This window comes from Anastrepha ludens, chromosome 2 (assembly GCF_028408465.1).
Source record: "Anastrepha ludens isolate Willacy chromosome 2, idAnaLude1.1, whole genome shotgun sequence".
Taxonomy (NCBI): Eukaryota; Metazoa; Arthropoda; class Insecta; order Diptera; family Tephritidae; genus Anastrepha; species Anastrepha ludens.
In genome coordinates this window covers 123,148,962-123,283,738 of record NC_071498.1, presented here as the reverse complement: position 1 = coordinate 123,283,738, position 134,777 = coordinate 123,148,962, and the positions used below count along the sequence as shown (strand labels likewise).

The 134,777-nt window shown below is 37.8% G+C and overlaps 2 protein-coding genes across 2 annotated transcripts; one reads left to right on the top strand and one right to left on the bottom strand.

Annotated features, from left to right (window-relative positions):
• Window positions 1-58,140: 58,140 nt before the first annotated feature.
• On the bottom strand, window positions 58,141-81,176 carry LOC128855254 (uncharacterized). Its single transcript, XM_054089987.1, has 3 exons — window positions 80,195-81,176; window positions 60,854-61,459; window positions 58,141-60,783 (listed from the first exon to the last, which is right to left on the bottom strand). The coding sequence occupies exons 1-3, from the start codon at window positions 80,418-80,420 to the stop codon at window positions 58,562-58,564; spliced, it is 3,054 nt and encodes a 1,017-aa protein (XP_053945962.1). The 5' UTR covers window positions 80,421-81,176; the 3' UTR covers window positions 58,141-58,561.
• Window positions 81,177-115,205: 34,029 nt separating this feature from the next.
• LOC128855253 (lipase 3-like) lies at window positions 115,206-132,841 on the top strand. Its single transcript, XM_054089986.1, has 3 exons — window positions 115,206-116,082; window positions 130,579-131,316; window positions 131,381-132,841. The coding sequence occupies exons 1-3, from the start codon at window positions 115,918-115,920 to the stop codon at window positions 131,771-131,773; spliced, it is 1,296 nt and encodes a 431-aa protein (XP_053945961.1). The 5' UTR covers window positions 115,206-115,917; the 3' UTR covers window positions 131,774-132,841.
• The last annotated feature ends 1,936 nt before the right edge of the window (window positions 132,842-134,777 follow it).

Genomic DNA, 134,777 nt, shown 5'->3' with positions numbered 1-134,777 from the left:
GACAATTGAAGAGAAGTCTATATACATACTATATTTTCAGCCGACATCCCTGTCTCAAACGATATGAAAATGGCAACATATCGTGATAACACGCCTATTACTGCAACAAGCAGTTTCCCAGCAGATGCCTCTCCACATCTACAACCAGAGCTTGGCTTAATCGAAACGTGGCTATTGTAGTAGAAAATTTGAGTAAATTTGCAAAAATCGGTTTAAGCTGCTTTTGCAATGAGAAAGGGACACTGCCCAAAAGTTCCACTTAATGGTTCCGAGATCCCCCAAAGCGATACGGTTAAATATCTTAGAGTTCACCTTGATCGCAAACTAACTTGGAAAGTTCACATGAAAGAAAAGCAGAAGCAACTTAAAATTAAAATCAAAAAAATGTATTGGCTTTTGGATCGAAATTCCGCAATTAGTCTTGAAAACAAAGTGCGCCTATACAAAACTATACTCTTCTTCTATACAAAACTATACTCTACTTCTTTGGATTTAGGTTGGCGCACTGCTCCAGGATGTCCCAGTATAAATCTATTAATTGTAAACAACAAATCTTTTTTAAAGAAGGTGTAAACTTCAAGCACTTTATAATCAAGAACTTTATAGCCAATATATAATAACGGGTGATTTTTTAGCTATTAACTTTTTAAACAGTTGGTTTAAACAGCTGACGCACGTTTCGTGTTTTGTTTCAGTGTCAACCATCTTCAGTTTGGTCTATAATTTAACCATGAATGGTCTTAAAAACGAACCACGTTACAAATCATTGATTTTTATTATAAAAATGCGTGTTCTGTTAAGAAAGTTTATCGCGCGCTTCTTTCATTTTATGGTGAGCTTAATCGACCCACTGAAGCGGCTATTCGAGCTGTTGTGACTAAATTTAGAACCAAATTTACATTATTGGACATCAAACCACCAACACGCTTACGTAGAGTGCGAACTGAAGAAAATATCGCAGCTGTATCGGCCAGTGTTAATGCTGACCATCAATTATCGATTCGTCGCCGTTCGCAGCAATTAGGCCTCTGTTACTCAACAACGTGGAAAATTTTGCAAAGGGTTTAGGTGTGAAGCCTTTCAAAATACAGCTGGTGCAAGAATTGAAGCCGAACGACCTACCGCAACGCAGGATTTTTGGTGAATGGGCTCTTGGAAAGTTGGCCGAAGATCCACTTTTTTATCGAAAAATTGTGTTCAGGGACGAAGCTCATTTTTGGATCAATAGGTACGCAAATAAGCAGAATTGTCGATTTTGGAGTGAAGATCAGCCAGAAGAATTGCAAAAGCTACCAACGTATCCAGAAAAGGTCACAGTTTGGTGCGCTTTATGGGCCGGAGGTATCATTGGACCGTACTTCTTCAAAGATGCTGCGAATCGTAACGTAACTGTGAATGGTGAGCGCTACCGTGAAATGATATCGAACTTTTTTTTGCCAAAAATGCAAGAGCTTGACTTGCATGACATGTGGTTTCAGCAAGACGGTGCCACATGCCACACAGTACGCGTAACAATGGACTTGTTGAGAGGCGAGTTCGGTAAACATTTTATTTCACGTTCGGAACCTGTCAATTGGATACCCAGATCGTGCGATATAACGTTTTTAGATTATTTTTTGAGGGGCTATGTTAAAGCTCATGTCCATTCAGACAAGCCTGCTTCAATTAACGCATTGGAAGACAACATTAAAGCATTTATGTATATGTGAGACACCGGCCGAATCATTGGAAAGATGAAAAGAGTATGCCAAAATTAGACTAAGCGGATGGACCATTTGAAGCTCAGTCGCGGTCAACATTTGCATGAAATAATCTTCAAGCATTAAATTATATGGACTGTACTATCGATTTAAATAAAAATTGTATGCATTTTTCTGAATTTTACCTGGTTTTTTTGAAAAACTTTCCTTTAGCTCTTAAAAATCACCCTTTAAAAGAGTAGCTATTCCTGTTAAAAATTAATTTTAACAAATTTGCTTATTGCCTCTATGATAGATTGCAAAAAATGAATGAATACAAAAACAAAAAAGAAAGCGTAACATTAAATTTATCTCTGCAATAAGGGCTTTTCTAAATTACTTCATATAACTTTGTGTTTCTGTTTACATTTACTTGTCAGTGCTGCCAAATTAATGACGAAAAGTAAAACGAACAGAACGGATTATAAATTGAAAGAGATCTCTATCAGTAACACATTATTGTTGTTCCATTTGCGTGCAAAATTTGTATCCGGATGCCGATTAGAACACAGCTAATAATTAGCGCATTTGCATGTCGCCATTTTCGGTAGCTTCCTTAACCGGACATATGTATAGATAGTATGCACATATGCATGTATGTATGAATTAAAATTTTGTGTTCAAATTAATTTTTGCAATGAAATCACAATTACACTCGCCGAAACCACTTTCCACTTTGTGCAGCTACAGCCACCCTACTTTCACCCTTAATACGCCAGGTAGATATCCTGTTAGTGCCTGTGGCACCGCATTCCAATCCGCGTCGTCATTGCACCAGCAGGAAGCACAACTCACCGCTTTGTCCTGTTGTACTTAACCCTCGCGCCAAAAAGTAGCGTCACAGCGCAAAATATTCACCTTTGTATGTATGCAAGCACGCACAGGCAGGCGGGCAGTCAGGCAAATTGGCTGCTGACACACGCACTGCGCAATTGTTTCGAAAGTGTTATTGTTACTACGATTTTACAGGATATTCGCCTGATCCTTTACACTCCTTTCACTTTTGCTTCTTCACTTTGCGCAAACAATGAAATTTCAGCTTTCGATCGATTTGAATGAATGGAAGAATTCAAAGTAAAATGTTTATATTATAACATTAGTATGTATGTACATATGTAAGTATAGATGTGCATGCAAACAAGGAAATTACAGTGGTGGCTATTTAAAATTGTGTGTTGCAAAATGATTTTCTTACTGCTTTTGTTTACTACAAGGTTGGGTGAGGTTTCAATTGTGGAATTGAGCTGTGATAAAAACATTAGAACCCTGAAACTTTTGATGGCACTAGCGTAGCTATAGATGACTCTGGATTATTGCGGGACCATCCTTATTTTTCCATTCAATGGATAGGGCCTTGGAGTTTTCTTTATTTGTATTCTTCACTAGTTTTCGCCATCATAAATGCAGCTAATAAACATAAACTCAAGTGTCAAGTTCTACCAAAACAGGATAACCCGCCGGCGTTCTAAAGCACCCGTTTGATTTGATTTTAGAACATGCAAATCACTATATTGAATCGAATGGGGATTATTTCCAATACAACTAATCGATTTTGCCAAATAAATTCTGACAGACAGGCAATTTAAAACCATTATTTTTCATGAAATAATTTTGGCTAGCCTCATAAAAACTGATCTTAGCTCTGTACTACGGTCGAGATATATGTATAAAGAAGTAAAAAAGATTAACTGTGTGTATTATATCTAAAAGTCCTGCTAATTTTCCCTCATTTTTCACTGGTCTGTACTATTGCGATATCGCTGTCTGCATTCTTAAGCTGCTTGTGCAAAAATATTGTGAATTTTTCTTTTAATATTTATCATCATCTTCGGATTCGTTTCCACTCTGCAACGTACAATTCACAAATGAAGCTAAACCAATTCAAATTAGATGAAGGATAGGGGCGTTAAAATCCTAATGTCAAAGCGCTGCAAATAGAACATTGAGCTATTTGAAAATCAAGCGTTCAGTATTGTTCTATTCTATTTTTGTGGCCTTCAGCACTTTTTCAGCTGGTTGATTTATAAGTCGCAGCCACGCGAATAATTAGTGTGTAGTCCTAGCTCTGTGAGCGTCAAAGAGTCTGTGAAATTCTATGTAGATACAACAAAATCAAATCAAATAAATTTTAATGAGCAATTTTTGTGTGCGCTTTGTTTTTTTATATATGCAAGGTGACACAAAGTAAATCAGCCTGTGAGAAGATTTATAATTTTTGCAAATGGTGTCATATTTGACACTTGTGAACTAGACAAATACAGGCTACAAACAGACAAGCGGACATGGAGCGCGTAAAGGTCGAAATAAGACTTACCTCACTCAAACTCTTTTTTCTTTATTTAGTAAAAAAGTTATTCAAGAATCGACTTGAATGATTAGTTTTGCGCCATGTAGTACAAGTATTTATACTCAAATCTAAAGCGTGATCAATTTATTTTTTATTTCAAATGTTGGCCGCAACTGCGCCATAATACGGCCATTCGACCTATTTTGAATGTCTCGCTGTAGGAATTTGGTAGGTACCTCGAGAAGAACTTTAGTAATGTTGACTTCCAATGCCTTAATCGAAACTGGTTTATTCACATACTCCTACAGACTTTACACACCCCCACAACTAAAAGTCAAAAGGTGTGATATCAGACGATCTTGAAGGCCCATCCACTAGTCCGAGACGAGAGATAAATTGCTAACCGAAACGACGACACAGTAAATCCATTGTTACACGGGCTGTATGGCAGGTAGCGCCGACTTGTTGGAATCAAATGTTGCGGAGATCACGGACTTCAATTTCCGGCTCAAAAGAGTCATTTATCATAGCGCGATAGCGTTCACCATTTATTATTACATAGGCGCCAGCCTCGTCATTGAAGAAATATGGGCCTATGATTCCTCCAGCCCATAGGCCGCAACAAACGGTTATTTTCAAGGGGCGTAATGGCTATTCGTGAATGACTTTGCGTTGCTCTTCAGCCCAAATATAGCACTTTTGCTTATTGACGTAACCATTAAACCAAAAATAGGGCTCATCGCTAAACACCATAAGTTGGCCTGAGCGCGCGATGAACACTTTTCACAGAGCGTCGATTTTTGTAATACAATACCGAAAAAAATTATATATTTAGATTCCCAGTACTCACGCGTGATCTGTCAAAAACCCCTATTGGAAAATGTACCTCCACCTTGATCACCCGTTACAAGTCAATTTAGTATTATTATGCCCGCTACTGTATGTATTGCATAGCTGTTTGTATGTAGAACTGAATAAAATTTATCGCAACTTTTACAGATTGCCACTCAACGGATGCTAGCATAGATAGAATTGGTGCATTGGTCTAATATATATGTACAGATGTAGTACGTGCTGACGGTGCACAGTTGTGGCTTTCAGCGCCTTCCGGTTGGACTTTGTGCGTGTTTGACTACATGTATGTATGTATGTATTAGTGCAGGGCGATAGCAATATGATCATTCATGGTTTTATGCTACATAGACACTCAGACAGTAGAATGCTGAGAATGCATTGGGATGACGCCGTGCTGTGTTATTGAGGCGGCGTGCAGTGCCCCAACAATCACTACAGTAAAAGTAAAAACAGTAAAAACACATTTTGTAATACGCACACCGCAATTGCGATGCAATTCTTCTGTGCACCGGTGTATTATAGCAATGACAGGATTAATGCGAATTCCGAATCGAAAATATGCGTGGAATTCAAAGAAAGTCAAAAAATCCGCACTTTCACGTATGGCAAAAAATGTGCAACCGAATTGTGGCACTTGAAATGTACGTGCATCCATATAATATACATACATACATATGTACGCATGCGCACTGCTATCAGTTGCAAATTGCCGCAGCAGCAGTAAAAACAGCTGTTGTAATGGAAATGGTAGCGAGGGTATTTTTCGTGTCGCGGCTTATGGTATGCAGTAAAGGGGCCTTGTATGCCGCCTGTCAGGGATTTAAATTAATTTCTATGTACGCACTGCTAATTAATATAGGCACCACCACCGTCGCCGCCAGCCGCGTAGGGGTCGTAAGTCGCGTGCTCGCGTCTAGTGGGCTTTAGTGTTTCATGCACATTTGTATACCCAGCAGGGAATTGTACTAGTCGCAAACTAGTCAGTTTCTAGTGCAACTTGAACCATGATTTCTTTGCGATATTTCTTTTCCCATAAGCAACTGATGAATTTTACATGGCGATGCACTAGCAAGTGCAAATTATACCTACTGCAATTCCTTATCGATAGTTCGAAACTGATACTGAATTCGTGAGACAAGATCTAGAATGCGTTGCAACCCTCTTCTTGTAGTGCTAAGCCTGTGTATAATTAGAAACAAAGTTGCCACCAAGTTCACACTGATGCCGTATAGCAGTAGTCGTACCGCACGACACTAATCAACTGTTCAACTGCCCTATAAACCTACTCATTTGAGACGCCTCTCCCTCTGGACCCAACCTATTAGAACGAAGATGACCGGTAACTACATTTCACTGAGCGTTTAGTAAACCGATACTACAACAACAACAATCACAGCAGTAGTCGTAGCGTATACGTAGTAATGGTGTGTCTCTAAATATATGTATGTTTGTATATTAGGATGATCCTAAAAAATATTTTTCGTTTCTTGATGCTATCCCAAATTTTTTCTCTGCCCAAAAAATTGTAACCTGTGCTTTATAAAAAAAACCGTTAATTATTTTAATTATTTTTTAAAGTGACCCCAGTAAATTAAAATACAATTTAATTAAAAAAAAAGTATAACCGCCTTGGTATAATTTTGTGGACATTTGACATGCTATTCCAAAATTTTTCCTACGGCCAAAAAATTACTCTCTATGCTTTATAAAAAAAATTATTAATTATTTTTTATAGTGACCCTGAACACCCCAGTATATTAAAAAAAATTTTAAATTAAAAAAATATATAAAACATGAGTGTACATTTATTAGGACGTCCCAAAAAAATTTTTTTTTGTTTCTTGATACTATCTTTTTTTTCTATGGCCAAAAAGTTATACCCTATGTATACAATGCTTTATAAAAAAACTTGTTAGTTATTTTTTATTTATTATAATGACCCTGAAATACCCAGTAAATTAAAACAAAATTTAATTAAACAAAAAAAAATTAAAAAAGTATTTATTTTTGGTATAATTTTGTGGACATTTGAGATTGATATTCCCGTAACCCTGAGGACGGACCCCAGAAAATTAAAACAAAATTTAATTAAACAAAAAAAAAAGTATTATCGTTTATTTATTTTTGGTATCATTTTCTGGACATTTGACGAGAGAAATTAAAGAAAGCGATTAAATAATATCGGTCTGTAAACGTTATGTGCCAAATTTACGAAAAAAGCAATTTTTCCTTATGAAATTCCTTAATTTTTTGTCAAAATGTCAAGCAAATCAGAGGAAAACTGAGGGAGTTATAGAAGTTTGGCAAAAATAATTTAGCAAGGGTAGATGGTACTAGCGAGGATTTGCGCTCATTTGACCGATCTTTTTTAAACCCATTTTTCTATATTTTTACATATTTAAAAAGTTAGCCTTAATTTTATGTAAAAATTTCATTGTCAAAATATATATAAGTACATATATTGGTAACTAATTTATTTTGGCCATAGAAAAAATTTGGTTGATAGCGTCAAAACAAAAAAAAATTTTTTGGATCCTCCTAATGTATGATATATATTTATATATATATATTTGTTTGTTAAAATATTGGTGCATCATTCGAAGTCCTAATTTTTGGGTTATGCAAAAAAATATTCAGCAACAAGCGTAGCGAAGTGGATCACAATTGGTGAATTCGTACTAGTTCAAAACTAGACATTTTTTTCACTACTTCGGGTGTTTCCTGCTGGATATGAGGAAAACAAAAATAAAATTAGTTGCAGTTACGTTGTTTGCTTCTTCCCTGGAAACACAACCAAGTTGGCAGTGACAATGAGTGTGACAAAAACGTCCGCCGCCAGTGAAAATGAAATGGTATCGTTCGACGGCGCTATGCTAATGATGGTGTTGACTAGCACAATGATGATAGTAATGTGCAGCCAAAGAAAATGGAAAACCAAAATAGATGTGCAGTGCATTGACTTTACTACAATGATTTTTTCACGATTTTATATGCTAACGTCTGGTACTGCTGCATATAATAAGACGCACTAGAGTTACAAAATGTAATGCAAAAACGTATATGCAGGTACATATGGCTGCACATACATACATTAAAATCACGAATGTTTGCAGCCCAAGTGAGATATTTTTTTAAATTGCTACCATGGAAAATTGGAATTTACTTTGATCGATCACAACTTTTCAAGCACGAAACAAATAGAAATGCAGTATACAGTCGGTATATGCAAAATACAAAATTTTGTGTGCAATCGCTGCCTTCCGTTTGAAATAGATTCCCAAAGGCAGACCAAAATCCAGTGATGCTTTTGCATATGCTTAAAATCCGTGCAACATAGAAGGCAGTATTCGGATTTCGTTTCATGAAAATGCATAGCTTTAATACAAGAATTCAGATGAGTGAAGGGAAAATTTTTTCACTCCACCTATCCGTTTGATCGTTTACTCAGATATTGAAGCTAAAGTGGAAGGCAGTGTATCTTGAGGAAATCCATAACTGAATCTCTATTTACCACTGCAATATCACTTAACATCCTAAAGGCTGAGGCTTCGGCGACTAAGTGGGTTGTAGAGGAATGGAACCTCTGGGAGTTGATTTTTCATTTTACGTTATAGCTAAGCTGCAATGCGACGATTGTTATTTTTTGGCTACAGCATTTTCTGTTTGCACTAAAGATTGTGCCATTCACAAACTAATGTTAACTAATACTAAACAGATGCCTTCTTCTCTATATTCAAACTGATAGAGAGAGTGGGATCTTAGAAAAACAAGAATAATTAAAAGATATACTAGCCAAGCTGTTAAATTGAACTTAGAGTGTTTTCTTTTCAATTATATTTGCACAACAAAATAAAATAAACGTTTATTTGAAATTAATATTTACTTAATACTCGTATAATACTTTTTGTACATATATTGCTTTAGGATATCAGCGACAGCTCCTAAACGAAGAAGCCGATGTATGCTACGGCTAATAGACAACTGGCTAATGGATATTGCCTATTGCTCACCTACTGGTCGATGATAACGAAATCGCAATGCAGGTAGATCTTAGTAATAAAAAAGCAAAATGACGAGGCTGGCGCCAATGTAACAGTGAATGGGGAATCTTTATGCGCCATGATAAATGACTTTTTAACGCCGTTATCCCGGAAATTGAAGGCCGTGATTTCCACAACATTTGATTCCAACAAGATTTCGGCTGTTCCGTTCTATTGCGACTACTTGCCACACAGCCCGTGAAGCAATGGATTTACTGCGTCGTCGTTTCAATTGCAGTTTATGCAATTTATCTCTCCATTGGACTAGTGGGTAGTGGATTGGCCACGAAGAGCGTGTGATATCTCACTTTTTAGACTTTTATTTGTGGTGCCATGTTAAGTCTAAATGCTTTGTGAATAAACCAGCGTCGATTGAGGCATGGGAAGCCAACATTATTAAAGTTATTCACGAGCTACCAACCGTAGTGTTCCAGCGAGTCATTGGTGTTTAGGGATGACCGAATTACGGCGCAGTTGCGGCCAACATTTGAAAAGGATTGAATGGATTGTGCAAAATGCCGAAAATAATTCTTATTAATTAGTAAAACTTTCCCGAATCTCGTTTTTAAAACGCAGTGAAAAAGGCCAAAAATCCAAATCTTAACAACGAATACAACTTTTTGCACCACTTTGGTGTTTATACTTTTCTCCATTTGAGCTAACTTTTTTGTAGCTGTTTTCTGGTAAAGACGTTAAATGGATGTAAGGATTCATTTGCTTCCAATTTAGCTCTTATGTGAACATAGTCTTTGCCCAGTATTCCAGTGTGTTAACATTTATTAGCGGTGGATAAGCGACACCATAGACGAATGGATTGGTGCTTGACTACCATTCGGTAGTGCCCAGCTTCCAAACCGCGGGTATGAAACACTAAATGATGCAAAAAGTTGTATTCGTTGTTAAGAGCTCGTTTCTTTGTCTAGTATCCTCTGTTTAGCTGTCGGTGACTTCGTAGGCGGATACTTTACTCAATTCTACCTACTTTAAAGCATGTTGCATATCGCTGATTGTTGACGAAATCTTATCCCAGGCATACTTTGAACTCCTCATGTTGTCGACTAAGTTTTCTGATACTATCGGATCTTCTGATAGTGTAGCTAAATCGCATTTGATAGCCGCAAATCGTGGACATACAAAAACACCTTGCATCTTCCTATTGACGGAATACTGGACAAAAAGGCGACTTACATAGCATAAAGCGATGTAGGTACTACTGGTAGCTATCAGGAATTGTGTTAACTGGAAGTTATGCTCGCCAAAGCTTCGACATAACCATCTTTCAATGTTTGGGATTATGGCATATGTAAATCCACTTCTTTGTTATCAAATTTTCTCTCAAAGTTCCTTCCATTTTTGTAAAGTTGGTTATGTTGGTAGATGGGGCATTTTAGCACAAAAAAGTTGTATAGTCCGCACACTGCTGAGCCGGGATCCACATTTTTAAATTTGAAAAAATGCAAGCCAAAAAGCACCGACAGAAACCCTTAAAACACTCAGGCTAAAAAGCCCATTGTATTTAAAGCTCTGGAAAATAAAAGGGTAGTTAGTCAAGGAGGAAAGGAGAGAAGTGGCAGAGATAAAGAGATAGGACACAATATAGACAGAGACTGAGATAGCTAGTCCTTTTAGAGTTTGCCAAATTCTTTTTCAAATCTGAAAATATCCTCCAGTTTTAGAGAACGAATATTACTCATTCTCAAGTCATCGGAACAAAAAATTCGTAGCCTTGCTCTAGCAAAGGCAGGACACACACAAAGAAAATGCTCAGTGTTATCCACCGCCACTAAGCAAGACAGGCAAATCGGGTCTCCAATGATTCCAATGGTGGTGATATGCTGGCCCAATGGGTTGTCTCCTATAATAATATCGACAATCAGCCGAACGTTTTTTGTAACAAGTTTTAGAAAAAACTTCAACAGTTTTCTGTTCGGACTTGTCTGAAAACACTTTGCAGTTCTGCAGCTTTCTAAACTGGACCATCATTCTTTATGTAAATTGCATACATACTCGTTATCCAATTCATGATTCCTGAAGAACTGATTCCGATGATTGGATCTGGTCCCTGTGAGGCAACCGCTGATCCGCAGTTAGCCAATTCATCGGCAATCGGAATCCACATAATTTTAAGTTTATTGTGGTTTTACATATATAAGATTGTTTCTGATAGTAGCGAGTAAGTGTGCTTCTTATAGATGTTGTTGTTCAGAAGCTGTCGGTCATTATTGTATAGCTTCCTTTGGCTTTCAGTGCAAGCTCAGTGAGCAAAAGTGGCTTTGTACGCCAGCTGATATATGTATGTACATAGTTTGGCCATTAGAATTGACTGCGACGAAGGACGTGGAGTGTTTGTGTTTGGACACATCGGTAAAGATACACTTCCATCCCCCTTCTATACAGTGTTGGGTTATATTTTTGCATAGTTGGTAGCAAACGAGAACATTGGTGCAATTTTTACGATATTGATAAGGCCGAGAATGAGGTTCAAATTTGTGGTGAGCCATTCTGGACGTTTTTCGTAAGGGATACAAACTCGAAATTTTTTGGTGCTGGTGCGCATCGGTAAATCGCTGGCTATCATTTTCGCAAACTTTTATGATTTGCGAGTTTTACAACAAATATAGATATATATTTTTTTAAATATTTAAGAGTATTCAACAGAAATTAAACTTTCGGAATCTGCAGCTCTGTATGTGTCTGCAGCGACAGCAAAGCTGCGTTCATGGCCTTAGACAGCCCTTCAACCACTTCAAGGGTAGTTGATTACTGTAAATCCCGGTGAAACTATGACGGCAGACATAATATCCTGATGTTAACTTGGTCCCGGGACACGTGGGTGTCGCGGGTAATGAGATCTCTTATTCTTTACCTAGAATGGGCTCTGAGACCAACTTCCTTGAAGTTCCTCCTCTCACTAAGTAGAAGGGACTGTAGGCAGCAGGTTGAACTGATGGCGGACCACGTACTATGAGCAAAGCACAAGGAAAAGGTGGGCATCTCAGACAGTGCACTCTGCGCAGCATGTGGAGAGGAGGATGAGACGGCGGACCACTTTCTGTGCGTCTGCCCGGCGTTCGCTCGTATCAGGCTTGAGGTCTTTGGCACTGATGTGTTAAAAAGAGACCATTTCTTCGGAGGCTTTATAAAACTCTGTTGCACCAAAAAATTGACTACATACGTTTGCGCGGCTCAAAAATGTTTTCTCTGTATATATGTATCTCTGCGTATGTATGTATAAGTAAATATGCATAAAAAAAATCATAAAAGCAGCGCATCATCATCTTCGGCCCCATCTGCATCTTCCTCTGTTCGTATTCCAAAAAAAAAGCCCTCTTAAAAACTTACACAGCCACTTCGATGGCTCAACAACAATGAGCCGAAAACTCCAAAAGGGAGCAACAGTAACATCTGCTCATAGTTCCCATGAATTTTGGCCAGCGCAAAATTGTCGTGGTTACTGCTTTTGCGATAGCTGCAATACCGGGCAAGTGTTGTTGTGATTCTTATAGCAGCCAAGTGTGCTTTTGCGCCTGGTAATGATGTTTGCTTGTTGAGCCATGGATTGTTTTGGTTTTTATGCATTTTGTGCCTTTGCCGGCTCTTAAAAAGCGACGATTTGTGGTGATTTCTGGTTTTCTTCACAGAAATCAACTTACAAAAAATGAACGCAAGGTGGATTGCTCAGCTGTCTTTGCGTCATTATGACTCAACAGACATACAAGCAAATATATGTGGATCTATACATACATACTTACGTATAAAAATATTTGCAGATGCAAGGATGTTCAGTTGCACATATACATATGTACATACAATACATATGTATTAGTACATTTGTCGGTTTTTATATCGTAATAAGCTGGCAGACGGTGGAGTTGAACTTCAAACTTCCTGGCATGAATACATACGGTTTTTGAGGTTTTTATAAAGGGTCTTTCAAAAGACGAGGCAAGATTTTGGTTTACAACTAAACATGCCAACATTTAGACTCCTTCACGTTTCACTATTTTTATTCAAAATACGGCTCTTAACAATTATATGTGAAAAATGACATAATGGCATCATTTAAATGCCCGCCGTCAAGACGTCTACAGGTAAATTCAGCCAAACAGTCGACTCATGAATGCCAAATTGTTGTAAAAGATGACATAAAAAAATATAACGTCTAAGAATTACTCACTACTGATGCGGTATGTTCTCTCTCGACGAACAAAACGAACACTCTACAAGACTTTCATCATATCCGCCCTAGCGTGTGGCGTAGGAGCTTTTGAGAGAAAGATTCTGCGGAAGATTATTGGACCTTTGCACGTTAGCAATAGCGAGTATCGCAAATGATGGAACGATGAGGTGTATGAACTTTACGTCGACATAGCGATTCAGCGGCTTCGTTGGCTGTGTCATTCGTCCGAATGAATACAAAGGCTCCGGCTCTGAAAGTATTCCATGTGATACAAGCTGGTGGTGGCAGAGGAAGAGGAACGCCTCCTCTGCGTTGTAAAAATCATGTGGAAAAAGTCCAGTTAGCACGAAAAAGAAACGACTGGCGTACTTTGTTAAACTCGACCAAAATTGCTTAAGCGGTTATCGCGCCACTCAAGAGAAGATGTGGTACGTTCCATACCAAAAGATGTTGCAGAGTTACAAAACAAGTTTGTTATCCACATACATACATACATAAATGTACACTATCTTATGTCACATGCATTGTTGGCTGAAATTTTGATAATAATTAATAATTTTGAAAATTAATGAAAAATCTTTAATCTCCAAAAGTTCAAATTATACTGTGAAAAAAATTCAATTTCAATATTTATTTGAATTCAATAGATTTGTGACGTTGTCATTGCGCTCAGATGATAAATTGATACACATTTACGCAACTCCACAGTGGAAAAATTAACTCATCGCTTGCTGTAAATTGTGCTTGCTGCAGTATACTTTTTGAGCGCAGCGTACCGCAACTGTTTGAGGACTCCTTAAAATTCCAAGTGGCACAGAATATGTGGCAGATTTATTTCAATAGTGTCATAACTCAAAATGTCGAGAAAGTCGAGGAAAAGACTTGCTCACATATTATCGCATTGAGTTCAGTCATCTCGTTCCGAATTTTGTGTTTCAGCTCTGGAATCGTTGTTGGCTCATTCACATAGACTTACTTATCTGTCAATTGTCAGTCATTTTGCTATTCTCGACAGAACCAGTTTCTTAAAATGTTTTCATCAACCTCTATGGACTCATTCGGACGAACGAACTTTACGATATTTTGTTCTTATTATTTTATAAAAAACGTTAATTTAATACAAATAGGAACAACTAGTGTGTGCCTCATGAATTAACATATATTACGGAAACAATCTGTGAGCGAACCGAAGATTGAGTGAATGCTACTTAAGTTTCTTGTTAGCTCCTTTTTGCGTTTATTTATTTGAGCATTATAACTCATAAGGTTTGTTAGCGTACATCAGCGTGGTACGACTAAAAATTTTTGGGATGAGTTAATAGAAGTGCTTAAGTGAGGTTCAATACATGCCTGTAGAATACACGCAGTGCTCGCTTTAAATTTACTTTAAAGTGCTTTAAATTTCACAAGCCCTTTGAGAGATGCAGCGTTCTGATCGGCAAATGAAATTTGAGAGATGAGATGTTTGAATCATAGCCCGACGGGAGCAAAGCAGTTGAAGAACAAGTACTGAGATGACTCCACCACATCCTCTAGACTTCTTCTGCAGAAAGGACTTGAAACAATCCCAAGTTTTACCGTATGGATACCTATCAGACAATGCTTGGCTTTGTTAGCCTTAGGAGTTCTATCGCGCTTTCTCGATCTTTGACTTTGCTCGACTTTACATGCTTACACACTAGCCCAGCGCTCGCTGAGTTTAAGTGAGGCTCAACTCATCAACCTCAATTCTCTCATTTCGCAGTTAAACCGTCTCGGGCACCCCCTGTCTAACCAACTCATCAGCCCAGCACTTTTCCGCTATGCCACTGTGACTGAGAACACAACTGAGTCTAATATCGAAGTATTCGGATGCAGTTGGGAGATAATTCCCAACGCACAAGCAACGAGCCCAAAACCCTCATTGCCGCCTGGCTGTCGGAGTAGATATTTACCTCTCCTACCGTAATTACAGAAGTAAATAGCCATTCAATTGCTTCTTTAATTGCAGCTACCTCCGCTTGAAAATCAATACTGTTATCCAGTAGCCTAAACTTGAGCCTGATGGAGAGCTACTCGCAGAATACTCCCTCACACTCCACTTCCATCCATCTTCAAGCCATTCGTAATGATGTTTTCCATGCCCTACCTCAAAATGTTGCACTTCGCTTACTCCTCCCTTGATGGAATATAAGTGGAAAAAGTACCACACGTTTATCAAGCACCATGGAGACGTAAATGAACTAAGTTTTTGCCAACAAATCTTTTAGACGGTTATTGCGGATTTGGTGGCCCAGAACAATCAACAACAGAGAGCTTAGGGCGAATTGTAAGAAGTTAGCCATCCAGACTGAAATAAACCAGAGGTGGATTTGCCATACTCTTTGAAAGGTAAGCACTCGTTTGTAACCCGCAGGATAACAGAAAAAAGTACTCCCAGAGTGCACTTGGAAGAGAACTCTCGAAAAAGAACTTAAAGCTGCAGGGAAATCTTTTAAAGATTTCAAAGTCATCGCGAAGGGTCGTGGCCGTTGGAAGCGTTTTGTAGAGGTTCTATGCCCCATAAGGGACGGCAGCAATTAAGAAATGGAAATGAAATAAGATTATGAGTAGGAATATCTAAGAATACTGGAGTGTCCATTGCAGCGGCAGTTTTAGCACAGTATTAGGTCGTTCCACACTTTAGTTTTCATCACCACTGGGCTAAAAACTCGATCCATATACATAGTTTCACAATCACGGTGTTTTGCTGATGTAACTCGTTATGACTCGTTTCTCTTTAATAAGTTGAAATATGTACTTCACGTTGAATGTTTCATGGCGACAATAACTCCCGTTTCTGGTAATCACGCACAAACCCATTTAGCTATGCTTACAAAAAATTTGTGTGAAAAACGAACGCCAATTACCCGTTCCCTAACATAAAATTTAGCTTTACGAACTCTTGCGATATCGTACACCATGAAATTTCATATTAATTCCTTAGATTTCCTAATGCAACTTCTAAAGTTGCCGTTAGTAATAAATCTTCACTTCTCAGTGGACACGCATGCATAGCACTTAGTCATATTCATTCAAATCTCACGGGCTTCCTATTACAGATGACCAGCAGAATAGAGATAGCCCTGCACACATACTTACATATGCATACAGATGAGTGTGCTTTTGTGCATTTGCATTTCCTTTCATATGATACTAAATAAAATATGGTATGATAACGTGCTGAAGCAATTCATACGTAGTGAAGTTTCGCATATCCGTTTACAACGAAAGTTGTTTGACCATTCAACACTGCCTGAGTAGTGAGTGACTGTTGCCTGGTGGCCATACGCTAATGTCCGGTTACCGGCCACTGGACGTTGGTCACTGTTAGCGCTCATAATTCACAATTAACCCCTTAAGTGCTTGAAGGTGCAAATGAAAGCGATGATTTGTTGCAGCACAATTGACAACATTTGTAAGGAAAAAAGAAATTAAAAGGCATCCGATTGCAAAGTAAGTTCACTCACTTTTGCTATTGCATTTCTAAGCGCTGTGGGGTGCACGAGCGCGGACTGGATATCTAAACGTATACATACATACACATACATACATACATATTTAGTACCATAGAAATTATCAAATTTCATAATTAACTAATTCCTAGTCGTTTTCGGTGCATAAATCAACACTTGTGAGGTGATGAAAATCTGTGGGAAAAGCAAGTCACGCCATCGGATACATTTTCAAACTCTTACCAAGAAATAATTTATTGCATTACGGCAAATGGGCCACCGTTGCAATGAAGTTAAAGCAAAGAGTTCATCTAAAACGATACGGTCAGTCACTTAAAAAAAACATGTACGAAAATATTTATGCATGGTGAGAGCGTTAACCGAGCGTTAGCCGATAATTGCATGCCCAACATCTATGTATGTATGTACTCATAGTTTGCTTGCAATTGCATGCAACACGCTAAGTAAGCAAATATGTAGTTGAAGAGAAAGTCATATTGCAGTTAGTTACTAAGTAAACTAGGCACTTAACCACTTAACTACTTAGCGGCGAGTACTGACTGTTGATACACTGACATAGATTCATTGAAAGCCACACATACACATACACACTTACTTACCTATCTGTATGCATATTTGCAAGTAGATAAATACTTTGCGCTTCGTTGCTGAATCCAACGGGCAGCCAAGCGAGTAGAAATTGCATGACAGCCAAAGTCAGATGACTGCTAATTGAGCTCCATGAAATATAAATTAGACATCTTTTTACTATGAATTTTAATTATGCAAAAAAGTGTAGAGTGTAATGCGAATAGTGGGTCAATTGCATTTAAGTGGGCTTTATTACACGCGCATGTGTATGTGTGTGTGTATGTAAGCACATTTTCCCTGTGAGAGGGAAAGAGTAATTCAAACGGTACTTGCGATTGCAATTAATAATCAAGGAAACTTTTAAAGCGTATTTTTACCGAATTTACTATGCACATACAAGGTGAAGTCCGAAACAAACAAGACTGGCTTCATAACAATGTTTTGATGGCGCCATCTTTTTATTGAGTTAGTGCGCTGGAAGTTAGATCCCTAGCTGGCTTCCAGTGAAAGCTTGGTGACATTCGTTTCGAACAAAGAGCTAATATAAAATTTTGCTTTGAAATCGGCAGAACGTTTCCCGAAACATTTGAATTGATGAAAAAAGTTTATGGCGATGATTGTCTATCTCCTACCAGAGTTCATGAGTGGTTTACGCGTTTCAAAGATGGTTGTGAGAACATAAATCACAACGAATATACCCAAAATCAGTAATCAACGAAAACTCCATCGAAATTATTCGTATATTTATCAAAAATTAACCGTAATCATCGTTGAAATTCATGGAATCGGTGTTGAATATCTCGGAGACATCGATTTATCGCATTTTGACTGTCCATTTGGGCTTAGGAAAGGTCTGTGCATGTTAACTGAGTTAACTGAGGACCAAAAATTGCTCAGCATTCAACATTCAAAAGACCTCATTAAAGAGGCGAGAAAAGACGAGAACTTCCTTTACAACGTTGCAACTGGTGATGAAACGTAGTGTTTCCAACATGAACCTGAAACTAAGCGTCCAAGTGCCGAATGAAAGGTCCCAGACGAACCACCTCTCAAAAAATCGCGTTTGGAGAAGTCAAAAATCAAGTCGATGCTCATTTGTTTTTACGATTCCAAGGGAATTGTGCACAAGGAGTTCGGGACAACGGGCCAAACTGTCAATGCAATTTTCTAATTACCTCGGCGTTTTGACTTCTACCTATTCGGAAAATTGCATTTGGTCATGCAAGGAAAATGTTTTGCATCCGTAGAGGCTATTCAAAAGGCTTGTACCGACATCTTGAAGGACATTCCGGTCAATGACCTGAAACACTGTTTCGAAAAGCTTTTAGATCGCGCAAAATAGTGTATCGACTATTTTGGAAAAATAGACTTGAATTTATCAGAACAAAGCTCCTGTCGTTTATATTTTAGCTGAGTCTTGTTTATGTTGGACTTCACCTTGTGTATCCTCTGAGTTTCTTAGTGTGGCAAACATTTTCAAGTAGTTTGCGTATGCATAATAAGTGCCTGACAAATGTTAATAATGCTGCTAATACCATTTTTGGTTTCACTTTCATAGCTTAATACCGAAGTCATTTTTGATCTGCTATGCACAGCTGGATTCTATAATTCGATTATTGTGAGTTCGATTTCAAAGTCTTAGACATGGAACAGCAAAGTAATGGAAAAAGCAGTTTATAATAGCGAACTACTTTCACTTTTATATTTATTTTAGTGTTTCGCAAATAAATGCAATCAAATGACTTTTCTTCCAAATACTGCTCAAAAGAAGAAAGAAATGGGAAGGCTGCCCGCTCGTTCATGCCTGACATTAAATTACAATATTTTCGAAACTTTATGGCCGTTCATTTCGCTTTGTTACTATTCGCCATGCCTTTTCCACGTCCAAGTGTTTTTCTTTTGTGCTCAGAAGGATCGCATTGCAATGAGTTCGCTGGACATTGTACCGTTTGCTTGTGTGCGTGCGTGTGTGTGTTCATATGCTTTGCCAACTAAAATTCACTTTTGAAGCGATTCACACAATTTCAATGAACAATGCCAACGTGCAATATTAACTCTGAATTATACTGAGTAAAACAAGAGGTTTGTATTGATTAAATGAGGAGGTTATACGGTTGCTTAGTTCGGGTCATTAACAACACCAAATGTGACCTGTAACCAGCGATTGCCTGCATGAAACCACTTATTGTACGAAATTTCGGTTAGAAAAAAAGTTTGGGAAAACTCGTTTAACATTTGTGTAGGAAACAAAGACTTATTCACTTCAATTGTTCGGAAAATTTAGAAAAACCGCCAGAAAAAAATTTCATTCAATTGTAAAAACTTGATTTTTCTCATCAACCAAGAACAATGCAATAATTTCTTTGAAAATTATGAAAAATTTTGATGATTGGCAATGAAGAAAAGCGAAAAAGTGTAAAAGCGAATGCTAATGTAATGCACTGAGTCTAAGGGCAGATCAAAGCAGAGCTGAGCATAAGTTTTATTGAATTGAGTCTGGTTAAGTTGGGTTGGGCTGAATATGGGGAACTTCGTCGCATATACATGCATACCTAGGCGCATACATACATATGTATGAATGTAAGAATGTGCTGTAATGATACTCCTGCCTATGCTGTATGCGCCTGTATGTATGTTCAAATGCAGCATATTCGCATGTTGGTGCAGGAGATCTATATCATCCCCTTTGTCAAGCTACACAAAGGTGTGTTTAAAGTTCCTGCTGCGCATGCGTATGCAGATACGGGCAAACGACCAACCAAACACCGAGTGATCACTGTCCATATTTTTCTGTAATTGAATTATAGTATTTACCTACAATTTCTACTTACATTTGTTTAACGCTTTTTTACGATGAAAATTTCCCGAGCATTTAAAATGTGCGTGTGGATTTGTTTTTTTTTTTTTTTTGTTTTGTGCGTTCATTGTATGCATTCACTGTACGTTGAATGAAAACAAAAGGCTGCAGGAACTGGTTTAGAAAAGTTTTCAAATGCAACCACATCATTTTAACGCTCATATCATATCGAATATCATATTTTGAAGAGGTATTAGACGTTTTGTTCTAAAGGGTCGAGGGTGATTGCATTCTATGTTGTCCATTGCTACTAACATGTGATTATATACATACATACATATGTACGAGTATAGTAAAAAAGTATACATTCATGTATTTATACCACTCGCGCATGAACACTCATAAATGCCAACACCAGTCGCGTTGTGGTTGCGTGCACTTCAATCAAAACTATGGCAACGCAAGATGAAGTGAAGTGGAAGGGCTTCTTAGCGCAAGTAAAACTTGGTTGGTAAATTTGAGGAAAATATAAAAAGTTCGAATCTCTGGGCACGAAACACCAATTCATAGAAAACAGTTTTTTTCTAATAGCGGTCGCCCCTCGTCAGACAATGGCAACCCTCCGAGTGTATTTCTGCCAAGAAAATGCTCCTTATAAAATAATATCTGAAGCGGTCTACGGCTATAAGTTCCTCCATTTGTGGAAAAAAATTAAGCCGCACACCGCATTTAGAAAGAGGAACTCGGCCAAACACCCAACAAAAGGTTTTTTTTTTTTTTTGTATTGTATTGTTTTTCTTTTTACGAGGAGCAAGCATTGAAAGCCTAACCCCGTCAGTGTGGGACTTTAACCCGAACTAAACCTCCTACCGTCAAAGTACCGATCCCCCCGGTACAACCGTTAAGTATTCGTCGGGAAGGGGTATGAGCATTAAACTCATCGTCCGTTATTGTACTGATGCAATACGTCGAAAGTAACATCTGCTTGTTACCACCTACTGCTTAGGTCATTCGATGCGAGAGCCAGCCCTGTCATAACAGTACTCCCCCATCCACCATGTCTCTGTCCACAACAGTTTACCTGCATCCAAATAAATTTATCTAGAAAGTGGTCCCACAGCACACAGCGTAAGTTGCTACATCTATTACTACAGGAAAAGTTACTACATCTACTACTACATAGAGAAATTCAGCTATTTAGTACTATGCTTTCGCTTTTTCGCCTTCTCTCCATTTGTCTCAAATCATTGAGTACGAATGTACTGACAGTTTTTTATACAATCCCATAATTTTAGATTGTAGCATGTGAGGAACAACATTGTCCGCGGTTATTGGTTCCGCTATTTTGTTTTCCAAAAACTCTTGTTCTTTACCATATTTTTGGCAGTGAAAGAAATTATGCTCCGCATTTTCATTAGCTTTGGCACAGAATAAGCATATAACTCCATCATCATGGCCATACTGTGGAGATATTCTCTAAAATAATCATTTCTAGTGAGCCGGTGTGTCCATCTCCCTTCGGTTGTTATATCCCAGCGTCTTTGCCATTTAGATAGACTCTCGTATCTGATTTCTTTGCGCTCCTCAGCTATTAACGACCTGCCAAGGCTTCGGCTTTTGTCATATATTCCCAACAAAAGGTAACGTCAATTATGTGTGTTCAGTGGCTCACAGCTTACTTCATGCAGACGCACTACCAAAACTTCTAAAGCTATATTTTAAAAAGAAATACGTATGTATATTGAGAAAACTTAAAAATCGAAATTTTACTAAATTTCTTTTAAAAAAATACTTCACTTATTTTTTTCAAGTGATTATATTATTTGATAACATAAAAACCAAGAAAAATTTAAATATTATGTCACAGCTTATTACAGCAGTGTTCGGTTTCCTTAAAAACAAGGTAAAAAAACTGGTTAATTTAAAAGGGTTTAGTATTTTGTTTGACATTCTTTGTCCTTAATTACAGCTTTAAGCCTTTCTGGCTTAATTCCACTAACTTTTTTGTAATCTCCGTTCCGATTTTGTTCCACTCCTCCAATATTACCTTTTTTCGGCTGACGTTTGTTGGTTATGTAGTGCGAGCGGAGTTTCGTTTCCAATGAAGGTTATAAATTCTCGATAAAATTCTTGTCAGTTGATTGCATTAAATGTGGATAGTTCCATATGTGCCATGTCTGCAGGATCGCCGACTTAAATTTCGGTACGTTTATGTAGGTATGTGAGTTGACCTTGACTGATGTGTTGCAACTCTTTGGAAGACCTTTCTCAGACCAGGTGGGAGAACGCATAATTTTCTTCAGACCCAGGGTTGTTGTTAATTCGAGTACAGTTCTTGACTATAAAATGTTGAGAGATCTTAAATCTAAATAAAGTTTGTATACCTCCACACATTACCGTAGATTTGGCTTCAAGCTTGCTTGAGCTCAACTCAGAATAGGTAATGAGAGACAAAATGAAGTGACGGGCAAGCTTTCGCATAAGTAAATGATGCATACTACCCGTGATTTCTGAAAGTAAAACTAAAATTTGCAATATTTTTATTACAGTGGAATCGCGAAAACTTGTAATTACGAGTTATAAGGCATGTTTTCAAAACCAAAAACAAAATAATGGGTAAAATTGATTTGAGATTTTTTGCTATTTCATCAGCTAAGTATTATGAAGCAATTTGTTCGGCAGAGAAAAAATACGAGTTATCTAAAGGACAGATCTTTGTTACGAATTATCGCGACTTTCGCGAGCTTGCGAGCTATCGCGATTTCATTAGTATTCTATTAATTTACTTTATAGAATTGTTATGTTCTCTATGAATTTGTGCAAAATTTTTTCTCAAATATGCTCTTCGGTTTCTGAACTTTATTGATCTCATGCCATCATATTCTGCTCATCTCATGCTTATGACTCCCAAATCCTTAGAAATTCGTAGGTGTATACTGAGTCTGTCCTTTACTCATAATATTATTACTGAAATCATTTATTGTCCTCACTTGCTGGAAAGTGATCTCAGCGATCTCTTGGGAACAGATGCAATAAATAAATATTTTTCGAGAAAATAATAAGTCACCTTACTTCTGGAACACACCCCGTACATTCAGTATTTTCTCTTTGTATAAACAACATAAGTGTGTACTCCCACCAATTACGTAGAACTTTTGACGAATTACCAACTCGCAGGTCTATTGACTTCTGTTAATTCGCCTTACAATTTTAGCTTGCTTTTGTATTGAAAGTCAAGAATAATAGAATACAGATGTAATTTTTTGGAGTAACTTTGCCGTGACGCATTTTTATTTCATAAAGGGCGGTAATGTGGAACTTGAATCCTAATCTTGAGACAAGTTGTATATCAACTCCTACTGTCAATCTCTCAACTTTAACGCTTCTAGCGATGAAACTGTTAACTCCAACCAGAGACTGCTTAGAGCTTCTCATAAATTACCATTTGCCGTTTGGAGTCGGTTAAAAACTGTAGGTCTCTGCATTGTTGGAACCACGTCAAGGCGCACACCACAAATAGGAGGAGGAGCTCGGCCAAACATCTAACAGAATTGGACGCGCTAATTATTGATTTATTTTAACCAGGGACTGGGTACCTCACAAAGTGGGAAACCTCAGTGGAAGGAAAGGGAACAAAAAAGTTTTGGCTCCCCTAGAGGGGACAGATCCTAAGGTCCCAACAACAACCTCGGATAACTGATACAATTGTACCGAATTAAGGATTACGATTTACGTTTTGCCGTGCCGCGATAAGCGGTTCTTTAAAGGTAAGGAACATACATATGTATGTGTGTCTGTTTAGAAAATATTATATGTATATACCAACAGGCTTTTGAAAAGGGTTTACTATTTCGCCAGCTACTACATGGCGCTGGTTTTTCAACATACTCAACTGTCAAATGTCAAAACATTACTTTTATTGTGGTATGTTTATAAGTGAAAAATAAGTGGACAAACGAGATTTTCATACTTATCAATTGCCGATCAAATCTTGTTTAATTTCGGGGTTTGTTATTACATGTTTACATTTACATAAACTCAAGTAGAAGAAATTATTCTACTTTGTGCTATTTTTACCCCATAAAAAATACAAAAGATTGCAGCTTGTTTGAGACGCAATGTTGCTTTCACTATGACTTCTAAGAAGAGCAAGGCATCTGGCTGAAAATACATGCTCCTTATGGCACTTTCATGTATGAATATGTATGTATGTATGTATTAATGCCTGCACGAATTTCATATGTGCATATGTATGTGCAGATGTTTACATCCATCAAATGTTAGATAAGTTACATCTGTGACCTGATTAGTCGTTTGACATCGACCATCCGACCATCCGTATGCGTAAATGTGTTTGAGTGTTAACTCATCCCATTTGCATTATTGCCTCAAAGAATTCACATATGCACATGCCTACATAGATCGCCGTCTTGTCACTATAATACCATATTATCAATACCAGTACCGTGGGTTGTATGTAGCAAAGTTCAGCGTAATTTTTATAAAAATGCTGTTTACATTCTTTGCAACCAAAGTGTCGCATTACCGCCACATTTGTGCGCTTGGAAACAAACACTTCCTCCGTGGACAAGCCCAACAGCAGCCAACTGGTCGACCGCCTTTCTCTTGCCGGCGCTCTGCCAGACGAACGCCAACTATGAGCCAAGCCATACAGCCGATAGTTGGGTTCACTGGCATTAAGTCAAACATATGGCATTTGTCGTCTAGGCGGTTTCGATTTACTTCCCATCGCCTGTTCGTGTTCGCCTTTGAATGGCTTTTTTTTTGCATTGTATTACTTTAATTTATTTTGCTCAATATTTGTACATAGGTATTATATTTCGCCTTGCGTGGCGTGCGGCCATTGTCCATCGAACGACTTATCGCTGCCGCCAGTGTCTCAAGTGTCAATTGTCACTGTATCACTAACGGTGTTACTAGCAAATAGAGTAACTAACCACTTTTCTAACCTAAAGTAATGCTATACGAGAACAGTTTAACTGGTTTCGTACAAGTCCCGATTTACACACAGAGACAACTAGCGTGTCGCAAGTACGAGAGACAAAATCGCTTCTCCCTTCCCTGCCCGTCCTCCTCTCACGAACAAAATGCCTCCTTTCCAAATGCTTCCCTGTGTAAATCGGGAGCAAGTCGATCCCCGACAAGGATAGTATAATAGATAGTATAGATTTTCATCAGACCTCTTATGATGTGCCCATTCCTGGCATACAGAGTACTTATAAAGCCAATATGGAATAAATCTACATAATGATGAATTTAAGAGTATAAGGGCTTATAAATTCTGTCCTTTGACATCTTACAAACGCAAAGAGTTCGATATTATAATATATAATTAATATGACTAGTAAGAATGGATTTCGCATCAAAAACAACTCCTAAGTCCAAACTCAGACGGCAATTTGAAATAAAATACGATGTCACTGAAAAATTCTTTGCCAAAATCCGCAGCGGCTGTAACTGACTTCCCGTTACCTTCAATGAAAAATTTGAACAAAAAAGGACAAAATTAATTCAAAACTACAACATATTTATAAGCACATTAGGCCTCTTATTTTAGTCAAGCGTTAGAAAATAGTGAATAGAAGAAGCAACTGGCATAAGGGGTTAGGGGTAGTCAGAATTTTCAAAAAATTGGATTTTTTTTTGTATTTTCTTAAAGTATCATATCTTGAAAACATTGTGTGAAGATTTTAAGTGAGTCCGACAAATACTTTTCGAGTTATTCAACAATTAGCAAAGGGCGCTAGGGCGCTCCGGATCCGTCTGAAGCCTTCTCTCTCAATTAAAGTACTAAGTCATGTAGTCTGTGCAACCTGAACTCCTCATTCCTATTGAGCTATGTCCAAAAGTACAGTGAATACTCCAGCAGCCACTAACCTCCCCGCGGATTTCGTTGTCAGATTTTCCGCCATAAGGAAACCATATGTTTTAAGAATTTGTAGCGGTCTAACCGCCAACCTTACAGAAGTGGTACTTTTCGGAAAAGAGTTTCTAATAAAAGTGTATATGAAAAATGTAAAATATCACGCATAGACTTTTTCTTAATGAAATCGTCAGTAAGATTTGTTGGTAAACTGACATTCATAGAAAATGAACTGATAAACAAATATCTGTCAAAGGCAAGGGAAATAATACATTTATCACCAATATACTTAAAAATACTAAAAAATAATAATATGTTACATAGAAATAGTAAAGCTATATATTATCATAGGAGATACAATACTTACAATTTCAACGATGAAAATTTAGTTTATAACATTCATCAATTTATAGCCAAATAAATTATAGAAATTTAATATACGTACGTACGTTTTTAAGCCCTTTTTGGGAGAATGTAAATAAGTTTTAAAATTATGCCAAAGGCATGCAAAATAATAACCATAACCTATTGTATATATCAAAAGAAAAATAAGTTTTAAACTCCTAGATACAAATACAAATGTATGTTAGGATAATGCTAAACAATCCAACTTTATCATAACTTTTTAAACTCCTATGTTAAAATGGTTTTGGGCAATAAATGAATGAATGAATGAATACTGCTTTTGAAAAACATAAAAAACTCGTGCCTGATCGACGGATTTTTTTCTTTTCCAAAATTTCAATTTTTTTTAACAATTAATTGTCGTTTTTTTTCTCGAAAATCCAATAAGCAGCCACCGTAACCGATTGGGTTGATGCGTGACTATCAATCAGAAGCGCCCAAGTTTGAATCTGCGGCCCTGAATAATCAATTGATAAAAAAAGCTTTTTCTAATAGCGGTCACGTCTCGGAAGGCAGTCACAAACCTCCGAGTGTATTTCTGCCATGAAAAAGCTTCTCTTAAAAAATCATCTGCAGTACGGAGTCGGCTTAAAACTGTAGGCCCTCCCAGTTGTCGAGCAACATCTAGACGCTCACCACAAATAGGAGGAGGAGCTCGACCAAATACCCAATAAAAGGTGTAAGCGCCAATTATGTATATACATACAAATATATATACTAGGTTGTTCAATAAGTTCAGCAGTTCAATAAGAAAAATGCAATTTTATGGTTTGACATACACTTTATTATTCAGTATATTAAGTACAAAAAAAAGTAATTTATTCACGTTCTCAGTCTTAAAAAAATAGAAAAATTGATTATAAAATTATAATTCTGCTACCCGCAAAAGCCAAAAGTCTACTCAATAACATATTAAAAATTCAAATCAATCGGTTCAGTACTTTTTGAAAAATTACCAACGCCAACTCCGAAGAAATAGTTTCGAGAAAAATACGGTTAACGCGCTTATACCTGGGCGTCGTACTCCAAACCGGTCTCATTTTAAAGGACTATAACGTCTAAACTACAACGAATTTTAATATATATAAATTTGCAAGTTTTTTTTTATAAAGTATAAACTATAATATTGTAATACGAGGGGTGCCTTTTATATGTCGGGATTTGGCAACCCTGGTATTGCAATCTGGCAACTGACAGCTGTATCGCAAAGTTTGACATTTTTTGGCTTTTACGTACTCAGAACGTTTTGAAATACCAGCGCTATTTGTGTTGTTTACAGTAACTTAAAAAATTCATCTCGGTCCAAAAATGGAATTAAATCGTGAACATTTTCGTGCGATTATTTTTTACAACTTTCGACGTGGATTAACTCAGCAACATTGCATGGATGAACTTAATTAATTTTTTGGCGATGAAGCTCCATCAAGGACCAGTGTTTATCGATGGTATGGTGAATTCAATCGTGGTCGCAGTTCACTCCAAGACGAATTTCGTGAAGGTCATCCAAAATCAGTTGTTGTTCCGAAAACCATTGATGACGTGCACGAACTGATATTGCAAGATCGTCATGTGACCTATCGTGAGATTGAGACAATCTTAGGCATTAGTGGGACCAGCATACAGAATGCATGTTTTGGAGGTACCTCATTCAGAGATTGAGACAATCTTAGGCATTAGTGGGACCAGCATACAGAATGCATGTTTTGGAGGTACCTCATTCAGAGTGGCAAAAGTGGTTCGACAATTGGTTCAAACGCATGCAAAAGTGTATAGATCTTCATGGAGAATATTTTGAAAAACAATAAAGTGATTTTCGATGATTAAAATTTGTTTTTGTTCTCTAATCCCGACATATAAAAGACACCCCTCGTATGACAAAAAAATCGATTTTTTCAAAATTCTAGACCAGAAAGGTGCCTTAAATGGCTTGTAAACAAAGTATGAATTGACAGATTGAAATGAAACTTTACATACGCTCATATAAAGAGTGAACCAACATAAACAAAAATTGTTGACTAGTAGGAGCGCCTTCTCTTATCGGGCCGCAAAACTTAGTGAAAAAAAAATAAAAAAGCGAGTCATTCAACTGGTTAAGTACGCATGCACTCAATATTGATGCCAATAGTGATTAAAATACTAAAAACATTTAGTGCGATATTATTGACAATTGTAAAGCCGTCGATATATCATAAAATAACAGCCACTATCGATACTATCGGCGATCGTTTGACAGTTCTAATCTGCGAGATTAGTATGCTGACGCTAATAATATAGTTAGTTTATCAGTGCTAGTGAAATGGCTGACGAATGGTAATGCAGAGGGGGCAATTGACTTCCACCTAGGGCATGTTAACGTTAAATTCGCAGTTTGATTACAAGGAAAGTAGATTAGGACTAGTGACTAGTGACGAACTCTGAAGGTTAGTGAAATCGGTAATACATAACTATCATACGTTCACTGCAGGGTAGTTTGCGAAATTTCAATGTATAGTATATATATACATATGTGAATACATACATACATAAATATTTGTGCGTATAGCAGACGTATCACTTATGACATTTAATCGGTTTCAGCTGGTCAAATGTTTATGTATGTACGAGTGCAAGCTGTTGAGCACAAGCCAGTGAACATATTGACCACCAACACCGCGGACAGCGCATGGTTAGACAGTCGGTCGGCCTCACTTTCATTTTTTACCTTTCACTCAAATAGTAATTATTTTGATTTATTTATACACTTTAACGCTTACAGAGGACCAATAATTATGTAAACATGTATGTACATACATACATACATACGAATGAATAGAATTCGCTTTAAAAATATTTTCAGCTGTTGTGTGCTGGTGCAATATGAACTTCTCCGCGGACAGCTGAAAGTCAATAAGTCTCTTTTTTTAATTTCTATTTTATGCTCTTTTTAACGATTTCAAATCGTTGCGGCTGTTTTGGTGGCGCACCTTTTCCGCTCGTTGCAATTACCCCAAGTCGTTGTTTTCAGCTGTTTTGTTTTAGTTGTTAACGCTGCTGGCATCATTGCATGATCTTCAACAGTTGACGTTGCTAGCCCACCGCTACTGACGCACGCCTAAACAAACATTTGCATACACAAACACACATACATACATATGTATATGCAGATGCATCTGTACTTGTACATCACAGCCTGTGTGGCATTGTTGTTGTTGCTGCACTGCTTTATTTTCCACACGTTCGCTGACATGTGGTGCAGATTTCGCCTTATGGCGCTGTTCATTTTCCGTTCGTATGTTAATAAATTAAACTGTGCATACATACATACATATCTACAAATGTGCATACGCACTCTCTCACATGTGCTTTGTATGAAAACACTTATCGTTTAATGTGGCATCCGTTTGTTTTCCTAACAGTTTCCTACTGCATTTCCCGTACGCGCACTCCCGCTTTGAATTCGCTATGTAAATACATTAAGTCATATATGTGCATTTGTACATATGTATGTGCATAAAATATATGCAATCAGATGTGTATGTGTATGAAAAAAGAATTATATGTACCCCCTCAAATATATGGGCACACACCTAATCAGCAAGCACACATAGTATTATACGTATGTATGTATGTATGTGTGTATTTAATTATCTTCACGAATATAGTCGTATTGAATGCAGTTATGTGACCATAAAAAACTCTGCCATATTCATGGAATTGCTGCTATCTAATTTAAAAGCAAAAAAACAGCTGCACTTCAGAATGAGGATGTTATAGATGGCCCCTCCTAAAACTATCCCCAACATTGTTGCCTGCATTAGCGTACAGCTTCTGTCACTATGCCGATCTATTTATTCTCCTCTAGGGAGGTAAAACACATCCACACACACATACATACATACATGCGCATGCATTCACAAAATAATTTGTGGCAATAGTGGCGTAAGTCAGTTTTCTTAGTTCATCATTATGGCATTCTAATTTTAGACTTCCCATGAAAATGCAGAGCCCTTAACTTGTGTGATTCGAACATCTCCCAACACACCTCTTGACTGCGTGAATATGTGATGGCTTGGGTGTCTGTTGGTCTGTTAGTTCTATTTACAAAATATAGGATGCACAGAAGGCATGATAGTTGTTGGTGCAGTTTGAATAAATAACATTTTTTTATTACATAGGAGGGTTGAGGCACTGAAATACAGATCACGCAACCACACTGAATAGGTCTTATTCTATTTTCGGATGTCACAGTTAGATTAGTGACTACGGAAATATGTACAATACTTGCATTTTTTGATTGGAGTTCAGCATTTATTTTTTATTGGGAATTCAGCACAAATTTTGCAGCTGAACTAAATTTAAACGTCCAACTGTACATAGCAAAATTGGCGCATAATCATAGTCTGGGGTTAAAGCCAGATTTAGGTGGATACTGAATCTATTACACTCTAATAACATCAGGCAAGTTCTAGGTTTATATGCTTCCATTCAAATATCTATTTTGGGTTAAGTGTTTACTTTGAAAATTGGGAATTGCGCAAGAGCAATAGGTGCACTTTTGGATCAAGTTATTATAGTATGTTCACATCCTGTCATGAAAGTTCCGCGGATTGTTTAATAAATCGCAAAATAATTGTTTAATTATCAAAATTTATTTTGTCGCCTTCAAAATAGGATCCATTCGAAGCAATACACATATGCCAATGATTAGTCTAGTATCAAAGCACCTTTTAAGCGCGTTTGAAGAGATCTTCTTCAGCTTTTTCAGCGAATTCTCCTTAATGGTCTCTATTGACTCAAAGCGGCGCCCGCGGAGTGTCAATTTAAGTTTTGGGAACAGGAAAATATCACAGGTGGCTAAATCCGGTGAATGTCGAGCCGTTGGGCCGTTTGCTACGCATATTCCCTCTCAAATGTCGCATAACTTCCAAATAATATTCTTTATTTAGCGTAGAACCATTTGGAACGAATTCCGAGATTTCGAGTGCACAACACCATAATAATCAAAGAAAACGAGTAGCATAACTTTCACTTTTGACCGACTTTGACGTGTATCTTTAGGTTTTCGGCTTATGTGGATAACGCCATTCAGCCGCCTGTGGACTGGTTTCCATGTCAAACTCATATACCCACGTCTCATCACCTGTTATGATGCGCCGGATAAACGTTGGGTCCAAATTCACTTGCTCAAGCATGTCTTCAGCCGCCTTCTTCCAATGAATTTTTTGAAAGAAATTCAACTCTCTTTGAACGAATCGAGCAGCCTCGCATCCAATGTTGAAAATTGATTCGTGAGACACGCTAAGGTCACGAGCTATCTTCCTTAAACTTAAGTGATGGTGTTCCACCACCATTTCCTTCACTTTGTCCACGTTTTCATCCGTTGAAGACGTTGATGGGCGACCAGATCGGGACAAATCTTCAACGACTTCTCGGTTCTCTGCAAAAGCCAAAAGCACACTCGTCTTAGGCTTTCTGCAACATTTAAACGACTGAATTGAAGACAAATTCTTTGTTCGATTTTTTTATCCATAGTGAAAATCGCAGACCGCACCTGAGGTTGACTGATGAATGATAATTAAATGACAAAAACAAGCTAATTGACAGATCACGCTCAAACTCTGCGACACTATAGAGGACAGTTGTACTAACATTCCAACAAAACAATTAATATAATTTGCCAATCTAAGTACAATAAAAACTAGTAAGAAGGTTATCATTTGTATTTTGCGTCCAATAATGAAAACACAGTAAAATAATAATGAAAATAACTTTATTGTTTTTTCAAAATATTCTAATATTCTCTCGAAAAATTGGACCTGGACGGTGTTGTCCAATTTGGCTCTTCTATTTATCTGAAACACAAGAACCAAAAAAATTATTAACCCTTTGCCTTACGATTTAATTTCGAAGAAACATGCGTCATAATCTAGAGCCTATTTAATTTTAATACAACTCTGTGCGGGTGTTATCAGAAAATAAAACTCAAATATTATAACGGTTGTTTTTAAGTTTATTAAATTTACTACTACTGCTTTTGAAACATTTAAATATGCGGCGGGCATAGCCCGTCAATGTCGATTGGCACAGAAAATGTTTGCGGGCGACACTCGTCATTTCCACTTAAGGGGTTAATCAGTATGACGGTAGCTATGTACATATATACATATGTCCCGTACTAGAATAAAACTAAACAAAAAAAAGTTTACAAAATGGCGCGGTTTGAATTTTGCACTCTAAAAAACGGGTTTTTTCAGTTTTTTAATTAAAAAAATACGAAATAGGAGCGCGCGCACCGCTTTCTACCTAGTTAATGGGCTGTAGAAGCTATAATATTGGAAACTTCCACATGAAAATTTCACACTACAGGTATATTCCTAAGATACTATACTTTCGAAATAAGGAAAAAACAAAAAATTTATTTTCTGAAATTTCTAGACCTCCGGGTCCCTTAATTTCTTCTTCTGGGTGAGAAGAATTTTTCAACTCACTGCAAAAACAACAAGTAAAGATTGTAAGTGAAAATGTCATATGCAAGTGTATGCTAAAAAATACTTAACTTTGTGATAAAAATATCGAATTACAGCTCATACCAGGTAGTGTGCCAAAGGGACAAAATATAAAAGACAGCCCTTGATAAGGCGCAAAGGAATCCCACAATGGAAGTTTTCAAACAAATCAGGTGTTCTGCACTGCATGTTGCCTACATGACTGATGTACCGGACTTGCCGTATGACAAAAGTAGAGAGTTGGCTGACCTTTGTTTGTTGCAGCGAAGCATGCGGTGAATGTGACACCATCAATACATATACGATCTACGCGATCTATGTACGTTGGAATATGCTGCCTTTATTTGGAGGCCGCATCCTCTTTGCAATATTAATAGACTTGAACGAATTCAAAAGTATTTTCCTCGGTTCGTTCCCAGATCGCTTAATTTTGTTGATCCAATTTCATTGCATGTTCTTAATGATTTTAAAGTCGTCAAAAAATAGAAATGAAATGAATTATATAGACAAGTATAAACTTTTATCGTTAAGTTTTTTATTGTAGTCGGTAAAAAGTGATGTATTTCTAGATTTAAAAAAATTTACGTGCATACAATCAACTCGGCTTTCAGTCAAATGAGGTGCCGCAAAGAATGCAACGGTCTAATTCTGAGAAGGCTATTAGGCCACGTTTGACGCTCAATGAAGGATGTACGACTTGAAATATTCCAACAAATGGAGTTCCCTACAACACATGTACATATGTACGTATACATGTATGTATGTATGTATGTATTGTTTACAAAATGTCACTAAAATCTTATTCCTTGTTATGAAGGCGGCGAGGCGATGTATGGACTTACATAGAGCCGTTGAAAGTTACTTAAGAATGGTGCGTTGGCAACCATAAATGTACATATGCGAATCTTTTATCGAGTACGATATCCTAAAGGCACTTTTTGCGCTTCCCTATTTTTGCTGTGATTGCATTCATTGAAATGCGTTCACTTATCTATTTCTCTTGAAGGGTTCGCATGCATTATTTATGTTTTACTAGAAGCGCTGATATTTCTGTGATAAATATAAATTTGTGAATTATTTTCTGTTTTATATTTGAACTTGAAAGTAAATAAATAATTAAATATCTGGAGTATTTCTACAGCATTTTAGTTTAGTTGAAACGATTCACTAATGTCGGAAGACAACAATTGCACCTCAGTTCTTCGAAAAGCAATCATAGAGTTGCTAAATAACGGATCATCCTTCAGTGATATTTCAACACAATTAATCGTTTGAAAAACGATGGTTTTTAATGCGTCCCCAGAAAAAGAAAAGGGCGAAAGGCCTACTAGCCAGTTTGGTAAGACAATCGTTAGAATGTCAAAACGGGATCCCAGGAAAAGTGCTACTGACATCCATAGATATATTTTTGCTCACCCCAAAAACCTAATAATGAAAAAAATAGTTGCGCTTCGATTGACAGAAGAAGGATTTCACGGTCGACTGGCACAAAAGAAGCCAATGGTAACAGCATCGTAACGACAACTCCGAAATGAGTTTGCTCGAGAGCATATAGCCAGAACTTTATACAGCGATGAAACGAAAATAAATAGAATCGGTTCAGATGGTAGGAACTGCTGTCCAAAACGTGCAGCATTCGATCAGAAGTTCGTCCCACCAATCATAAAGCACGGAGGAGACTTAATAATAGTGTGGGACTAGTTTCCGTGGAACGGTGACGCGCCAATTCATCGTATTAAAGGTAATATGGATGCGGCCAAGTACGTCGGATACTCCAAAATGTAATTCTATCGTATGCGGAAGAGAATTTAACGATGACTTCGAAATTTCAACTATCTGTACTAGAATCCACAAGGTGCTCGCAAGGTTGGTCATCCAAAAATATCTTGGAGGAGAACTGTCCAGAAGGAAGTTGAAACGTCAGGAAATACTTGAAATGAAATCAAGCTTCTTCCAAAAAATAGAATCAGATGGAGGTGTTTTACTGAGAAACAGGAGCCGATGATGATGATGAAAATTTCAACAAGTTAATGATCCGAAGCACACGTTGCGTGTTGCAAAAAAGTTTTTCGAAGGCAATTGGATCACTGTTCTGGATTGAGCATCTTCAAGTGCCGACTTAAACCCAATAAGCACTCAGTTCGCAGAATATCACAAATGTGGATCAGTTATTGGACAAGGCCAAGGCAGCATGGGAATCCATTATTGTTGAATGTTGTAGAGGTTTAATAATGTCAATGCAAAGACACGTGCGGCAACAATAAAGAAAACGGATTTTCAATAATCTAAAATTTTTCTTTATCCTGCATTTTTTATGATTTGACTATTATTTTGGTCCGTTCTTAACTATTTTTCTCGAAGAATTTCAAATTTTATTAACTTTTGTACATGAAGCAAAAAAACAGTCTGTTTTTCTTAGACGAAAAGACTGATGCATATTGGCAACATTTTAAAATTATAAAATAAAAACGTAATATATTTGCAAAATATTTAAGTGATTTTATTGAAAAAAACTCTCAAGTAGAGAGAACTCCATACCGTTCTTAAGTATTTTCAACGGATGTACTTAGAGCTGATGGGAATAAAGAGGTTCGTTCCCGTGACACTCGCCGTTTATTCTTCAGCAGGTTGATCTTGTTTCAGTGAAATATAGTTGTATATGAATGTAATTATTGTTATTGTAGCGGTAACTGTCGGCAAATGTCATATTTTATATGCGCAAACATGCAAAGCAAAATTTTTAGAGTATTTATTCCGGCCATATTTGGGCAATAAAATATATACAGCCACACACATACATACACATACAATGTATTTTGTATTAGAAATATTTTTGATCAATTAGCTTGCCATATGGCACACGAGAATAGGTAGCAAACTTGTGAATACTAAAAAAATATAATGAAAAAACAAAAACGTTTACACCGCCGCTTCCAGCACAAGCATTCATACCCCGTACTCGCATATACCATCCAGTCACGAAAAACGGCTAAAATGTTAGAGCGCCGCTAACGAAGTGATATCAACGCCAGCGGCGGCATCAGCAGCGTGAATCATTAGTGAAAACATTTCAATTAAAACGAAATGCTTCCGAAATGTAAATAAATAAAATAATTACAACACATAAACACGCCGCGAACAAAACGTGCAGACTGATAAGGAGCCACCAACAATAAGAGCGATAAATGTTTATAAACAGAAGCGCTCACGCGTAGATAGCAACATATGGGCGGCATGCAAACAATTCTATTCATGCACATACATATGAACGTATGTATGTATGTACACATGTAAGTATATGTGTATTGTGCATCAGTCAATAAATATTTTGTATGTATGGTTTCACTTATATTTTTTTTTCTATATATATAATATGTATATGTGTATGTATGTATAAATGTGAATGCATATGTATGTGGCTGTGCTACCCAAAAGTAGCCTAATGCCATATGCTGCGAATGCGTTAATGTGAACAATTAACCATAACGCACGCAGCCGCAGAATCCAACAGCAGTTGAAAAGAACCTACGCTGGTTAAAATGCGCAGCAGCGAAGATTCGAATATGCGTTGCATTTTGTGTTAGAAACTGTCTTTGTGTTTACAAACGCGCCAAATGTTTACTTAGAGCTTTGATTGTTGTAATGAAAATTGACGCCTTTTCGAAGGTCAGTAACTTCTCATATCACTTCATAGATAAAAATCAATTGAGTTAGTTGTTTGTGGTTAATGCGATTTAATGAGTGAACGAATACAAATTTATATACATACGTACATAATATACATATCTAGGCGTACGTATGTGTGGATGTGTAAGGTGACGCAAAATTAACCCTTTGGGGACGGAGCCGCTCAACGGGCGAGTGTCGCTGAGGGCGAGAGGTATTGGAGTGAGCAGTAAAGAAAATAAATACGTTGAACGTTATAAAAAGGCTATATAAGGCTTTATTTAACACAAGAAAAATTTTTATAAAATCAAAAAATAATTATAAACAAGCTGTAAACTATCACTGCTAATGTTGAAATGCCTAAGTGGATTCCTTATTGCACGGATTTCGTTTCCATTTGACGAAGCAATGTCGTCATCTTCCGTCTTGTCAGATTCAAAGTAATATTCGTCAGAACGGTCACCATCTAACGTATCATTTCTAGATCGCTTAAATCTACGATACTACCATGCGGAGTGGTAATTTTTCATTTACAAGGGGTTCTTATTAGTTTCATTGTAACAGCTGACACGATTCTGCGTTAAGGTCGGTGAGTGTGCGCACCATTAGCCATCGTGCGTAGGATAAAATATATAAAAAGCCTGCTGGTTCCTCTGGCAGTGACACTGAGAGACTGAATCGAAGAACTGCAATTCCTTCTGACTCTATTGTCGTCTCACATCGTAAGTTTACATTATAAGGAAGAGAAGACTTCATCGCTAATGGCCCCTAATGTCTTTGAATGAAAACGTGCCTCTCTTACTATATCGATGCCTTACAGCTACGAGCTAATTTGGGCGGCTAAATGCCGACCCGCATCCGGAACGGTAAAACGGCTTGGGCGGCTATATGTCGACACTCCTCCCTAAAGAGTTAATCACCATTTGGGAAGCTTTATAATTTATGCAAATGGTATCGTATGTCAATCATATTTGACACTTGTAGACTAGACAGGTGCAGTATATATGTAAGTTCAAACAGACAAGCAATTAAAATAATGATTTTTATCAATCAAAATTATGTTTGTTTATTAGTAAAAAAGTTATGCAAAAACAAAATTGGATGATTAATTTTGCGGCATTTTGTATTAGGTTGTATATTTTCGTAGCGTTTTTATGTTTTCTTTTATTTTACAACGATTTGTTTACTGTTTGGCAAAGGGTAAGATTTCATTCGATAGAACTCATTCTGCTCTACGAAACTATGTTAATTGTATTTTTGAGTTATTTAAATTTGTATTAGTTTTGATGCCTAGAAATGGAATACACAGGAGTCCAAAATCAACATTTTATCATTTTCGACATCTGCTCTTCTTTGCATTTCATCTAGGTCAAAAAGCTGTCGAAGCAGCCTTGCGGCGTGTATGGAGGGGGTGGCATAGGCGAATCTACTGCACGGAAATACAGGGTGGCTGATGAAAGCCGCTACCAAAAAAAAAATTGAATAACTTTTTTTCTTTTTAAGTTATCTGTTCAATTTTTGTTTTAATTTGCAGATTGATCTTTAAAATTTATTAAAATGGATAACTGGGACACGCAAACAAGAATTTGGATAGTCCGCCGCTATCACGCACTGGAGTCCGTAGTTTTGATACAGAGAGAGTACAGGCGGATGTTTGGCGGCGATCCCCCGAGCAGATGGACCATAATGAGACTGGTGAATAATTTTGCTGAGCAAGGAACAGTCGCCAGAAGGCCTTATCATCGAAACCCACCAGTTCGGACGGAGGAAACGATCGCTGCTGTAGCTGCAGCTATACAAAGCAATCCAAGGGGTTCAACAAGAAGCTTATCTGCCCAACTTGGTGTCAGCCGACAGTCTTTGCAAACAATAATGCACAAAGATTTAGACTTATTTCCCTACAAAATTCAAATGGTTAACAAACTGAATGCAGCAGATTTGCCGATTCGCTTGGAATTTTGCCAGAAGATCCTGCAAATGGTGGAAGAAGACCAAAACATGTTAAACTGCCTTTTCATGTCTGATGAGGCCCATTTCGATTTAAACGGCAATGTGAACAAACAAAATTGTCGAATATGGAGTACTTCTAACCCACAGATATTCCACGAGACGGAATTGCATCCTCTTCGCGTGACAGTGTGGTGTGCGGTTTCTTCACGCTGTATTGTCGGGCCTTATTTTTTTGAAGAAAATGGTCACACCGTTACGGTTACTGGAGATCGTTATTTGAAAATGCTGAAAGAATTTTTCTATCCAGAACTACGCCGAAAGAGAATTCCTTTCAACTATGTGTGGTTTCAACAAGATGGGGCAACGTCTCACATAGCCCAGACTGTTATGACAGAGTTGCGACGAAAATTTCCCAATAAACTGATTTCAAGAAACTCCGAATTTCGTTGGCCCCCCAGGTCGCCTGACCTTACTGCACCTGACTTTTTCTTGTGGGGTTTATGTAAACAAGAAGTTTATAAAACAAAGCCAACAAATTTGGATGAACTAAAACAATCCATTCGGGCAACAATTGCGGCTATTTCTGTCGCAACTCTCAAAGCATCAATGAACAACTTTTTACTAAGATGCCGCACTTGTGTCAACGAGCATGGGGGGCATTTAAATTCAATTATTTTTAAAACTAGTTAAGCTACATTTAATAAAATTTAATGACCTTCAACTTGAAAAAAAAATAAATGAATTCCATACACTAAAAAAAAAGTTATTTGAGTTTCTTAATGTAGCAAAATTCATCAGCCACCCTGTAGTTTGCAAAGTTCAAAAATGGTCACTTTGACGTATATGACACGTCCCGCAGCTGAAGGCCTCCTGAATTCGATGAAGATCGTTTCAAATCAGTCGTCGCCAAACCAGTCGTGAATTGGTGGAAAAAATGAACTGGGATCATAAAACGATTCTCCGAAAAATTGGGAGCCTGGGCGCCTCACGAGCTCAATGAAAAAAAAAACAAAGAAAGTTGCCTTCAAATTGCTTCTCAGCATTTCACACGTCTTCGAACAGCACGGGGTGAAATGAGAAATGGTGCCTCAATATAAAGGAGTGGGTGGCTCCAGGAGATCCGTCAAAGCCAAGAGTAAAGCCGGATCTTCATCCAAAGAAGCTCATATGTCTTTGGTGGGACTGTGAGGGCATGGTGCACTGGGAAATGTTCGAAAGGAATCCCACGGTCAACAAGGAATTCTACATTGCCCAGCTACACCGCATGAATGAGGCTATTCGACTGAAAAGACTGATCGACATGGTCAAGCCATACTCCTTCACGAAAACGCAAGACCCCTTGTTGTACAAGTCGTGGAAGCCGCACTCCCAGAGCCCGAATGGAAAGTTCTTCAGCATCCGCCGTATTCTCCAAACCTTTCACCGACCGATTACTCATTACTTTTCGCTCAAAGCATATGAAGGGCGTTACCTTCGAGAACAAAGAGGTCCTTAAAAACTGGCTCAACAACTTCTTTGACAACAGACCAGACGATTTTTGCGTAACGGCATCAACAAATTGGTCGAGAGGTGGGAAGAGGTTGTAAACAGCAACGGCGAATATGTAATCGATTAACTTATTGATATAATTATTGTTTTTGTTTAAATAAAAGTTTTCGGTAAAAACGATACAGACTTATGCCCGTGTGTGAACATGGCAGGCAACACGAAAATAAAACTCGCAATGTTGAGGCAATAAAAGTTTCCCTGCATGAACGCGGTCTTACTAATACTTATTAAGTGAGTCATTTGATTTCCGTTATACCCTACGATGACCATTCGATGAACTTTATGACTTTGTGTGGTAGAAGTATTCAAATGTAAAAGACCCTTTAAGTACAAATTTAAATTTTTTTATGCATTTAATAAGTAGACGAATTTCTTTTTTGGAATGCGTATTCTAATTGATAATTAGCGGAGATGGTCTCGAGAAGAAGTTACCATTCAGAAATATATATGTTACATATACATATGTATGTATATGTAAGTACATCTTCGCTAATTATCTACGGTAATATCGCAGGGGTACCGAATGCGGCTTGCATTGAGCACGGTGAGAATGCGGCTATCGGCCAACCCAACCAATTTAAGCGCTGCTGGAATCACTTTTCGATAATTTTTTAAATAAAGAATTCAACAGTGCGTTTTGATAGTCAATGCTTGCAATATATCCAAAAGTGACTAGGTGGTTGAAATGGTAGATTTTGAAAAGTAACAATTTGTTTGCCCTAATAGATTTTCTAATCAACTTTAATTAATTTTAATTTATAATCAGGTCTGATTGTAAGAAGGGAAATATGTATGTATGTGCACATGTATTGTACATACTTCTACATATATACATACATATCTGCAGTAAGACAGACGACCGAAGAGCAGTGCACAGGGATGCTCAAATCAAAAATTCGGGTCAGTAGCTTAAAAGCATGCACGTACATATATATAGATGTTCATGTGCTAATACTTGTGTATATCTATTTAGACCATATTTTAGATCTTAAAATTCAATTGTTCAGATTTGATTGGAACTAAACCTCAACTTTCGTTTATATTTATTTATTTATTTGTTCATTTAGTAAAAGTACGTTCACACATGCATTAATTACCAATAAATCCACAAAATTAATCTACTCGTTCACATATGGCAGATTACACTAGTCTACAAGGAAAAGTATCCGAAATAATTTAAACTAATATCTGCTTCTCTGTCCATGCAAAATTCGGATTGATAACTAAAATTAATTTATTAGTTTGAGTTTTTACGATAATCGTATCTTTCGTGTTTAATGGAACTAGGCCGACAAAATTTAACCAACATTCAGACCCAGAAACCAGACTATATATTTCCGCAGAGATATCGCATTTTGAAATTTTCATGTTTCGAAATTTTAATACACCTGAAAATCGATTAAGATAACATAAACATGATATAGTCGCTTACTAATTTTCTTGGGTTTGAGGGCCTGAAATATATGGATTAATAGTATGTAAATTTGGAGTTTGAGGGAAAGCCTGCTTGCGGTTATGTGGGTTAGCCTGCTCGCGGTATGATAGGGGTGGTTTCTAGGGGTTAGGGCTGTGCATGAAAATTTCAAAATGCGATATCTCTGCGAAAAAAAATGATATTTGAGCAAACAAAACGCCATTTGAAAAAAGAAGGATTGTATTTAAAGATGCCATCCTTTAATTTTGGTGAAAGAAACCATCTGCAAGGCTACATAACCTCAAATATGGGCAAAAATGGGGTTTTTTGCACTTTTAGGTTAGGATATCTCGAAAACCAGAGCTGATAGAGCAATTCTGAGGCCAGATTTGGATTCAGCGCATCATAAACCTTCGGAAATATATAGTCTGGTTTCTGGGTCTGAATGTTGGTTAAATTTTGTCGGCCTGTGTTACCTGCAAAATTGACAATCAGCTCTCAATACTGCTTTGAGAGGTTTTTCTTCATAGAAATTGCTTTGGTGGAATATTTTGGAGTTTTTGGTTTGTTTAATTATTATTAACGACATGAAGAAACGACAAGGAGAAGGAATAGCTCGGCGCCAGGTGATTCATGATCTGCCTGCACTTCTTTATGTCCGTTTCTTCAGGGTGTGGCCGATCCATTGCCATTTTCTTCTGCGAATTTCAGTCGCTACATCGGATTGACTAGGCTTCCTCCATAAATCGTTGTTGGATACAGTTCGAGGCCAGAAAATTCGCACTATGTGGCTCAAGCAGCGGTGACCTTCCACATTGTACAGCGATATAGCAGGATGGTCTTGACAAATGCGTTGAAAATTCGCAGTTTTGTGTGAGTAGTTATGTTATAATTTTTCCAGAGTGCCGAACGCCGCTTTGGCTTTGGTAAATCTGTTTTCAACATCAGACTCACTTCCTACATCTGCGGCGGTTATACATCCCAAGTAACAGAAATTGTCAACGCTTTCAAGTACCTGCGCACCCTTTATAAAGAATCTGATGGGGGGCAAAACAAAACAGAGTGAAACTATACAGTGAGTCAAAAAAGTATTGGCACACTCAAAAAATCAAAGTTCTCAGTGCTATAACTTTTCTTCTAATGAAAGTATAAAAAAATAGAAAACGGAATTTTCTAAATATATTTATTTATTACGTATCAACAAAAAAAAAAATTAATTTCGACAAACTCGTCCTTGAAAGCTAAAATAAGGCACAAATTCAAATCAAAAAAGTATTGGTATATTCTTGATGGAGATCTTTATTTTGACTTTTACGCACTCCATTGTTTGTATGTTTATATACTGCAGCTGTCTAATTCACAAGTGTAAAATACGATTAACATAGGACGCCATTTGCAAAAATTATGGATCTTCCTGTAGGGGATGCGAAAAAATCAACGCAGCCACTACTCCAGTTACTCCGTTGCTGTCTGAACAGGAACTGATTAGAAAAGGCTATGAATACAAAGATGATGGAATGCAAGATTTGGTCATCTGAAGCAAAACTGTGACAGTAACCTTGGAGGTTACGTAACGGGCATTTCGTCAACAGGATGTTCTCGCTCAAACACAGAACCGCCACAAAGTACTCTTGACGTAGCAGTCAAAATTACTAGGAGAATTTGGCTTCGGTTGGCCCAATTTTGTAATCTGTAGTTATAGGCATTTTCCACTTAACTCGTACAAGTGCGCCATGTGACATCACATCCCAATTATTCTCAAAAATCCTCTCTGATGGCGCAATCTTGAATTCTATCATTCCTGTTTATAATCCTAGACAATAAGAATTGTTTGTATATATGTATGTATTTATAGCCAGTAAGAACCGTTTCGATTAGAATTCGTGCCTCATAGCGAACACGCGCCTTATTGATTTCACTGCCACCTAAGTAATATATTTTCACATCAAAGATAGCATTAAGTCTAAATATGGCTGATGAATTTTACTACACTTAGAAACCCAAAAAACTTTGTTGTGATTCATGTACATATGTAGTACGAGTATACACACATTTTTTATCATATTTTTATTTCATTTAGAAGATAATTCAATGTTATTAATGGGCTGTTTTAGGATTTTTAAGATTGATAGAAGTTAAATGGCCTCCACGCTGAGACGCGTGTGTGGCATCTGAACACAAAACTGTTTATTACTACCTGCAGAGTTGAAGTGGAAATTGCCTCAATTATTGATAGAATTGATTGTTTGATGGTTTCGTTTTGTAAACTTCCTATCAGAAGTAATCAGACAAGAAAAGTGCAGATGCAGTCAAACCGGAAGCCGGGTGGGCCGACTTAAAACTACACAGATTTGAAAGAGACCATATATTCATATATTCTGGAAAAAAAGTAATTTAATATAGTTACGGTACAGTGCGACCATTTTCTTCAAGAAAGTATGACCCGACAACACAGTTTTATAAAATTGTACAAAATACAATAAATCGAGATGGATAGAACTGCGTCTCATGGAGCATTTCGTGGTTAGCTTGGTTTACTATATTAGATGGATTTATTATATTTGATAATTAAGTTTGGCATAAAAATGACAAAACTCTAAACGAATCAATAGAAAAATTCATTGCCGAAACTGTTAGAGTGTTCTATATTTCTGTAGCTGCGGCTTAATACTGAACGTAACTCGTTCGTCGAAACGATTAGCAGTAACTTTGAATTTAAATAAGGAACACACCACAGTTATGAGTAATAAAATATAATAATAATACAATAATAAAAATATATTAAATATATATTACTGGGTATGGGAATAAGTTTCCGTCCTTTAATATTTAAACAATTAAATAATACACGACATTATGTGAAGTATGTGCCGTTGGAAACTACAACTTTGCTCCATCTTTCAGGCAGCATACAGCCTCTGACGAAAAATCCGAGTCATTTTGACTTGATGCATGCATTGAGCCAGTTTGCGATGCTATCGTAAGATGTGAACCGCTCTCCAATAAGGGCTGACTGCATTGACCGGAACAGATAGTAATCCGAAGGTGTAATGTCTGAGGAATACGGCGGGTGGGGAAAGCTTTCCCAATTCAGTCCCTCTAAATATTTCTGGACTGATTTAGCAACGTGTGGCCTGGCGTTGCCATGCCATGTCATTCAAAATTTGTATTTGATGGAGCGTTTCAGCTGCACTTTTCTTTAAAAGCTAATAATGAAGCATGACTTCCAGGAAATGCTGTTTTTTCTAGACGAACGTAGATTTTTTTAACGTCAGATAAAAAGGATCTTTTCGCTTCAAAACGCTTCCACCGCTACGTCAACTACAAGCGAGGCTTTTTTATTTTTTAGTTATTTCATTTAATTGTAAACCGTTACGGCGGATACACTCTTGAAATCTGGTGTCCGCACTCCGTGAAGAGATGTCGGGATGCAATTTTCCTCGCAAACGACATTTTCTTTTAGTGCTGAGATGGTCACTTGGTTTGTTGCATAGACTTCACTTTTGAGGTACCCCCACAGAAAAACCCCAATATGGCTAAGGGGGAGTTCAGCGCACTAGACAGTGCTGGTTTACTGTAACGGCAGTCCTTTTCCTTGGTCGGAAAAAACCCAAGTCATTCCGGTACATAAAGCTGGCTGACATGGGAACGATAGGGGTAGGGTCAGGCGGCCTGGGTAGCCAGGATATGTCACCGAAAGGGCTTATCAATTTGTTAGGGAAGAAATCACGCAGTATCGCCATGGTCTCTCTGGCCGTGTGCGGCGTGACGCCATCTTCCTGAAACCATGTGTGTGAACTGGAGGAGCGATATTCTCACATTGTTGGCAGAGGCTGCTTGCGCTCGAAGAATTTCAAAAAAATATGATGCAATAATTCCAATACTTGACAATGCACACCAAACTGTCACTTTGGGACTGTTAAGTGGCTGTTGAGGTTTTAATAGTTGGCTCTGTCTTTTAGGTGGCAAATTATGAAAGTTTTGCTTATTAACACTTCCGTTTAAATGAAAATGGGCTTTATAACTCCTAAAAATAGTGTATATCATAGGCGCTTGCACGATTTGATTTTTCAAGAGTTTAAGTCTAAGATGATTCGTCAATATTCCGTCTCTTATACAGGGATTGACGCGGATTATCGCGCAAAGTTGTAGCGATGTGTTTGAAAATTTCATGTGTTCTTGATGTCTCGACTGGAGCCAAACTTGTGGCTCGAAACATTCGCATTCATGAACGAATTAAATTTTCTCGTAAACGTCCACTATTGTATCGTGGACAAAATTTGCGCCGAGCGGTTGCACAGAAATTATTCGGCTTGAAAGACGTGTCCACTGTGAACGCTCGACCACTGCGGCACCGTTAGAATTTTTACAGTTAGAGTTTTCAAAAAATTGATTTTTTTTATTTTATTTTCTTAAAGGACACACATGATATGATATTTAAGAATACACACAGAAAATTTAATATCGTTCCGGTGAATATTTTCGAAGTTACACGCAAATTTGAAAATAAAATTTTATCCTATGTAGAGAGCTTTTCAAACTTTAAACGGGTTTTTCTCAAAATGATGTTTTTAAACTCGGGGACCAACATTAGTCGAAAACGGCTAAACCGATTAGTTTCAAATTTTAACAGGAGCTAATTAAAGTTTTTTAGTAATTAATCTAAGATTTTTTCTCGCCGAAACATATTTTTTTTACTAACAATTTAAGGGCGAAATTTTGGTCAAAAATCGATTTTTTTTAGAAACCGCCATTTTGTCAAAAACAATTATTTTGCTTATTCCTTCGATTGATTACTAGATTTAACATTACTTTAACGAAATCTGTTTGAGAGGAGCTCCCGGAGATCAGCTGTAGCTCCTTTCCAAATAAATATTTTTACTAGTACTAAGTCTTAAAATACAGTTAAAAGATAACATAATATGTGTACAACTTTTAAGATCAATAAATTTAAAAGTTTTCTCAGAAAAAATTCTGGTAAATTCGTTTTTTTCTGCCTTCTAACTGTATATAACCCCTAAAGCAGGGAGGGCCGATCATCCACTCAGCGATTATTGATAAACTTTAAATTTAAAACCTAATTCTGCACCCGTCAACCTGCACAAAGACCACACGACGACAAAAAGTGGCGCAAAAATAATCACCCTATCGAAAGATTTATAATTTTTGCAATTGGTGTCCTACTTCAATCATTTTTTGACTCTTGTCAACTAGACAGCTGCAGTCTTCAAACAGCAAACAAGCAATGGAGCGCGTAAAGGTCGAAACAATGATTTCCAATACTCAAAATCTTTTTTTTTATTTAGTAAAAGGATTATTCAAAAACAATTTTGGATGATACATTTTGTGCCACTATTGTATGTCTTTAATGTTTTCACAAGGTTCAAGAAATGAACTGCAGGCTGCGTACAAAAAGCTGGACTGATAATCAATGCAGAAAAAACTAAATATATGTATGGTCCGTTCAAGATCAAACATTGTATCCAATGATCTGGAGTGTGGGGCATACACATTCCAATGTGTAAATGAATTCACCTACTTGGGCATCACATTATCAGCCAACCAAGACATGTCGATAACAATCAATGACAGAATACGGGCATCCAACAAAGCATGTAATGCTAATCTAAAATTGCTCAGATCTAAAATATTATTGCGTGACGCTAAGAAGAAGAAGACGGCAAGGTTCAAGTAGCACCCACTTAGGTAATGCATTGTAAATATAAGTACATACTAAGAACTAAAAACTAAAAGCCTTAAGTTCTGTTTAATCTTATCAATCCTTTTCTATTAGAATGCCCGTCACAAGGAAAATACCTCGACAACTCTTAATAGAACGTCTGCTTAACTGCTAATGCGCAAATTAATAGCAAACAAAGTTGTTTCACGAAAATATTTCCATCAGCGCTACTTCACATGTAATTATTTTTCATTATCGGCTCCATTTAATTAAAATTTATTTCACGCCACTTTGTCATAGTTCGTGGCTACGTATCGTGATTTAACCATTCACGCTTTTCCACCATTTAACGCATGAACAATAGCATTTCGCTTTCAATTGTGATGTAATAAATACTTTTATTGTGGTTTTTGGCTGCAAATGATTCGCTTCAAGTCGGCGACGGCTTGCTTCGCGTAATGACATTTAATCGTCAAATACACGTCGGACTGCATTTTCCCTTGGTATAATGAACAGCTAAACAGAAACGTAGGCAATTTATGCGCACATACACACATACATGTACACGAATGCATACCCACATAATTCCCTACGAAATCAACTTTAAGCGAAAAGATCACCGATGAGCGATCACAGTGACAGCCAGTCAAACGGACGTTTGACGACAGATATTTTTTACGCTTCACGATCGTAAAAATTTGTTTGCAGCTTCAGCCATCCGTTGCAGTCAATTGAACATGGAAATCGCTTTAATGGGTGATGATTACTCAAAGTTTCGGCATTGGCACATTGCCATGCACTTAAGTGAATATTCATACTCAAGCACTCAAATGTAGGTATATATGTATGTACGTATGCACTTATGCACTTCTACATGCATTGCTCACAAATGACGGATGGTGGATGGGGGATGTATGGCAACTGATGGCACATTCGAATAGTTTTCGTAAATTCTTGCAATTGACGCATTTTCATACGAATGCGTTTTTGATGAGTGCATATGGGCGCATTGACGGACAGGCAGATAGATGGCAAAGCAGTAAAACATTTAACCACCATTTCAATGCTCAAATATTCTCGTACTCGCAAGTTTGCTTGCCTGATTATTTATCTGTCATATTGCGCAGTGTTAGAGCGTAAATAATTTTCAAAATATCAGCATAATGATCATTTCAATCAAGTTAATCGATATTTTGATGTGAACGATTGTTAATGGAAAAAATTAGTGCCTATTCAAATAACGGGTGTTCTATCCACCCTAGTAAGTATATCAAAATGAGCTGAGTGGTTCGGCACAAACATGACCGTCTATCTGGTTGCGTGTGACCTAACAGTTCTTTGTATTTAAACTTTCGAGTTATGTTGTTTGAAAGTAGGCGTTATTTATTGACTTGAAGTTGTGCATTTACTGAAATCAATAGTAACGTACAATTATATTTATGTACATATGTATGTATGTATGTACATACATACGCACAGAATTTGAATGCTTTAACGGCTTTTTCAATACCTAAGTCACTATATCTGAAACAACGTAACTTATCTCTGTTTTTCGAAACACTTTGACTTGTGGTAGAATTTATCGATTTGGAAAGTTCGATTTGCTACCGATTCAGATGAAATTTTACTTTGACAAAAATGTTATATTTGTTAAGGTTTTATGTTGTGTTTTCCATTACGATTAGAAACAGACTTCAGAAAGTTCAACGCATTGCGCTTATGTTTATCAGCAACGCTCTTAGAACCACACTCTCAGGAGCTCTAAATACTCTTTGCTTCTTACCTCCCCTGGACTTGTTTGGTAAACAGAATGCAGGTAACACTGCTGCTTGGCTTGCCACAACTGATTAATAGCGCGGTTAACGTGTTGTACACTCAGCCAAAACACTCGGTCTGGGCCCAACAAATTCTGTTGACTACTGTTTTTTAGTAATAGAACTCCAGCTACACGTAAGTGGGTTGACAACATACCTGGTCAGAAAACCTGCTTACGGTTATTTACTCATGGCTTAAAGCTTGACGATAAAGTTGGCTTTAACTTGTAATAAACCACAACTAAGTGTTTCTGTTTGTCTACCTAATCACCGTAGTGTATTTCAGACTGAAATTCTAGCCATTAATGGGGCGACTATCTGGTGAGGCAAAAACGAAAGGTAGTCACGTTATAAAAAGGTCTGTAAAAGTCTCCGATAGTCAAGCGGCAATCGAATCTTGGTAGGGCTGCCACTAATTTAATCATTGCTCACATATGCCGGGCATCTCTTAACAAGATGGCGGAATATTTGCGCATCCACATGAATTGGGTGTAACGGCATAGTGGCATTACCAGGTAATTGTAAAGTAGGCAAATTAGCAAGAGAGGGCACGACCACTCGCCTCCCTCTTGGTATGGAGATTGTAAGTTTACCCCTTTCAACCTAAAAACTTCATGGTACAAGTGACATTGTTATTTTAGCCAACATACATGTAACGCTACAAAACGAATTTGGCCAAAATGGGATGTCAGGTGCTAAAATGTCCTACTTAATCGGTCAATGAAAAACCTCTTTATGTTAGTTGCATGGATCACATGCCACTGTCTCTTAAGACGACATGCTCAAAGTTTGAACTATAGCAGAACCTGCAAAAATAGGGAAGAGTAAGAATCTGAGAGACATCTTCTCTGTCAATGCCCTGTGTGGCATGCCACTAGGTTTAGATAATTTGGCTCATCGTTCTTGAATGGTACTCATGACCTTAGGGATATAAGTGTCATCCAGATCAATGGTTTTGCACTTAAAATAAAATGGTTTACCGAGGAGTAACAGGTAAACTGCTACTGCTACTGTGGTTTCACAATGAACCAGCCCCGGGCTAAGTGAGTTGGTATACCTACATATGGCGATCTCCATTCGATTATTCGATGACAGCTTTGTCAGAAAAAATATTCCCATAAAAGCCGGCATACAACAGGCTTAAGTTCCTTTATTTGTAGCTCAGAGTTATTTCTTTTCCACGCTTGTATTTTCAGCCAAATTCAGTCAGCAAAATTATACCAGTACTGACAAAATTAAGGAATAGTTTCTTATAGTCATAAAGCAAAGTCTTAAAAAATTACCGCAGTTGTGAATCCCTATTATTTCTATTGTGATAAATTGCATCCTAAAATTATAAGAAATTTTAGCATTGCATAGCTCAGAAGCTAAATTGAAGTAGCCAGAAATCAACAGAGCAGTCACATTTTTTAACTTTAAATCTGAATATTTCAAAAATTCTTGGGGCATGCAGTACCCCAATAACTCATACAATTTATAGTTTTATGCGATTATAAATCGCGTTTATTTTATATAGTTTTTTTTTGTTTTGCTCTTCGACGTTTACGCTATTTTTGATATATTAAGTTCCATTTATAAAAACTGCCCCTATTTTTGAATTTTTTTTTTTTTTTTGTAAACGGTTCTACGTGCTTTCTTTCATAAGAAGTGAATTATTACCAATTATTATATGGCGTATAAAGCAAAAACCCAGCAGCAAAAAACGAAAATAGTCAGCTTAAAATTTGTACTTATTTTCCTCAAATTTCATGACCCATTTAACTGCAAAAATACCCACAAATTTTTTCAAGACTCAAATTAAAAAATTTAAAATTTAGATGCAAATTCGTTGAATTTTTTTAACTTTTTTTTAAAGGTTGAAAGTTAGATTTATGTCGTTTTGATCCTTTAAGCTCCCTGATTACTAATAATAAGAATAACAATAGCAACAGTTGACGCTTACACGCTTCGTTGGGTGTTTGTGGTGTTCGTTTTGATATTTTTCCGAGGTCTCGAGCTCAAGCACTACTGAATGGTAACATGCATCAACCCTTCCCGCTACGGCGGCCGCTTCCAGATTTCTACTTATAATATGTATTATATTTCTTAGAAAGCGAAATCATAGCAGTAAGGGTAGCAGCAGAGCTTATACTGGAAAGGAACGAACATAGAATCAACATTCGAACAGCTGTAAAGGCATAGGATATCTTCAAAGAGCGTTAGTAGTTTGCAATGGAGCTTTTGAAAAGCTAAATATTCAAGCAAAGCACAAATGGCTTCGCAAAGCAAAAAAGGGACTATGGAGGAAACATCTACCTATACTATTCAGCGGGCGCCGACTCAACGCATCGGTAGAAGAACAGCTAAAAGGTTGTAATCGGAGAACGTCAAATAACTGAGAATACAACTACCAGTAGTCGTGTTCGATAACATACAAATTTGTAATAATTATTCTGCCCAAGTAGGCGTTTTAGCCAGCAAAAATTATCCAATATCTGAAAGAACTTGGCTGAACTTTTTATAAACAAAAAAGTTTATATTTTGTGTAATCAGCTCTTTTGGGCACCTCTGCTCTTGATCCAATTTGAAATTGCAGTTTATAGTCGGAAACGCTAAAATGGAAAATTTAACAACAAACAACTTGAACATATAAGTGTATTATGGTGATTTTTTTGCACAACATAAAACTGTTTAAACAATCTCAGCTAATATGTCTTCTAGCAATTTTTGCAAGTAATGACAATTTTTCCGTTCGTTGAGTTTTTCGCATTTTCTGCTCTTTAGGAGAGAATTTCCGCTTACGCTCTTAATTTAATTGATAGCTGGTGAATGCTTATTGTTTTATCGAACGCGACTAATGTTTCTGATTGGTGAAAATACGGTTTAGCAAACGTTACTGCTTCTGCTAACACAATGAATATATCCAGTCTATATGAAGCCACCTTTGACCCATCAGTTCAACTCAACCTAAACTCGAGAAAACAATTTCAATAAAGCCAACAATAAAAATGTTCATCACAGGCGATGACAGTGATGACCCTCGTCCCCACGGCAGTCAATTCTATGCTACCGGAACGTCTTGAATTTATATTCGGCCACGGACTATCATTCCAGCAGCATTCCTTGTAATTATATGGGGAATGTTTATACTGCTACAAACACAGTGACAAGAACAAAAACAACAGGAACAGGAGTATGAACTACCACAACACAAATGATAATGACAATGAAAATATAAACAACAACAGCAGCACCAGCAACATTGACAAAATAATGACAAAAAACGTCAAAAACGATTAAAACAAAAGTAATAATGGCAACAAAAAGAACAACAACAGACACAAAATAATCACAACAACAACAAAAAATAATGGCAATAAAAATATCAACATCAAAGAAACCAACAACAAGAACAAAATGACAACAATAACGACAAGAACAATTACAACAAAAATAAGAACAACAATGAAAAATAATGACAATAAAAATTTCAAAACCAACAACAAAATAATGCAACAACAAAATCAACATCATCATAAACAACAGCAACGACCACAGTTGTGACATAAAGACAAAGATATTTTGTAAGTTTCGTTTTTATTTACTAAGCACTGAAAAAGATTAATTTAAATTTACAAAACTAAGATTGACTAACCCTTTGGTTGGGCACCTATTGCGGCGCGTCCCAGGTGGTGGATAGGGTACGCCACAGTTATCTTCTGTGGTTAAGTAGGTCATAGCCTTGGTAAAAGCCTACTCGCGAACCAGCCTAGTTCTCGTCAACCAACAACTATGGTAGGGGGAACAACATGTAGTGCAGTGTTACTGCACGCGTGCCGTAACTGCCATAATTGCTGGCAGTGACCCATATCCACTTCGGTGGAAGGCGAGAAGCCACTCGTATTAGTAGGTCATGTCTCTGCTAATACGAATGGAGTAAACATGGACTCACGGGGAGAAGGCCACTTCCTTATATCAAAGGCTACCAATCCAAGGTGGAACAGCATACGCCGAGGGATGCATGGCTTAGGGTGAGCTAAGTCGCTAGTATGCGGACTCTGGGGCACCTGTCGCACCCCAGTTTAAATTCGACTTACCACGGCATAGGGCTCTGCCGTGGCGAACCCCATTATTTCCCTACGAATATCTCTGGTTACGACTGCTGACTCGTCAGCTGAGTGACCGCCCCGCAAAAATGAACAAAACTAACATAAAACAAACAACACAACAAAAAATTCCTTCCCGACGCGGAAGACCCGTTGGCTCCACCAAACTTATGGCGGGGTCAAAAACCACCCCTTCGGTGGCTAAAGTGCTCACTAAGAGCAAGACCGTCAAGGAGACACCACCGCACTCCCAGGTGGCTTCTACTTCCTCCAAAACCGACTCGGGTGCGGAGAACCCATTGATCACCAAATCTGTTTTGCCAGAAACTGGGAAAACAAGTCGGACAGAAGTCTCCAGAAAACCTATCCCTCCTCATCTCCGTCGATACAGAGATCGAAGACGCGCCACTTTCCTTACGGAAAAGTTCGGCAAAACCCCTGAGGAGGAGCTGTCCGACCAACAAAAGTCAACTCTCGGTTGGGCCCGGGAATTTCTTCGGAAGTATGAGGCGTCCAAAGAGAAACCGAGTGCAGCTAAGCGGCAGCGGTCTTCAGAGGATCCTTCTAGCTCCAACGACCCCAAGAAGCATAAAGCTTCCTCTGAGGTCAAATTACGCAAGTTCTGCGAAGTTGCCAGAGATAGTCTGGTCATGGCGGTGGTGGATAAGAGCCACCCTGACGGTTTCATCTCTCCATCAAACTGGAAGATTGTGGAGAGAAAACTCCAGTTGGGATACCTGGACGTTCTGAAGCAGAACCCAGGGCCTCCTCCTTTCTGCTCTGACGCGGGATGGTTCCAGGCAAGGGTCAAGTTGATCGCGTGCTCGGATCAACGTTCGGTCAGCCTGTACGGCAAGGCCCTCGACCGACTCGGCGAGGTATGGCCCGGAGCGAATCTCCAACTCATCAAAAAGAGTGAAATTCCCAACAAACCCCGCGGCAGAGCAAGAATACCTGTAGAGCCATCCGATCCGGAAACCATCCTGGAGCTACTGAAGATCGGAAACCCGAACCTACCCACCGAAAACTGGAGGGTAGTTAAGGTGGAAGAGCCTTCAGGAAACTCCAGACATGTCACGCTGCTCCTGGACCAGGAAAGCGTTCAAGCACTGGACGACCGCAAGGGGATTGTGGCATTCGGGTTCACTACCACTACCATTTGGACCTATCAGCCGAAAAATCTCCTCGCACCCAGCGAAGAGAGTACGGCGGCCCCCGAGATGGATGTCGATAAGCCTCTCTCACAAGATTCGACGATTGAGTCCGACTCGGAATCAAACAGCGAACTTGTGGGAAACTTATTTAACATTCAACTCGGGGACGAGGATAGTCTTTTAGATAGCGGTGATGACGCGAACGCCACAGTCATCGAATGTCCGTCTAAAAGTGCTGCAGATTAATCTGCACCACTCTAAGGCTGCCTCGGCAGCCCTCATTCTTCGTCTCTCTGACCTCAGAGAAGACATCATTCTCATCCAAGAACCTTGGATATCAAACAACAAGATATGCGGCCTGAAAGATAGGCACTACACCTTGTTTCAAGGTGAGGCTAACGTTAGATCGCGCTCTTGTATTCTCATTCGAAAACATATTAATGCTTTTCTTCTTCCCTTTAGCAATGCTGACACCACTGCCATAGAGGTTGAAGCTGTCCACGGCCCGATTTGGATTGTGTCGGCTTACATGCCTTACGACGCAGCGGAGGCGCCTCCTCCTGAAGCAGTGAGAAGGCTCGTCAATACGGCGCATCTGATCCAGAAACGCGTCATTATTGGAGCAGACGCTAATGCACATAATACTGTTTGGGGCAGTACAAACAACAACACACGAGGTGAGCAACTTTTTGATTATATTCTAGCGAATAAGCTTGATATATGTAATAGAGGTGATGTCCCTACGTTTCTTAACTCGTCTAGAAGAGAGGTACTCGATATTACTCTTGCTAGCGAATCATGTACACAACTGGTGCAGGACTGGAGCGTTGATAAACAGCACTCTTTTTCCGACCACCAATATATAACATTCACTTTAAAAGCCGAAACGGCAAAACCCATGAAGTACCTTAACAAAAAGCGTATGAATTGGATCAAATATAAAGAACATCTTGCCAATGGACTTCCTGATATCAGGCAGTTTGAAATGGCAAATAAAAACGATATCGAAAACGCTGTCAACATGATAACGAAGACGTGTCAAAGCGCAGCACGACAATCTTGTCCCCTGACAAAAACAGGAGGTAAGCATAAACCTTTTTGGTGGACTCCAGAAATCTCAGAACTTCGCAATCGAACTCGGAAACTCTTTAACCAATCTAAAATAACAGACGAATGGGAAGAATATCGACAATGTCTCAAAGACTTTAAGAAAGCTGTCAGAAGTGCAAAACGCACATCCTGGCGATCATACACTCAAGAATTAGAAAACACCTCAGAAGTAAGCAGACTACGCAAGATTCTTGCTTCAAACCCAGTCTCTCCCAGTTTTATCATGACTCAAGATGGAACTTGGACTACTTCAACTGACCACACTCTTAGAATACTTCTAGAATCTCACTTTCCAGGCTGTGTTGCCAACTTACCTGCACTTCCCAGCACTTTTCAGAGTAATTATGGGAATAGATCAGATCTAATCAGCTCTAATAGCATCTCTACAGCAATACTAAGCTTTAAAAAATTTAAATCACCAGGTCCTGACAACATCATTCCAGCAGAACTTCAAGAAGGACTAGAAATTCTACTGCCTTGGTTAACCAGGATCTTTAACAAGTGTTTAAATCTGTCTTATCTTCCGACAATTTGGAAGAAATCGAAGGTAGTATTCATTCCGAAAACGGGGAAGCCTTCACACTGTAAACCAAACGACTTCAGGCCCATTAGCCTAACCTCTTTTTGCTTAAAGGCTTTTGAAAAAGTCTTAGATGAGCAAATCAAAACCCAACTTGATACTAAGTTGATCTCAGAGGCACAACATGCCTACACTAAAGGGAAATCGACTGAAACGGCACTTCATTCACTGGTGCAAACAGTGGAAACTTCCCTTCACAATAAGGAGTACTCTCTTGTCGCATTTATGGACATAGAAGGTGCTTTTAATAATATTGAACCCAACGCTATTTTGTCTGAAATTGCCAAATTGGGTATTAATTACTCCATCCGTAAGATGATCGAACAAATGCTCCAAAGTAGAATAATCACTTCAGAGCTTGGGTTAAGCCGCATGAGAATGTACGCCGTCAAAGGCACTCCTCAAGGCGGAGTACTTTCACCCCTTCTCTGGAATCTCGCTGTAAACAGTTTGCTCCGAAATCTCGAAAAAGCAGGCTGCAAGGTTGTAGCCTATGCAGATGATATTGCTCTCTGCGTGTCAGGCAAACACCTGAATACTCTTACTGAGCTCATGCAACGCTCAATCAATATTCTGTCAAAATGGTGCACCGAGTGCGGACTAAATGCGAATCCAGCAAAGACAGATCTTGTTCTCTTCAATAGGAAACAACAATCTCCTCCACTGCAAACAATAACCTTAAAAGGGGAATCATTACTCCTATCTGATTCAGCTAAATATCTAGGAGTTATTCTAGATAGGAAGTTGAGTTGGAAATTGAACATCGAAAACAGATGCAAAAAAGCTTTCATAGCTCTTTATACTTGCAAGAAAGCTATAGGCAAAACCTGGGGTTTTTCACCTCGGATCATTTATTGGATATATACCTCGATCATCAAACCGATACTCTTCTACGGTGTGGTTGTATGGTGGACAGCACTCGAAAAACGGTGTAGAGTAGCCACAATTGATCGAGTTCAAAGAACAGCCTGCCTCCTGATAACAGGATGCTTAAGTACAACACCTACTAAGGCTCTAAATACGTTGCTTCACTTGTTCCCTATCGATCTGGCTGGCAAAGCGATTGCAGCGAAAGCAGCGACACGCATGAATGCTATATCGAAATGGAATAAGTATCTTGGCCATTCGGCCATACTGAACAGGAACACTGTTATCTCTTCTGACACAGACTATCATGTAAGTCTTCCATCACCACCCTTGCTATTCTCCTGTTCACTCCCAACTAGGGAAGAATGGAAGACAAATCTAACCGAAATCAATGGCCCTCTGACTATATATACAGATGGTTCAAAACAAGACGGCAAAGTGGGATTTGGAATCTTTTCCAATTCCCCTCACATCAATCTATCATTTAGATTACCCGACTACTGTAGCGTATTCCAAGCGGAAGTATGCGCTATCTGGTATGCTGCGAAAACTCTCTTAGAAAATAGAATATCACTAGAGGATATCCGCTTTTTCACCGACAGTCAAGCGGCCGTTCGAGCACTCAGCTCCTCTTATACCCACTCAGATGTGGTTCGATCCTGTCTCTTATCTCTTAACGAGATAAGTGTTCAGAATTCTGTCCAAGTTATCTGGATACCGGGTCACAGTGGATTCGAAGGTAACTGCAAAGCTGATGAGCTCGCAAGAGCCGGAGCTGCGCAATCAAATGTTAGTAACTTACCCACAATCCACATTCCGCTCTCAACATGTAAATTGCTCATTGATCGAGAATTTCACATCATTGCTGATCGGAGGTGGAGAGTGGAAACTACTTGCGTTACGACCAGACAAATCTGGCCATCCTACAATCTGAAACAGACGAAAACCCTTATAAGTCTTTCGAAACACGAACTAAGGCATATAATATCTCTTATCACCGGCCACTGCCTGTTGGGCACTCACGCACGTCGGCTCGGGGTTCCTCAGAACGACCTGTGCAGATACTGCGAGGACGAAGATGAAGAAGTATCGAGTAGACATTTGCTGTGCAGTTGTCCCGGTCTAGCCAGAAGTCGCCTCGCTCTTCTTGGCTCTCCAACAATTGACAATCTTTCAGTACTCTCGAGCCTGAAAATCGAATCTCTCATCAAATTCTCGAAACGAATTAATATCTTTGACCAAAATCCACAATAAAAATCTCGGTTAGGTGGGGAAATCATGTAACATAATGAGCTCTAGGGCAACACAACGGACCCAACTTGCGGTCTATGTGGCACTCCGATGCGGGGTCACCCTTAAACCAACCAACCAACCAAGATTGACTAATAAAGTTTTCATATTATTATTTAATACTTAATGCAAGTAAGCTTATGTATGCACTGATTATTTGCATGAGTTCTCGAATTACGCAGAAGATTTTGAAAATTTGGCAAAATCGATTTACGCATTTATTCGGCTTTAAGTCAGTTCCAACAGTTTACAATACTTTTTCGCTTCTTTGTTATATTTTCGTGATCGATTAGTTAACTTTTCGTAAATTAAAACAATGAAAATTACTAAATGCAAAAAATCCAATGGAGAAAAGGTGTCAAAAATATGGCAACATAATCGTGAATAATACAAACTACATAAATACAAAATAATATTCCTACTAAAAATTTAAATTACAGTCTGTTTTTCGATTTCATACCAACTAAATAAACTAAGCACTTGCACCGATGCGCCAAATACCAGCGTATACATATGTATGTATGTATGTAAATACAAGTGACTATGTGTGCATATACGCGTACATACTACATACTAGTATGTTTTTAGTTATCGATAATCTCAGTATCAATTTATTTACAATGTGTGCAGCAGCCTAACGCTAAATGTACTACTTGAAATTACTCTCCTACAAACACTCCTCCATTTCCTCGCATGGCACAGTTACGATCGATGATTTTGGCAATTCGATTTCTAGCAACTTCGTGCATGTGCCAGCTTCCTCATCCTCCTCATCGAGATTATCTTTGCCACAACGTTGCTCTTGCATCTCAATATCCAATGTGCCATGCTGCCGTTGGAATGAGATGAGGAATGCGGTCACTGAGACGAGAAGAAACATTAATGCAATGCTGGAGCAAATCACAATGATTAGACCGGAGCGACTGAGTAGTGAGGCGGATGTTGCTTCAGTAACGCTACGTGAGGGCAACGGCTTACCAATGCCGCTACTACTTTCTGCAGCCAAATGATCATTGAACGTCTGTCCGGCGTCATGGGGTGGGAAAGTTTCAAATAGCGTTGCTGCCATTGTATCGTCCATACGTGTCAGCAGCATTGAGTGATGTGTCTGTGTGTTAATGGAGCGTGAACCTTTCGTTGAGGCGGTGATATCACCCTGTGCGGCGCTTACACCCACCAAAATGGGCACTATGTCTAGACCATCGGTATTTTTGCTTGCATCTTCATATGATTCGAATTCCCTTTGCGTGGTTGCTTGTGCCTCAGTTGTACTGACAGCTGTTTCATGAGATTCGATGTTTGGTGTGTGTGTTGTGCCAATAAGTGTAATGTGCATTCGTTCGACTTGCTCTGTAGTTTCGATACTCTGCTTGTCTATGCTATTGTCCTCTGCTTCTTGCGTAATGACTGGCTCTTCTGTTGGCGTTGTTTGGCTGGTGCTTGCAATATCTTGAGTTGCGCTTGTTTTCTCCGAGTAGTGTTGAAGCTCATTGCTTAGCCTTATGAAATATTGATTTTCATTAAGAGCGTCTTCTTTTTCCTCAAATGATGAATCTAATTCATTGGTGGTTAAATCCGTATCTATATTGGCATCATCATTTTTCTCCTCTTCTTGCTCGCTTCGTTCGTTGTGGTTTGCGTCAGTTTGATTGATTTCTGTCTCAGCACTAATTTGTTCATTTCTTTCATCACTACGATCCTCTATGTTCTCTGTTGGCTCAGAAATTTTCACATCGGCGCTCGCTTCTAAGTCCTGTGTTGTTTCTTTTATGGCAACATCATTTTGTATGTTTTGCACTTTCTCTACGCTTTCTTTTTCTACCAAAGGTTCCAATGTCGTTTCGGTGGTTTCTAACTCATCATGCCCGTCTTTTGGTATTGATGTTTCCTTCACTAAGCTTGTGTTGATTGTTGTTACCTCCACAACTTCGGTTAGTGCGATCGGCGAATCAATTTTTTCTTCGTCCAATTCAACGCCCTGTTTTTTGATGACAACATGCACATTCTTCAAAGTTTCGGGCTTAACCGTTGTATAAATTTCACCGCTTGCCAATGATTCAATTTCCTCTAGCCGCATAAGCTCTTCCAGTTGATCATTTTCTAATGCTGCCACAGGTTCGGTAGCCGTAAGATTTTCATTCAATACTATGGATAACGATTTGTCATCCGCTTGAACAGGAATTACTTCCGATGCATTGCCCTCAATTGGGGTTTCTTCTGACGAAGAAGCTTTTTCCTCAGTTTGCACGTCAACACTTTCATATTCTGGAGTTGAATGATCTCCTTGAGTTGTGTTTGAGTTCCCGATCACAGCGGCAGTTAGTAATGCTTCCTTATCTTCAGTAGGTATTACCTTCGTTTGATTTTGATCGATTATGGGATCGTCTTCTGAATTTACTTTGTCTTCATTTCCAACAATAGCATTTTCATGGCCTTCCTTTCCTTTCTTATCGCTGGTGTCCTGAGGCTGATTGACCTCTGCCTGCAGTCTCGGACCAGCTTCTTGAATTTCATTAGACTCGTGTGAGTAGAGTGCAGCTTCAGACATAGGGTTAGAATAAGCAGGTGCTGTGTGCTTATCTTCGCCAACTAACTCGTTGTGATTTTCATTTTTCTCTTCTTCAATATTTTGCATTTCAACGTCTGCAGTGATGTAATTTTCTGAATCGGCATTTTGTTTTAAAATTTCCGAATTTTCGTTCACACTAATATTGAGGTTTCTGGCATCTCTTTGAATGCCTACATTCAAGTTTTCTATTGATGGTCGCTCCTCTGCCTGTACGGGAAAATATATGGAAAGGTCGGTTTCCGCAGTCGAAGAATATCCAACTGAAGAGCTTTCTGTTGTAACTCGTTGATAACGAACGGTAACTGGGGTGATGGATGTAACTGGAATATTGCAATTTAAAAGTTATAGCTTAAACAAATTGAAAACATTGATAAACAGTAGTCAGCTTACATTCAGCTGGTACACCAAATGCCTCTCTGGGCTCGGTATTACCCCGTAGTTGCGCATTTTGTATGGCCGAAATCTCGTCTAACTGTTCATGCCGTTCCTCTTGATTTATAGTTTCTAGACGATGTTCGATAGCTGCATTTCCAATATCGTGTTCAAACTCAATTTCATTTTTAATTGAGTTCCGTATGGACTCCTCTAGGTCTTCAGTAAGCTGAGTTTCCGTATATTCGAATTTTGGATCAACAAACTCCGGCGTTACTCTCACCTCTGTTGCAATGCTTTCGTTGCTAACTTGAGAGATTTCATTATTGATATCTTGAGGCACATTTAACGGTAACGTTTGATTGAAGTTCTGCGTAGTAGTTGTACCGACTAAAGTCGTTTCTGCATCATTCACAATAGCGGCATCCGCATCCCCAGTATGTCCACGCTGTTCATTTTGATTCACACTAACTGTGGTTTGGACATCAGCTAAAAGTGGTGTAATAGTTGGGGTGAAATCAATTTCGTCGACTACGCCTGACGGTATAGTACTGGTGGTAACTTCAAAGCTGGTGGTTGTCTCTGCTACAGATCGCTTGACTGCGGCAGCGTCGATCAATGGCACTGTAATAAGAGCATACGAAATTTTATGTTAAAATAGTGTTTGTTAACAGAAAGCATGTAAGGAGCAGAACACTGTAAAAATGTCTGTTAAGCTCTATGTTAATGTTAGTAAGCTGTAAAATAACAGAGAATACATCGAGCTCATAGTTGTCTCTGCTACAGATCGCTTGACACGTCGATCCACGGCACTGTAGTGAATAAAGGGAAAATTGGATGTTCAAATAGTGCTTGTTAACAGAAAGCATGCCAGGGGAAGCATGTAAGTCGCAGATCACTGTAAAAATGTATGTTAAGCTGTATGTTAATGTTAGTAAGCTGTAAAACAACATGGCATACATTGAGTACATTTTTTACCATATTTTATAATTGAATGAGTTTAAAACTCCTAAGAAAATTAAATTTTATGAAGGCGCGCGCATGCATTAAGCCTTATTTTGGCATTACTTTAAAATTGGCAAAATGATTTAAAAACTTGAAGCTATACAGAATTCGAGGAAAAATATGAAGTAAAAAAGAAATTGGTAAAAACACTTTTTCCGTCATTTTTACATATTGATAAATTTTGGCTATTTATTTATTATTGTATTTTGTAATTTGAATTATTTTTTTTATAAAAATATCGTTCATACTACAACAACTACCATATGAAGCAAAGTTTTGAACTTTGTATACAATTTGTAAAAATTCGGAAAATTTTCATCAAAATTTCAAACCTTTTACTCAGAATCTTTAGGAAAATTTCAGACATACAGTTTTATAGATCATTGGATTTTGGTATAATACAAGGCAAGTTTCAATTAGATAAAAAATAACACAAATTTTTGAGAATTTTTTTCGTACACGGTCTTGTGCATTTTCTCTATTTAACGCCTACTGCAAATTTTTTTATATTGAAGAAAACACCCAACACCGTTAGCAGAAAAAATTGTCAGAAACCAACGCAATTTTTGGTTCTTCTTGTAGTATAAACTATATTTTTTTATAAAAAAATAAATTAAATTGGAAAATAAATAGTCAAAACTTATCAATACTTGGTGTACACTTGATTTTGACGCTGGCGGTATGTACTACATACATACATATGTATGTTATACCTATGCATTCGTATGCATTCATGAAGTTAGTATTCCAGAAAAACGCACTATGCAGTTCTAATACAGTTTGGCCTAAGCTCATAAGTATATAAGTACATAAACAAAGATAAAAATAGTTATAAATATTTGTGCCTAAAAGTGTACTTAGTACACATATGTATGCTCATATATTACACTCTTGTGCACATTATTCATCAACAGACAAATGCCACTGTCAACTTAAGTAAATACGAGCATTCATCAGCCACATAAATATGTGCATACATATATACGATAAGTAAAGGTAACTACATACATACATAAATATGTATGCCTGCTTTATAGGTCTAAAAATATAAAGGACTTATGAGTTGCTTCTTTTGCCTTTTAAACTGTTTACTCTATGCTTAAACAGCAGATCGTGTTGCATTGTGGGGCGATATTCCCCCATTTTCTACACTAAAAATATCATTAAAAATTTGTCGAGAGCATAAATAATAAATTACAGTCCCCTTTCAGGGGTATGTACTACTACTATGAACATAAATATCTACTTACATACGTACATATGTATGTATGTAGGCAGAATATACGAAGACTTTTTGCGCACTTTCTATTTCTTTCGCAAAACCTGGGTTGGGAACGTTACGTCATCAGTCCCTATTTCGAAGCGAACGTTCGTAAGAAAATAACATTCGCTATTAGGAATAGTAGGCAAAACAACGAACTGTTGTGTGTAGACTACAAAGGTTGGTGTGCCTCAGCATAACAGGGACTATGAGAACTACCCCAACTGCTGGCACGCAAGCGCTTTTAAATCTACCACCGCTACACTTAGCAATACAAGAGGAAAGTGCTATGCAAGCATTGTTCTTTCATATGAAAGAAAAATTTAAGCCAGGAGATCTTACTGGACACCTCAAAATCCTAAACAGTGAAAGAACATTCAGCTTGCATTAACCAGGGAATGACACAAATCTTCAACACTGAGTGAAGATACCGCAATTTTCCATGCGGAGCTTTTCGCCATAATGGAAACAGTAACAAATGTATTCAAAAGAGGGTTCGAAAAGCAGTCAATCATTCCTCAAAACCTTAAATAGCTTTTCGTTTAATTCAAATGCACTCAACAAACTGGCGACTCTTAATCAGGCCCCTCTGATTTGGGTCCAGGACCTGAGGGACACGAATGAAACGAGAAGGCAGACTTTTATGCAAAAAGAAAACACCCATTATTGGACCGACCTAATATTTCGGCTTTAACAAAAATAATATAAAACAGGAAACCAAAAAAAGGTATCCAAATAAAAACCAGGGAATCCTGAAACGGCCTTAACCTCTCCAAAAAGTTCTTAAACTTTAGTACCAACAGAGCAAAACTTGCTTTAACCCTAGATAAAAAGGTCCCTAAATTACACGGTGGAGCACTTACAGACCACTTTGCCTGCAATAAACATTTCAATGCAGTAGGACTATATACCACTAGTTTATGCAGGTTCTACTGTGACGAAGAGGAGCCCTTGGAACACTTAATCACCAATTCTGAAGCATTGGGTCACAGGAGACACAGAATCCTGGGCCTGTTCTTATTAGAGGATGTATACTTACAAATGCCCCCTCCTAAGGAGCTGGTTCGATTCCTCGCAATACTAAATAATTAAAATTAAGTACATTGGTCGCCCAATACATCAATCTGGTCACGGTGCATAACCGTACAACCATTATCATTTTTCAATGCCAAATTCAAACGAAAAAAAAATTTTGCTACATTTGTGTTATATTTGAAATAGAAGACTTTTCAAAAAACGATAATAAAAAAAAATTTCACGAAATATTTGCCTTTCGGTCATAAATTGTTCTTCTTTTAATGTTAAAAAAACTATATTACTAGCACATATGTAGTTGGAGATGCTAGTTAGAGAAGTTGAGGTTAAGCCAAGCCTGGTAAGCCTGAAAAACTCTCATCTGATACCCTATTCGACGAATGGGGTTAATAAATTAAACGCGCTTGGACCACCGCAAAGAAGTGGGGTTGAATGGAAAAAGGTAAGTATGAGCCCCGTAAGAGCTCAGCTACGAATTCATCATTTATTATTATAGACGAATATGTACATAGAAATAGAAATGTGAAATTCTTTGAGCGATTTTATTCATGGATTTGTGCTGACCTTAAAAATCGGATTAAACGGAAGATAGCAGCCAATCAAAGAAATTTCAGGGCTGCCGGCGGAGGTCCATTTTGTTACACAACATTTACAGAAGCAGAGAAGTCCAGCGGCCCCAAGTGGAGATTTACTTCGAATAGCTACACCACAACAACATCTACATATATGTAGGTATGTTGTTTAGTACATGTATATAAAAAAACGATATAAAGAAATAAGTCTGTAAGCAATGCAGAAGAGCAGCGTCAAATATTCATAAGTTAGCTTAAAAGAGACAAAAACTTTGAAAAAAATACTCTTTTAATATGATAGAGAATATTTTTGTCTTCTTTAAAGCTATCGCCCCCATGAGGAACAGCCAGACCATCAAAGTTTGTCATAAAAACCATGTGTCATTCAAAGCGGCAACATTAAACGACGGCAAAGTTAATTAAAAATCCAACTTTTATATTTTACAATTCGTTAATATCTTTTATTTATTTTTAATGAAAACTTCGCCCACACATACATATTTTCTGTTAAGAAACTATGTAATCTCCATATGACACAAAAGGCCATGAAGTCGAAGTGCAAACCTCATAATGAATCTAATCTAATGTAATCTCCATGACATTTTTATCTTATCGAGTAAATCACGAAACTGTATTCAAAAATGGTGTAAAACCGTAAAATTGTTTACTTAATCTTAAATAACCATCTCTAATGGGCTTCATGAACGAAGTAAATAATTATTAGCCCATTTATTTTTTCATCCAATTTCAAAAGATAAAGACGTTAATGTTGTTGTTGTTGTAGCAGCATAAACATTCCCCATACTTTCCACACATGTACTTATACCTACGGGGAATGCTGCTGAGGTGACAGTCCGCGGGCGAATATAAATCCGGGTCGTTCCGGTTGTGTACAACAAACTGTTATGGGAGCGATGAAAAACTGAGATTTGGCAAAGATTTATGCCGATTTGTGTTTTTGCGATGTTTTTCTAAAAATTTTAGAATACCTGGAGGCGTTCTAAACTTCCTGATTTAAAAGTAGTTAACCACAAGTGGGATATCGGCCAAAGAACAGCAGTTAATAGAATAAGATTTAAATGTTTCGTTAAAGTGCTATGATCCCAAGAGGAATGATAAAGGAATCAAAAAAAAAAAAATCTTCAGAAAATTTTTATATGCCAAAATTTGCGGAAAGTTAGATGATGAAATGAAAGCTCTTGAGAAGAGATGTAATCTGATAAGCGGGACTGATTCCTTCTTAACAAAATTTTTTTACATCAGATATTAAAAACAAAGAAACTTCCGGTCAAAAAGTCACAATTCAATATTGAACAACGCAGTAGGAACAACGGCAAAGCAGCTTCATAAAGTTAACAAGTAAGGAATAATTCGTTACATGCATAGTATCACAGGTACTGGAGTCATTTTCTTTTTAATCTTGTATATTTATTTCGCGTCTAATGCTGAAAATGCAGTAAAAGCATAATTTACGTAACTTTAGTGTTCTTCAAAGTCAAAGTTGGTTTGGAAGTCAATACACTTCTGCAATCGCTTGAACCAAATTTCAAAGCACTTTTGGCACTCAGAAATGAATACCTCCAAAACGAGTTGTTTAAAGGCTTCGACAGCTTTTTCAGAAAAATATATTTTATTTTTGATGGTCGGGAACAAAATAAAACATTAAGTGCCATAAAGGCTGTAAGGCGCATGACCCATTAATTCGATCTTTTGTGTCTCAAAAACTCTCTTCTGTGAGCCGATACCTGAGAGCTCGCATTGCCTTAGTGAAGGATGTGTCGTATTTGGCAGTTGATTTTCCTTAGTTTTCTGAAAACTTCTGACACACAAACGGTTTTTTACCACTCAGAATCGACTGCTTTAAGGTTATCCAAGTGGTACAGCTGCGATAGTCTGGTCTTAGACTGTCCGAAAAAACAGGGCATCATTTGTTTTGAGGTGCTTCTCCGCGAACCAGTTTTGTTGTATCCTATTAAGCTCGTTTTGGAACACCCATATTTTCTTCAATACTTCGTTACACCAACCAACACCAGTCCTTTTTTGAGCAGTTTTCAAATTATATAGCATTCTACGAGAACAAATCTTCCTGATAACTCATTCATGCAATATGATCAAGATGCCTCCATTTCGCGATATGTCACGTGACGATCTTGGGTTATCAATTGTTGCACATCATCTATTGTTTCTGGAGCAACAACCGTTTTTGGACGGTCTTCCCGAAATTCATGCAGAAATGGTAGAAGGGTGCTTCAACGCAAACATTCCAAGTTAGTTGATCAATGCACTACTATCTGTATATATGTATGCACTATGATATGTATGTACGAGGGCGGTACAATAAGTGCCCGTATTTGTTGACAGAGGGCGTTCCTGAGGGAAGTTGGTGTTAGACGTCAAACGACGGCAAAACGAATTCATAATGACTGATAGGTTAGTTTGGATTTTTCAGCTACGCAAGTAAAACGTGTTTCGTGATTTTCGCAAAGATGGAAAGAGTATCGTTCGGTAATTTGCTTTTTGTTTTTCCTGGGAAAAAATGCGAGGAGATAAAAGCAAACTTGGATGCTATCTATGGGGATGCTTCGCGATCTAGGACCACAGTTAGATATTGGTTCAACGAATTCAAACGTGGGCGATCATGCGTTTTTCTTGAAGAGCGACCAGGATTCCCGGCAGACATGGTTACCGAGGAAATCATTCAAAAAGTCCACGACATATTTCTCGCTGATCGACAAACGAAAGTGCGCGAAGTAACAGAGGCTGTAGATGTGTCGACCGGAACAGCAATTAATATTTTACATGATGAGTTGGCGATGAAAAAATTGTCGGCCTGATGGGTTCCGCAATTGCTTACGAACAACAACAAGCGGATGCGGCTGTTAATTTCGAAGCAGTGTTTGGAGCAATTGAAGTGAGATCCGACGGAATTTTGGCATCGAGTTATCACCGTCGATGAAACCTGGATTCATCATTACATACCAGAAACTAAGCAACAATCAAAACAATGGATTTCTTCCGGTGAATCTGCTCCAAAGAAGGCGAAGACAGTCCCATCGGCCGGAATGGTCATGGCGACGATTTTTTGGGATGGGAACGAAGTCATCCTCCTGGGATTTAGAAAAAGAAAAACGATCACTGAACAAAAATACAGTGAGGACCGCTTTCACAAAAAATTGAAGGCGGCACGGCCGCATTTGGCGAAAAGAAAGGTGCTGTTTCGCCACGATAACTCACCCGATCCAGTTCCCGGCGACATTTTCTTGTTCCCTTGCACGAAGGAAAAAATTAGTTCAAACGAGGAAATCATCGCCAAGACAGAGGCGTATTTTGGAATTTTGGAGAGTTCGACAAATCCTATTTTTTGGAGGAGTTAAAAAATGGTCGGAGCGTTGGTCAAAGTGTATCTTTCTTATTATTATTATTTGGGCAAAAACAATTTTTTTTTTTAAAAAATGGTGTCTTCATTTCAAACACGGGTACTTGTTGAGCCCCCCTCGTATGTATGTATAATTTAATTTAAAATAGTTTTTTTGGGGGAAGACGAAACTTAAAAATTTATTTGTATATTACTCGTTCATTATTATTATTAGGCTACTGCGCACTGCGACCAAATGAGATCTGTTTTGCAAAGCCTGCTGAGGTACCCGACATCTTATAGGTTTTAAACATTTTAGCAGATTCTGGCACATTTGTTCCTCCATAATTTATATGCATACACGGCAATGCCACCGAGGAGGTGTAGCTGTTTTCTGCCCAGCGCAGGGGAAAGAATGTGATTTGAATTGTCAGTGTCCATTTTCCCCATGTTGGTCTCAGAGAGGCCAATTTTGTTTTATTGGTATCTCATGCTTCAGTGGCCTATAAAGTAGCCAGTTCATTACTCGTTCCTAGTAAATATTCCATAAATATTATTACTTTCCCATGAATATAATTTTATTAACTTATCGCTACGTTTCTCCCACTGTGGCGCGATACAATGAACCCGAAGTCCGATGCATGTTTCATTTGTTATCACCAGTGATAATAAGGCTTACATAAACACACACACACATTCAAAGATCGATATTTACATAACTGGATCAGAAGTCAACAACTTATTCATATGTGCATACATACGAGTACATATGTATGTTCTAAACCACAACAGCATAAGCGCCTTGACGACGGCCACGGTGTACAAAAGAAATTAGGCTGGTAGGTAGCAACTCGTAAACAGCTGGCGGTGCTGTAACAACAGCAATATTAGCATTTGTCAAAAAAAAAATATACAGCAAACATAATCAGTTTCAGTACCACTTTGAGCTACACATATACATATGTATGTATGTAAATTCGTTTAAGCATAATTTATTATGCATTTCCAATATCTTAAATTATCACACAATAAAAGTGGGAACGGCGAACGACAGATTGCGCAGCAGCAGCCTAAGATGCCAATGGAACAACAAGTAAATGCATGCCCACGAATATGTATGTGTGTGTTTATGTACATATGTAGGTATGCTTCGTTTTGTAGATACATTCATAGATATTTAGATTTGTGTGCTCGACATGCTCCCATGGGGCACCTTCTGACGCTGTGCCGATGTCAATGGTTTATGGTTGAAATAAGCGTGGCGTGTCAAGAATTTTCAAAATGTCGAAATTAAAAATGCAAGTACTGGCATGCCATCATGCTTCTATGCAGGCACACATATTTTTCAACGCTTGGAGAAAGAAGAAAGACAACATTTGAATGAATCAATATGCGGAACAGACCGTCTGTTATCCCAATAAACATTTTGGTTTGAGATCAAATGAAGCGAAGTTGAGAACTAAGACATTTCTCAAATCATCACAGTTTATTCAAAATATCACCTTAATTTCTGAATCACAACATTCTCAACATTTGGTAATTCTCAACCTGAGAAAAAGCTAGTTTCCCGTTTTATCTGAAATGCGATTTTATAATTGTTCTTTGTTAGTGCAGTTCTACCTATGAAATGAGCGATTCAGTGCTTCGAAAACCTTGATACAGCCCTATTATATTAAGTTGGCGGCGATTTTCGTACATTTTCAGAACTAATCTCTCTTTGTTAATCTAAGTAACTCTCTAAATCAAGTAACAAAAATAACATATTCTTATTCTAGTGGCGTCATTACTCCTAAAAAATTATTTAAATATTCACAAAATAAATTTGTATTAATATAAGCAAGTCCATGAATCGACATAAAAAGACATAGTGATAATTTGTGGAACATAAGATTACAGGGTTGGGCACAAGAAGTGTAACCAACTTCAGACCGCTCGCGCACCTGAAGCACGGACATCAGTTCTCTGGCTAAATGAGCGTCCAGAGTATTGTTTTCAAGCGTGTGCAAGCATTTTGCCGAGAGTAAACGCGAAAAAAGAAAATCAGTAATAGATTTCAAACGTAATAGTGTGATTGCATTCTATTTGGCTGGAAAATCACAACCAGCAATTGTTCGCGAACTCGAGCACCTTAAAGTAAATAAAGTTTTTGTTTATGGCACCATTACTCGTTACAGTGACGCTGGTAGCATCGCGAAATGTCATGGAGGTGGTCGTCAAAAGACCGCAACGACACGTGAAATGGTTCAAAAAGTGAAGAAGCGACTTGAGCGAAATCCCCGACGAAGTGCCCATCAAATGGCGAAAGGAGTGAAAATATGTGACCGTAGCATCCGCCGCATACTGAAAAATGATCTCAAAGTCAAGCCTTACAAGATCCAAAAGGCGCATGATCTCACACCAAAGCAACAACAAGTCAGAGTTGAGAGAACGAAGGAGTTGCTTCACTTGGCCGAAATTGGTAAATTTTCGAACATTGTATTTTCTGACGAGAAAATGTTTCAAATTTAGCAATTCGTAAACTCCCAAAACGATAGGGTTTATTTGACCGACCGTTCATACGAGAATTTGAGTCAACGATTGGCCACCAGGAGGCAGCACCCGCCACAGCTAATGGTTTGGGCCACTGTAACCGCAGATGGGCGCTCTCCAATCGTATCGGGAATACAATATCGGGAAAGTATTCTGGAGGTTGCTTTGAAGAAGTGGCTAAAACCAAGAATGGCTAAAAAACAACGTTCCGAACTTCATAACGTCTACACATACAATGGCTCTCAAATTCGAATCGAGACGCGAGTCCGATGGATTATTCTCTTTAGACCATTTTGGTGAGCAAGATCCGAACTAAAATATGCACCAGACTCGAGGCGCTGAATAAAGCCTTTGTCCGCGAGTGGGCCAAAATACCTGCAAGTCACATTCGGGCGGATAGCGATTCGTTTCTGCACCGTTCAAGGTCATAGTCAAGGGAAAAGGTGGTCATATCGAGCAAAAGTAAATTGATTCGTAATTTTATATTGTTTCAACACATTTATTACTTTGAATAAAAGTAATTTTCCAAAATAAATTTATGGCCGAGTGCCGGACCCTGTAGAATAAAAAGGACATAAATAAATGAAAATGAAAAAATTGGACTCAACATAATAAATCGTAATGCTATAAATGAAGAGATGAGAAGTTAATTAAACCCGTTTTAAAATTCAGTCATTACTCGTATAATAAAAGTGCAATTCACATTAAACAAAATTCGTTCGCTGTTTTTTGTCTGTTCCATTCAGTTATGAGTTACAGGATGTTAGGAATGGACGTCAACAAATAGACGATTCGGTACATTTTACAGTTTTCTTTTGATAAAGGCGAAAATCCAAGCCATGCCGCTGAAATTGTGAATGGTGGTTATGGTGCCGATATTGTAACAGCTATTTACGTGCAATTTTGGTTTCGTCGATGCCGTTCAGGCATTTTTGATGTTTAACAAAATGTGGGTAATGTCGTAAATATCGATAAAATCACAGAAATAATCGAAGTTAATCGGAATGTTAGTCGCCTTAACATCGACCAGGAGCTAAAGATCGACCATAAAATAATTTTAAACCATTTGGGCAACAATTTTACGCGAAAATAATGGATTTCTTCTTCCCTAAACTAATATTTGACTGACTCTCATTTTACTTGCACTCTAACTTATTTACTGCCGATTTCCTTCCGCTTACTTACTGCACAACTTCCATTTACGCTGATATCACGACAACCTTGTCATTTAATGTGCTAGCCAATGATATTAAAAATAATCTCTAAGACGCTTTTGAGTCTGCAATAAAATATTTTAAAAATTGGAAAATCCTTGTAAACACCTCAAAAATACCAACCATCTATTACATAAGTAGAAGTTCCAAAAGCAATTTTCACCTCAACGAAGTCGCATATGCAACGGTGACATACAAAGATTAAAATTGCTCGGCTATTTTATAGTTTTCATTTTTGCTCTCGCCTGAAGCTATGTGTGTTTTGTTACTACTAGTAGCTCGGAGCAAGAGTCAAACAAAATTTTAAGTGCTATCTGTAATTGGAGTAGTAGCAAAGAACATGGAATCGGCCAAAGCGCTACTTGTGATATTATTCATATGTCTTCCAGCTACCGCTACTGCTCTCGCTCCGCTACTACTCCCATTGCTGCTATTTAGGCCTGTTCGTTTTTGTATGCATTTTTTTCGGAGGTTTTTACAGGGCTAATATAACCGACAAATTATGTAGTGAAGGTTGTAGGTATGATTGAATACAACGCTCCGGCCAACTCTTTGCTACTACTCCAACTACAGAGAGCACTTAAAAGTTTTTTGACCTTTGCTCCGAGCAGTAACGTACATAGCTTGAAATGGAGCAAAACATTTGATCGCTCATTTTGAGGTACCTGCTCTACTAGTCATCTTCAGAGCAGTAGCGAGGAGAGCAATTTATTCGTTGATATTGTTGCTACGCAGTAGTTAATGCATAGACTGCACACTGATGGCATACTTGAATGGGAACAAAGGTTAAATACCTTGGAATTATCCTTGGCCACAAAGAATTGGCATGTCTCGCAGTTCAAAAGAGAGGAATCACTTCTACTTTGTTGAATGTGCCTTAGTAAATACATGAAATTTCATGAGCTCAGGGAATATCATATCATTGCGAAATGTGCGGATTTGACTTACAAATTGCAAGTTCACACGTATTTAACTCATATGAATTAATTCGTTCGCACTTAGTTCGGGTACAGGATGGCTTGAATTTGATATGAGTTTTAAAAAGATTTTGCCGCTAAGAGTAGGGGAAAAAGAAATTGTCAACCAACATGAACACAATCAGACGCCTAGTGTAGAGAGAGAGCCTTGTTTTAATCGATGAACTGGAAGAAGGAACAGAAAAACACGACTGATTCTCGTGAATGTAAGTAAGAATTTTGATTTAAAATTAAGACTTTAACATTTTTTTTCACTCGTTAATTTATTTTGTTAATAAGAATATTTCTAAACTAAGTTCTTTGAAACAATCCTTATAAAAAAGAAAAATGCTATTCTTTAATATAAATGATTGGCTGTTTATTTCAATATAAAGAGGAAGGTATGCCTTTAATAGTGAAAAAAAGGCAAATGACCACCACGACCACGCTTACAGGGCAATATCCTTTTCATGAAATTTTCCATAACCGAATTACAAAGTGCCTGCCCTATGTCCTCGATAGCCTCACGAATTCCATCTTTGAGGTTTTGAATCGACCCTGGGCTGTTGGCGTAGACCTTTTCTTTCACGTGGCCCCAAAGAAAAAAGTCAGAAGATGTTAAATCATAAGACCTCGGTGGCCAATTGTGTTCACCTCTTCCTGAGATAACACGGTACGGAAACTTTTCCCGTAAAAGATCAATGGTTTCGTTGCTTGTGTGGCAGATCAATACCATCCAATTCCGGCCATAAAAAATCGTTAAATTTTGTTTCATAAATGTAACTTTCCACTTTAAAATAAATAATTGCAATAAAAACTCGATTCGATAAATATAATATATTATTTAAATATGCAACTTTTATCTAAAGGTATTGTCATGTATTGCATTTTGCTAGACTAAAACGCACATAGAAAACTTTTCTAAGACATGCTCTTTCTTCTTTAAGACTTACGTTCGATGATAGAGGAGCTATTCTGTCTTGATCGTGCGTTTGAAGCATCGTAGACAGATGAATTGATTGCTCTGCTCTCTTAGTTTCTTCTCAGACTCATGGTAACTCTCGCTTCTAAGAGGGTTGATAATCTTATGCTCCAATAGTTATTTTACGTAAGGTTTTTATAATTATATATTTGAATTTTTTTCACATTCATTGAGTTTTTATGTTCAGTAACTTAACAAATAAGTAAATAAAATGGGAATATTTTTCCCAAAATCGCAAATGTTAACTCGCTTGGTTATAATTTATTCACATTATCGAGCGTACACTGTACTTCACTTTAAACCTAGCTACAAATTTTACAAGACACCTCAACTAACCTTGAAATGTGTACATATATATTTATGTATGTATCTGTATAGCGCGTAAATTCTTTTTAAGATGAGGTCGGCTACTCCCACTATATGTGGTCTTGATGTTGTTCCACAAGTGGAGGAACCTACAGTTTTCTGCCGCCTACACTCAGAGGTTTGCCGTTGCTTGTTAACACAGGGTTTTGAACCCCCGAAAATAGTAACGCACAAACCCATTCGCAGCCGCAGTATACTACGACATACTTGTACATATTTATTTTGATAAACGAGTTTTACAAACATGATAAAGGGAGATGTAGTGTAGAATAGATAGAGAGGCTAATCGGCGGCCGCCGTAGCCGAATGGGTTGGTGCGTGACTACCATTCGGAGTTCAAAGAGAACGTAGGCTCGAATCTCGGTGAAACACCAAAATAAAGAAAAAGTGTTTTTCTAATAGCGGTCGCCCCTCGACAGGCAATGCCAAACCTCCGAGTGTATTTCTGTCATGAAAAAGCTCCTCATAAAAAATATCTGCCGTTCGGAATCGGCTTAAAACTGTAGGTCCCTCCATTTGTGGAACAACATCAAGACGCACGCCACAAATAGGAGGAAGAGCTCGGCCAAACACCCAGAAAGGGTGTACGCGCCAATTATATATATAATATATAATCGAGGAAATATCCGGAAAATTTTTCCATCGCTTCGACCAAATTGAGGTTAACACTCGATCTTAAAGATGCCAAAGATACTTGGAATCACATTCCCAAGACAGTTGATTCTACGTCACCGAAAGACCCAGATTTATATTCGGCTAATAACTTGTCACCCCAGCAGCATTTCCTGTACATGTAAGGCGCTCGAAGAATTCTCGGGTAAGGGGTAAAAATCTTTTGAAAAATGTCTAAAATTGTAAGTTTCTTCAAAGCCCTTTTCACATACTCTTGCGGTGATTTTCAAGAATTTTGAATGACCGTACCTTTGCTCATATAACTACTATGGTATGCCTTCTTTATTAATCCACCGTTGGGCATCCAGTTCTACTTTGGACGTGAATTTAACATGTTTCTACAATATTATAGCTAACGACTGGAGCTTCTAAGTAGCTTCCTAAAATTTAGTTTTCTATCGATTTATGGATATAGTCTTTTAAAAAGGATTCTCGAACAGGACGAAAAAAGACCCGGGGGGGCAGCAGAAGGTTTTAAAACATGTGTTTATCGGAGGGTAACAACATATATATTTTGAAGACTTACTTATACTGTTGTGTAGAATGAGTAAAACAAAACCCATTAGACTTCAAACTGAAATTCTCACGTTAGCTCAGTCGAATGCATCGATTATAACTTTCTGGCCGATTTTGATTCTTAGTACAGCTTTGCTAGCCCTGAAATTCTACTTCAGATAGAAAAATTTTATTTTTGCAATTGTTTTGAATACCTAACGCCATATAATCAGGTAATATATATGAGCAGAGAGAATTATAAATTTCTTAAAGTTTAAGGAAATACTCTTTTGCTGTTTGTTGGGGTACCGCGGCACACAAGAGCCGCAATGCATCGAAATAGCCAAGAATGCAAGCTGTAAGTCATGAAATGTGGGATTAGTGACAAGTTCGTTTTTATTTTCGGAAAATGTGATTGAAATGTTTTAGATGATTTTCCCCCACACTAAGCCAACAAATCGGAAAATTGGCTGGCCAACGCAGTTTTGCTTGGCGCGATTAGATATGGAGATGTGAAAGAGAAGCAGCCTGCAAAGAACGGATTATGTGCAGTAGCTGGCGATAAGCTTTTCCCACGCTTCCATTTGCTTTATTCTTTACCATAGTTATCAATTTCATTGCTTTTGTTTTTTTTTTCTTTTTCTTAATACCACTTATCTATATGTTTTATGACCCCAACTACCGCTAATGGAGGGCATATGGAGTTTCATTCTTATGTACTTATAGATATGTAAAGTGTAAAAAGATTATGTGTATACATATATACATATATGTTATATGCAATATGTGTGCACATTTCTTAGCTTTTACACTGTGGCATTCTTATCGGCTCACTCAGCTGTCATTCATTTATTTTCTGTCTATGTACGAGTATTTACTACACTTATCATCATTAATTTTTACTGCTTGATTTCTGTAGTATGCGCATAAAATAAATTGAAGACCAATAATTCTCATGAACTGCAAGACAGTTTGTGCCACTGAGTATTATAAAGAACTTAACGATAACTTCACAACTTCCTTGAATAGGCCTTCCTGTCCCTTTTTCCGCGGCATCATAAAACTCGACTTTCTTATTTATGCATTTCCCATTATCTACGCCGTGACTGCATAATTTCTTATAAACAAAAAATTATGATCATGAAATAAAAGAAGCAAAGTGACGAATACCGCTTGCGTATTTGTTTTCCAGCAATATGACCCATTGGAAATACACTTTTGCTTACATGTGCGTATGTATGTGTGCAAGGCGGAAGATCTGGCTAGGTGTATGCGTTGTTGTGCGTGAACTTTGCTTGCATTTACTTCCTATATTTTCTTCAAATTTGAACCGGCGAAAAAGTAATTAAATTTTTATGTTCCGCAGGCATCTTGCACATCGATTTCCACAATTCATGCAGCACGTGGCCACGCATTATATGACCGTGTCATTTTGCCGCATAATGCCCATATGATAGACGCCTCAAATAGTGATAATAAGAAAAAAAAACCAATTTATAAAAAAAAAATACGAACAACAAATCAATATTCATAAGGAAAAGATTAAAATTATGGCTGCGTGTTAAAGTGGCGTAGGAATTTGTTAACAGTTAATGAACTAGATGGGGATGCCATCAATTTGGACTTTGCCCAAATATGGAATGCGTGCATGAAAATTTCTTATAAGTACCTACTATACTTATAACCACCCTACATTTCCCTCTACACATACATACATGTGTACATGTAATAGTAAAGCCGTTAAGAACGTCTGTGCCAACGTAAATTGAAAACCTTTGGTGATGCTTATCCCAATGAACTACAAAATAGTTTCCCCGTTAGTCACGCTTTGCTAACATTAATTTTATTGAAGCTGCATAGCTCTTTTGTCGATCTCATCATAAAAACTCCTTGCTTATGCAATTATCTCTTTTTCCACTTTGCTTGAGCAAGCGGAGGGAGGATAAGTTGTTGTTGTTGTAGCAGTAATACCAGCCCTATCAGTGTAGCGTATATCATCGTCTTCGTCTAACTCATCTAAAGGTAGGCCCAGAATACATGCTAGTTCGACAGGTTGGGTCCAGAGGGAGAGAGGTGTTATATGAGTGGGTTTTGAGGGGCACGTGAAAAGGCGATTAGTGTCGTGCGCAGTGCCTTCACATGCAGGACATGCGTATGGTATGTTGGGATCAATTCTGGATAAGTAGGAGTTTAACCTGCTACAATATCCAGAACGTAATTGTGACAGTGTTACGCGGGTCTCTCTGCAGTAGGTGATGGTTGGACTCCGATCACGGCATTCGGTGGTCGGGAGCTTAAGAAGGTGGTGATGTCAGATGTCAATGAATGTCGTTTGATGTCTGTCTAAACTCTGTCTGGTCCAGTAGATGTCTGTTCGTTTTGTCCTGGATCTTGTCGGCGCAATTGAGGAGGTGTCTCCTGACGTGCCTGGGAGGCGGCTCTGGCTCAAGCAGGTGTCTGCAAGGGTAGTGGGTAGTACGAGCCTGGTTAGTTTGTGTTGAATTTATATAAATCAGCTCGGTTTTCATAGAATGTCTTTTAAAATTTACCCAACTTTTTCCTCGAATGCGTTATTCCTAAAAGCATTTTTTCCTCAGCAGCCAAGATTAGCCATTTTGAGTGCTAGTTGCTAGTTTTGGTTTCGAGAACGGTAGCAATATTTTAAGTTTTCCTCATACGAGTTAATCCCCAGTTGGCCCAACAATTGGAAGCAAAATTAAGGCCTCTCAGATTGGGTTTTATAGCCGGTCAAGTTGCTACTCGTAATTCATTGGATATGATGTTCCCTGACAAGAATCGCTTTTGCATTGCCAGTTATGTGTGTTAACAAATAACATTTTGACATCTGGGCATCGGAAGCCCGGAACATCTAAATACTTATGCACCTGCAGAGTTACAATTTTGTGCAGGTTGTAAGAATCATTACATCACAAGGATCAATCACATCTGCAGGAAAAATCCGCCACACAGTCGAACTGAATCGATTCCTACTTCTTTAGAATCGATGACGTCGGCGTTGACGTTGTGCAGCAACACTTTGGGCTATAGTAGCGATATTTAAAACAGAGCATCCATTTTTTGGTCGCCAGTCTTTCTTCTATCCTCGACATATCCAGTTTCTTAAAGTTTTTCACCAACTTTTAAATTGTCGACTTATTCGGATGCTTATTTGCACCAAAAAAATTACGAACGATTCGTTCTTTTGTTCTTAAAGATCGACCATTTTCATAATAAATTTCAATAATTTTTACGCGTTGTTCTGTCGAACAAAGCACCACATCTGTCTGAAAACAAATGAAAAGATACCATCTGGGAATTATTTACTACTACTACTACTACATCTAGATGTCACTTTTATATACCCTTTCAAATACCCTTTATAAGAGCCTCGATCAGGTAGTCATATCGACACAATGGTAAATTGCTCCTGAAAAAAAATTGTTCTGTTTTCTGAGATCAGCGTTGCATAATAAACTAATTGAAATCAACCTCGACTTGCTCTATAAATGTATTGCAAGTTGCGCCGTCTTGTTGGAACTGAATGTCGTCAATGTTTAGCTGATTAATTTTTGGAGACAAAAATTCCATCAGCACGGCAAGTTAGCGCTCACCATTCACCGTAACGGCTACCAATCATTTCGATAGAACACATTTTGCTATTCTCAGCTGTCGAACCAGAGTTATCGGAATCGATCCCATGCAGCTAAAAAAACACCCGATATAAGCTCGAGATATATCAAAGCTGGATTAGTGCTAATACCTGTGAAATTGCTAGGCAAACATGGCCAAGGCTAAATCTACGTGTGTGCAAGAATATTATAAAATTGAGTAGACTTCAAATTAGGACCTTAGTAGGGGCCATCACAAGACATTGCCTCTTAGGAAATCATGCAAGGAGATTAGGCGTTTACATGTATGATTTCTGACGTAGCCGCAGAAATGAGGAGGAGTTGGAAACAATTCAACACCTTTTTTGCACATGCCCGGGTCTAGCCAGAAGCAGGAATCGATATTTAAGATCCTACTTCTTAATAAATATAAGTAGATAATCTATACACTTTAGGTATCAACAACCTCTTACGCTTTGTCAAAAGCTCGAAATGGTTCAAAATGGAAAGGGAAAAGTAGCCCAGGCCCTGCGGCTCAGAACGGACACTTTTCGTGGTCTTTAGTGGCATCGCTGTCCCTATGTGCTATGCGGCTGCCAAGCCTAACCTAACCTAAGCCCGAGGCTGAATAAACTAGCATACCATAAAGCATACTAGATATCTTCGAAAATAGCTAGATGAACTTGATGATCTAGCACAGCGGAACAGTGTTCTTATGTAAATGCCCATTTATGCTTATAACTTCTAGCATCCCAAAACTTTCAGATCACAAGAATATAGCAGTGCTAATAAATATACCTTTCATTTTAATGACAGGTATAAAAATAGCGATAAATAATGGCAACGTAGAAAATCAAGATGAAAAACCGAACGATTCTTATTTAAGTGACAGCATCCAAATCGAACTGCTGCGCCATCAGAGAAAATCAGTTATTAGCGAACCGGCAAGTGATTATTCTCATTCCTTCAAAATTTGCAACAAGTGTACGGGAGGGACGGAAGGAACTAAAAACAAATCGAAGTAAGTGGCCCACGCGAAGTTGTTACTCCGAGTGGATAAGTGAAAGAGAAGCAAGGAAAACGGCAGCTGTTGGCAGTGTAGGCCAATTGAGATGAATTTGCAAGTGGAAGCATTACTCCTGGCACAACCATGTTGCGTTGTTGTTGTTGTTATTATTATGGTTATACCCGTCCATGCTGACGCTGCTAATGCCCATAGCTATTTTATTGGTTCGAGTGTGTTCTCGTTACTACTTTGTGCTTGTTGCTTTTGCTACATATTTTGCTGAAAGAGATGATGACTACTTACTTGCTAACATCAGGATGGTCAGTGTGATGAACAGTGGCACAGCTTCGCGATTGCTGCTGCCGATGACGGTGCTATTCCGATAACAGGTTAACCTGTTGCAACGTCTTTGTTTCGGGCAGCTGCATTTGCCGTTGCTGCCATTCATGTCTGCGCTGTCGTAGTTGCTACAATCGTCAGTGCATTGTTGCCGTACAACTTCACGGCGCACTTGTTGCCACCATGACATGTTACCGTCGATGTTTGTGTTGCTCTTGTTGTGGCAGCTGAATTTCTTGTTTGCTTTCTGTTTTATCTTTGTTGTTTTTGCTGCGGTTATTACTGGCGGTAGTTGATTGTATTTTGTGTTTTGACAGCGCCCCTTAGTCAATAAAGTCTTGTTTCTTTTCAGCCACACGAAATAATTTAACGCGTTCGATCGTCAAGCAAAAGAAGTATCAATGAGTGAAGATGAAACTGTGACCGGTGCAAATAAAGAAAAACGTAATTGGTTAGGTTAAATGTTGAATACGCGATCGGTATGAGAAACGGATCAATGGCTGGCCAGACTCGAGGCCAGTAAAATTTCACAAGTGTCTTTAAGCAAATAAAACCGCAATTGAGTTCAGCTGACGATTACTTTTACTAATCACTCTTAATGCATTCGTTGTTGGTATAACCGGTGCTTTTTAAATGAACCAACGCAGTTGGTTTGCGATCGCTTCGGCACGTTTTTAATCGAACTACACAATTTCCTCGAAAGTGAAAGACTCCATTACACATAAGGCATTCCTACCATATGTGGCGACTACAAAAACACCTTGGACATGCCAACTTTACGCACTTTATTTCAATCAAATCGATTCTAGCAAATTTTTTTTTTATAGTTTTTGTTGCTTTCCGTTGTGTCTTCTTTTACTGAGTTATTGGCTAAATAACTGACAGAGATTTTGCCTCAACAAAAACTCGAACCGTTCGCACCCAATACACGTGAAGAACTGAAACCGAAACTGATTTTGAGAACTCAAATCCACTTTTCCCCAACATTGAGAACCAATACATACATACACACTCACACTCAACAACGTCGGCTAACATAAAACTCATCAGCAGTAACAACAGCATACTCGTCTTCCCGCCATTCCTCAGCAATCTTCAGGCGGAGACCGGTCATATGCATTGTATACGTACGTCTATGCATATGTATTTGCTGGCCTTGTCTTCTCTGTTTTTTTTTGTCCTCGATCTCCAACGATCGCTGTCGCCGCCACCGCTTATGCCCAAGTCGGCATTGCGGGTAGCCAGCGTCGTGCGCCGTGTGCTGTGAGCTGTGCGAGTATCGTTTGCTTTCATCCCGATGCCGCAGCATAAAGCGACGTGCTCATGGTCTCGCTCCTTCTGTTTTTAGACGGTTGTTGTGGATATATGTATGTATGTGTGTGTAGAGTCAATATATTAATATGTTGTTGTTTGTATAGTTAGGTACATGCATTTGTACATACTTAGTTGCAATGTGTATTGTATCAATATGTGTGTATGTGCAATACATTAGGCTGCGTCTTATTTAATTGCAGTCCAATTGTGGGACATAAAACTAGTAGGCAGGTCATTCATGAAGACATCCGTTAAAGATAAATTTGAAGGCTATGCATTTTTGCAATTAGAAAGTATTCTCAAAAGTGAGCAATCATACTAATTCCAGAGTGACTCATTTAACAAGATAAAACAGTCTAGTCAAAATTTTGTTTTTTAAGCATTTCTTATGATTTTTTTTACTTGTCTTCTTTCGTAATAAGATTTAACCGAAAGAAGCAAAGCACGTGACCTAAAGTACAATGGAAAAAAGTTATTCCGCGGTCTACATCATTTCTCCTTGAAATGTTGATGGATCTGTAAAATGTATAAAAACTCTTGTATCTAAAATAAAGTTGTCGTTATAGTGTGTCAAAACGGATTTTTGAGTTTCGAGAAAATTTTCAATTTACGGCATTTTAAAACAAAGTATGCTCTTTACGTCATAAATGTCACACTTTAATTATGTTTATAAAATTTTTTAACAAAAATATCAAAAATCAAATCTATAGAGAAAACACTTTCGAATATTTAAAAAAAAAAACGCATCAAAAAATATTAAAAACTGTATGAGTTATCATGCAGGTCGTGCCGGCAAAAGTAGTTTCGAGAAAAACGAGTTTAAACTTTCAAGTGCATTTTCGCTGACTCAAACGAAGGACAGCTACCTGTGCGCATCAAAATCGGGCCGTTACATTTTCTACCATAACTTTGTGTCTATGGGGAATTTTTACAATTGACTTCCACAGAAATTCGCCTCAAACTATGAAGAATAATAATCTGTAAAAAAAATCTAAAAGTTTAAAAGTTTTCTCGAATTTCATACTTAATTTCAACAATTCTACTGCAACTGGATACATTTTAGCGCCGATAGCTCAATTATTCCGTATTTGAAAGTACATTATTGCAATTTATGTCGCTCATTTTCTTCAAAAGTGTCATAATCTAAAAATATTTTAACTCTTCCTTTACGATGAGTAAAAAATGTATGGCAGTAACCTATTAGATGAAAGTGTTGACTTGCTTTTACTGCGGGATGCATACTAGGTAGGTAGGCCATTGATCTGGCTGACACTTATATCCCAAACGTCGGGATGCTTAGGGAATATAAAAACTTTAAGTCACTTTTCTCAACATTTAGTTTTTCTAGATTATGACATTATTGAAGGTAAATAGCGATATGTATCACATTGACCGAACGTTGTATTCAAAAGCAATAGCTCGAAAAATAAATGAAATGTTTGACTTGATTAAGCAGTTGATGTCAATACAAACACAAAAAAAAAATTACACATTTTTATTATTTCGAATACTTTTTCGAATTCTCAGAGCCCTTTATTTTTAAAAATACTAAAAGAAAGTTTTCTGGAAAATAGTTTTTAAAAAAGAACAATAGCACGAAAATCAAATGGTATGTTTACTGTTACCAGGCGCTAAAATAAAAGTGAGAAACAATTTTTTTCTAACACCAAAACTTCACGACATTTTCATTTGCCAATTGAAACTGACACAAAACTGCTTAAACATGTGTATGTATATATATGTGAGTCCTTCCAGTTGCAAAAACAAAATCATTCCCTTAAACCGGTTTGTGCACTTTTTCTCATGCAATTATTTCTACCGTACAAATCGACTCGCCCTAATGGAGTTGCATGTGCATGTATGTAATTCTATTGAATACACATCCATCATTGCTCTGGGTCTGGAGCTACTTAAATGGGAGAGTTGCTACTTTCTAGTTTTCAAATAAATGCAGCGACACTTACACAAGACAATAAATGTTGGTTACAAAACGTTTTACTAAATATGGATATATGATTATATATATGTATATACAAAATATGTTTTCCGAATATATATATATATATATATATATATGTGCGTGTATGTGTTCAAATATACGTGCATACATATACAAGTATACTTACATATCCTTCTTAACAAATATAATCGTATTTTAACTGCAAATGAGCGAAGCACCAAAATTACACTCACACGACATATAACGAAAAACTCCTATGTATATATGTATGTGCATACATATGTATAAAAATATATATGTATATAAGATAATATTAAAATTATATGAAGCGAGCAAACGACAATTCCCACGTAAAATCTTTTCATAAAAACCTTAGAACCTCAACTTCTCATAATTCCCACTCTGGCGCAACTTAAAACTGTAGACCCTGAGAGTGGGATAAGTTGGAGTAGAAATGATCTAAACACGTCCAAAGCAACTGCGGTGTTTCGAGAGAGAGGTAACATGTGCAACTCACAATAATGTACGCAGTCTCATAACAAGCATAAGTTCCGTTATGGAATATTTGTATTTTGCAAAAATCTCAGAGCAGTTGAGCACTGTGCCCAAAACACAACTCAAAAACTACTTTCAAATCATTTCAAACTCTGTATAATTTACCTACATACATACCATATATACCATACACAACTGTCTTTTTTTAATGATTTTTAAATTACATGGTTCACTAATTTTTTTACATAAAATTTTGGTTCTTGCACAAATTGCAAAGCAAAAATATTTTTCTATACAAAACATAACTCCTAAAATAAAGCCTTATTAAAAGATTTTTGGTGGAAAATTAAGTTATATGTTCTTTCAAAAACAATGTAATAAGTACATTTTGCTTCTATTCAAGCCCGACTGTGCATTAAAATTGTATCATAATCCCCATGACCCGATTTCATTTTTGAATAATTTTTTTATTGAATAAAAAAAAAATATTTTGGGTGATGGAAATCTTGATTTTAACCCTTACGCGCTGCATTATTCACAAGTGTCAAATATGATTGACGTACGACGCCACTTGAAAAGATTATAAATTTTATGGTAGGGTGATTAATTTTGCACCATCTTGTATAAACAGCTCGAGAAAGCAAAAACACAGTCGCTAATAACAGACTTTGATACAATGGAAAACCCAACAAAAGCCGTTAATAATTTGAATAGAACCCGACTGTTAGGCAACATATTATATCTGACATACCCTGTGATCAAAAAGTACCGGGAAGGTGATGTTGTCTGTTTTCTTCGATTGCCAAGGCGTGGTGCGCCATGAGTACCTTCCATCGGGCCAGACAGTCAATAAAGAATATTATTTGTCCGCTTTGAAGCGTTTAGGAGATGATGTACGTAGCAAACGGCCGGAAATGTTGACAAACAATTCTTGGATTTGGCATGATTATAACGCGCCATCGCCCACCGAGCCCAAATTGTGCTGGATTATTTGACCAAACAACAAGTAATTACCATCGTGCAAGCACCGTATTCCACTTAGTGGAAGGAGATTTCAGTCGATAGAGGAGATCAAAGAGAATGAGACGTCGGAGCTGAAGGCCATCCCTTCGTAGACCTACCAGGGGTGCATGGAGGACTGGGTTAAACTTTGGAACATGTGTGTTGCTTCAAACGGGTCATATGTTGAAGTAGATAAAATAAATTTGCCTGAAATTTAACTCTGTTTTGTTTTATTTAAACAATCCCGGTCTGATCATAGGGTATCTACTGATGATAGCATTTTTGGTCCAGTCAGTAATAAACGCGCACGCTGGTTGTTAAGTAGTGATGAATAGTTGCAAAATTGTTTTTGTTTTTCTAATTTCGATTTTAATTTTTATATTTTTTGTGCTTATGGATTGAATTTTCACTGTACACTAATTCTATGTTTTTGTAATAAAAATGAATTGATTTTTGTTTTATAAATACTTTCACTATCGCTTGTTTTGCATGGTTATTTGGGAAAATATTTACAGTGTTTTCGTCTTAGGCGGCTTTTTAAAGTTGTGGAACATATCAACAAATTTACTGTATGCCGCGTAAAAAATGCGTTTATTTTGTTTTTGCACGCTTTTCTAAGGAGTGTATCCACCGTGTTAAAGAAAAGAGTTGGGTGTGTATAATTATTTTAATATAATTATCGAAGGCTACCCACGCCCCAAGCTGAAAAAAGCGTTAAAGAACAAAATAAATAAAGTGCATGTTGACATTTTTATTTTTTTATTGCAGAATGATTAGACGCCTAATCATGGACGGTAAGAAGTCGGATCTACCATTGTTAAACAGAAGTTTAAGAAAAGCCATAGTTTATTTTAATTTAAAATACCTAATTTTCAAGATATTGAAATATTCTGTGCCCTTCCAGCCTTTTTCATGCTTCGTAGCAAGGACAGGATAAGGTATGAGCACCTTATTTTATTGGCGTTGTATGATTTCGATGTTTGAAGCAGCGGTACATCCCTCAAATGATGTCCATACCGGCTTTAGAACTTGATTGTACTCGTAAATAAGTAATTTCTTTTGCATTGAAAGTTTAGAGTTTCAGTCAATCAACCATTTACATCAGCTTTTTCGATTTTATGTTGGATGAAAAATATTTTAGGTAGATGAAAATACTTTTTATAAGCAAAACAAAAAATTATCAAAAATCAACCCAAGTTTTGAGCCACTTTGAACAGACGTTTTTTATACCACATTTGAGTAGGCTGCAAAACTGCATACCCGAATTTTGCTAGACTGCAAAGTTTAAAATTTTGACGAAAAGTTTTTGAATTCCTTTTTATTTTTTTAAGAGTGTGAAACTTTGTGCTATATGGTTTTTGTTATAGTATGTATGCACGGTATTTTTATTAAATGAAAAGGAAAATTAAATAAAAAATACATAAGTAATCAAAACCTTGCAATATGCCCCGCTGCTATTATTGTGAACATAGGTGTATATCAATATATTAGCTTGGGTGAAGAAGAAACCCATTATTTTGGGGTAACATTTTTGAGTAAATAGTTTTAAATTGTTTTATGATCGATCTTTAGCTCCTGGGCGATGCTACGGCTACTAACATGCCGATCAATTCCAATTATTTCTGTGATTTTATCGACATTTTCTTCAACATCAAAAAATGCCTGAAAAGAATAGACGAAACCAAAATTGCGCGTAATTTGCTGTTACAGTATCGACCTGGCTTGCTTTTTCGGCTTTATCAAAGAAAAACTGTAAAATCTACCGAATTTTCTATCGCTTGACTTTCATTGTTAACACCCTGTAACTCACAACTAAATGGAACAAACAAAAAACAGCAAAACTTTAAAAAATCTTGGCAAATTAACATTTCAGTAAAATTAGTCACTTGCACAACTTCCAAACCATCTGCCTCTATTTACTCTTTTCTCTACCTATGCTAACTTTTTTCCTTGGTTGTGCCGCTGTGGCCTAAAGCCAAATGCTTGCACATTTTCAGAGTGTCAATGTTACATTTGCTACTAACATAGAATTCTTCGGACGCCGATCGTTGATATCTTTTTGTTGTTTTCCTAGGTAGATAATTTGCTCGAGGATCTCCTCTTCAACAATCAGACAATTATACACTGTCAAGGAGCGCGCAAAGAGAGAATGAAAATTTGAAGTCGTTATTGTTTTTTTCTTTAGGAGTTCTTCGCTGCTGCTTATTGCTGTGTTTGTGTGTTACTAACGCAGAGGGTTCTAGCTTCTATGGAAATTTGTGCGACTATGGTTGGACTCTAGTGTTGAGCATGTTTTTATTATTGTTTGTTTAATATTATGAATTGAAATGCTGTTTGTTGGTTTCTCGGCTTGCCGGTTTACTCATCGGTTGCTGTAGTAGATATATATGTACATATGTATGCGCGTACCATATGTAGGCAGTAGGTGGCTGTGTGTATGTAATTTCTATTTAAATTGTCATTGGTGTGATTATGGATGTTAAATTTTTCCTTGTTTTTTCTTCGCTGCTAGTTTGTTATTTGTATGTGTTTAGTTAGGTGTTATGGGTGTTTATTGTTGGTATCGCAGAACAAATTACAGTATGGCGAGTTTCTCTATGAGGGGAGCTAGCTGGATTAAGGGGCATATATTTGTGTGAAAGTACCTATGTGAGCATACATAACTTACACTTGTGTGTGTATGTAAATTTCTAAGTGTCGAGAGTTATTTGTGGCATGCGTTTTCGGATGTGTGTGCACAGACAAAGACTCTAAGAAAATTAACTGTCACGGATTTCATTATATTATTTGAAGTACATGAAATATTAACGTGGAGGCATGTCGGTCATGAAAGGATTTTTTTCAAACTGGCTGACAGCGCATGACTAACCAGGATATAATAACAAAGAGAAGCTTAACTGCATGGAACTTTCTTTACTCATATTAAAAAATTAAATTAAAAGTGTCAACAAGGTCTAATGCCTCTTCATGAAACTGACTTTCACAGAGGCCTACAGAATCTTATGACTTCACTATTGCATTTATACTGGCATAATTTAATATGGTGAGTTCTCTTTTAAGAGATAAATTCATAGGTGCTCAACAAACCTCTAACATTACAGTTCACTTTATTAGGCCGACAAACACATTTCGATTATATCAAAAGCTTGTTAAACTCTCAGGCGGATTTTTTTTTTTTTAATTTAAAAATTGGAAAAGTACCTAATGAATTACAATCACAATGAATTAAAAAGCATTAGGAGCTAGGCCATCAGAATTATATTATGCAACGTTAGGTTAGGTTAGGTTGAAGCGGTTGTCCACTGTGGTACACACACACAGGTTCATCGCCCATTGTGTTGCCACGTGGGCAACTAGCCCTTATCCCTCCTAAAACCAATGCGTATTTTTCAAAAATTTAGATAGAGCAGGACAGTGACACAGAAGGTGTCGTCTAGACAACTTCTGCAGAAGTCATGTGCTTGTACACCCATTCTCTGGGTGTGCCTACCGATTAGGTAGTGCTCCGTAATAACTGAAATCAATGTGTTAAGACTGTGCTTATCTCTTCTTAGTAGAAGTTCCGTGCGTTTAGCATTTAGAGTAGGCCACAGTTGTTGAGCGATTTTGCAAGTGGCTTCATTCCGCCAACTTTCATTCGCTATTCTTACAATTTTTTCGAGGATACGTAGTTTACATGTATACATGCAAGGGTATACCTACATATATCATTCTATATCTACTAATCAGTCAATTTGGTACGGATTTTTGCTAGTTCATCCGCTCTGCAGTTCCCCTCAATATCACAATGGCCAGGAACCCATGTTATCATTAGGTGACATGACTCAGCCATCTCGTTAAGAGATGCGCGACATTTCATGGCTACGTTGGAGGTTGTGGACTGATTTTTGAGGGATTTTATCGCCGCCTGGCTATCAGTGAAAATGTACATATCTTCTCCAGGTATCGCATCGCACTGTACCAGTGTCATGGCTTTCATTATTGCCCTCAGTTCAGCCTGAAAGACACTACAGTAGTCGGGAAGCCGGCAACTGAAGGAGATCCCCAGCAATGTTAGCTTTGAAAAAGTGCCCAAAATTCTCGGTCAAGGCACAAAAAAGCATCTTTCTCTAATTCTTTCATGGGAGATGTCCATATGCAATTTATTACCGCATAGTATTTATGGCTTTTCACAATTCATAAATATAAATGCTCATTCTGTTGAATGATCCACAATTTATAACCAAAAATATTTCCCTTCATTCATTGTTTTGAATGAACTGTACCTAATTAATTATCTATACCGACAACCATTGACGATAACGTTTTCTTCTCTCTCTTCTTCGATGATGATGCCTTGCCATCAACCGCACCAAACCGTTAATCTTTAAGTATGCATTAAAGCTATCAGCCGAACGTCATTGGCGATTTTGGCAGCTGCAATTGGAAAAACTGTAATTGCTATCTGGTCTTCCTTTACTTCCTCTGTTGGAGAAAAGTACATTTATACACACAATGAAGGAATTAAGTCTACATACAGCGGCATATTTTCATATTTCCCAAAAGGGATCAAATAATTGAAAAAACTGTTGATGTGGTTTTTTTCTAAATTCATATTTATTCAAAAATCTACAAAAATTATTCTAAAAAAAATTAACAAAAAATCGGGAGGCAAATGTCTGCGTACAAAAGGTAATCGCTTTGGTTCTCTCAAGCAAAGTACCGTTATTCGAAAATTTCTTCCATACATACATAAATATCATCGCTACCAGTGTGAGAGGAAAATTACAATAATTTACTAAATCCAAGTTTAATTTAAAAAACAAAGGTGCCGTCAAGCCTTGCGCAATGAAAGATTGAAACTAAAACTGACGACCTTCGACAGACTGCAGGCAAATATTATAAACTTCGGGATGCATATAAAAGGGGCTGGAAACATAATTAAAAAGGCAATAAATATTTGCAGACCATGTAAAACTAAAAGCGCAAACCATAATGACCTTAGTAAATATGCAAATACATATTTATTTTCAGAAAAACAAAAACTATTAAACGAATTATATAAGCGCGCAGGCCCATGTATTGACTTCAACCAAATAACTTTCTGGTCACTTGCATAACTCCACTTGGCTAGTGCAAATCTACATGCATACATGTATACACATAAACATATACATATGCATGTATATATACATATACACACACATCCATACACACTCATCTCATTCAAATTTACGAACTCCCTGCCTTCGGACGATTCACTTGTCGGCGCCGTTACGGTGGTCATTAACATTCGTGATAAGAGGTTGCGCCTGTGCTGAGTGATTGACTGCGCAACAAATGGCCACCGCAAACTCGGCAAAACAAAACAGAAAGTCAATGCCTTTCAGCAGAAAAAATATGCTAACGCATAATGTCAAAATGTACTTGATGCGTCGCTCAGCATACCCTCTAGCGAGAAGTTGAGCTAGCGTAGCAGTTCATTAAGGTGTAACCTTCTAAGAAGGTTACCTACCCTATCTTTCGGTAAACCACCCTCATCCTTTTAGCAAATTCGGTCACCTAGTCTAAAGAATTCATACCTGCACCGTGCACATAGTCCCAGTATTCATTAGGGCATTCACGTATGTAGAAGCCGTTAAATAGAGTATAACCTTCAGCGCTTGTCTTTAAATCCTACAGAAATCTGTATACATACACATGTACGTGGCTCCGAATTTGTTGTGTAGAGGTTTAGTGGTTTTCTAATATTCCCGTAAATAGCTGGATTTTCGTTTTTCAAAAACTTACTATGTTATTTTTTTCTCCCGTCGAGTACGACCAAAAGTGTAGTTATTCCCGCCTTTCCCCTGCTTTTTAGGACTTTGGCCTATCCATCAATCTCTTTTTCCAATACTGTCCTTACCTTCGAACTGATCTAAAGTTTTTAATAGCATTTGTACAATTAGCAGTTCTGTTCACGACAAATATGTTAATAAAAAAAATTGTTGATAAATATCTAACCTTCCAGATTTTGTGGCTCGCATATGAGAAACTCCAACAAAGTAGGGGAAATCGAGAGAATAAAGGGACATGTCATTTTGAGGGGAAGCTGATATTTTTTTTTAAATATGGCAGTAAGACAGAATTTCGCTGCTGGATAATATTTACTGAAAAAGTAGCTGAGAAAACCAAAAACAAATCAATTGATCTACAAATCAGACACGATATATAGGATGTAAAAGTGTGGCCACCATCAAACTGCTAATAGGTTCTCAGCGAAGTTAAAAGAATCACCTGATTTGCTGACGTAACAGGGGGTGTAACAGCAGTTTGTTTGCAACATAAATCAGCAAAAACTCAGATTGTGTTGGTGGCATAAGAAAAAGCAACGCAGCCATTGCTCATTTTACTATGTTTCCATATGGACAACGACTGGGTGGAAGAGGGTAAAAATACGTGTGAAGCATGATGAAAATATTTTTAGAGGTGTGCTACCGTTATTCTGCTCTGAAAGACAGAATCAGCTGATGGGCTGACGTCACTTAGCTCACGAAGCGATTTATTTATGAAAAAACTAAGATTGCGTTCGTGATATACGAAATCAACCAATGGCAACACTTCGTTACTATCTGAACAATGACTGATTGGCCGAATGTTTGAATACATGTGAAATAATCGTACAGAATTCGGCTGCAGAATCTCCCAAGTGACGTGTCAGCCAAAGTTCCCCTCACAATTTTTTTCACCATAGCTATATAGCAAACCTGATAATCTATCATCCTTGTGTGTGAAGTGAGCGGGCACAATTGTGATGTCATGTCTCCTATGACGTAGCGCCAAAGTTACGCTCACAAGTTTGCTCCGGATGGCCAAATCTTAAAAATTTAGTATTAATGGGGAGTATTTGATGCATTTGATTAATCCTATGTGATAGTAAATATTTCAAAGTTTTATAGCAAAACCAGTGCTCAAATCGATTAAGCATTTTTATACATTTTTGCTAGACACGACTTTTTTGTATGTTTATATCCTTCCCAGAAAGATTATGAAATTGGAGCATTATGTCCATACTTATTAGGGTATATGCTTATTTTGGGACCTTGGTTATGGTTCTACGGGTTAGGCTAGGCCTTTATGCACTGCGACCAGGTGGATTTATTGTGCACTCCTTAATTGTTTCATTTTAATTATTTAGTATTGCGAGGAAACGAACCAGCACCTTAGCAGGGAGCATTTGTAAGTCTTCATCCTCTAGTAGGCGCGATCCCAGGATTTTGTGTTTCCTGTGACCCAATGCTTCAGAATTGATGATTAAGTGTTCAAAGGGCTCCTCCTCATCACAGCAGAACGTGCATACACTAGTGGTAGATAGTCCTATTGCATTGAAATGTTTATTGCAGGCAAAGTGTCCTGTAAGTGTTCCACAAAGTAATCTAAGGTCACTTTTATCTATGGTTAGAGCAGATTTTGCTATGTTGGTATAAATGTTCAAGAACTTTTTGGAGTGAATAAGACCATTTGTGCTGTTTCAGTACTCCTTGGTCTTTATTTGGGCCCATTTTTTGGTTTCCTGTTTTAGGTTGCTTTAGCTGAAGCCGAAAAATGGGGTTGCTCCAATGAATGGCCCTTCCGCTTGGCATAAAACTCTGCCTTCTCGTTTCCTTCGTAACCCTTACGTCCTGGTATTCAAATCAGAGGGACCTGATTAAGTGTCGCCAGTTTATTGAGTGCATTGTTACACTCTATAAGGAGGTTTAAATTGAGTGTAAAGCTATTTAAGGCTTTGAGGACTGATTGCCTATTTTTCGAACCCTCTTTTGAATACTACTTTTACTGTTTCCATTATAACGAAAAGCTCCGCTTGTAAAATTATGGTATCTGTACTCAATGTTAAAGATTTGTGTGCTCTAAGTGCCACTATTCCTGCTCCAGAGATTTGGTTCCATCTGTATACCATTTGGAGAAGATGTTGTTTAGATATCTCAGGAACAGTTAATGAGAAAGGTTGTCAAATCTTGTTCTTTTGCTTAGATGGTCTTAGATAAGATTGGAGAAGATGTTGTTTAGATATCTCAGGAACAGTTAATGAGAAAGGTTGTCAAATCTTGTTCTTTTGCTTAGATGGTCTTAGATAACCAAAAATCTCTAATGGCGAACTGAACGTTGAAGTTGCGATCAAAGTCGGTTTCCGAGACGTATTACCTACACTTTATGCGTCCAATACCTGGTTTATTGAAAATATTAAATAAGCTTGTCTTTTGTCCTTAGTTGTTTACCGTCTTAAAAATAAATAAAACGGAATGAATATTCTTTATTATTTAATATTTTTTAGTTTTTTATAAAGATTTTATAATTTTTACATTTTTACAGTTTGTCGTGTAAAATGAAGGTAATCGAACAAGTCCTGGTGACAGATTTTTCAAATAAATGCCAATTTGGAGAAAGTAGTCATTACAGTTTATCATTTAATCCCAATTGCAGAAGCTATGGAGACTTTTCAGGGGCGTAGACTGTTGAGCACTTTCTATGTAAATGTCCGGGCTTGGCAGCTGGGCGATTAAGATCACTAGGAGATCCATATTCGACAGCCGGGGCAGTGCTCCAACCTTAATCCCATCAATCTTCACCATTATATCATATCAACAGCTCTGACTGGCTGTAGATATGTGCCTGTTGGAGGTCACATAATGGTATCAAAACGTCATTTTAGTTCTACTTGGAAAGTGCTAGACTGGTACTTCAACCATTTCACCTACCTACGTAGACTTTCCTGCAGGGTATTTACAATATTGCATATCTTCACAAAAATGAGTATTTTTTCTTTTTTTACATGGATATGTGTGCGGATATGCGTACTTATCGGCTATTGCAACCGCATTTTGTCGAATTGTTGGCATTTACATTCATTTTATGTTTGTTACCGACAATACTGTAACCGGAAATTTTTAACCAAGAGATGTTGTCAGTTCTTATAACCGCAACTGTAAGGCACTGATAACGCCGGGTGTGGTGAAAATATTGCTTCATGCAACATTAGCAAGATGGAGCCAAAATGCGGTTTTTGCATATTTTAGGGATAACTGCACTTATTGGTACTTTTTTATGCAATTTATGCTAACCCAGAAATGAAAAAAATTTTATAAATAAACTCTCTGTTAAGAATTGCGCGAGGAATATAAAAATAATTTAAAAGCTGTTAGAGTTTTTATTTGATAATCAGGTAGTGTTTCTGTTTCAGTAACAAATTTTAATCAGGAGCGATAGATAGGTCATTAGCCTAATGACTTAAACTTCCAAGACAAGAAATTAGGACTGTAAATCAGTGTCGGGAAAACTAAGTCCTTGGAAATCAACGTCTTGCTCCAAAACAGGCTCATAATTTATGGAGAACCCATTGAAAATGTCAACAACTTCACCTATCTAGGAAGCCAAGTCACATTGAATGGTCGAGCTAAAGATGCCAGAACCAAAAAAACGCCGGAGCCTTTGCAAGCATCAAAAGGATCTGGTTTTCCAACGCGCACGAAGCTAAGAATTTTTAATTTGAGTATTAAATCCGTCCTACTAAAAGATGAGAAATCTGAGTATCCTCTATATCTGCAATGCGGAAGTTGCAAACATTTGTGGACCGATGTCTTAGAACCATCCTCCGTATCTGGTGGCCCGAGAACTGGATTTCAAACGAACAACTCCTTGATCGAAGCGACGTGAACTCTCAAGGATCGCGTCGCAGGGGAAACCCTAAAAGATCTTGTCAACGTAGCCTTAAATAGGAATTTTTGGAAATTGAAGAATCTCTCTTATGGACTCAAATTAAGCCAAAAGCGGAAAGTAGACAACATTGGCAAACATTGGTTTCGGCACTATGCGCCCAAAGCCGACGCGAGAACAATTAATAATAATAAAAATAGTCAGGAAGTATCCATTAAGGCGGTGTTTTTGATTTCTCAATGAATTTTTTTTTCAAACTTCACTTAGGCACTTCCGATGATACACCATTCTTCTCAGGAAAACACTTATTGGCAATTTTCTGCTCGAAACTGTTCATCATTTCAACGACAAGTGCATACAATATTTTTCGGCTCGTAAGGTCATAAAGGATCTGCACATACAAATATATTTATGTGTGTATTTGTATATTTAAATTTAGTGTATTTACGTATTCATGCTGGTGCTTAAGCAGACACATACATAAATTATGGGAATTCATATGTGCGTCGTAGATTTGGGTTTATGGACAAATATTCTATTCAATTTTAAGTTTCCCTCTACGTATTCGACTTTTTTATGAGTATTTAATGCCCATTTTTGAAATTGTCTACCTGCTGAACTACCGCTCACACTATTCCATTTATGAGTATTGATTGTATTCATATGTATGTAAATATGAGTAAACAACTTTTGTATGTGGGACAATGACAACAAAGCCTTCATGTTGCCGCAGGGTATCATTAGTATGTGATTTATATGCATACATATGTATGTACATACATGTATGTACTTCACATACCTATGTAAGTTAATTAATTTGATAAATGTTCTCACAGACTTGCACAGATACGTCATGCGGCAAAAGACACATAATCCTTTTGGCCCAGTTTCAAAGATTGTTGTTCTATCCCTCAGCATATTGAGAACCCACGATAGTCAATCTATTTCCTTCCTAACCATACCTTCGTCAATAGAGCTGAAAGAAGCATTGCCGAATGCCCCCTAATGTCAACCGATGTACAGAGGGAAATTTCCTTACCAGCCAACGCTTTTTCAATCTTGGTCGTGAGGCTATGTATGGCAGTATGTCTTGCCTGGCTGGTAGACGTATTATTCAACATGGGGAGGCTAATCCCTGAGATAAGCGTCTCTAATGTATTGATCAATAATTTTTCACTAACTTTGAGCAGGGTCGAAACGCTTTTGGCGTGTGGTCCACCTTTTTACCTGCTTTCTGAATGAAAGCTACCTTGGTTTTACTCCAATTTTTACGCACTATGCCTAATTCCAGGCATCCTGAAAACTTTCACGCCTTGCTATAGTAGACACGGCTGTATATTACAGCACCTGATGATTTAAATGGAGTAAAGGTGGATATCGCCCATTTAGTTTTGATCACTGTAAAATTTGCATGGCCAAGGGAGAGTTCCCTGCGTGTAGACATTAAGAACCAGATGTCCCCAGTGTCTTCACTGTCCTCACCCACACTGACACAGTCCTGAAAGTGAGTGTCCAGCAAAAGCTGTCCCGTTTTCTCCAGAATCTCCGTCAAACCTTCGTTCGCCTTCTTGAGAGTAGACAGGCCATTTGAGTGATATTTGCTGAGTGACTTTTGAAGTCTAGTAACCGCTGGCTAAAGTGCATAACTTTAATACAAGAATTTCCAATAGTGACGAGTGAAGGGAAAATTACTTCACTCCACCTATCCGTTTAATCGTTTACTCAGATATTGAAGGTAAAGTGGTATCATGGGAAAATCCATACCTGAATCTCTATTTACCTGTAATCTCAATTTCACTGTAACGTCTTAAAAGCTGAGGTTTCGGCGACTAAGTGGGTTAATAAAGAAATAAAACCTATGGAAGCTGATTTTTAATCTTATAGCTAAGCTGTAATTAGAGTCCTTTAGTGCCATTCACTAACTTTGAGCAACGATTGCGCTATTCACAAACTTAAGTTAACTAACACTAAACAGCTGCTTATTTACACTGACGGAAAGCGACATTTCTGTCAAAGAAATAATATCAAATGAGCGAATACCTTAAAGAATAGCATAGGAAACCTCACCTTTGAGCAAAACATATAATGGTTGATTGTATCTGTTACACAATTTTAAGGTACGGCTAACGCACCACTGGCTCATGGATATTCCCAATTCCTAACCTACGGGTCATTGACAAAAAAATCGCAATGCAAGTAGAACGTAACGTAGTAACATGAAAGAAAAATGTAGAATTGAAAAGGTTTGAAGATGACAAATTCACCAGTTTTTCAGTCGAAATCGCTGTTGTTCTGGAACCTCTAAGTTGACCTTCGAGCTGAGAAATAAGATTCCTAACCTACTCTAGAGTTAACTGGAATAGTTTTGGAACCCCCTATTCGTCGATCCACTATTTGAAAACTCACAAACCTCGTCTCTATGCGATAAGCATAAGCTAAATACTCGAAAGACATATTCACCCTTTTTTAATAACTTTTTGATAATGGAATTTTCCCTTTTTAATTAATTCCAATTCCTTGTTGTCCTTAATTTGCAATAAACGACTTGCTTTCTACAACCGCTGATTTCGTCTTATCAATTTTTGTTATGAAACGGGTTATCGAATAGCAAAATCGTTAAAATTGTGGTTAGGAAAAGATAACAATGAGAATATCGTTAAAATATTTTAGTGAATTCTACTACCGGCAGTCGCCGTAAAGCGATCCTTTACTGTGTGAAGGGACTTAACGCTTCCACTACGGTGGAAATAGCTTTATTTAACTATCAATAAGTCATATGTATTAACGGAAAAATAATGGAAAAGTTTTATATTTTTTTTTTTTTTACGGAATCATATATGAATAATATAACAACTCGTGGTAAAGTACAGAAAACAGCGGAAAAATTATTATCCGACGAGAAAATTACACATATCGAATCCCTGAAAATATTTTTTTTTGTCAAAAACTACTTAGGTTTTACACTGTTATCGTTTTTTTAAATAAAACTTCAATTTAGTTTTTTTCCGCGCTTGCATAAAAGTGAGGTTATTTCGAAATTTCATAAATTCATATACAATTTTTTTGGAATTAACATTTTTTATAATTGCTTTTGGCAATTTTTTATTATTTCTAAATATTTATTTGATGGATTAATATAGTTTGAAATATTTTACAATACTTAGTTTGGAAATAAAATTGAATCAGAACTGCAATACCATACATGCGCTCATATGCGGTAAAGGGTTAAGAAAGAGTTGAGTTATTTTTACAACTGTATTCTGCAATGCTAAGAAAACTACGCTACAAGACCCCGCTGAGCACTTTAGTCAGTGAGGTGCTTGTGATGAGAACAATGAGCAATATTTTAGTCATCATCATCATTGCTTCCCTTATCTCCCATTGGAGCATAGAGCCTCAGTTGGAGCAGCTTTCAGTCAGCAGTGAAAGCAAGCAGAAAAACGAGAGCAATATAGATAAATTTTTCACTTATGTGGAATTGCTATATGCGGAAAAGAGATATAATATCCCAAGGCCAAAGTTTTCCCATGACCAGAACAAAAATTAGTAGTTTGCTAAGCACTTCTGTAATAAATTTTAATTTTAATAATAAGCTCTTATTAAATACGTATTTATCTTTCAGGGTATTGTGTATGCAGTTTCGCATTTTTCTTTTTTTAAATTAAATTTTACACAATTTTTACATGTGAATTCACTACCAGTTTATCGGTGTACCCTGTGGAAGAGGATTTAAATTTATGGAAGTTAACTACACCAGTAACAATGAGCCTATAATAACATATATCTCAATATCTCAATCCGTTAACAGTAAGTTAATTTTCAACTGAATTTTCGTAGATAACTGGCCAAATGACACAACCAGACCAAAATGCCACGAATTATAGCTAAACGAGTTGTGGGTAGAATTGAAACTGTTTCAAATTCAAATAATTAAAATTCAGCTCCGAAAATTCGTGCATAATATCGACTATAGGATATGTAAGCCCCTTCAACACAAACTATTCACAGAAGGTTTTTAAAGCTGGCAAACATGGGCTGGTAGCAAGGAAAATCGCATACATTTGCAAGCTCAACATGAAAGAAGAATGGAATTTTAGTAAAATCATACTTTGAAACCACGAATTAATATATAAGAAAAATATATTAGACCGGTGAATCTATGATTCAATCGAAATATTCCTATGGCAGGGTCCACGTATTAAGGAATAAAGAAGAACCTCTATCATTTAAATGCACTAAACTCGCATTTAAGGCGGCTGAAAAAGGGATTGTACTACGGAAATGAGTAATGCTAGAAGGAAAAGTTAAACCCAACTTATATTTATTTAATCCATTATGTCTTTTATAAAAGTCATACAATAATTTTTTATTAATTTTGAAAGGCTCAGTAAGTCCAAAATTCGACAACGGAGATTATAAGGTATGTTGGCATGGAATCATAAGAAAACATTCAGCGAAAAAAAATTTGTAATTTTTTTTGAATATCCACCAATCAATCAGAATATGCAGGGAACCCAGAATCCCAAATAGAACTTGCATTCTCAAGAATATAAGGTAAAGCCCAAAAATAAACAAGACTAGGGACATCTTTTTAATGAGTTAGTGCGTTGGAAGTTACATCGCTAGCTGACTTTCAGTGAAAGTTTGGTGACATCCGGTTTAGTGGAAGCCAAGATTTTGCGTCCAAAGTTATGCATGTTTGTGTCATCAGTAAAAAAATGAGTTTCGAACAAAGAGCTAATATCAAATTATGCATTTAAATTGATGAAAAAAGTTTATCGCGATGATTGTCTATCTCGTGCCAGAGTTCATGAGTGGTTTACAATACAACTCTTTCGATAGAACTCTTTCTGCTCTACAAAACTATGTTAATTGTATTTTTAAGTTATTCAATTTTTTAGTTTTTTAGAGTTTTTAGGCTTAGAAATGGAATATTCAGGAGGCAAAAATCAATATTTTCAACACCTGCTCTTCTTTGCTTTTCATTATGGTCAAAAAGCTACCGAAGCAGTCCGGGACATATGCGACGTGTATGGAGACGGTGTCATAGGCGAGTTCAAAAATGGCGACTTTGACGTCGATGCCACGTCCCGCGGCGCTAGACCTTCTGAAGTCGATGGAGAAGGTTTCAAATCACTTTAAAAGAATAATGGTCGTCAAACCAGTCGTGAATTGGTGGAAAAAATGAGCTGCGAACGTAAAAAAATTCTCCATCACGTTCATCCAATGGGATTTACCAAAAATTGGGAGCGTGGGTGTCTCACGAGCTCAACGAAAAAAACAAAGAAAGTCGCCTTCAAATTTTTTCTTAGCATCTCGACTGCTATCGAACAACACGTGGTCATAAACAGTGTTTTTTGTACCGAACCGTCACGGGAGATATTGGTGCCTATGCATCAGCATGAAGCAGAGAAAGTGGAGGGTGGCTCCAAGAGATTTGCCAAAGCCGAGAATGAAGCTGGATCTTCATCCAAAAAAGATTTTGATATGTGTTTGGTGGGACTGGTGCACTGGAAATGCTCGAAAAGAATGTCACTGTCAACAAGAAGTTCTACATTGCCCAGCTACACCGCGTGAATGAGGCTATTCACCTGAAAAGATCTGATCGCATAATCAAGCCATACTCCTTCCCGACAACGCAAGGCCCCACATTGTACAAGTCGTCAAAGCCGCACTCCATGAGCTCGAATGGGAGCTTGAGTCCTTCAGCATCCGTCGTATTCTCCGAATCTTGCACCGACCGATTATCAACTCTTCCGTTCCCTGTCAAACCATATGAAGGACCCTCGATAACGAGGAGGTCCTTAAAACTTGGGTCAAAAAATTCTTTGACACCAGACCAGGTGATTTTTGGAGGAATGGCATCAACAAATTAGTCGAGAGGTGGGAAAAGATTGTAAAAAACAACATCGAATATATAATTGACAAAACTTCTTATGGGATGGTATAGCTTGAGATCGTCGCGGTAGAGTAAAGATTAGGCAAAATTGAAAACTTTTATGATATCGTTAAGGAATATTGTAAAAAGCAATAAGCCTATATGGCTTCCTTTGGGTACAACAGAATTCACTAAAATCAACGAGAGTTACTGTTACCTGTTTTCCAGATAGGATCTAGGCCAGCTAAGAACAAAAGATGGGACTTCAAGAATTTCTAATTTGGCGACCAATTATTATTATTATTACTGCTTGAAAATCCTGAATAACTTAATCGCATCATTACTTTTTATTTTTATATATCGCCCTAGCGAAATCTAGCGCGCCCGTTTCTTATTTTTCAGGAGTTAACAATTATTTCAAATATAAACGAAATGGGATGAGAAATACAAATTTTTGGAATATATGGACCACCCATCAATACCTTCGTTTTAAGTGGATCATATACATTCCTAGTACTTATGAACCGTCTCAGTGCCAACCATCGCTTCCAAAAAAAAAAAACTCGTAAAGCAAAGATGTTCCCTAAAACTTCCTATTCCGTTCTTTTTTGTATTGCATTTTCACCTCCTTTATAGAATAATTCATACAGCATATGAATTGAGTCATCCATTCAAATCAACCAAACAAAATTATTATCTACACAATTCTGACAGGCTAAGCATCAAGAATGTCAAGAACGGAATGATTGTGCATTTAATTCCTTTTTATTATGCAAGAAAAAAAACGAATTGAAATCTTTATCAAACTTTCAAGTAGAAATGATGTTTAAAAAGTCCTTTCTTTATATGACTTCATGTCTGCGTAGGGCCCAACACAAATTTACATTCATGCCTTCCTATGTGCAGACATACATACATATGTATATAAAGGGTGTTTTTTTTAGAGGTTAGGTTTTCAAGATGAAATAAAACGTATATAATTTAATGTTATGGCCAAGAATTTAGCTTTATTATAAAGATAAGGGTTTGCCATTATGTTTTAAAAATGATTTCGGCAAGTGGCCGCCGAATAAATTCCAGCCGAGAGGCCCAATTTTCGACCACTTTTTGCAGCAATTGGGGCCGTATGTCAGCAATAACGCGCCGAATATTCTCTTCCAAGACGTCAATCGTCTCGGGCTTATCTGCGTAGACAAGCGACTTCACATAGCCCCACAAGAAATAGTCCAGCGGTGTTATATCGCACGATCTTGGAGGCCACGCCACAGGTCCACGGCGCGAGATAATGCGCTCACCAAAAGTTTCCTTCAATAAATCGATTGTTGCGTTGGCTGTATGGCATGTAGCGCCGTCTTGTTGGAACCAAAGGTCGTCCACACCAACATCGTCCAATTCAGGCACGAAAAAGTCATTAATCATGGCTCTATAGCGCTCTCCATTGACTGTAACATTATGGCCGGCTTCATTTTTAAAGAAATATGGACCAATGATTCCCTCTGCCCATAGAGCACACCAAACAGTGACTTTTTGAGGATGTAACGGCGTCTCAGCAATGGCTTGTGGATTATGTTCACTCCAAATGCGACAATTTTGCTTATTGACATATCCATTCAACCAAAAGTGAGCTTCATCGCTGAACAAAATTTTCTTGTGAAAATCGGGATCGGTGGCCATCTCGTTTTGGGTCCATTCACCGAACGTGCGACGCGCGTGTTTGATGGTCGTTCGGCTACAATTCTTGCACGAGTTGGATTTTGTAAGCCTGCAAACCAAGATCCTTCCGCAAAATCTTCCATAAAGTGGATGGGCACATCTCCAATTGCTGCGCGCGATGGCGGTTGGACTCATTCGGTTCTTCTTCGATACTCTGCTCCACAGCAGCAATAGCGTCTTCGGTGCGCACTGTACGACGTCTCTGAGGATGCGTATTATCCACTAGAGCAAACGTGGTGCGAAACCGATCCATGGTTAATCGAATTAGTGACTCTGATGGACGATTATGTCGACCGAATATTGGGCGCAGCGCGCGATGCGCCGCGCGAACCGAACCATTATTTTCGTAATAAATTTGCACGATTCGCAAACGTTGTTCAGATGTAAGTCTATTCATTATGAAATGGCAAACCAAACTGAGCATAAATCAAGTGACAGCTGTCAAAAAGACCATCTACGAAAAAAGTAGTGCCAACTTGAAAACCTAACCTCTAAAAAAAACACCCTTTACATTCATCATAATTTCGTGATTATGCACACACACATAAGTATTTTTCAATGTGGGTACGTGCATGCATTAACATACTGCCCATGTTTGCTTTTAATGGCACGTAATAATCTTGAGACCTGACGTTTTAATCATTATTTTAGGATATGGCGCATTATAACTAAGATAAGGAAAACGATTAAATATTTTTTGGGGAATATTTAAAATTTATATCGTGACAAAATTTTGAATAAAAAACTGCATATTTGTCCATGTTAATGCATGGCATACGCGATTTGTAGGTGTTTTTTTTATTTTATTTACATTCATATATGTAAATACGGATTTCGATTTATGAGGGTCGGTGTCCAAACTTTATTATGGTTGATGTTGCCAATCCGAATGTAACATTTCTCTTGTCAGTAAGTATCTTTTACAACAACTCACCTCAATCTGCATATGATCTACCTCATTGAATCTACCAACCTTATATTGAGAATAGGAGCCCTAAAGGCTAACATTCCATTGCACACATGCAAAAAAACGGTCGGAATGAAATTGGGATTAACACCTCGTACTATACACCAGTTTTGCACTTCGATAGTTCGGCTTATTTTGCTATATGGAATACTTGTGTGGACAACTCAAAAGGCAATATATGGTATACCATACTGCTGAACAAAGTCCAAATAACTGCGTTTTTGTCCAAACTCAAAGATCATGGTGAAGAGGGAAAATAAATTTTTACACGGAGGGATCCAAGCTAGAAAATAAAGTAGGCTATGGAGATGTTTTCAAAAGAACTCCGGACTACTGTAGCGCCTACCAGGCCGAAATCTTAGCCATAAAGGAGGTAACCGTGTACACACTTAATACACACTCCGTAAAAAAACTACGATAAATATCTTCTAGAACAGTAAGGCGTCCATAAAATCAATGGATGCAGTTATACGAAGTTCATAGGTTGCTCAGAAATGCTTGGCAATTCTAAATGATATTAGCACCGTTTTTCAAAGTCAGCCTTTTGTGGGTGAAGGAAATTGCAACGCCGATGAGCTAGCCAGAAAGGGTGATAAACTTCTACTGTTTGAAAACAGTGAGAATATTGGAATTCCTATGACAACTTGCAAATTAAATATAAAAAATTATATTCTCCAGGAGGCGAATAGGTCATGGAGAGAACCTGTGTTACAACCAGGCTAATTTGGTCACAAATAGATAAGAAAAGGTCTCTCAAGATAGAACATCTCGAAGGTTGTGGCTTGTGTCACCCGCCATTGGCTGTTAGATAGACACACTTCTAGGCTGGAAGTATTTTCTCATGAATACTGCACAAGTTGGCAGAAGAAATAGTAAAACACTTCTTTTGCCTTAGCTAGTCTTTGCATCTACGGGGCCCTAGGGACTAAACCCACAGAGGCATTAAATATTATGCTTAGCCTTTTACCAATAGAGCAATTCGGTAAGCAAACAGCTGCCAAAGCAGCTCTCAGACTAAGAGAAATCGGCGTACTCAGAACGAACCAGAAACGACACTCTTCAATTTTAGAAAAATTACCCTGCAATCCTGGCACAACAGATTTCTGTAAGACCAATAATATCAACTTAAATAAATCGTCACAGTTTTTACTTCCAAAGAGGAATGGGATAACGTGCTTATTGTGAAGAAAAATGATATAAACATCTATACAGATGGCTCAAAACTAGGCAACAAAGTAGGTGGAGGGGTTTACTCCGATAAATTCGGAGTTAGCCAATCATTGCGCCTACCTGATCATTGCAATGTATTTTAGGCGGAAGTCACTGTCATAAAGGAGGGACTTACGGTAATAAAAACGAGAGTATTATCCACAAATGAAGTCTTCATATTCTGGGTCAGTCAAGCGGCAATAAAAGCGCTTGAATCTAAAACACACTCGTCAAAAATAGTCTTAGAATCTTTTAAACTTCTAAATGACGTATCTAAGCGCCGCAAAGTGCTCCTTATTTGGGTGCCAGGCCACAGGAATATGCCAGGAAAGTGCAAGGCGGATGAACTTGCTCGAACCGGTACAACGCTTCATCTCCACCCGGATAAAACGCCTATAGCCGCTTGTAAATTACTTATAGACACGGGAAACCATCAAACAGGTAAATACAAGCTGGCAAAACCTCACAACATGCGAACTAAACAGACAGACATGGCCGAATTGAAACAGCGGTCGATCGAAAATCTTGTTAAGATTTAAATGATAGGGGTATTAACTGGTCATTGTTTAAGCCACGCTAGAAGGTTAGGACTCCCGTACTTCGATTTCTGTAGAAGCTGTCTTAATATAGAAGAAGAGGAAACAGTCAGACACCTTTTTGTGAGTGTGAAAGCTTAGCTATGAGGAGGCTGCGCACTCTTGATACAGCATTTTTAACCGATGTAGCGGACATAGCGCATCTTAAACTAACGAAACTCTGCTCGTTTATTAAAGCTACCGGACGGTTTGAAAAGGTACACGTAGGTTAAGGATAATCTCCAGTGATATCACAATGGATCTGCGAAAGGTCTAATTGTGTCGCTACGACAACCATCCAACCTACCTACCCTACCTACCTAGCTAGGAGTAGATCAAGGTTGTTAGGAAAATACTCGTTTGACTATTTTGACTCTCTTACGGAACTATCTGGTGTTGGGATAAAACCTATTCTACGCTTCATAAGAACATCTAAACGGTTCCATGATAAATAAACACTAAAGTTACCGTGTTAAACAGACCGACTGTCACAAAAACCTAACCCCATAATATTGTTGTGACAGCCATTTCGAACAGACACAAAAATTTGAAAAAGTAAATTTCGTGTGCTCGCTATTTTTCGCGCAAATAAATCTCACTCAAATCAAAAAAAGTGCTAAGGCACTTGTAAAGTATCATACTAAGAGATCCTTCGCCAATGATTGGGAATACCCACCTCTGATCTTATCAATTTCAGTACGGTCGCACCAGCAATAGTTACGATGCAGAAGTGAATCATAAAATTCACGAAATGCATTTGGGCAATCAGCTCGAACTTGAAGACGCTAAAGACGTAGGAAGGTGATGTCAGTTGTGCAAAATATTTGGTTATAAAAGCAACCTTCACGATGGGCAGCGAGTTTGCACACAATTGACAGCAAAGGTAATCATTTGGCAACTTCAAAGGAGTGTGATGAAGCTCAATCGGAAGCTGAAGGAGGTTTTTCATGCAGAGTTATTAAATATCCGACGCCAATTTGTAGGAAGAAGAATGACTTTTCGGTATGAAAAAAATGCTATTTCGCTATCGTCAAGGCAAAATTGTTTCAAATAGGTTAGGAATTGCTACCTCATCGACTAACTTTTTCGAATGAAATATCGTTGAAATTAAATTGAAATCGTTAAAATAAACATCATTTTGAAAGCCGTAAAAATATATTTGGAGAGCATCAAAACATTAGATGCACGGTAGAGGAAATGTATAGAGCTTATACGGGAACTGCGTTCAAAAATAAAACATTTTTTTGTTGCTTTCAAAAGATGCACCTAGATATTGTTTTAAAATAAAACGTAAAAATTAAAATTATTTCAGGTTGAGCTACTTTTTTTCAAAATGCTGCTCTTAACAATTACTCGTATAGGTATGTGAAAATTTACATCATTTAAATGTCCGCCATAAGCCAAACAGTCGATTCGTGAATACCTAATTGTTGAAATCGTCAAAATATCGGTGTTAAAGGTTGTTCACTAATGCTTTGCGCCACAGCAGCAATATTCCCAACGGAATGTTCAGTTTTTGGTCTGCCAGCCCTTTTTCTACTCTCAACAGAACCAGTTTCTTGAAATTTTTTCGCCAGCCTTTCAATTACCGACTCAATTGGGCAATTATTTCCTCCAGAAAAATCACGAATTTTGCGACATGTTGCTCCTAAAGATCGACCATTTTCATAATAAGCTTCAATAATTTTAACGCATTGTTCTATCGTGTAAAATTTTGCACCGGTCTACTTAACAAATGTCCTGAATGACATGAAAGGTACTGTTTAGGAAATATTCACTACTAACATCTAGGCGCTCCTCTTGCAAGATCCTTTACATATAGGTATGTATGTAGAACTTTAATATATTATAATGCAAACAGTAAAGAACTTTTTATTTAAGAAGTATTTTTTTTTATAAACCGGGGTATCGATTCCTGGAGTATTTTTCAACTTGTTTTATGAATATATAAAAGCCATCATAAAAGGAATTTCTTTTCGGACATATGTAGTTTCAGTTACCTAAAAGATTTTCAATGTTCTATCTGACCGAATATGAATTAAAGATTTATTGCTCAATGGCCGGGCCAAATAATTTTGTACTTAAAACGTCGGTAGTTGACGTCCTCCTTATTTCGTATGGAGTCGGATAGAATATAAAACCTTGCAATAATCTCCGCCACATTCGAACGGCTCGTCTAGCAAGCCATGAACTTGCGATGTTTTTTTTTTCATTGAATTTGATTACTTGTGAACTGCAGTATACAAACATACAAGAAATGGATCGCGTAAAGGTCAAAATAAAGATTTCCATCACCCAAAATAAGTTGTTGTTAAAAAGTTATTAAAAACCAAAATTGGATGATTAATTTTGTGCCACCTTGTATATAGCCTTAAAATGTGCAGAGTTGCACAAGAGTTATCATTACTTGTAAGGAACCTATTTGATGGCTTGGACACGTGCTTAGAATGCCCAAGAACAGAAAAACTCGAAAGGCAGTTGAATTGCGCCTTGTTGGAGGCCACCCTGTTGGAGGCCGCCCCAGAAAGAGATGGTTCGAAGACGTTGAAGATGACCTTGCAAAGCTGAACATGGGGCTGTGGAAGGAAGTAGTCTTATATAGAGAAGGTGGCGATTGGTTTTGAATGAAGCAATGGTTAACCAAGGATTGTGATGCTAAGAAGAAAAAGAAGACGAATCTATTTGATAAAAACCGACACCTTGGTAATAGTTCTCATAACAGTTCCGCGTAGAAAACGTGGTTTAGTAAGTAGGCCTTTAGGTAGGCATAAAGAGCAAGGCTCATGAAAGTTATCTATCCACGAAATACTTGAGTCAAGACAGCATTTTTAAGCTACTCCCATTGAACCCGATTAAAACTGAAATTAACTGAAATTGGATGGTGAAAACAGAAAAGATACACCGAAACAGTAGGTTTTTTATGGTGAGCCCTTTTCATAATAGAAATGTACTCGAAGGTTTCCCTATGCGTGCCGAAAGACGTGCCGCTACTTGAAAAAAAATGTTCTATGATTCAATGTTTCATGTCCACTTTGGGTTTTGACTCCAGGAGTTTATCGGCTAGTAAAAAGTAACGCACAAACCAAACGGCTACTGCGGTCGAGTTCTACAAGATGGCGCGGAATTAATCACCCACTCGAAGATTTATAATTTTTGCAAATGGCGCCGTACGTCAGTCATATTTGAACTATAGGCAGCTGGAGTATACAAACAGACAAGCAATGGAGCGCGTAAAGCTCAAAAGATCATTCAAATTCCTTTTTGTTTGGTTTCATTTAGTAAAAAAGTTGTTCTAAAACAAAATTGGATAGTACCTATTATTAGCGAAAAGAAATAAAGTGTATTTGAATTCGTGTTCTTATTCTGAATGAGATCATTTTCTTTTAGTCAATTCTGTTTGGTTATGAGTTGAAAAGGTGTTGGTTCTGAAGCTCCTAAATACGGAGTATAACATTTCAGGATTTTTATTTCGTATCCTGCTTGAGGTTTTTGCCAAATGGAATTATCATAAAAGACGATTATGTACCCTTAACTTTGAAGAAATATTACAAGTATTCAGTTAGTTCACCAGACATCTTGAGGGACCTGAACTTCGCCGATGACATCTACCTCCTCTCTCGCAAACTCTCTAACATACAAGCGAGGGCGGACAAACTAGTTGCGCTGGCACCCACTGTCAGACTAGACGGCAGCATCGCCAAGACCAAGGCATGAGAGTTAACCACAATAACGCAAGGCAGATATTGGTTGACGGATGTCCGGTGGAATCTGTCGAAAGCTTCTGCTACCTCGGCTGCAACATCACGGCAGATGAAGGTGTCAACTGCAGCAAGGACGTCATTCGGACGAATGCATGCAGTATGGGGGATTCGCAAATCTCCAGGCGCACTAAACTACGAATATTCGGTTCTTGCGTGAGGTCTATAATGTTGTACGGAAGCGAAACATGGCTGGTCTCTAACACCATCACACAGAGGCTGCAATCCTTCATCAACAAATGCCTATCAGTAATGGCGCACTGTGGAGATTAACGAGCGAGGAATCCATCCTTAGGCATCTCAAACGCAGAAAGTGGCGATGGATAGGTCACACATTGAGGAACCCACCAGATAGCATCAGGAGAATGGCACTGGACTGGAAGCCGCAATGGAGCCGAGGTCGCGGTCGACCAAAAACCACTTGGAGAAGGTCGATGCTGGGCGAACTAGCAGATGCCGACATCTCATGGGATGGTGCAAAAACAACAGCACAGAATCGTGTACGATGAAGAGTCTAGTCGAGGTTCTATGCTCCCGAGAAGAGTGAACAAGGCAAAACAAATGCATACTCATATTTTTTCAAGTTCAACATTTATTCACTTCCATCCAGCTTCAAGAAAACGTAATGCAATCGTCCCTCCATCCTTGACCAGTTTCGAATACAAACATAAAAAAGCTATTAAGTATTCATACATTACAGACGTAGGTATGTATTCATGTGCCAACCAACCAGCCAAACAGCAAACAGAAGGCAACGCAAAGCAAAGCAAAAAAAAATCAAAAATCGCGTTAATATCCCGCAATTGTGACAATTAGTTCATGTAAATAAACAGACATTTAGCAAAGTTTAACCCTCGCACGTCTGCGATTATCGCACAATTAGACGGTTGCGATTTATGTAGGTGGATTTGCGTACTTACTTATTAATACTATACTTGGCATGTGAGCTTATGCAGATTCGCGGTGGCATTAATTGAATCAGATATATCTACCAGGGTAGAGACTAAAGCAAATGCCGTAATTACAGACACATAACGCGACAATTATTGCATGAAGTGTTGTAAATAATAGTCGCAGGTACGCTAGTACGCAGCAGCGTGGCACATACATACACACATATGCACACATATGAATATTTATAAGTATTCACAAGCGTTTGTAGTTCATCGATTGCATCCGAAAGCGTGCAAACACGGCAGCAGCACTTCAACGATAGTGGTTTAGTGAATCGCAACTGCCTGGCAGAGAGAGTGTAAGTGATGACACAATCATAATTGCGTTCGTTTAACTTTAAATAAGTTTCTCATAAAAATATATTTCCCACTCGTATAAGCTTATGAAAAATGTATACATTAGACCGGGACGACAGCGACCCAGCGCGATCCAAGTGGGGACATAAAATATCAAACAGTTTTTTTAACTGCTATCACTTCTCATTAAATTAAAAATTAAAATATTATTTTGATTTGTTACAGAGAAAGTAATTGTTTACGCCCCAGAAAGGTCCAAATCGAAAAAGGATGAGAGATAATTAAAGTCAACGCGAAAAATCTTAAAACGACGAAAATTTCTGCAAGGAACATTCAACGGTATTATTTCTAGGAGATCCGGGCAGTCGATTCCGCCATTAAGGGCCAGATCAAAGATAAATGAAACTGCCTGAAGAGTCCCTCTGTCACTTAATGGGAAAATACTAATCAATCCACAGCTAGATTCATATGATGGTTTCGGGTCTGAGAAATATAGTGAATGTAGTGCGAAAGCCCCTAAATACGAAGCAAGATTTATATAATTAACACATTCTGTCAAAACATATACATACATATGTCAAAAATTTTTTTGCTAGCATGTTGGTACAACTGTCCTCTATAGTCTCGCAGAGTTTGCGCGTGATCTGTCAATTAGCTTGTTTTTAGCATTTAATTATATCAGTCAACCGCAGGTGTGCCCTGCGATTTTCACTATGGATAAAAGCATCGAACAAAGAATTTGTGTTAAATTTAGTGTTTTGAACGGGAGTGCCGAATCGTTGAAAATGTTGCAGAAAGCCTGTGGCGAGTGTGCTTTATCAGAAACACGGATCTACAAGTGGTATAAGGCTTTTGCAGAGGCCCGGAAAGTCGTGGAAGATTTGTCCCGATCTGGTCGCCCATAAACGTCTTCAACGGATGAAAACGTCGACAAAATCAAGGAAATGGTGCTGGAAAACCATCATTTAAGTTTGAGGGAGATACAATTCGTATCATTTTACACCATCAATTGGGCATGAGACGCGTGGCTGCTCGACTCGTTCAAAGAAAGTTGAATTTCTTTCAAAAAATTCATCGGAAGAAGGTGGCTGAAGACAATGCTTCAGCAAGTGAATTCGAACCCAACGTTCATCCCGCGCATCATAACAGGTGATGAGACGTGGGTATATGAGTCAGTCCACAGGCGGCTGATTGGCGCTATCCACATGAGCCGAAACCCAAAGTCGGTCAAAAACTCGTTTTCTTTGATTATCATGGTGTTGTGCACTCGGAACTCGTTCCAAATGGTTCTACGGTAAATAAAGAATATTATGTGGAAGTTATGCGACGTTTGAGAAAGAATGTGCGTAGGAAGCGGCCTAATTTGTAGAAAGAAAACTCATGGATCTTGCACCATGGTAACGCATCGTCTCACAAGGCACATATTGTCAATCCTTTTTTGATCAAAAACTCGATAACTATCAACGAATAACCACCGTATTCACCGGATTTAGCCTCCTGCGACGATTTCCTTTTCCTAAAACTTATATTGCCACTCCGCGGACGCCACTTTGAGTCGATACAGGCCATTAAGGAGAATTCGCTGAAGGAGCTGAAGAAGATCTCTTCAAATGCATTAAGGTGCTTGCATGACTAGACTAATCGTTGGCATATGAATATTGCTTTGAATGGAACCTATTTTTAAGGCGACAAAATAAATTTTGATGATTAAACAGGTACTTTTTTGGCAAAATGGATGATAAGCCGACGGCAGTCAGTGCTTTGGACTTAAGTGTAGCAATTATTTATAATTATTTCTCTTTAAATAAATAAGAGGCATTAAGGGTAATAAAAGATACATTAAGGGTGCTTTGAAATTTTGAAACTCTGGTTTTATGGTATTTTTCAATATCAAGAAATAAACGCAGAAGGCACCAGGAAAATTGACTATTCAGCACAGAATGTAGGCCGGCTGAATCACTAGAATTTCTTAGTTCAGCATAAACTTTTAGATCATCAGCAAAGAGAAGAAGATTATCAAAGGTAAAACTCGAACAAATATCAGTATGAGTTCATTACTAGTACAAATAACAAAGATCCTAAAATACTGCTCTTGGGTACAGCAGAGGTGGTAATAAACTGTTTCGAAGAATCCCCATCGATAACTAACTCTTTATTAAATAGGGTCGCATCCAATCAAGGAAAGTCGAATGAAAACCGAGAAATACCAATTTAGTTACGAAAATCATATGGGGAGATTTTATCGAAGGCTCTTGGGAAGTTTCATGTATTTATATTCTTTGAAAATGGTACTGATTAGTATTACTCGTAAATAAAAATCAGAATCATGGGAAGCCGTACGTAGGGCACAATATTAAACGTCGATGTACTATAAAGTAAGAAAGCAAAAGTAAAAGGGTTTTCAGTTTCAAATAATCTTATCTTATTACAAAATCTCAACTTCAAGACACTTACATATTCCAGGCACTCCCATAATTTTACATCATCTCTGTAATGATTTTGCGGAAACTCTGCCAAATATTTTTGTTGAATTCTTATTGTATGCAACATTAATTACCGGACACTTTTTCCTAAGTCCACACTTATCTTCACACGAAATATGGTGTATTCGTTTATTGTATCCGAAATTTCACGTATAGTCAAACTTGGATCTCCACAAACAGTTTCATGCACCAGACATCAGGTTTAATGATTTCTGGTGTTGGATGTCCACCATGTGGATTACTCTCAACGCTTATACGACCACGTTTCAACTCTAAAATACATCAATGAGAGAGCCTCATATATGAGTGCAGATAACACTTTCAGCATACTTTTTATAAATTTCTGTGTCTTATAAACTTTCTAAAACACATAATTTTATCGCTGGACGATATTCAGTTCCGTCCTTTGCAAAAAATTATAGTAGCAGGTCAACTTCACACGGCTTGCCAACAAAAAAGAGGTCAAATATGGAAATGAAATTTTGTGTTTGCTCAAATGAAAGCTAAAATATTTAAATCGTGTATAAATCTTGATTCCTCTACTGGTTAATGAGTGCTGCCTTCAATATTTTTCTAGCAACCTGTGTGCTGACAAAATCGAGAAATAGCTGTTGGTAAGAAATTGGCTGCTCTATTGTTGCACTTAAGTGTTGGAGATGCTAAGGCAAAGCGCAAAAAAGTCTTTTATCAAGCTTTAGCTGGGGATGAAAATTATATCCTACATGATAATCCTAAAAGCAGGACATTATATGGGAAGCAAACCCGGCACATCAACTCCCAAGTCATGGAGTTCAGGGAGTGAAGATGATGTTGTGTTGTTGGTGAGACCAGAAGCGAAAAACCAGTAAAACCTGATGAACAATGAAGGCTCTCATCATACCCGTCCTATCGTATGGTGCAAAATCTTAGACGTTGATAACATCCGTTAGAGTATTTGAGAGAAAGATTATGCGGAAGATTGTTGGACTTTTGCACGTTAGCGACATTGGGTATCGTAGACGATAGAGTAATGAGCTGTATGAGCTTTATGACGCCATAGGCATAGACCAGCAGATAAAGATCCAGCGTTGGTTGTTGGTCGTTAACTGGGATCTGAAAGTATTCGATACGGTACCAGCTGGTGGTAGCAGAGGAAGAGGAAGCCCTCCTCTGCGTTGGAAAGAACTTGGAGAAGGACTTGGTTTCATTTAGTGTTTCCAACTGGCGCCGGTTAGAATGAGAAAGAAACGACTGGTGCACTTTTTAAACTCGACGAAAATCGCTTAAGCGGTTATAGTGTCAATCAAGAAGAAGGAGAATCCGTAAAAACAGAGCCATGACCTAGTGTGTTTGTGCACCACTACCATTCGGAAGTGCAATTGAAATATAAAGCTTTTTCTAATGACGGTTGCTCCTTGGTAGACAATGGCAAAGCTTCGAGTGTATTTCTGCGATGAGAAAGCTCCTCAAAAAATTCATCTGCCGCTCGGAGGTGGCATAAAACCGTAGATGTCTTCATTTTGTGGAATACATCAAGACTCACACCACAAATTGGAGAAGGGAATTAGCCAAATACCCAAAAACGTTAATTGAATGACTACTAGCTTGAATAATAAGCTCATTGGTCGTGTGGAATATAAACAAAGCCTTTTTTTTTGCATAGAAACTCTCGTTTTAAAGCATTTGCGATTTACAAAATTTTTGGTATGAAGGCTGATCCGGCCTAATGTAATTACATATACAAATAATGAACTGCTTGTGACTTATGGCTTGTGACATGATCAAATTACGCGTAGCAAGTAAATCTTAAAGACGCATGGATCAAGATGAAGCTGTTGGGGAGATGGGCAGCCTGCAATGACACAGTGTTCCACTTAAATAATAAGCGCATAAGTTGACATACAAAGGCGTGTATATGTATATATGTAAGTGTGTGCAAAAAATATGTAAATATGTACCAAGGCCTAAATAAAGAAAGCGCATATTGACTAGAGAGCGCAAAAGTCGGCGCGCCGGCGCAAAGACCTAAACGCTTATTGATGAAATTAAATTACTTCAATGCTACGCGTTGACAAGTATGAGCAAACTGCGTAAGCTGTCGGCAAATAAACAAATGTACAATCGAAATAACCGGCAATTAACGGAACGCGTCAAGGCGTGTAACCGTGTTACCGAGTCACCGAGTCAGCGCACTAAGTCAGTGGACGCATCGTAAGCGCATCCTAAACAAATCGCGCTGTGACGTGCGCAGTCAAAATGCCAGACAACTGGTTATTGCATTTCAGAGGAGGTGGTGTGTGTGTACCCCCCTTTTTTCCACGCAACCAACGCCAGAGAGCTAAAGTAAAAGCCAAGTGACAACGGCGAGCGAATTTCGTTGGACAAATGGAAGCACCACTACACGTGGTTGAGTCACAGCTGCCGTGTAACGCTAGCCGGCTCGTTGGCCGGGACGAGCCATTCTCATTGCAAATCGATGAATGTGAACGTAAACACACATATTGGCTGAGTTTATGAATTAAATGCGCGCTTGGATGCGGGCTAAAGCGGGCGAAATGAAGGTAATGCACGTAATGAGCACAGTAAATGTCTCTATGAGTGCCGTACATGAAGCAGCAGCGGAGAGAAGCGCTTCACATCAGCTGGAGTACATGGAATACCCCTGTGGCTGTGGTGATACGGCGATCGAGGCACCAAGCCAGTCAGTCTATAGACAGCAGTGCGCGCACGACAATCGTTCAGGCAACGCGACTCTGCCAACTTTTGTTTCAATGCGATCCCGGAATTCATACATGTTACCGATTTGGAGGTTTCACCTTTTCCTGCGAGCGAAAAAAGTTACAAACCGCCAATGAAAGTGCAAAAACAAAAGAAAAATCAAAAAGCAAAAATTAAAACAAAACTCTACACAAGTAGAAGAAAGTCAATAAGTAGCAAAAAACGTGAAAAGTGAAAAGTAATAATAGCAGTCAACTCGTCCAGTACTCATACAAACATACGTACATACAAATGGTCATATAACCTGCTGTGAGATCGAAGATTGAAGTACCATTTAGTGTTGACACTTAACCCCAACGCTAAACTTTTATTTTGTTTTTATTTCACATGCGAAGTGAAGCCACTTTTGACTTTTATAGCGATTGTGATAGAAATAAAATATTTGTGAAACTTATTGCTGATACTTCCTTGCGCCCCATAGCCGACACACTAAGCAGCGCGGCGGTAGCTGCAACAAAAGCTGCTGTTAGCCAAGCAAAGTGTGTTGGCTGCCACTTATACGGGTAGAATTCGTTACGCGCTGCATATTAAAAAAGATCCAGTATGTCATTCTGCGTCATCTTGACCACTCGCTTTAATCACACACTGAGCGCGTTTAACTAGCAACGGACATCAACGTCATCAATCGCAGCATCTTCAAAACGCGCGCACGTTATGGCAGTCACCATCGTTGGTTGCAACATCGTTGAATCGTTGTCGGTGTTGCTGCTAAGTGCATTGTGTTGCTGGCAGTTAGAGTTGCAGCTGCGAGGATCCACGTTTATGGTTGCGGCGTTTATTAACGTGCGTCAAACGCGCGATATCATCATTACAGATGCGGTAAGACTATACGCCTACAGTGGAGAAAAAACGAATAGTGACAAAGGGATGTTTTTTTGATTTCCAAGTTTTTACTCAAACTAAAAGGAATAAAACTGGATTTGTCAAAAATTATTGTATTGGGTATGGGAATAAGTTTCCGTCCTTTCTTAGCCAAAGTTACGAATTATTTGAACAATTAAAAATCACATGATATTATGTGAATATGCCATTGGAAGCTACAACTTTACTCCATCTTTCGGGCAGCATAGGGATTCCTCTGACGAAAAGTTCGGGTTCTTTTGACTTGGTCCATTCATTGAGCCAGTTTGCGGTGCTCTCGTAAGAAGTGAACCGCTCTCCAATAATTGCTGACTGCATTGATCGGAACAGATGGTAATTCGAAAGTGCAAAGTCTGGGCAATACGGTGAGTGGGGCAAGGTTTGGCAATTCAGTCCTTGTAAATATTTCTGAATCGAAGCGAAATCAGTTTGTCATGTCTACCAACCCATTCCGGCCGCTTTTCTTTGAGAGCTGAATTTAAACGCATTAGCTACAGTAGATAACGATCGCCAGTGATGGTTTCAGATGGTTTAAGAGGTTCATAATAGATGACACTCTCCTGATCGCACCAGATGCACAACATAACCTTAGAAGCATGAATATTTTTTTTCGTTATCGATGGTCCTGGTTCACCTGGCAGGCTCCAACATTTTCGATACTCGAGTTATCATAACAGATCCATTTTTCATCGCCAGTGGTGATGTGATGCATAAAATCTTTTCTTTTCTGCGTTCAAGAAGTGTCTTACACGTCACCAAACGTCTCCCGATATCCCTCTCCTTCAATTGATGTGGCACCTAGTTACCTGCTTTCTGGAACATTCCCATCGCGTGCAAACGTTTACCGACGGTTGACCTGTCAACATCTAACTCTGTGGACGTATCATCAAGGGCTCGACATGCGTCTTCATTCAATAATTGTTGCAGTTGAGTATATTCGAATATTTTCGGTGTCCTTCGCTTGTTCGATCTTTATCACTCACTTCGAAATTGCCCCTTTGAAAGCGTCGACACCACTCTCTCAGATAAAAAAGGGGTGGAAACTTATTCCCATCCCCAATATGTATATTGAGGTAATTAAATATCATTTAAATAATAACCTTTTCGTAATTTTCATTCAGAAAGAAAATAAGGACCCAATTTTTATTCCAACCTGCAAATAATATTAGGGACAAATGATAAGTTATGGAGGTAATCGGCTTCAATTCAGCCGAATTTGATTTGATAACTATTTAACCGTCTATATTTGCTTTCCTTTGAGTTTTTTGCTTTCTCCTACCCAGTCATCAGCATCCCCTTGACTGTTGTTAAAGGAGAACTCCATTTCAATATTTCCATTTCTCCATTTCTTCGAATGGTATTTCGAAAATCCTATGGCCAAGTACCACGCCATTCAATTTGCTAAGTTGGAGCTGTGCTTACCGTCCATTGGATGATCGGAACTCACGCAAAAAAGCTGGGTTTCCCATTCAATACCCATTGCAGAAGTTGAGGAGAAGGAGACTACTGAGCACTTTTTCTGTAAATGTCCAGGCTTGGCAGCCAGATGTTTAAGGTCACTTAATGATCCTTTCCTCGACAGCCTGGACAGTGCTCCAACCTAAATCCCATCCCAACAGCTCTGGTTGACTGTAGATATTTCCCCTTGGAGGTCTTAAAATGGTATCAAAACCGCGTTTTAGTGCTACTCAGGGGCTACCAGTCTGGTACTGCAATCATTTCCCCTACCCAGCTACATTTTGCTTAAGTATTGCCCAAACATTTTCAAAAGGGTTGACATCAGGCGATTGTGAAGACCAGTCCAACATTTCAATTACATTTTGCTGTTTCCACTTAACACACCTTCGAGTTCTATGGATCGTTGTCCTCTTGTAAAATCCAAGGTTCGCTACTTCTTCCAAACATCTTCCCAGCTGTCGGTAATAATGCTTTGTTAAATTTTATTCATCAAAACTGCTTTCAAATTGCCAATAAACACAAATAGACGGCTAGATCGACGAAGAAGCCCCAAACAGAATCTTAACTGAATGCTTAACAGTGCCTTGAAGTTGTCGATTATCAGCAGTACACCAGGGCCGACGTATGCAACTAAAGACAGATTCATCCGTGAAGGAAAATTCTGAATTTCTGAATTTGCCTTAGCCCAATTTGTAGTAATGAGAGAGCGATTTTTTTCAGCTAGTCAGGCGACTCTGAAAGCCTTCCTGTCAACTGGAAACACCTCAAAAATGGTAAATGACTGACTGCGCCTTGAATTATTTATTAAGTATGTGTGTATAGACCTAATTAATTTAATTAAAGTGAAATATGTATAAACGGCAGAACCCTCTGGATTCGTTTAATTGAACAGAAGTAAAGCGTTTCAGCATTTTTTTTGTTAAAAGATATATTTAGGAAATTTCCCCACCATCAGAATAATATTTAGGAAATTGTATGACATCACGCCCCTTTCCAACGTATAAAATTGTATTATAATCCGAATACTTGAAAAACCAAATAATTTAAAATTGTCACATTCACGCAATTATACATAAATATTCCTCTGCGAATTGAGTGCGAAATAGTTCAAGTAACAAATTGAAAGTTTCGACTTATTGAATCTATGGAGTTAGTCAAGTGGAGGGTAAACTTCAAGCGACAAGGGCATATTAAATCGTAGGAGTGTCGCGTGCTTACTAAATATACCCGCATACACACATACATACACATGCAGCTACTTGGGTGTGTAATTTTTATATTCGAGTGTGCATTGGGAGCTGGTGCTGAATGCATAATTTGAAGTCATACAAATAGTTGTACATACATACATGCAAATGTACATAGCATATACAGGGTGGGCCATCAAACGTTTGAAAGTGTTTGAAAAACTGATTGGTTTTTTTGGTTGGACTAAAATGCAGCCATAACCGAATGGGTTGATGCGTGACTAGCATTCGCAATTCATAGAGAACGTAGGATCGATTCTCGGTAAAAGATCAAAATTAAAAAGTTTTTTCTAATCGCGGTCGCCCCTCGGCAGGCAATCGCAAACCTTCGGGTGTATTTCTGCCATAAAAAAGCTCCTCATAAAAATAATTGTCTTTCGAAGACGACTTGAAACTGTAGGTCCCTCCATCCTATTATATATATTTATAATATATTAGGACATGAAGTTTCGTTAACATTTGCGGCTCATGAAATGAGTTGAACAATGTTGGGAAATATTAAAAATTTACTTGCAAAGTGGTGGTGACTCCCCTTCCAAAATTGCAAGAAAATAATTTTTACTTGAAACCCATATTTTCCGACGCCCACGCACGGGCATCAGCTGTCTATAAGTTGCCTAAATGACAGTCCAGAGTATTATTTATAAACGCGCGGAAGCATTTAGCCGAGAGTAAACGCGAAAAAAGAAAATCAGTAATGGATTTTAAACGTAATAGTGTGATTGTATTATATTTGGCTGGAAAATCACAAGCAGCGATTGTTCGTGAGCTCGAGCACCTTAAAGTAAATACATTTTTTGTTTATCGCACCATTACGCATCGTTACGATGTTTTTCGTAGCATCGCGAAACGTCATGGAAGTGGTCATCAAAAGACTGCAACGACACGTGAAATGGTTCAAAAAGTGAAGAAGCGACTTGAGCGAAATCCCCGACGAAGTGACAATCAAATCGCGAAAGGAGTGAAAATATCTGACCGTATCATACGTCGCATACTGAAAAACGATCTCAAAGTCAAGCCTTACAAGATCCAAAAGGTGCATGATCTCATACCAAAGGAGCAACAAGTCAGATTTGAGAGCAACGTCCGAACTAAAAGATTCACCAATCTCGAGGCGCTGAAGAAAGCCATTGTCGGCGAGTGGGCAAAAATATCTGCAAGTCACTTTCGGGCAGCTTGCGATTCCTTTCTGCACCGTCGCAAGGCCATAGTCAAAGCAGAAAATGGTCGTATTAAGCAAAAGTAAATTTATTCTTAATTTTGTATTGTTTTCACACGTTTTTTACTTTGAATTGAATAAAAGTAAATATAGGGCCAATATATTGAAGGGAGCCAATTAGGATAAGCCAAATAATCGAAAAATTGGTGCCATCGTAAGAATTGTTCTAGCAAAAACCCCACATTGAAAAAACAAAATCATTCATTTCTTACTTAAAGCTATTTCAAGTTTCAAACGTAAGATGGCTCACCCTGTATATATGTGGCTATACGAATGGATATTATTGTTATTGGAAAAACACCCGTGGCTTTTGGAAGTTTTATGACAAACTTTACTATCGCAAGTTTATCGTCACTCATCCCTGTTGTTGCTTTTCTTTGGCTTCTATGTGTTTCTGTGTCAATGTGTGATTTTATTGCTGAGTTGTCGACACACGTGCCGGCATTTGCATTTGCCAAAATTAGACAAGCAATATGAGCAATTAAAAATATTTAACAATACTCGAAAAGTCATACCCATCACAGCACTGGGACTGAAAATAAACTAAAAAATGTCAAAAAAAAATTTAAATCGAAATAATCGAATAAGTCATTCCTATAAAAAGAATCTGCTACTAGTTTATTTTTTTTTATTTTTTGTTTTTCACAATGATCTCTTACTTTGAGTTTAAAACTTAATCCTTTACCTCATACGAGCCCATAGAGCAGGTTTAATTCCATTTTATTTCTAAATTAAGTATATATTACAGCATAAACGATATGAAGTGTTGCCAACTTCACACCCAGCAAAAAAAACTTCGGTGCGAAAGAACAAAGGAGTTGTTGCGCTTGCACGAACGTGACGAATTTCCTAACATTGTGTTTTCTGATGAAAAAAATTTCCCAATTGAGCAGTTCATAAACACTCAAAACGATCGTGTTTACTTGGCCGAACGCTCATACGAGAATTTGAGCCTACGTATGGCCACTCGAAGCAATTTCCCATCGCAAGTAATGGTTTGGGCCGCAATGACCGCTGATAGACGCTCTCCAATCGTTTTTATCGAGCCTGGTGTCAAAGTGAATGCGACTTATTATCGGGAAAATGTTTTCGAAGCTGCTTTAGAGCCGTGGACACGCAAACATTTCGGTCGTAGACCATGGACGTTCTAACAGGACTCGGCACCGTCTTATAAAGCTCGTGTGAACCAATCGTCCACACAATGGCTTTCGAATTCGCCAGACACAAATCCGATGGACTGTTCCATCTGCTCCATTTTGGAGAGCAAGGTGAGGACTAAAAAATATGCCAGTATGGATGCGCTGAAAAAAACGATTATACGAGAATGGGCCAAAATACCTCAAAATTACATTCGTGCAGCATTCAACTCATTTGTTGACCGTTTGAAGGCTATAGTCAAGGCAAAAGGTGGTCATATCGAGCTAAAGTGAATATATGTTAAAATTGTAATCATTTTTGAACAATTTTGTATTTGAAATCAATAAAAACTAATTTCAGACAAAAAAGTTATGGTGTTTTGAATAGGTAACACTTCATATCGTCATAACACATCAAATACATATTTAGCAATAATAAAACACACAATATACGTATCCTTTTGAGAGGAAAATAGAAATATAGAGCCCTGACATCTGCCCTCCCCGCCCATTTTTGTATTCATACTTTGCGTGTTAGGTCTCAAGTGCAATAAGCCAAAGTTATTGGGCTTTCAATTACGATCTCCGGTCTACTTAAACCCATCCATCCAGCCTTGATCTTAAGAAATATTATTCATATTCGTCTTTTAAAAGACGCGCCTAGAAGTTGTTTTAAAATAAAGCTTGTAAAAATTGATATTCGTTCAGGAGTCCCTGCTTTTATTCAAAATACGATTCTTATGTGAAACATTTCATCATTTAAATGTCCACCATGAGCGCGTCTACAGGTCAACGCCGTCTAACAGTCAATTGGTGAATGCCTATTTGTTAAGCACCACGAGATGTCGATGGTTGTCCAGCCACACTTTGCGTAGAGAACGTCCAGTTTTTGGTCTGCCACTCTTTATTCTATCTTCAACAGAACCAGTTACTTGAAATTTTTCACCAGCCTTTGAATTGCCCACTCAATCGGGTGATTATTTCCACGAATTTTGCGATATGTTGTTCTTAAAGATCGACCATTTTCATAACAAATTTCAATAATTTTTAGGCGTTGTTCTGTCCTGTAAAATTATACTAGACAAATGTCAAAGATAACGAAAGATATAATCTTAGAGTTATTCACCACTAACATCTAGGCGTAACTTTTGAAAGACTATTTACAGTATTAATTTTGAATATGGCGGATTTCACAAACAAGTCAAGATTGGTGTAGCAATGTGAAACTCCTTTGAATGACGCCAATATCCAGCTCTCTCGGTAGACTTAATTCGGATCGAGTATCGAATCATCCTCGGTAACCATCTCGGCTAATGGCTAGCCAGATACATTTCCTTGATCCCCTCAGGCGAAAATTAGATTCCAGTTCTAATTGGATTCATAAATCTACACACGTTTCGCACGGCGTCCGATTGCAGAATTATCACTCTTAACTGACTTAAATATAATATGTCCAGGCCCGGAATTACGAGGCTAATCGCCGTTTTTGCTTGTCATTGACCTACTTGCACTCACTCCAGAAAACAAGAATGAAAGTGTTTAAAGGTTTTCACTATTTTAGCAATTGAACTGGTTGGTTTCATAAACTCATTAGGGGAGTATGTGTCAAAAATTCGGTTTTCGTGATCAGAACCATTGTATATATAAGTTGAGAAAAAAGAAATCCATTATTTTTGCGTAAAATGTTTGCGCAAATGGCTTAAAACTGTTTTATGATCGATCTTTAGCTGCTGGGCGGTGCTACGACTACTAACAAGCCGATCAACTTCAATTATTTCTGTGATTTTATCGACATCAGAAATACCTGACCGGAATCGACGAAACCAAAATTCCACGTAATTAGCTGTAATAGTATCGGTACCATAAACACCATTCACAATTTCAGCGAGCTGGTTTCCATTTTCGCCCTCATCAAAGGAAAACTGTAAAATGTACCGAATTGTCTCTTTGTTTCCTTTGACTTCCTTTTTTTAGTGTGAAATATCCTATACCTTGACAACGAATATAAAGTTTAAATATCATAGTTTGATCGATACTTGTCGAGATATCGATCACTACAGCCATCACCGAGAAAATAGTGAACACGAAATTCAGGCAAGAGTGGAAATGGTAAACTTATCAATCTTCTACGAAAGTTTTATGCTGATGGAAAAGAGGAATTAATTAAGGCATTGTCAGAATCTCAGTCTGAAATATAATTGGAGTTTTACTCAAAAATACTGTGGGCAGCGTAACCGGCGTTGGACTGGTGAGTGTTTTTTGAAGCGCGGTCGCCGCGCAGAGTGAATGTTTTATATTAATCTTAAAATATTCCATTAGGTATTTCTTTCCTTTAGGTATTCTTTATAATGGTGCCAAAATATCTGATACGCCCTTTAACGAGCAATTGAAGCCCCTTTTACTTGTCTACTCATATCTATTTCATTAACGCAGTGATGCTAGCAACATATTTCAATTCGATTATGGCAATCCTTGGGATACATACAATTTCTTCTGTTGACTCATTAGCGGCACGATCAGAAAAAATCCGCGGGTATGTCGTCAATGTCCTGTATTAACGCTGTAATATAATTTTTTGATCATTCTCAGAATTGAATTCATCAAAACATCTAACCGGCTGTTTTACGAGAAGATTTTTCTCCCCCTATATATTTTAGAAAGGTTGTTATTTTTGGTCTAAATATAGAAAAATTAATATTGGTAGCTGAAAACGGTTTTATTGTTTTTCAAAATTTTCTCGACTTTTGGATTCTTTTGGACCAATTTTCAGGGCAATTTCATTGATTCAACATGAACACACCTTTTTTGCCGCAAGGCGTTCATGGAAATCTTGTAGATGTGTGACTTACTAATGCCTAAGATGCCTCAACCTCACAGTATATGACAAGATGATCTTACTCAATAATTTGCTGATATTTTCTAGCACAATGGAAGACCTTCAAGGGAATTCATTGTGCCAGTCTTTTACGATGCTGAAGAACATCATCTTCCTCCTTATTGAACCTGCAAAAATGGAAGAAATACAATAATATTGTAATTCTATCTAGAATGCCCCACGTGATGATTCTAGAATTATTCTTATTTAATTCCAGATAGGTAAATTGTCCCAGTATGATCTTCTTTGACTTTCCTCTACTTTCTGAATAAGAGAGGAGAAGTTACACTTTTCTAGGCCACTTAATAAATCTGGGTTTATAAATGGGGCAGCCTCCTCTTTCCTAGCTAATTTATCTGCCATGTCGTTCCTGTAATTCCTATGGGGCCTGGTACCCAAAATATTCAGCTTATCAAGACATTCCAGCACAAGTTTTGATGTAACCTGGAAAGTGTTGGCAGCCTTTATTTCTGCCTGGCTAACAGTATGAGCAGTTATGCTCCTTTTTTATAGATTTAATTAAAAGTTAAAGTTCAAGTTTATAGTAAGCGCATACCATATTTCTATTAAGTAGACTCCCGCTTGAAATATATTAATATTCTTGCTTAATACTTCCGCCTATCTTTTCCCAGGTCCGCAGACATCTACCCTTCACCTTCTTCGCTGAGAGATCCATCCGTTTACCATGTTATCACGTTCGGGTTTATGTTGTTAGTTTGAGATAACCCTTCCCAAGTCTTTTATTGCCCAGTTCAGTCATGAAACGTTTTACAAAACTGAACATCGGTAGCATCATAGCCCATGACATTGAGATTTCAGGTGTTAATTCAGCAAGATTATCAAGAACATCTGGAAAAATTAATCGCACGAAAATGTGCAAGGTTTAATATCAATTTTTGCCGAGATGAATATGGCTCTCAGATCAAAACGTTCTGAGTACGTTTATGGTAAAATATGTTTAACTTTCCAATGAACATGTGAGACGGCGCCTAACAATCCTAGAATTACTCACGATGAGAAATATAAAAAGCAACCCTCGTATTAGCAGTTAATGATTGCGGCATCATAAATTTACAACAATTAAGTTACCAGCATTTATCAATAATTCACAAGTGATTTAAGTTACGAGTAAAAGTTTATTATATACTTACTTTTAACTTTCTAGATTCTAGCGTTACTCCGACCGATTGAAAGCATCATTCCCTTAGTAATATTCCAAAGCTTGATGTGCGACTTCATATTGAGGAATAAGAAAAAATCGTATGTAGGTAGAAATATTGAAGCTAAAGAGTGGGATAGCAACATTGGAATGTCTTTCTTTGCCAAAATTTTATGCGAAATGAACGAGGAATGGGACGAAGTGCTGCATGGTGCAATTCTGGTTGCTTCACTGTATACGTTTTTAATTCAGTTTTATCAGATTTTTATATGATTATGTAATATTTTCTATTCTTCTGCTTAAATTTGTGCTGAGATAGGAGATCTTTGTTTGTATTAAATATTTTACAAGTGAGTGTAGCTGTGGCTCAGCAAACTTTGACAGTCGTTTACTCAGAGGTTTGGGGACCAGAATTTGGTTGACTTACGATTACTTTCAGGATAAATTCTGTATTCGCAACACAGAACCAGTTACTTGAAATTTTTCACCAGCCTTTGAATTGCCCACTCAATCGGGTGATTATTTCCACGAATTTTGCGATATGTTGTTCTTAAAGATCGACCATTTTCATAACAAATTTCAATAATTTTTAGGCGTTGTTCTGTCCTGTAAAATTATACTAGACAAATGTCAAAGATAACGAAAGATATAATCTTAGAGTTATTCACCACTAACATCTAGGCGTAACTTTTGAAAGACTATTTACAGTATTAATTTTGAATATGGCGGATTTCACAAACAAGTCAAGATTGGTGTAGCAATGTGAAACTCCTTTGAATGACGCCAATATCCAGCTCTCTCGGTAGACTTAATTCGGATCGAGTATCGAATCATCCTCGGTAACCATCTCGGCTAATGGCTAGCCAGATACATTTCCTTGATCCCCTCAGGCGAAAATTAGATTCCAGTTCTAATTGGATTCATAAATCTACACACGTTTCGCACGGCGTCCGATTGCAGAATTATCACTCTTAACTGACTTAAATATAATATGTCCAGGCCCGGAATTACGAGGCTAATCGCCGTTTTTGCTTGTCATTGACCTACTTGCACTCACTCCAGAAAACAAGAATGAAAGTGTTTAAAGGTTTTCACTATTTTAGCAATTGAACTGGTTGGTTTCATAAACTCATTAGGGGAGTATGTGTCAAAAATTCGGTTTTCGTGATCAGAACCATTGTATATATAAGTTGAGAAAAAAGAAATCCATTATTTTTGCGTAAAATGTTTGCGCAAATGGCTTAAAACTGTTTTATGATCGATCTTTAGCTGCTGGGCGGTGCTACGACTACTAACAAGCCGATCAACTTCAATTATTTCTGTGATTTTATCGACATCAGAAATACCTGACCGGAATCGACGAAACCAAAATTCCACGTAATTAGCTGTAATAGTATCGGTACCATAAACACCATTCACAATTTCAGCGAGCTGGTTTCCATTTTCGCCCTCATCAAAGGAAAACTGTAAAATGTACCGAATTGTCTCTTTGTTTCCTTTGACTTCCTTTTTTTAGTGTGAAATATCCTATACCTTGACAACGAATATAAAGTTTAAATATCATAGTTTGATCGATACTTGTCGAGATATCGATCACTACAGCCATCACCGAGAAAATAGTGAACACGAAATTCAGGCAAGAGTGGAAATGGTAAACTTATCAATCTTCTACGAAAGTTTTATGCTGATGGAAAAGAGGAATTAATTAAGGCATTGTCAGAATCTCAGTCTGAAATATAATTGGAGTTTTACTCAAAAATACTGTGGGCAGCGTAACCGGCGTTGGACTGGTGAGTGTTTTTTGAAGCGCGGTCGCCGCGCAGAGTGAATGTTTTATATTAATCTTAAAATATTCCATTAGGTATTTCTTTCCTTTAGGTATTCTTTATAATGGTGCCAAAATATCTGATACGCCCTTTAACGAGCAATTGAAGCCCCTTTTACTTGTCTACTCATATCTATTTCATTAACGCAGTGATGCTAGCAACATATTTCAATTCGATTATGGCAATCCTTGGGATACATACAATTTCTTCTGTTGACTCATTAGCGGCACGATCAGAAAAAATCCGCGGGTATGTCGTCAATGTCCTGTATTAACGCTGTAATATAATTTTTTGATCATTCTCAGAATTGAATTCATCAAAACATCTAACCGGCTGTTTTACGAGAAGATTTTTCTCCCCCTATATATTTTAGAAAGGTTGTTATTTTTGGTCTAAATATAGAAAAATTAATATTGGTAGCTGAAAACGGTTTTATTGTTTTTCAAAATTTTCTCGACTTTTGGATTCTTTTGGACCAATTTTCAGGGCAATTTCATTGATTCAACATGAACACACCTTTTTTGCCGCAAGGTGTTCATGGAAATCTTGTAGATGTGTGACTTACTAATGCCTAAGATGCCTCAACCTCACAGTATATGACAAGATGATCTTACTCAATAATTTGCTGATATTTTCTAGCACAATGGAAGACCTTCAAGGGAATTCATTGTGCCAGTCTTTTACGATGCTGAAGAATGTTGCTTGTCGCCGTATAATTATTATAGTTCACCGATGTGTTCTTGTCGCGTTATTATCATAGTAATATTATGAGCGCAAAAGGGGCAATTCGAAAATTCTCAAAACGATAGGGTTTATATGACCGACTGTTCATACGAGAATTTTAGTCATTAGGCAGACAAACATTTCGGTGGCAGACCATGGATGTTTCAGATGACGTTCTGAACTTCATAAAGTCCACACAATGGCTCTCAAATTCACCAGACGTGAATCCGATGAATAATTCTCTTGGAGAGTAAGATCCAAACTAAAAGATTCACCAGTCTCGAGGGGCTGCAAAAAGCCATTGTTCGCGAGTGAGCCAAAATACCTGTAAGTCACATTCGGCCAGCTTGCGATTCGTTTCTGTAGCATCTCAAGGTCATAGTCAAGGCAAAAGATGCTCATATCGAGCAAAAGTAAATTGATTCTTATTATGTTTAATTGAATAAAAGTAATTTTCCAAACTAAATTTACGGCATTTTTTATTGATTACACTTCGAGGGTCGGACCCTGTATATCTCTGAGTCCAATTTTCTGAACAAATTTTAGTATTTTTCTTATTTCATTGAGATTTTTTACCTTCTCTGGTCAAATACATACACCCAGGTGTTTGTCGCGCTCATGCATCAGTTCTGGGCACGATGCCAACAAGTGTTTGGCGCTATCATCTTCCTCCTTATTGAACCTGCAAAAATGGAAGAAATACAATAATATTGTAATTCTATCTAGAATGCCCCACGTGATGATTCTAGAATTATTCTTATTTAATTCCAGATAGGTAAATTGTCCCAGTATGATCTTCTTTGACTTTCCTCTACTTTCTGAATAAGAGAGGAGAAGTTACACTTTTCTAGGCCACTTAATAAATCTGGGTTTATAAATGGGGCAGCCTCCTCTTTCCTAGCTAATTTATCTGCCATGTCGTTCCTGTAATTCCTATGGGGCCTGGTACCCAAAATATTCAGCTTATCAAGACATTCCAGCACAAGTTTTGATGTAACCTGGAAAGTGTTGGCAGCCTTTATTTCTGCCTGGCTAACAGTATGAGCAGTTATGCTCCTTTTTTATAGATTTAATTAAAAGTTAAAGTTCAAGTTTATAGTAAGCGCATACCATATTTCTATTAAGTAGACTCCCGCTTGAAATATATTAATATTCTTGCTTAATACTTCCGCCTATCTTTTCCCAGGTCCGCAGACATCTACCCTTCACCTTCTTCGCTGAGAGATCCATCCGTTTACCATGTTATCACGTTCGGGTTTATGTTGTTAGTTTGAGATAACCCTTCCCAAGTCTTTTATTGCCCAGTTCAGTCATGAAACGTTTTACAAAACTGAACATCGGTAGCATCATAGCCCATGACATTGAGATTTCAGGTGTTAATTCAGCAAGATTATCAAGAACATCTGGAAAAATTAATCGCACGAAAATGTGCAAGGTTTAATATCAATTTTTGCCGAGATGAATATGGCTCTCAGATCAAAACGTTCTGAGTACGTTTATGGTAAAATATGTTTAACTTTCCAATGAACATGTGAGACGGCGCCTAACAATCCTAGAATTACTCACGATGAGAAATATAAAAAGCAACCCTCGTATTAGCAGTTAATGATTGCGGCATCATAAATTTACAACAATTAAGTTACCAGCATTTATCAATAATTCACAAGTGATTTAAGTTACGAGTAAAAGTTTATTATATACTTACTTTTAACTTTCTAGATTCTAGCGTTACTCCGACCGATTGAAAGCATCATTCCCTTAGTAATATTCCAAAGCTTGATGTGCGACTTCATATTGAGGAATAAGAAAAAATCGTATGTAGGTAGAAATATTGAAGCTAAAGAGTGGGATAGCAACATTGGAATGTCTTTCTTTGCCAAAATTTTATGCGAAATGAACGAGGAATGGGACGAAGTGCTGCATGGTGCAATTCTGGTTGCTTCACTGTATACGTTTTTAATTCAGTTTTATCAGATTTTTATATGATTATGTAATATTTTCTATTCTTCTGCTTAAATTTGTGCTGAGATAGGAGATCTTTGTTTGTATTAAATATTTTACAAGTGAGTGTAGCTGTGGCTCAGCAAACTTTGACAGTCGTTTACTCAGAGGTTTGGGGACCAGAATTTGGTTGACTTACGATTACTTTCAGGATAAATTCTGTATTCGCAACACATTTGTTCGTTATTTCATTATCGATGCACTAAATTTGGAAGAATCTGACTCGCATTAGTAGACCCTAAATTATGGAACCACTTTCCCGGCCCAAATCGACACTTGAAATACATTTTTCCGAACCGCAAATTGAGCTTAATTTTTATGACTATTAAAAAAGGCCATACTATTTATTACGCTCCCGAATACCACGCACATGCAGGGTATACAAATATTAATTGGAAAACATTGTGCAGCGCAATAATAACCACAGTAAAATGGCAACGAAGCCCAATTACGGTTGTTATATCCATAAATACAGACTCACATTTGTATAGCACGGACATACAAACATATAAACATATGCACTTACTTAGGTATGTACGACGTTACGCCGCCACCTCTTTGCTTGGCCGTACATCCAGACACGAATTGAGCCATGCAGACAGCCAGGTAGACAATTTGCGTAAGTCACCTTCATGTCACTGCAGTGTCACATTGACGCCGATAGCGCCTATTAACTATTATTGTCTTTCTACCCACTTCAGTCACTCAATCAAACAACTTGTTACCTTGCTCCCTGATAGTCACAAATACTTAGGTAGTAAGCGCAATAAAAATGATTTATTACTTTATTCCTTCAATTTGTTCTTGCAGGTTAAACGCATACGTCGCGACGGCTATCCGGTGGAGAAGCATCATGTGTTAACAAAAGATGGCTATGCGCTCACACTACACCGCATCCCGCAATACAACACGTCCACAACGATGTCGTCGGCAAGTGGAACATATACGCGTCGACCAGTCGTTTTCCTGTTAGCCGGAATTTACGCCTCCTCGGACGCTTGGCTACTCAATGGTCGCGAAAACTCATTACCATATCTGTTGTGGCGTCAAGGCTACGACATTTGGCTGGGCAACAATCGCGGCAATATTTACACGCGGCGCAACGTGTGGTACAACGCGACTGAACGCGAATTCTGGAACTTTAGCTGGCATGAGATGAGCATTTTTGATATGCCTGCTATGGTGGACTATATTCTGCAGTGTACGGGTGAGGCGAAGATGCATTTTGTGGGCATCTCACAGGGTGGCACCGTCTTTCTGGTATTGAACTCAATGTTGCCGCAATACAATGCTGTCTTCAAGACGTCACATCTGCTGGCACCGGTGGCGTATGTGAGCAATACTAAAGGCGGGCTGGCCAAGATTTTCGGCCCCATATTGGGCACACGAAACTATGTGGCCAAAGTGTTGGAGGGCATGGAAATGGTGTCTACCAACAAGTTTGTGAAAAAGTTCCTCTCATCGCTTTGTTTCGAAAACGAGCGACCCATGGTGTGTGTCAGCCGCCTTTGGCCAGCGGTAGGCTATGACACGAAACATCTCAACAAGGTGGGTTTTAAAATTAATGTGATTAATATAAAAATGATGACCTATTTTATGTATTTGCAAATAGACTTTGCTGCCCGACATAATGGCCAATTTTCCGGTGGGTGGCTCCTTTAAGCAAATTATGCACTACTTTCAGGGCTACATCTCGTCGAAATTTCGGCAATACGACTACGGACCAGAGAAGAATTGGCTGATGTACAATCAACTGGAACCGCCCGACTACAAGCTGGAGCTAATTACGGCGCCGGTAACAATTTTCTATGCTGAGAACGACTACATCGTTTCGGTGGAGGATATTTGGCGGCTGCTGATGCGCTTGCGCAACCTTCAGGCCGTCTACAAGATTCCACGAAAACGTTGGAATCACTTCGATTTCATTTGTGGCTTGGGCGTGCGTGACTTTATATTTGATAAAATCATCAGAGCTGCAAACTATTACGAATATACCTACAGTTGACGACGATGATTCGATTGTATTCGAGTGTATTAGATTTAAACACTTTAATTGTGATGTATAGCAAAAAAAGCCGGTTTAAAAGGCAGCGACGAAATACTTTCTTGATTAGCAAAACTCAATATTTTATTATAGAAGTTTATGTTTGATTAATGTTGCCATAGCTAATTGTCGAATATTTTGTAAAATGTCTATTCTAGGTGGGGTAGGTAGGGTACAACCTTTTTAATAAGAAAGTTTTGAAAAAATTTAGGAATAAATCGTCCCCTTAGTATTACAATAGCCTATGTGCTCATAGGCTATTATTTTTTTATTGAATTTTTGGATTCTCCATCGTCGATTTTATATGTGGTCAAAATTTTGTCAAATTCTAGTAAAAAAATAATAAATATTTACAGATATAACGAGATTTGAGTGAGAGCTACTTTCGACAAAAAGTTTGAAATTCATTTTCTCAAAACATCATAAAATTTATAGGCTATTTTAATACTAAGGGGACGAAATGTCTAGATTAGTTTGAAGTGAAGTGTTTATAAGGTAATGCGAACGTGAGATTTTACCCATATCCAAGTTTTTTATATCATCATTTACTACTTAGAGTTATTACCCAGCCGACAACGATTGAGCGCGGTATTTGAAAAAACTTCATTTTTTGAAGTAGTCTCAAAATCGTAAAGGGTATTTTAAACGACGTGCCTAGATGTCGTTTTAAAATAAAACTTGTAAAACTTTAAATTTTTTCAGGCTTCACTATTTTTAATCAAAATACGGCTATTAACAACTACAGTGAAACCTCCCTCCCCGGACTCAACCTTTGCCCTTGACGTACTCAACCGTTCAATCACCACTCAACCTTTGCTCAGCCAAAAGAGATGTCCGCTCAAGGAGAGGGTATCTTATTTTAGAACTTTTTAATTTTTTAATTAATTGAATACTATACCTTGTTTAATAAAAAATATTGATATTAGATCGTTCAAGCGGAATTGTGTACATATTTTTTCAAAGTGCATATTTGATTAAAGTGTATAAATCCATATAAATAAAAACGAAAATAAAAAATTAATATTAAATTTCACTCAATAAACTATATTACATAAAACCAAATATATAAGATTGGATTTGGCATTTTTAAGAATGATAATTCGCATCCACGACATACTTCATTTTTTAGAGATAAAATTTGATTTGGCGGTACTCTGAAGAAAAAACCTGACTCGTCAGAATTATACGGTGATGACGTTATACCAAATGCACTCAATTAATTATTTATATTTCAATATTTAATTCATTATTAAAACTCACCTAACGGCTATTCCCCGGACAGATAAATCGTCTTCCTCGAAAGCTTTAATAATTTCAATTTTCTTCTTTACACTAAGGTTTGATCTCCCATCGTATTGCGTATATCCGCTATAACTGAATACAAATCACTGCGCAAACCAAAACCAAATGTGTGCATCAAAAAACTTCGCGCTTTATCCGCGAAGTTCCCTTTTACCACTTTTAAAATTTTGTCCACCTATGAGGAGTTCACGTCCGCTCAACAGAGATTTTTGTTTGAATTATTATGAAAAGAAATTTGAATGTCTTTTGATAAGAGGTTCGCGTTCGTTCAATAGAGGTTTTTGTGTCAATTTTATCAAAAATAACTGTCCGCGTCCGGCCAAAGGGATGTCCGCTTAAGAGATAGTAATCTGTACTGAAATGTATACTTAAAACTTGGTATAGAAAAAGAGTGAGATGCTCGTCCAATAGAGGTGTCCATTAAGAGAGGTTTCACTGCATATGTGAAAATTATATCATTTATATGTCCACCCGGGCACGTCTACAGTTAAAACCTGCCAAACAGTCGATTCGTGAATGACTGATTGTTGAGAATCGATGACGTCGAGATATCGATGTTGAAGTTTGTTCAGCAGCAATTTGCGCTACAGCAGCTATATTCTAAACCGAATGTTCAGTTTTTGGTCTTTGGCCAGTCTTTTTTCTATCCTCAATAGAACCAGTTTCTTGAAATTTTTTCACCAGCCTTTGAAGGGCCAACTCATTCGGACGATTTTTTCTACCAAAAAATTCACAAATTTTGCGATATGTTGTTCTTAAAGATCCATTACTTTCATAATAAAATTCAATAATTTTTACGCGTTGCTCTATCATCTGTCTACTTGACAAATGTCAAAGGTGATGAAAATTATTCACTACTGAGATCTAGGCGTCACTTTTAAAAGACCTTCTATAATTTTATTTCAACAAATTCACACATTTTTAAGAACGTTGCAAGAGTATTGTATTTAGGGAAATACAGTTTTATATTTCTAAAATATTTGTATTAGTTAGAGATCTTAGCCTTGAAAAATATGAATTCTTAGTGTCTTTGAAGTAATATATCTATATTTAGATAATAAAGCTAAAGAAGCCTCTGTAGTATTAAGGTGGGTAAATATATAAAGCATAATGTTTTAGTCAAAAAGCTAAATATTTTTAAATTATTTTTAACCTTTTGAAGTCATCCAAATGAATAAAGTAATATGCGTATACTTGTGGTTTTATTTTTGATATCTACTACCATATCAAAGAAAGGAAAAATATAAGGTACCTGACAGGGTTTGACGCTCATTGGAGGCATGAAACATAATAATAACATAACATAACATAACATAACATAATGGAGCATTATAAACGAAGTTGTTTCTAAAGCGGGAGTTAAGTTGTCAAGTTCGAGGATAGAGGATCTGCTCAAACTAGGCAATACTAGGCATTACTGGCACCCTGTTACATGCTTGGAGCTCAGCCCATAATCTACCACAATATTGCAAAATTCATTTTGCTTAGAAGTATGGCATCTTGGACCCCTTTAATAACGAATGAGTTAATGCAAACACAACAAATATTGTTTAAAGGCTGCGACCCTGTTTCATTTTTTTTTTTTTTGGTTGATTTGGTCGTAGGATTAAGATCTGGATCATCAATTTTCATTTTGTTCATTACTTAACATCAAAGAATCGAT

Coding starts and splice junctions, on each gene's coding strand:
- LOC128855254 (XM_054089987.1), bottom strand. CDS start 80,420: ATGTCATGGTGGCAACAAGTGCGCCGTGAAGTTGTACGGCAACAATGC. Junction 61,460..80,194: donor GACCATCCTGATGTTAGCAA/GTAAGTAGTCAT, acceptor CTCTTATTACAG/TGCCATTGATCGACGCTGCC. Junction 60,784..60,853: donor ATTTGGTGTACCAGCTGAAT/GTAAGCTGACTA, acceptor GCAATATTCCAG/TTACATCCATCACCCCAGTT.
- LOC128855253 (XM_054089986.1), top strand. CDS start 115,918: ATGGCAGTCACCATCGTTGGTTGCAACATCGTTGAATCGTTGTCGGTG. Junction 116,083..130,578: donor ATATCATCATTACAGATGCG/GTAAGACTATAC, acceptor TTGTTCTTGCAG/GTTAAACGCATACGTCGCGA. Junction 131,317..131,380: donor ACACGAAACATCTCAACAAG/GTGGGTTTTAAA, acceptor ATTTGCAAATAG/ACTTTGCTGCCCGACATAAT.